We start from the raw sequence: 144,179 nt of genomic DNA on the forward strand, positions 1-144,179 counted from the left end.
AGCAAAGTTGAAGCTAACTAGCACTGAAAGATGAGAAACTGAAGAGCCAGAGGAAAACAATAAACCAGCTGGGCTTCCCTGAAACTGCAGCAGCTAAACCTACAGAGGAAAACCAGTGTCTAGGCCAGGAAAAGGCCAGTGACAACAGAGCACTAATGCCCAGGGTGCCTCAACAGAAGGCTCTGAAGAGGCTCATCATCTTGGCAGGAGGTTCGGCAGGAAAGGCCATCAGAGAGTCCCATGTCTATCAGTAGTGCAGTGGCACAGGCCCACTGAAGAGACTCAGTAGCAGATCAACTTGGGGTGACCTAGCAAAAAAGCTCTCCAACAGCAGAGAGTGAGGGTCAGATGCAGGAAGGCTAAGTCTGTCTGGGACTGCTTTCTGGGAGAGGAATCCCTAGAGTAAAACTTGCACCAGGCCCTGAAAACCCAGTCAGTTTCTATATATGGTTGAAAAAAAAATACTATAGGTATTTCCATTTTAGAGAGCCAGTTTGGTGGTGGTTAAAGCACAAGGCTAAAAACTGGGAGGCTGTGAATTCTAGTCCCGCCTTAGGCACAAAGCCAGCTGGGTGACCTTGGACCAATCACCCTCTCGCAGCCCTAGGAGCGGGCAATGGCAACATTTCTGTAAACCCTTGCCAAGAAAACTGCAAGGGCTTGTACAGGCAGTCGCCAGAAGTCAACATGACTCAAATACACACGTGCGTATGTGTGTGCGCACACACACATTTCCATTTTAGTTTGCATGCAGCATACTCCCCGTTAATTCCTATATCTGGATCAGAGCAAGCACACATGCCATACAGTTCATCTAGCCAAAAAACCCAACAACAACAGCATGATGTTCATTTATATAAAGAAAAGTTAACTGGTGAAACAGGACAGTAAGGCAGGCCAAAGCAGGCAGAAACAAAACAACAGGCAACAATTCACGTTATGTATCTATATAACTATCACTATCATAAGGCACGGAACTTTCAGAGGCAACAATATTGTGGAAATAATATTGGGTACCATCAACATGGACAGTTCCAAAGAGAGTGGCTATTCCAATGTTAATCCTTTTATGTACACACAGTATAGCAACAGGACAGAGATTGAAAGTAGAACATCAGATGATCTCTCCTCTACTCTGTACCATAAAGGAAATAATTTGGTGGATGAGGATTATGTATCCAACATTCTCCTTCTCATCAGCTCATTGTGGCAAATTATGCCCTGTAATGGGTTGCACCACCATGCATAGTTTCATACTCTGAGTCCCAATGCCTCTCTCAGCCTCAGGAAGTGTCCCTGGGCAATGGCTTGGTAAGCGCATCTGCCACTATGTCACCAGCTGGGCAGTGCATCCATTTTATTTGGCCTTTTTTTCTTGCATGTTCTTCACGTAGCGCAGCTTAACATCTATGTGATTCATATTGGGTCTGGACTGTTTTGTGTATGTAGTTCTGATACATTCCATGTCATCCTCAGCTAATATGATTGGGATTGCCTCTTTTATTTTGAACTCTAGCAGTAGTTTGTGCAGCCAAGCAAGTTCCCTGAATGCTTGTTCTCCGGGGCAGTATTGAGTCTCTATAGATGGCAGGGCTCCTAAACGTTGTTTCTGGCTGCCCCAGATGATGGCAGGCCCACATAGAAACATGTGTGTCCTGTAGTTGATTTGCTATCAGATTTCTTTTCAGCCCAGTCTGAAACTGTATATCCAATAAGATTTGGATTATTAGAGAAGCCATTTTGAACTGAAGTCCATAATTCCTTGTAAGTTTCTACTGTACCTAATCTTTTCATGCTGTCCAGTCCCCTGGGCTGGCTCACAGATCTTTCTACTTCACAGTCCACCTGCATTGGCTACTTATGGTTGTGATGTATAGTAACTTTCCCACAACTGTCCTATATTGCTAACTTGTTTTGGTTTCCTCCTTTGTTTAGGTATACAATTTCCATAGGTGAACTTGACTTCTTTGCTTCATTAAGTCCTAGAAACTTTATTAGGTCTGTTATCTTCTGTTTTTGACTGAGCAAGTATGCTCCAAGTCTCTGTTTTTTTATTATAGAATTATTACATATACAGAGAATGCATATGCGTCTTCTGTTTGTAAATCTTGTATAGGAGATTGGATTGGAGTTTTCCTGTTCAAAGACCATATTTTGCAACATTTGATTTAGTTTGTCAGGCTGCCTGCCCATATTTTTGCATCTGACAAACTAGTTTTACTTTCTTTGGCTCTTCAAAGTGCTCCATGTGCAATTTTCTAAATGCTGCTACACTTAATAGAATTCTGATGCTTGCATATTTAACTTCAGGTGCAAACATTTCACCATAATCCTTGCCATATTTTTGCATACTGTATAGCCCTTTGCTACTAACCTAGCATCGTGTTTCGTTTTGAAATCCACTTACAGCTAATGGCTTTTTTGCCCTTTGATAGCTGTGCTAGAATGAATGTTTTGATTTTATACAAGAATTGTTCCCTCCATTTATGGGCCTCAGCTTCTGGCAGTCCTTCTACTTCTTTCCCTGGACTGGAATCAGGCATCTCCCTTGCTGTGGGGGTGCAGCCCATTCTCTCAGGTGGTATTGCTTTATTAGATCTTTGAAATCTTATTAATTCTAATCTGGATCGGGGTCTGACTGTGTGTCAGCAGTCCTTTCTGAATGTGATGCTATTTCAGATTCCTCACACTAATTTTCAGTAATCTGTTATATGAATAAGCTTTGCATCCAGAAACCTTTAGGCATGATAGACTAGGTTTGCTCCCATTCCATAACTCATGGAGTTTTATCTGTACTTTTTGTTGATAGATGGCTTTACAGATAAGTAGTTCTGTTGGGCTTCTCCCCAGAATTCATCCAGTAATCTTGCATCAGAAGATTACTTATCAGAAGATACCTTATCATGCTTAGCAGGCTTTGATTCTTTCTTTCTGCAACCTTATTTTTCTCAGGGCTATAACTCAATTTTTTTTCCCACTGTTTTCTGCATTTATTGTTCAAAATATCCTAGTTGCAATATGTTTCCCTGTTACCAGACCTTAATCTCTTTACTTTTTTTGGTCAAATTTGTTTTCTGAATAAGTATAGTACAGTTTGAATGTCTTAAACATTTTAGTTTTACTGGTTAAGAAATAGGTGCAAGTATACTTTGAGTGAGTCTATGAATGTTACCAAGTAATTTTTCCCATTCTTTGTTTTGATTGGCATGGATCACAAATGCCTGAAAAAATAAGTTCCAGTAGAAAAAAAATATTCCTTTTACCTTTGCTCTGAGACAACAGTCACACTTTGATTCCCTTTGTTTCCTGCAAGGACAAACATTCAGTTCAATTGCCTAGTCCTTGTCCTTTGTTTTCTTAATGACAGACAAATCTCTATGATTGATTGGTTGATTAATTATGTGCCATCAAGTAGTTGTTGACTCTTAGCAATCACGTATATAGATCCCCATCTGTCCTTAACCCTGGTCTTTCAGGTCTTCCAACAGTACATTCATCACTGCAGTAACTGAGTCCATCCATCTTGCTACTGGTTGTCCTCTTCTCTTTCCTTCCATCTTTCTCAGTATTAGAGTCTTCTCCAGGGAGCTATGTCTTTACATAATGTTTCCAAAGTAGGATAATTTGAACATGGTCATTTTTGCCTTGAGTGAGGACTCTGGATTGATTGAAATATCCTCAACTCTTCCTCAGTAACATGCTGAGTGCCATCCAATCTGAGAGGCCCATCATCTGGCACTATATCATCAGTCATATTATATTTTCTATCCATGATATTTTCTTAGTAAAAATACAGGAGAGGTTTACCACTGCCTTCTTCCATGTAGCATGAATTGATTCCTTTGCCATTGTCACTAAAGTGATAATCTGCCAATAGAAGTGAATATGTGTAGCCCAGGATTGAACTGTGGAGTCCTTGGGGTTCTCTGAGCTTGGTTGTTTTCTTGCAAACGTTTCATTACCCAGCTAGGTAACATCTTCAGTGCTAGAATGGAATGGGCTCTCTGTTTATATATTGCGGCATGCCCTGCCAGTGTTGGTAGGGGTTTGAGTTTTGTTTTGTTCTATTTTTTCCTCTGGTAGTTCCTTGATTAAAGTATAGTTTACTGCTTGTATGTCTGGTGGTAATCTTGGTGTTAATCTCTGCTTATCTGGGTGATGATAGCTGGTGAGGAGTTGTTCTGGTCTTTTGTTTTCCTTTCTACTGTCTCTTTTGAATAGTGTGTAGATGTTGTTTATCTCTATGTGCCTGTTGATGGCTGCCTTGTCTGAATACCAAGCTTCCAAGAATTCCATCACATTTTTGGATTTGGCTTGTTCTAAGATGCTGACAGTTTCCCAATTGAAACTATGGTTAAGTCTGTCCATGTGTTGTGAGATTAAGGAGTTTTCATCACGTCTTTTGACTGCTAGCTGGTGTTCATGGATGCGCTCTGCCAGCCTTCTGCCTGTCTGTCCTACATAGTGTTTGTTGGAGTCCTTACACTGTATGTTGTAGATGACTCCTGTTTTTAATTCTTGGGCTGCTGGGTCTTTTGGTTTACTTAAGATATTTTGGAGGGCTTTAGTTGGTTTGTGTGCTACAGAGATGCCATGTGGTTGTAATAGTCTGTTGGTAGTTTCTGAGACGTTTCTGATGTATGGCAGTGTGATCCTTTTCATAGCTTCTGTTGATTGTGTTATAGGTTGAGTGGTCAGGCACTTTTTGATAAAGTTGTGTGGGTATCCATTTTGTTGAAAGATGTTGTATAGGTGGTCTGTTTCCTTTTTCTGCTGTTCTGGGTTGCTGCAATGCATTTGTGCTCATTTGAATAATGTTCTTACACAACTCCTCTTGTGGGAGGTTGGGTTGTTACTTTGGTAATGGAGTACTTGATTAGTGTGGGTTGTCTTCTGATAGACTTGGGTTTCTAATTTGCTGTTGTTTCCTCTGCTGATGAGGATATCCAGGAAGGGTAGCGTGTTGTTGTTTTCTTCCTCTCTGGTGAATTTTATTCCTTCGAATATGTTCTTGATGGTTTCATGTGTCTTCTCTAGTTGTTCCTTTTTTATTATGACAAAGGTGTCATCTACATACTGGATCCATACTTTAGGTTGTATGTGTGGAAGTGCTATAGTTTCTAGGCGCTGCATTACAATCTCTGCTATGAGCCCTGACAGTGGTGATCCCATGGGTGTGCCTCTGATTTGTTGGTATATTTGTCCATCAAACTGAAAATAGGTAGTGAGGCAGAGGTTGATGAGGTCCATGATTCTGGGTATTTCGATCTGGGTGTATTTGGTTAGTTTGGGTGTGTTGTGTAGTACTGCTGATATGGATTCTTTCGCTAGTTCTGGGTTTATGGATGTAAAGAGTGCTGTGACATCAAATGAGACCATAATTTCATCTTCATCTATGTGTACATCTTTGATTTTCTGGAGGCACTGTAGTGAGGAGTTGATAGAATATTCACTCTTCTCTGTGAGATGTCCAAGCTTTTTTGGTCAATTCTTTCGCTATGTTGTATGTTGAAGTCCCTGGTAAGGATACAATTGGTTGGAGAGGTATGTCAGGCTTGTGTGTTTTTGGTCGTCCATAGAAATGTGGGAGGATTGGTCCACTGCTTTTCATCTGCCACTGTTCCTCTTTTGTGATCTGGCCTTTTTAGTTAGGTTGTTAAGGGTTCTCTTGATTAGGTTAGATTCGGTTAGGTTGATTAGATTAGATTAGAACAAAACAAAACAAAACAAAACCCCCACCCCCACCAACATTGGCAGGGCATGCCACAATATATAAACAGAGAGCAAACCCCATACCTAGCCAGGTAATTAAACATTTGCAAGAAAACAACCAAGCTCAGAGAACCCCAAGGACTCCACAGTGATAATCTGCCTCTGGCATCTTCCTATATCATTGCTGCCCAATATAGGTGGCTGCTTGCTTTAGCTGGGAAGCTGGGATGACCTTCATGGTGACCCTGCTGGGAATATCTACTCTTGGCATACTCTCCCAATGTTCTTTGCTTATCCCTCCCAAGAATATCCCCACCCCACCACAATGAGGCAGCACAGCAGGACTTGGAAAGTGTCATCTCTATGACCATATTTTAAATGCTATAATGTTATTTTGCAGGAGTATTTTTATGCATGCATACTGCTATTCTATTTGTTTTAGGTTGCATGAGATCCAGCAAATTAGCTTCACTGTGCTTTCCTTTTGACATTACTTTATGGTCTGTTATAACAGTGCAAAGTCCTTTCTTAAGCACAATTTCACAGATACATTGGGTAACTTTGTGTGTGGGCATGTGTGCACCTTTAAGTCAGACTTGATTCCTAGGTGACTCCGTGGACAAGCCCGTGCAGTATTCTTGGTAACTTTTTCAGAAGTGGTTTGCCATTGTCTTCCTTTTTCCTAGGACTAAGAGAAAATGGTTGACCTAAAGTCACCCATTTGACTTCTCTGCCTAAGAAGGATTAGAACACAGGTTTTCCTGGTCCTAGTCCAATGGCTGAACTACTGGACCAATTTGCATACAGTTCAGGCACACCATATGCTTCTTGGGATATTACATGCTCACTTTCATTATGATTTATCAGGCATTTCAGCTGAATATTGCCTTTTTCATTTACATCTCTTAACCTTCCATTTGCTAAATTAATTTTTCCTTGGCAAGATTTGTTATTTTTGTTGCAGACATATTGACTTGATGTATCACTATCCAGCAAAAATCTCTTTTTTTTCCCCTTTAAAAATCAAATAAGCATTTATTTGCTAATATAAAAGCTGTTTCTTTGTCTGTAGTTCATTGTTTTTGTACTTTCTGTGCAGGTTTGACTTTTATATTAGGACACTGGATCTCATTATCTTTGTCTGTTTTATGCATCTTAGCTTTATAATGTCTGCATTCCCTTCAATATATCCTCTTTTATTATAATAATGGCAGACTACATTTCTCCCTTTTATCTGTTTTAGAGAATTCCCTTCAGTTACACATTACACCTCCAGTTTGGCAATTACATTTTCAAGGAAAATTTCATCATGAAATTTTGATTAACTCTAATATATATATATATATATATATATATATATATATATATATATATTAGAGTTAATCAATATATATTTCAATATATATTTCCAGTAATTATCTTACTACGTGTTCTTTGATTAAGTCATCAGAAAGGCTCACCCTATTTTTGGTATCTTCTGAATACAGGGGTACTCAGATTTCAGATTTAGTTTTTCTGAACATTAAAATATTATTGCTCATTCCTAAGCAAGTATACATATCTCTTAGCTTGTCCCAGACCTCCTTTCCTGAGGCACAATTTTGAATCATCTTACAGTTTTTCAAGCTCTACTTCAGAATTATTTTCTAATAGTGCCTCCATTTTCAGGCTTCAGATGCTGCTTTCTTTCCTATCTTCAAGCACACAATCATCATTTAAAAAAAAAACCCAAAACAAAACCAACCTTTATGCTAGCTTTGAAGGCATGAAAAAGTGCTCTGCAATTAGGATGTTTTAAGTCCTAGGTTCAGAGTTCTGTTTCAGCTGTATGCTTTACCAAGCACATGGAAATAAATTGGGATGTTTTTGTGACTGGGATGTTTTGGGGTGCTCCGGGGTGGTCAGTGTTTAGTTCTGGCTCCCTGCTGGGCTCATGGTACATGCAGTGATACATCCAATACATAGTTATGTAAAAACAAATAGAATAGCAACAAACGAGTATTTAAAACAGAAAATTATGATATTGCTAATATGTATAACCTTTCTTAGTTTGGCAGTCCAAACTATTTGTAGATGATTGTCTAGCAATAGAAGATCAGCTGTCCACCAGTGGAAAACTGGTACAGAATCAAGTTTGGTATTGGGAATATAATCTTAAACCAGGAATTTGGGATTGAATCCCTACCCAAAGTCATCTTGGGCTAGTCATTTTTAGGGTACTTTAAGATGAGCCACCTTTCATTGCCCAGATTGTCTGATAATACCTTAAAATGTAGCCAGGAATCTTCCAAAGTGTTTTAACATTTGCAGATCTCAAGATGCTATGTTTAGATGTTTGTGAGTCACACTCACACAGAACTGATAGTCAATCAGTAGTTGTACTTCCAATATCTAAGGATTGAAAACTTTCAGCCAATCAGTGCTCAGTTAGTGGCCAGACATCCCTGCAGACCACCTGCTAACACTGAAATGTGAGATTTCTGCATTGCAGTATTACCTACTTAAAACTGAGTTTCTTCTCAGCACATTGCTTGTGAGTATACAGGGATATTCCAGGAAATCTTACTATGGTAACTGTTCAGTCACAATATTATTTGATCAGCCAGAAGTTTATTGTTCTCTATCATAAGAGCTGCATCTCTGCCTGGAAGAGCACTTAACCTAACATATTTGAAAGAGCTGTTCTGAAATAAAATATTGGCAAGAACTATATATCCTGCCCTGATCCCCTGGAGGAAGTAAAATTTAGAAAATGGAATAAACTTCCTTTGCTCTTAAATAGAGACATAAACACAGAACATTAAAATGTGCACCTTAAAACAATTTTAATCTAATGGTTATAATTTCTGCAGCACTGTCAAATAAAAAATAAGATTAAAAAATCTAGCAACCTTATAAATGAATCAAACAAGAGTATAAAAAAAATCCAATTTGAAGTATGCGAAGTAGAATGGAAATAGTACAGTGTAATCAATTATTCAATAAAATGAATTATTTTTCTTTTATTTGATCTTCTGGGTGCAGAGGGGAACACCACAGTTATATCATGAACTTAGATTATGTGTGTATATACATATCCTGTGAATTATAGTTTTGAAACTATTATCTAAATAAAATATTAACTATATTTCAGTTTTATGAACAAGATAGATTAATGTAAAAATCAACAAGTAACCTGTAGACTATGAGCAAGAATAAATAATTTCTAACATACAAACTGTTTGGCCATGTTTGCAATAATCACTTAAAATGGATACAAAGCAAATATTCTGTCTTTCAGTTTCTTTAATTGAATCTACTTCACAATTACAGTGTGTGCATCATGGCACATTTGATTGCAAATAAAGAGATATTTGTAATAGTGAGGATCTTATTTCATGAGGTCAAGAAAATGCCTCCTTTTGCCAAAAAAGACAGAAAGTTGCCTCTGTGTTTGTGCCTGGCCAGAAGCCCAACCTCTCACATATGTCCGGAAAAAATGTAATATATATTTTGAGATTCAATTTTTTTTCTGTGGAATTTATCAGAAAGGTCTTGAAGTCAATAGAGCGATACTTGTTTAGAGAGTAGGGTGTTTATTGTGTCCAAGCTGCTGAAGCTGAATTAAAGACGCTACCCACAAAAAAGTAAAAAGCAGAGGCAATTTAGAAAGTAGGAAGCAAATGCTCTGCTTCTTCTCAATTCCACTGAATGTTTTATTGTGTTCAGTAGGGTAGTCAACTGACCCATATGTTCTTTGTTCTACACTTGAGGCCATTACCTCAAGCAAAGGCGAAGTCATTTTTCTTCCAATCTCATCTGTTTACACTTCGGATTAATAGAAACAATACTGGGCTCCTCCCCTTGGCTCCAGCTTTAGTCCAACTTTATTTTCTGCTGGTGGATCCAGAAGCTCTTCATCTCCCTCTGCATGAAATACACAGCTGTTGGAAAAAGGCAAACTCCATTGTGGGAATTATTAGGAAAGGATTTAAAATAAACATGCTAATATCTTTACACCTCCCTAGAAAAACTAGATTGTGATCACATGCTTGGAACATGTGGTGCAAAATCAGATACCCATCCTACATTTTCCTTGGACAAGCACACTGTGACAGGCTGTGGAGTGGCTGGGAAAGGAATGGAGGGGAGACCTAAACAATCAAAAGGCAGGAGGTGGGTCGTAAACAGCAACTTAGCCCAGATGTCAAGAACCCTGAGAAGAAGCATTTCAGATCATTCAGAGATGCCACCTTCATTAACTCACTATAAGTAAGGGTGTGAGATCCCTTTTATGGTTTTCAAGGCTCTGTATTTACTTCAGACAGCATTTAAATATACCTTACTAAAAACTGTGTAGTTTTGGTTCCTTAATCTTGTTCAGCTATGTCAGGCTTGACACATCTTACTTTTTTCACAAGGAAAAATGGCATGAGGAGTCCAAGTGAGGTAGTCCTTACTTTTACTTTTTTTACTTGCTTTTACTCTTACTTTCTCCAACACAACTTCTTTAATGTTTGTCTCTGAATAATATACTATAAAGGAAAAAAATGCACATCCCCAAGTGCTCTTTATCTGGAAGCAATCTAAGTCATCTTTTCTCAAAATGGATATTACAGAGCTAGGAAAAGTATAAAATGGAGACTGTGAAATCTTCCCCTATATGGAAGAGATATAAGTTCAAGGCTTCTAATTTAAAAAAGTAAGTGAAAACATGATGGAGCTATATAAAATTATCCATGGTATGAAGAAAGTAGATAGAGATTTCCCTCCTCCCCATCTCCTGATGTTATAACCCAGGGTATCAAATGAACCTGAATAAAGCGAGATTTACAAGAAATGAAATGAAGTAATTGGGCTTTGAAAGTTGTAGTTACATTCTACAACTTGGATGGCTTTAAAACAGATTCATATGAATTCATGGTAGATAAAGTTATCAATGGATAACAGTAGTCATAGCTATATGTACTGTCTTCAATGTCAGAAATCAAAATCAGAGGCAGGTATTGGGAATATGAGTGGAACTGTACTGCCAAGCTTATATGCTATTTGTGAACAAATGCTGGATTAACAGAATCTTGGACTAAATAGGCCTGATTAAACCAGGCTTTTTAAATGTTCTTATGCATTAATTTACCGTAGAGAGTTATTATGTGAATATAAATGAGAGATCACCTAATCTTAACCAACTTAGAAAAAAAGAAGGCTAAAAATGATAAAATGTGAATTGTCCCATATTGGTAAAGTCAAGAATGAGTTTTTGTAGAAAATACCCATTTTGTCTCTATATTTTCCCAATGGAATAAAACGTTAATGTCTACAATCTATCAGTTGAAAATAAGTATCTTGAGTTGGTAGTTTAATTTTCTGCCAGAGAAACCTAAGGAACTACAGAGTTGCTTCTGTACATGCATCAGATTTCTCCACTTTATAATATCACTTGTGAAATCTAAGGGGCACCAGGGATAATCAACAAGTGACACATTCAACAGTGCATTAGAGCCTGCATTATACTGTTGTTACTATCAGCATAAATTCTTTACCATATTAATTATGTCTCAGTGTATATTACCCATAAGTTTCAGTTGCTATACTGTATAATTTAACTTTTCAGATAAATTTCATCTATCAATGTGTCGTTATTTGATGGGTGAACAGGTAGTTTGAAATTTTAACACTGTCATATGTTCTGAACTGTTGAAGCAGTTTTGTCACAATGAAATAAGATTAAATCCTCAAGCTTAATTTCCTGCAAAAACATCTCCTGATAACCCATATGGAAACACTCCATGTTAATGTGTCAAAGAGAATTATATACAGCTAACTGGACTAATGTAAACTGAAGTAACAATATAAAAAGCATAGTTAAGAAGGTTTACTTCATCTAAAGACTGGGGCTACAGATAAAAGTGTCTATTTTAATTGAGCTGAAGATTTGCTTGATGGAGAGGGCATGGAAAATTAGATTTCTTTCTTTCTGCTATATTTACTGGATGTTATTCACTGTTGAATTGGAGCAGCAGGATTGCAATTCTGATGTAAATTGCTATAAGATGCTGCAAAATATTTGGTGCTTTTGCTTCTTTTTCCATCCAGGAACAGTTGATTCAATTTATACCGATTCCAAAGGCCCATGCTGTGCAATTCCTGAATCCCCACTGAGCAAAATAAGTAAGCCCCACCACTTCACAAGGCCTCCTTGCATCATTGGATTCAACCACAATTCCCTCCACTTGTATTCTGCTCTTCACAGGCAACTATTAAATCATGTAACAAGGAAAGTCCTTGTGAATTAACAAGCAGACCTAGAGTTAAAAATCCAAAGAGATATATTGTTTCCTTGTATAACCATGTATTTTAAAAAGCATTAAATGCATCAATTCTTAATAAACCACTTATTATAAACGTAGTCTTCCCAACAGATGAACCCCTTTCAGAATATAATACAGCTATGATAAATAATTTAAGATGACAAGATTCAATTATATGCTTTCAGAATATCATATTATTCCAAGAAAAAGGACAATGAATTTTAAAGACTGATTATCATTCTCTTGTGATAAGTAAAAGCAGATCTTTAATTACACCTCAATACATAAATTGATTTCTTTAGAACAATAATATATATGTAAATAATTAATTCCAGATTCAAATAATATAAAAAATGGCACTATACATTTAAAGAGAACACTTAAAATACAACTACATTTATAAACTTGGTCAATTAAACTTCAGTAAGATTACAGTGACATAAATTTATGTTGATATTTACATCAAAATATGTATAATCTCAAATCATGACCAAGCCTGCAAATGGTTATTTTTGCCTGATAGGGAAGAGCCTGAAGTTTCTGAATTTCAAGGACTTAAATATATGTAATAATTATTTATGCACACAATAGCTTCGTTCAGAAATACAATTTAATGAAATTACAAAGGATGCATGCAAATTATTACATAATTGTAAAAAATCTAATTTCAAATAGGTAAAACTATGAAAAGTGTGTGTATGTATGTATATACATACATACATACACACATATATATATGCATACACATACATACACTGTATATAATGATTATACAGTGCATTATCTGAAGAATTTCATCACACTGTTTTCATCAGAATATAATAGACAAGTTTGGTGCATTTGCATTAAATATGGGTCTAAAATAAACTTGGATTGAAATAAATATCATTAAGCTATTCATCATTACCTGCTTTTCATTCCACATAAGATATTAGCATCATCATATGCACTTTTATGAACTCCGTATGAAATTCATAAAAAGGTGAATTAAAAAAAATGGTATCCTTTGTTTGGAAGAATATATTTTCACCATATTGTGAAATTTGAAAAAAAAAAATTGTCATAAGCTACCTGAAGAGAAAGGATTGTTCCTAGTAATACAGCAATGAAAGAACATCTGCAGGTGGCACACTTTTGCTCAATGATCCAAAAAAGCTAATGGAAGTCTTCACCTAACCAAGCACCAACCTTGAGACATTATGCAAAGCACTGGCAGAGATATTTCTCCATTTATTTATTTATTATACATATTTCTATACCACCCAGATTCCAAAATGTTTTCTATGCAAGAGTATTATGTTAATCTGGGTCTTTAAATATTTTGATTTGACTATGATACAGTATTATTTATATGCAGGATCATATCTTTATATTCAATATTAATCTATCCAGAAGTTATACAGAGAAATCCCTGTACGTAGAAAAATATACCATGATTGTCCACAGAATTATTGATCAGTATCTCCATTCCACTGTTAAGTATGTACCGAGAGAAGTAACAAACCCAGTTGCTACCCAGTTTCAGAATATCACTGAATACTTAACATGTATAAAGAGAGAATTGTGTTATGTGTTCTTCACTGTGTGCTTTTATACATTAGATTTCTCTTCTTTTGGAAGAATGATGTTTTTTTCCCTCTCTCTATGGTGGGTGAATACCTCCTTAAAAACATAATCTTCAAGCTTAGCAATTTTCATTGCTGAAGATTAAACAGGAGAATTCCTTGTCTCCAGTAACTATAGCATTCTGCCCATCATGAACTAAAAACAGCTTCTTGATCTAAAATTTTACAATTTTCACTCTCTAAGTAATAAAGTACTCCCTAGATATTTCATCTTTCTGACATTTAACTGAGAAGAACCAAAACACCTTTCAGGCAGAAAGTGCCCTTGACATTCTAACTCAAATTGATTATTCAGATTCAAGTCTGTTAATGGAAATTATTTATATTAAGAATGAAGCACTGATGATTATGCATGCATGATAATATCAGTAGGATTACACTTGGAATTTTTTGTTGGTTCTGTAGTCCTCTTGACCTTAAATTTGCCTTACTTTGTTTGAAGAGTAAAGGGAACATTGCATTGCTATAAACTTTGCAGTACAAATGAAGTTTTGCATAAAATATATTATAAATTCCAACTGTCAAAATAACCTATAAATCCATGTTGTTCAAATAAGGGTATGTTCTTTGCTTTTTCCAGAAAAGTTTTTAAATACAATCTTTAGATATTGCACCTATTATTCAGAACAACTACTGGAATGTGCAATGTTCATATTTGTCATAGGTTTAGTGATTTACTAGGGCATGAAAATGGTTTCTCCTTGTCAGGACCTGTTCAGGAACATTGTTCAAGCAAATCTTTCTATACCTTTATATTACAGAGAGATTTCAAAATCTGATGGTTAAAATATCACAGGTGACCACAGTCTTAAGGCTTAGTCCCACTGAAGTTGTCATTTACATGTAAGACTTGGTGGCCCTGAATGCCATCTAGTCAAATGCAGAGATCTCTGTGTGCACTTCCACCATGACCTAATTCAATAGCAACATTCCCTCTGCTAGCAGTGGACTAGCAGGGTGTAAATAAAAAAAGAATCCATGTTAACTTTTTTTTTTTTTTGAGAAAATAGGAAGAAATAAATTTAGAATAACCCTCAAATGTGTCAACATTTTATCAGCACTAATTTCTTACAAAAGATACTCCAGGTAGCAAGATATATTTCTAATACAGCTGGAGACTTGAACTGCTGAGCTTGAAATGGGGCATGGAAAAATATATTCAAATACTGGCTAAAGATTAATTTCCAACCCCAAGATTTGACTTCTCTTATTTTGTCTGACAAATTTGAATCTATCTGGAAGCGACAAATTGGAGATAAAATTCAGAAATCGGGTTTTGCACCAGTGACATACTGCTGTACATGGGACAAGGACAGACCATGGTAACCCTTAGACAAAGTATCCTTGTCATAGAATTGCAAACAGAATACAATAAAATATCATCTGGTATAAAATTGGGCCAGAGAAAGATCTGCTTCAAACTGGCCAATATCTTAACCAGCTTATAGTTAATAAATGCAGAGCTTTTATGCTGTTAAGTTTTGGCATCTAGCCATCCGTTGAATTGGAAGCCAAGTTCCAGAAAATTCCCTGTGCAAAAGGGAAATGCCTTTGCCAGTCTGGAAATATTTAATCACTGGCCCACCTCTTACGCTACTGTAACTTTTATAGAGATACATGTATGGAGCTTTTAACACTCTCATTAGGCCATTTGCTGGATGTCTAGGTAAATTTTATGTAAAATTTCTTCTGGCAAACAAAGACTCTAAAATAACACAAGCTGTTGCAAAGCTTGCATTTGTAGCCTATAAACCCCATGTATTATTAATGGCAAATTAATTTTGGGCTGATTCTTTTGGCTGTACTGTGTAGGGTAGAGCACTTCATAAAACACTGGGGTGTTACATTGTTTTTACCCTATTTTATCATATAGCAGTTGTCTCTTTTTTATTTACTCTTTATCTATCTTATTTTCTTATATTTTATCTAATTGTTCTAATAGGTATGCTGGGTCTGTGATCTGTAATCAAATGATTGAAGATATCAGCACATAAGGGTAAGGATCCAGTAGATCGCCAATTCTTTCTGTTCTGTTTTATGCCTTTCAAATTTGGGGACTCCTGATGTAGGAGCCAACGGAAGGAAAGAATAGGTGTCTTATCTCACTCCTATGCTCAGAGCAAACACTCCAATATTTTCTGTGGCTTCTGGGAAACTCTGCCTGGTACTATGCGGTTTAACAGACCAGCTTTGTGACTTGCTTTACCAATCTTCTGTCCTACCTTCCTAATAGAACATATTGGACCAGGCCATATGCATTTATTTCAACATTAGCCAAAATTAGGAATCCAGGTTTGTGTTATTTTAGTCAATCCTAAATATGTTATATAGCTTTTTAAGAGATTGTGATAGTTATGAAAATAAATAAATCTATGAAAATGTGTAAGTTTAAATAAAGCATTTATTAAGCACAGTTTTTATCAATGCATCATAAAGGAAAATTTAACAATAGTTTAATTAAACTTACAATAGTTTAAACTTATTATTGGATTAGTAGTTTGGAATGTAGAGCAATCCAACTATTTCATAGAAAATAAAATTCTTCAAATCCATTTTCAGGAAAAAATAACTTAACACTATATACAGGCTTCAATGTTTTTAGTGTTCCATTAAAATTCATGACTAACTGGTAATTTTTAACCTGGGAATTGCTGTCCACAGCTTTGCTACAATTATCAAAAGGCTGAGAAATATTTAGACAAATAATCCTTTCTATTTGAGCTGAATTAATAATAATTGATGGAGAATTCCAAATGATGAAATATGTGTTTTAAAATTCATTTCGAAATATTCAAGGACATATAATAAAAGTTAAAGTAAACTTGCTATCTCTGAGATGACCTGATTTCTGTTAGTATCAAGAATAGTGTGTTTTTTAAGTACTTTAATTCAGTTTCATGATAATTCTCTATTCCAGATAACAATTTTATATTCTGCCCCCCCCCTTTCTCGTACTGGAACATAAATGGTAATCCTCCTTACAACCATCAACGTGCCACCCTATAATAATTGCATTTAGATCACTTCTACTGAACAGACAATAACAACATTGTCAAACTGTATTTTGAAAGTGTATAAAATTTTTGACAGAAAATTAAATTCCACTTATATCTTGGAAGTTATCTGATTTTAAATGAGACTTTCCCTGACTACTAACCCAGTTCCACTGACAAAAGAAAACTAGCACATTAGTCCATTGCATAAACTTATTTGCAAGAATTATATACATTTCTGAAGTTTCCTATTTTTGTCCATTTCCACACATTTCTTCTATTCATAGTCTCCATTTGAATACCCAATGCAAACTTCCTTATATCTTGGTTCACATAAATCTTCTTACTGTATTTGCTAACATCCACTGCAAATCCAAGGTGCAAAGAGACACTTTGATCTGCGTTAAAAAACGGTAATCTTTTTCGCTGTAGACTCTTTTCTCTGGTGATGTTGAATTCCACGTTGGTTTCACAGTAGCAGAGTTTTTGTCCACAGTTCTATATTGTGAATATGGAGTCACGGGCAACAGCAACAGATGCAGACTCAGTCTGTCACTCCAAAAGGAATACAAATATGCTTAAAGCTGCTTCATTTATGAAGCAAACTTAGAACTGTTAGCTGCCTGGAGAAAGGGAAGGGGGAAAAAAAGCTTAATGTCTCAATAGCTTTCAGAAGCTATTTCACTGACACGTGCTCAATTTCTCATATTAGTAGAAGGTACTTTCATAGAATCATAGAGCTACAGCCTAGATCATGAAGGAATCCAAAATAAAGCATTCTCCAACAGAGAGCTCTCCATTCCCTCCTTGAAAAAATCCCAAAAAGTGAAACCTCAATTTTACTAAGTACTTGATTCAAAGCACAATGTGATTTCATTCTCCTTTATTCAACTTACAACCACCCTTTCCATTTGTTTTATATTTAAAACAGCTACCCATGTATTTTTAAACATATCAGGATAAAACAAAATATAACAAAACATAAAAATAAGGTGTTCACAGGATATGGTTTAAAAATCAAGATGGTGGCCATTAGAGTGTGATCAAAGCTCTGCTTGTTTTTTATGTGCACTCTATGTGTGACGAACATAAAAAATGAAAGTTCTGATCACACTGCTGTGGCCTCCACTTGATATTTTTGACCATACCCTGTGGATACCCTTGCCTAACAGACTACAATCTATAGCCCAAGAGTGTTGCAGGAGAAGTACCTCTCCTACATGCACGATACAGGCCCCTCAATGTGAAATGTGCTCAGAAAGCTCTGGTGGCCAGTGCAGATCTTTCAATATGGACATCATATCCTCCCTACTGATATGTTACAATTAGCAACATATCACATTTTCTATCATTTGAACCCCCTATCAATTTACTATGGAGTGTATGACGAATGTTGTAGTGATGAAGTGTTGCCACCTTAGGGAAGCATGAGATACGTCAGGAGAGAAAGAAGAGAAAAGATGAAGAACAGGAGAGAGAAGAAATGAGAGAGTGAAATTTATGGAAAATTGGTGCTTGGGAAACAGGCAGAGTAGAACTGAGAACAGAAATACAATCAACAGTCATAGTACTGATTGTGGATTCTCTCTACATTCTCTCTTCTGTGTGTGCATGCATTATACACATTTAATCAACCAAAACGTGGCGGTAGTCTTATATCTGTACGTATAGACAATCTGTTAAACCTTTCTGTATTTTAAGCATCAGCTGAACCTATATTAAAACTTAGAAGCTCAGTTCATATGTCAGGAATAAAATGGTCATAGTATGTTTCTTGCATCAATAGTAAATTGGTCTCTTTTTTACGTTTATCTTTTGGTATAAATTTAGAAATGTGTATGTATATGTGTGTGGGTCTGTGTGAATGCATAAATACATAGACCCATACATATATAGTTTTTCTGTTAAATTTGAATTCATTATTTTATAATGATTTTTGGTCTTAAAAATGATATATTTTAAAAAGGCTTAGTCTTATATCATTAAAAAGCTCAATCTCACAGAAATCCTGTTATGTCTTCCTTCCTTCCTGAATGATATGATACGATATATGATAGAAACTAGGCCTTTCACAGAAGATCACCCAATACCTCAGAATAGGGCTATACAGCACTTTGGACTCAAAAGCAGACCAGTGTTTTAGAACGTGCATGGGCACTTTTCTGCAACTCCTTCACTAGAGACACCTTGTCATGATATTCCATGACTTTCTCAGGAAAAAAACACAAGATGTTAGGTAGCCGCAGACAAGTTCTCATATGCTCTGAAGCACCTTTTTTTCCTTTGAATCTAAAGCACTGCACGGCCCTATTTCAGACCACGCAACAGCATCCATATTGCAAAATGCTTGCTCTTCCTCACTTGCCATGTGTATCAGTGATCGAGAGCTTACTTTGGTACCACATGGGCAGGTCTTAAAACAAGCCAAAGGAAGTGAGATTACGTTGCTCGGAGAGCTACAGGAATTCCTTTCGCATCATAGCTGAGCTACGCAGAGGCCAGTGATAGAGAAACCTGCCAACACAAGATGAAATTCCAGTCTTCAAAAGGCACAAGCTGTCCCTGTGCCACAGCACAAAAGCTCGGATGTCTCACATAGTAAGCCACCATCTCTAGACCTGAATGCTTATTTAAAAGAGAGTAAGGAGGGAGCTTATTTTATAGACTATAGCTCTGTTGTTAACGAAGTGGCCATATCAGTGTCCTGATGGTGTATAGGTTTATATGAGAAACCTTCTGAAAGAACTACTACAAAGTTCAGTGAACTAGTCATTTGAAACCCCTGGTGATAAATTCAAATGTTCTGTTTCAATACTTGCCTAGACATGAAGCAGTAACAGTGTATATATAAAAAAGAAACAGCTACACTTGTAGAAGCGATTTGTCTTTGTGCTGCAACATACTGAAAAAGAAATAAAAAAACAAAGTGTTTTTTCATCCTTTTGTGACAAATCAGTTTTGAAATATAAAAATAATTCCAGATGGAGAACAGTACATATTCGTTGAGAATGTTCTACAATTACCTATTTGAAAGTACATTTGTATAGAAATGACTTTTTAAAATGTAACAATATATATTGCAGGGAAAAATGCATCCATTAGACTTAAAGAGAACAAAACAATTAACAACATACACTTCTAAACTCTCCATTTTGCAATTTTATATTGCTTGCATACTAAGAACGTCCCATTGTGTAAGTCATTCTCTAGCAAGCCTGTGTAGAATTGCAACTTTACAAAAACCTAACATAGGTCATGAGGTACCCATCTTAAGAGTCCTAGAATCTTTTAAGACCCAAATTTCACAAACATATATTTGAAATTGAGGAAATAGTGTCCAAACATACAATGAACTCAAACTTTAATCAAAATACCTTATCTCATTATCTTCTTGGCAGATGTTAGATTGTGTAGTCTGGTCAATTTCTAGTATATGCCTGCAGGTCCTTTTCTATAGAAAAGTAGCAAAACATGCCTTATGTTAATGTAGAAACATGGAATATAATCAATTGTATTTTTAGCAATGTTAATATTGAAAGCATGTTTATGTTATCATTTAGCTGAAAGAGGAAGAAAATAATAAAATCAAGTCTCCTTTGAGTTGATCTCATCTCTGGGAGATCACATGTCCCTGTCCAGGTAGTTTTCTTGGCATGGAACATACAGCATGGAAATGGTTAACCACTGCCTTTTGTGTGTGTGTGTGTGTGTGTGTGTGTGTAAATTTTTTTCAGCCCACCTTTTTCTTACCATTTATTGATAGCAAAAATATGTAAAGAGAAAATAGCCCTTGTGCTTCTTTGCACTGTTATTATTTAGTTGTTGCAGAAGGTTCACATTATACCATTCATTGTGATATTATTCTCAATAACTGTAGAACTGCAAAACCCCTCAAAGTTCAAATCACAATATTTTGTCTCTGGAAAAAGTAATATTACTCTTAGCTAATTCACACTGTTAAGACTATGAATGTCCTATAAAACAAATGTATTTCAGTGGTCTCCTACTAGATAATACCCACTACATCATCCTGGCCTAGCAATCATAGCAGCTTTGTAAATTTTGCAGCATTTTAAAAATGTTTATCATTGCAAGCCTATGAAAGCCCACTGCTGTTGTCAGTTCCAAACTGGCATTCAATCCTATATCAATACCCTTTCCTCCCCACTGGGGAATCTAATTCCACACTAGAAAATCATCCTCTGCCAACAGGTCATCTGCCTCCAGACAGGATGGGGAGAGGAAGGAAATGGAGAGTGAAATGACAAAGCTTTCCAGATGCATAGAAAGCTAAAAAAAATCTTGCCACAAATCCTGTCTTGAAAAGGTTTATTGATATTTTTGCTTAACAGGATATTGAGGTTTTAAAAAAGGTGAGCTTAGCCATATCATTTTAGCCCTAGAACTTCTATCAAGGGTATATATGAAGCTTCCATTTAGTACCCTCTTTAACCAATCATATTTGATGTTTCTCACCTTCCAGCACATGGCTCCCAAAATAAAGCCAAACAAAAGAGCCACCAATGATGGAAGCACTATGCTCACTGCCTGTATGCTGGCGTGACTGTGGAAGCCCAATTCTGCTTCTGGAATTAAAAACATTTTGGATTAGTGAAGACAGATTAAAACAAAACAATATCTCCAGGGTAACATCGTTAAGCTCATGGGTCATGCATTTGGTAACACTTTTCTAGTCCATACACTGTAAATTATACCTTTAAAGTGGTTTGTTGTTTCATTAGGAAGTGTTTGGCTGACTGAAATTCACAGCTTTATTTGCACTTCACTCGGGAAAGGCAAACATTCTGGCAACTTTATAATCCCATGTAACCATCTGCAAAGGGACACTTACCAAGTTATCTTCTCCTTCTCTCTTGGCTGGATTTTCAGCTAAAGATCTCTCCTCCCCAATTAAACCAGACCACATAATTTTTCAGAAAAATATGCTTAGAAGCTCTCATATATGAATTTTCAAGAGACAGAGCAAAAGGAACTGAAAAATGCCAAGGATTCCCTCACCCTTCCTTGAAGAACAGAGCACTATTGGCAACAGCAGTCCTGTTGGCCACTAAAGTAATAGTTTGAGCACTTTTGCACATCTGCTCATCTGAAAGGCAAACCATGTCAAGACTTAACCTATAGTGATGTGATGGAATGGACTTATGAAGGCCATGCTCAGGGAGATGTGTTCTTAGCTCCCAACAGGAGCATGGGAAGTTCAAGAAGATGAGGCTGGCATCTCCCTAAGGAATTCTCGGTGTTGCGGCTGGCTGGCTTGGGAACTTGGGTTCAGTCTAGTGAGATAATGTCTTGAGGTGGAAGCTAATAAACGCAACAGAACTGTATTTGCATTGTCTCATGGAGTTCTTTGGGCTGAACCTGACATCAATCTCACCAGACTCCCACTACCTTCAAGAGGGCGGAGGCAGCATGTTGGAGGAAGGTTTGGTGGAGGCTTTAGGGGAGGAGCGGCTCAAGCAAGCAGTCCACAGCCTTCCACTTCGGGTTTGCATGCGGTAGGAGGGAAGGGGGCTGATTCTGCTAATGTTGTAGCTGTTTTCCAGGACCAATCAAATGGCTGGATGGAGGAGCCAGGAGGTACTGAGAGAGCATCATCACCTGACCTTTCGTCTCTCCCGCCTTTGCCCAGTTCTGATGAGAACTCTGAGGGGGAGGTTAGAGATGGAGGGAGGGGTGATGTGATGGAATGGACTGATAAAGGCCATGCTCAGGGAGATAAGTGTGTTCTTAGCCCCCAACAGGAGTGTGGGAAGTTCAAGAAGATGAGGCTGGCACCTCCCTAAGGAATTCACGGTGTTGTGGCTGGCTGGCTTGGGAACTTGGGTTCAGTCTGGTGAGATTCTGTCTTGAGGTGGAAGCTAATAAACGCAACAGAACTGTATTTGCATTGTCCCATGGAGTTCTTTGGGCTGAACCTGACAAGTAATGGCTAAAAGAAGAAGCAGCTAGCAGCTTGCTGTCTATCTGAAACCATTGTCCCAACCATGATCAGCACAGGATTGTGTAGTAGTGAGCTTAGGACAGTAGTGAATATGTTTCTTATTCTGCCTCTGGCAGTCTTTTTAATTTGGGATCTTGGTGTGAATCAGTTCCTACATCTATCTGGAGCTTGAGTCATGGCAACTGGACTTCTTTTCTTTTGGTTTGATATATTTCACTTCTTGTCCAAGCAGCTTCTTCAGTCTAGAAAGTTGGTTAGGGGGGACCCCATAAATGTCTTCCAGGGTGGCTGCATTTCTCACTAACCTGATGGGCTCGTTGAATGGACAATAGGAGATGTGATTAGTAGAGTCTTTGGGATGTGGATGTCTTACTCCTAATTCCACCTCGATGCCTAAGAATCTTCATCAGAATATTCCTATCTATGTATGGTAGCCTCCCATTGTGTTGTATAATTCTAGTGTAGGACAGCCATCATATGCATATGTATGCACAATAGCACAATAATTGAGAGAGAGTGAAAGACACACATGGTCCTAATGAGTGTGAGATAGTATCTTTGTGTGGTTTTCTGCAGGTGCTGATATTTAAATTACCTAATTATCTGCTCCTATCTTTGCAAAGAGCAGCTGATGGCTTTAGGTTTCTGCAGCTCCTATGGCAAGAAACTCCAAAGTTAATCCTACTATGAGAACAGGATTGCAGATTGAGTTTCACTCTCTTTGCCACTAGAAATATCTGGGAAAAGAAAAAAAAATCACTGACTATCTTTATTTGTCCTTCTCAGTACTCTCTAGCTATAAAAAGAAACTAATAAGTATGTTGTGATTTCCTGTAGTCCATTATACCTGAATTCATTAAATGGTTGGAATGCATTTGGGTTCTTTGCCATCGGTTCAGAGATTTTCCCTCTGACGATCACCTCTTGTGTATTGTTCTTGGACAAGAACTCTAAATCTAGCAAGCATTAATGTCTTGTTAACATTTGATCCTAATATTATCAGAGTAACTATAGTATACGGGAAGTATGTACTATCAGTTTGTGTTGAATGGAGGTGTATTTTCTAAAGGCTTAATTCTTTAATAATATTCTCTCTCTTTCTCCACACACATACATACCTATATGATATGCATTTTGACATATAGTCTAAATTGGCACACATATTAGGGCCACTCTTGACTTTCTTGGAAGAAGAGTACCAAGGAATACAGTAAATAGGACAAAAAGGCAAAATGGGTAGGGCTACATCACTCATATGGATGGGTCTTGGATTTAAGGTTGTTTTTCTGTTTGAGGGGTAATTTTCTGTTTTTCCCAGCCCACCAAACTTTGTTGCAAGTCTTTATTTTTCATGTGTTCTATAGGACCAATTCTGGGCTCTTTAAACAAATGAATCTCACACACCTAGTGTGCGGTCTGTTTACTCCTGTGTTGCTTCTGAAAGCTGGAGAATCATGGGCCAGATCCACCCATTGCAGTCTCCTGTATGAATGCTTCAACTCAGCACCATATTTTTGTGTAAGCACAAATAATAGGCCCTACTGCAATAGCCATGTTTATAGATGCTCTTGTGGAGATAATAGTTTATACAACTGGTAGCTTCACTAATTAGCTACAGCAGTGTTGTCCAAACTTGGCCACTTTAAAATGAGTGGACTTCAACTCCCAGAATTTGCCAGCCGCCATGGCTGGCTGGGGAATTCTGGGAGTTGAAGTCCACTCTTCTTAAAGTGGCCAAGTTTGGACAACACTGAGCTACAGAATACATTGCTTCTTTCAGACTTCTGTGTGCCTGCAAGGATTTTATCAATTCTGCTGATTGTTCAAGTTGTCTTTCTTTAGATGGACAGACTAAATTTATGTTGTCCCTTCTAGTTCTGGTTAGTTTTCTACAGATGCACAGTTAAAATCTCACTTTCACTGAAAATTACAGCCAATATAAAACTAGGTAAGCAGCAACTAAAATGCTAAAAGGATACTGTTCCTTTCAATTCCATGTTGTACACTTGTTCATTAAAAATAATTTCTGCTACTTAAAAGATGTTATTGCCCATTTTACTTCAACTACAAAAATCCTGCCTACTCCAGTTCAAGTCAAACATCTAGCTTCACTGCAAATATAGTTTGGCAATTCATAATTTTTAAATCTATCTAAGTTTCTAAATCTTGCTTTTATGCATATTTCTAGCCAACATTGTTTGAACTGTACTTAGACCCTTTGGGTGTGCCAACTCCAACAGGAAACTTTAGCCAAGCAGAACAGATACTTCATGCCTGCATAATTCAGAGGTGATTATTTTACACCCAGCAAGTCAACCACAGAAGATAGAAGGTGAAAATCTTAAAACAAAAACAATTGATCATAGTAGGTCTACAGAACATTGCCTTATACCAAGTCACATATGATCCAGCTATTCAGCATTACCCACAATGACCAACAAAGGCTCTCCAGAACTGCAGACAGTTGTTTCAGTTGTTCCCTGTCTTATATAGAGATCAAATTGGAACCTTTTAGGTCTATCCTCTGGCACTGACCAAAAACATAATCTCTATTTTTATTACAGGTGCCAGATCTTGGCTGTGAAAATCCAGACAACTGCTAGATGGCACCAAAGACACATAGAAAACTCACTCTGCTACAATACAGTGGTTGTCTGGAGTTTTGTAGCCCAGATTTGATAGCTGTAATTTATTGCCACAATGCTGTCCTCTAGACAGTATTCACTGTTTAATTGTTACCATTATGGAAAATTATTTATTCTTACACTGTTTGACCAGGTATGAATCCATAAGATGACTTGTCACTTAATGTTATTACTGCTTTGATTGCACCAGACAGGTGGTGGATTTGCAAAAGCTCTGTGCAAGTCTTAAGTATAAAAAATTCACATGTTCATCCCAACTACATTCTTGTTAATACCTTCATAGGATTTGAAAAATTTGCAAAATGCTTTCCTTGCAGAACTCTGCACTTTCTCTGTAACACTGGTTGTTCTCCATCAAACTTCTCCAATCAGGGATGTACCAAATAATCCGAGACAACTGAAAGGCTGTTCTATATATTTAATAATTCTAGTTTGTTCATTTTACAGTGCTTTCCCTCAGTTATCAGAAATATAGGCGTGTTATTTCTTTGATTACCCTAATTTCCTTGTTTATCCTCTAACCTTAAAAAAAAACAGGCATTATGGTGGTTCTTAAAAAATTATTTGGAAGGTGATTTTAGCAGTTAGTATCATAACTCATTTTTAAAGATCTCTTTGGAACAGATTATCTGTATCTAGTAACTTTCTCATTTTTGTCAATTAGAACTCAACTTTCATCTTGTAATCAGTTGTTTCTCAAAATTCCATTTCTGTGAAGGTATATGCACATGCACACACACAAAATCATGCAGCTTTTTCTTTTTTATCTTTGTTATGTCCTTTTTTTACTTTGTTGTTTTCTAGGAATCTAGTGGTTTTCCTGTCTGGTTTCTTAATTCTGAAATATTTAGAGAAAATCATCTTCTGTACACCTGTCCCCTAATTAATTACTTAGCTTTACAAAATAGAGTCCTTTGGATTATAAATTGAACTAGCAGATTAGGGGTTGACAATATGGCAATGCAAGAAACATAGATTCCTTATCCATTTCATCTTATGATTTTTATAGTCCAGTGAATGTTGAAATCATGAAGAAGCTTCTGCTTTCTGTCTAGCGGGCCTCTTTAATTCCTTTTTTAAAAAATTGCATGGGATTGAGCACTACATTTGTTCTTAGTCTATCAAAAAAAACATGGATCTTAATATTTCTATCATAGCTTCATCAAGCTTCAATAATTCAATAATCAAGACCTGGTTATGTCAGCAGGCCTGGGGACCTCAGGGAACAGGTAAACTTGTGAGGTGGCTCCATTATTATTAACATCTCCCAGTCTATTATTATTTTTTTGTATTAGCTCTCTTTTTATAGTTTTTAAATGTTTTTAATAATTAATAATAATGGTTTTAGTATTTATTAATTGTTTTAGTTCTGTTGTACACTGCCCAGGGTCACTGGCTTTGTGAGGTGGGCAGTTATATAAATTAGACAAATAAATAAATAGATAGATAGATAAATAAATAAATAAATAATTTAATGCTTTCCAGGCTGAAGCCAGACAAGGTGGATTAAATTAAACGAATCATCATCATCATCCTGTATAATATTGGTGCCATAAATGTCACTCAGGGATATATTATGAAATAATTAAAAGATGTCTATGCATATTGTTTCAGTTCTCTATTTTCTATAAATGTCCTAGAATTCTAACCAACAGCCATTAAACCTTTACCAAATTTAACTCCAACCGAAGCAAAACCACGTGCTTCTTCCCCAAGCTCTATCCTGCATGCTGAGAAGTGATATTAATGTTGAGTGCTATTAGACACATTTGCCACTTGTTTCTTTTCTCTGCTGGCAAAGAAGTTTATTTAATCAATGGATACTGATGATGCAGAACTAGTTTGCACAATATGGCTGTTTTTTCTCCCCCCTCCCGATTCATATGACAATATTTAAATGAATTGTTTACACTTACTGTTGCTGTTATTGTCACTGCTGTCATTCCTAAGGGAACTGGCTGCAACAGGATGTAATAAAAATGGCTCTGTGACACTGGTGCTTGAATCTGAGACAGAAAGAATATGTTAATTTTTTATATTTTAAGCACACACAAAGTTGCCTAATAGAGAATCAAATCCTTGGGCCATCTAGCTCAGGATTCCCGGCACGATTCTTTCCCAGCCTGATCTGGATATGTTGAGGATTGAACGTGGGAATCACTGCGATAAAGCTGGGCCCATCTGAGGAAAAAAAACTCCTACTTGGTTTGGGTTTCATTATAACATTTAGATAATTCAGAAAAAAAGGTTATATGATCAGAAGTAAATAGCTATAACTGGAAACAGAGCAATTACATTTAATTTTTCATATTCTGTGTTCTGAAAATATATTATTTTACAAAATCCTCAATGCTTGCATTATGTCTCTAAGACATGTTGTTATGGAGTTGTGGTGAGGAATATTTTAGATATCAGAGAGCCAGATTAAAAAAACTGACATTGTGTCACCATCACTTTTGTCCTTGCCACCTGGCTTTCAGATGGAAAGCCTGCAGGAAAGGCTGCTCTTTCAAAGACTATATGCAAACTCTTCAGGAAACTTCTCAATGGGAGACTAGGATAAAAGTGGCTTAAAGAGTTAAATAAATATATTCAGCTGTTTAAATGGCTTTTAAGATTAGATAGCAGCCATGAGGTCCTGAATGTGGATTAAGGTTCTGGAGCATAATGGGGGAAACAGTGTAGAAACAGTTCAATCCCTTGTCCCTGCCTGGACCCTATCTTGATTAACCCAGTTATCTGCATTGGTCGAAAGCAGAATAGCTGACTATCACCATCCGAGTAATGTATAAGGACTGAAAGTGGGTAGAGGGCAAGAGGGCCTCTGTCCTTTACCCTGAAATGGGTAAAGGATAAAGGTGGCCATACTGGCCATGTTGTTCTATATGTGTGCCCAACATGCCTTTGACTCTCCCTAGTCTCCTTGTTTTGAAGCAAGAAGTCTGAAGGATCCTGGTAGGACTTTAGGATCCTGGTAAAACAGGCAACAGGTTCATGAACTCAAAGCACTATTTATTACTTTTATTTATTGCTGATATTTCTAGGTGGCTCTATTTCAAACAGCATTATAATTGTGTTATATTTACCCTGCATAATGCAAGCTCAAACTGAACTGGCACGAACTCACTAAAGGTGTTAGGTAATTTGTGGCATTTGGGGATATTTCCATATATAAAAGAACATTTACCATTTGGAGAGGGTTCTGTTGTTGAGGGAAGAACGCAGTCACTTTGTTCTGGTCTTTCTGAGAAGTTTTTGTAGGCCTCAATAGTGCTGTAAAAGTGCTTAAAGAACTCTTCTGGAATGAATTTACCTTCTTCATATAGATGGTCATAATCTTGGCTATAATTCTGGGAAAGAGGACAGAATTCCTTTTTTAAGAAGGTACACCCACCTAGTCTATCACTATGCAGTGTAAATGTCTCTCGTTTGGAAGGGTAGGTTATACAGCAGGAATTCCTTCCTAGGTGACTACATTGTTAACAAGTGGCCCAGACACAGAGGTGAAAACTGTACATGACAAATTCATATTCAACTGAAAGCTTTTTTCTTGGATAAACACTAAATACACAATGAAAATACTAAACCAGGAATTGGCTTAGTTTACTGTGAAAATTGAAGCAAGTTTAAAATTGGCTCTAGACAATATAGTTTCTTTATGTTACAATATCATCTTTTATGCTTTAAAGCAGAGGTGTGTAATTGGGGAGGGGGGGGGTTGCATGTGCCTTGGAGACTTCCTATTCCCAAACTTCAGCTACTAAGAATCTATTACTATGAAAACAATACTGTTGCTTCCACAGATTATTAGCAGTGCAAAGCTATGCTTGTCTACTCAGAGATTACACTGAGAATAAGTCCTACTGAATTTGACAGGGCTTCAATGCTTGTATATATAAATATTATAAAGAAATAAAGAGATTAAACACAGTATGTATAAAATACTGTGTATATGTTAAATAGATGTATTTATTTAAATAAAGGGATAGAAAAGAAGAAATTAAGTTGCATGCAAGATAAGATTTATTTATCACCTTTATGCTCCACCACAATCGTACACACACTCAAGGCAGGGTATAAATGTGATATATAAATATATAAAGAATTGAAGGAATTATGTGAATATACATAATTAAATATAAAAAGAACTGAAGGAATTACTTGTATAAAGTCATGATTTAGTGAAACAATTAAGAATGCTTGGTCTATTATAATAGTAAGATAATTTCTGCAAAACACATTCTGTTACAGTCACCCATTCTTTATACATTAATATCACAGAATATTATTTATCAATATAGAGGAAAGTTCAGAGTTAGATCATTACCTTGTAGGTGGTAGAAGGTAAACATGCCATCACATCATTGATGATCCTTCTTAGTTTATTGATGATTGAATAATTACTCAAGACATTTGACATATCTGGAAATTCTTTAAATTTATTGAGAAGATTATTCAGACTGTTTAACAATTCGGGGACCATCAAATGCAACCAACAGTGGTAATGCTGTCAGAGATCATAACAAAGGGGAAAAAAGATTAATTTTGTGCAATATGTAGATCAATAATAAAAGTAGATAAATAAAGTAGATCAATACATAATTTTATTTATTTATTTATTTATTTATTTATTTATTTATTTATTTTCTATCTGCCTGCCTACCAGCATTTATAAATGACCCCAACCCAATCAACTTTGGGCAGCACTAGTTTACACTTTGTTAAATTAATATTCAACTGCCATTAATGTGCATGGATCTGTAATTGTCAGCAGATTTCTGCTATTTCTGCTTTATTCTCATGTCAACCAATTTTTTTTAAAAAATCACTGCTAGCATTTCACCTCTTTATTCTTTCATATAATTTAATCTATAATATGATCTTGTTCATACTAACTCAATGTGTGTGTGTGTGTGTGTGTGCGTGCGTGGGCATGCATGCATGCACTTCTGAGTCTTGGCTCCTGGTGATTACATGGACAAGTCCATGCAGTTTTCTTGGCAACATTTTCAGAATACAAATCCATATTTATGCTTTATCCTATATTTTAAAATGAGATATATTTCATGTTGAATGTCAGGAATACAATTCAAGTATCAAAAACATTATGCATTAACAATGTCTCTTCATTTATGTATACACTTGGCTCATATCACTAGTGAACATATTTTACTAACACAGAGAGTGTTCATACATCACACTAAATCATAATGAGATTTGTCTGATTTTGACTTACACTATTGTGTGAATCCTCGTAGTACCAAAACCCATTAATATTGCAGGACAATCAATTTTCATTTATGAACATCAAACTCAGTTTAAAAGTAAGATTTGATATTACTGAGATCTCTACCCCATTAAACCTTTCCTGCCTAGTTATTCAATGAAGTGTTGTAGTCCTACACATCCTTTTCTTAAAGGATCTTAAAAAAATCTTGCTTAATGATTCTCTAAAAGTTGGGAATGGTGGTGCTTCTAAGCATCATTGAAATGCCCACAGAACACTGCCCACGGAACACATTATGGTAAATAAATCCAAATGTATCCACAAGATATTTCTGAGTAGTCACTGAAGAAAAGATGACTATCTTTCTCTCACACACATACGGAATTATTACTCTCCCTGCTAGCAAGCAGATTTAATTAGGCTTTTAATTAGCAGCAAAGAAACAACCTTAAAACACTGCAGTTATATGTCTGCTTTTTGGCCGGGAAAAATTAGAGGCTTGGCAGGAAACCATTTGTAATATTATGTGCTTTACAATTTAATTAGATGAACAAAATTGAAATCGTGATTAATACTGTGGGTATGTCAGTAACCACACACCTCCATTTTTGGAACACTGGAAGACAGAAAAAATGCAGGCATAAGAATCTTAAAATGTTCGTGTTGAATTAAATCATAGATCCACCTATTTCAACAGCTGGTTTATCCAGTGATACCTTGATACCTTGGGAAAATGAATCATTTTATATAACCAAAAATTTAGACAGTTTGAATCATAGGCTGCTTCCCTCACAACTGATTAATACATATATATAAATAATTAAAAATTGTATTGTTTCTTTGTACATTAATGAATATTTATTTCAAGTTATTATTAAATAAAACTTATGGGAAACAAACCAGTTAAAATGCAGCATGCTGAATTTTACGAGAATTTTAATGGATAAGTTTAATTTACCAACAGGAATTTAATTATCTCTCGCCAGACTATAATTTTGTAAGAAAGACCTTTTGAAAAATCTTTGGATAAAAGGTTTACAATCTGTTCATATTTCCAAAAATTGAAAAGCAAGAATAACTGATGCTGTGTATGTTTATGTTAGAAAATAATTCAAATAGCTTTACGTACCAGTGAGTCCATCTTCCGGACATATTTAAGAGCTATCATATAATCAACTGGAAGATTTCCAACCTAAAGACAACAAAGGACACGAAAAATTATTTAACTATTCAAGGAAAAAAAATAAAATTGAGAAGCCATTACAGCTAAGTATATAAAGAAGCCCAATCATGCCTATGGGAGCTTATCATGCCTACCTCTCATTCCACTTGCAGTGATATTCATGAGCATTTCCAGATAGGGTTTTGTTGTTGTTTGTTTGTTTTTTTAAGGCTAGCATTTATTTATGAATGATGTACCATCCAATTAATTCAGTTCAGATTTATTTTCAACCATTTTTTTCAGTTCCTTCTTAGAGAACTGCCTTTCTGATATTTTTGACTATATCTGTTTCAATCCTTTGCTACTGTGAATGATGAAAGACACCAGGTTGACTCCCTCTGGTTCATTAAATGGCAGGGTGTCACTTGTAAGTGAAATATCAATCTAAAGTTTGTTCTGTTTTGTTCCCTTGCCTATGAAAGACAAAGAGGTGAAATACATGATCTAAGTCTCACAATGGTTTTATATGAATTCTGAAGTGAGCCAATATGTTCCTGGGGCAGGAACATATATTTCACCACAGCCTTTCATGAACAAAACTATCTTCTGGGTGACAACTCTTGTAATATTGGAAGACTGCAATCATAATTGCCTCGGTAATATTTTCTGTAGTCTAAACAGACTCAGATCCTATAACCATTCCTTACATGGCCTGGTTTCCATACTTATCACTAACTTGATAGTCCTCCTCTAAATTCTCCCTAATGTGTTCCTGTTCTTTTTAGTTTGGTGGACACAATATTCCAAGTGGGATCTGACCAGATCAACATAAAGTGGGGTAATTACTCCCTGTGATCTGGATTCATCTTCCATTAATACTCCCAAGATAGCATTTATCTTTTTACCAGCTGCATTATACTGTTGGCTCATGTTTAATTGGTAGTCATCAAGCCTACCCAGATCCCCTTCTCATGTACTACTGCCAAGCCAGGTCTCCCCCATCCTATATTTGTACCTTACATTCTTCCTATACAGATGCAGAACTTTACATTTTTCTTTATGAAATTCCATCCTATTCATTTCAGCCCTCTGTTCAACCCTGTCTAGAACTTTTTGAATCTTCTCCCTTTCATCTAAAAGATGTGAGTCATCTGCAAATGTTATAAATGTCCCCTCAATTCCTTCATCCGAGTCACTGATAAAAATACTGAACAGCATAGGGCTCAGGACAGAGGCCTATGGCACGCCACTTAATACTTCCTTCCAAAATGAAGTGGGGCAACTGATGAGCACACTTTGGATGTTGTCACTTAGCCAACTATGAGTCCATCTAACAGAGGTATAATCTACCTCATATTTTACCATTTTATGAAGGGGAATATCACAAAGCACTCTGTCAAAGGCTTTGCTGAAGTCCAGGTACACTATGTCTATAGTATTTCCCTACTCTGTCAAAGGAGATGGTCTGGGAGAATGGTTTGCAACAAACCTAGTCCAGCTCCTGTTAATTGTAGCATTATTATCTAAGTGCTCACAAGCATGCTTTTTGATAATCTTTTTAGTGGGCCATATTACAGTCTGGACATAAAACAAGCTCATGTTATTGATAATTGCACAGAGAGTTGAAATATCATCAAGTAACATACTCTAGGCAATGACTAAGCCATAATACAGTAAACTTGATTTTGCCTCATTATGTTATGTGAATACAGTCATTCTGGTTTACTTACGTGTTTATTAGATATTTGTCTTGCCTTTCTTTCAGGAGCTTAAGACAGCATGCATAACACTCTCTCCTCCCACTTTTTCCCTCCAACCACAAACTTGGGAGGTAGGTTGGGCTGAGAAAGAATGAATGGCCCAAAGTTCCCCAGAGAACATCTGTTTTTGTGAGTAGACATGAACCTGGGTTTCCCCAGTCACACTCTAACCACTACACTACCCTCTTTCTTCATGTTTTATGGCTTAGTATATTGCGGGAACTTAGCCACTGTGGGTTTTTTTCCCCAAAAATTCAAACAAACAAATCATGCTCTAGTACAATGTTGAACCCCAATAAATAAAGCATCAATTATAACTTCTGTAAATAGTTCTAAAATTTACAACACTCCTACTCCACTAGTCAGTTTCTCTAGAAGAAGAATAGGCAACATTTTCTTTTTATGTCCTGTCTGGGGGTTGCAGGGGATGTGGAACCAGTGATGTCATGACATCACCAGAGTGGGCGGAATCAAACATTCCAGCTTTTTTTATTATTTAAATTTTTAGAACTAGGGGAAAGTTTCAAAGGGGTGTTGAATGTTAAATATTAAATTTATTTTATTTAACTTATACTGGGCCTTTCAAAAATGGGTTTAGTTTTCTTTTTTAAAAGGTAGAATTCTAACTTTTATATAACCCAACAAACTCTGTAAATGGAAATTATGGTTCTGTCCATTCTGGTGTGGCTGTGTGTTGCTTATCTGTGTTTTAGAATGAGTGACATTTGCCATTTTTTTCAAGTACCAAAACCTTCTTTTCAAAGCAGATGCTAGAGAAGAGTTTGGCTTCTTGGGTACTGTCCAAGAAAGACTGAGCTAATTTAAAATGTAATTTAGGATCAGTCAGTGCTAATGAGATCCCTATTAATAAGTGAGTGGTAGCTAGAGTTCACCTAGTACCTAATGGAACTAACATATCTTCCAATTTAAATTTGTTATAAGATTTTTTTTTAATCTAATAAGCACAATGGGTCATTCAATTAAGAGAAGAGATAGTATTTGCCAAGATAGTCATTTACATCTCATAAGGCTGTCAAACAAGTGATATTCAAACAAAAGGAAAACACAGTAAAATTACTTCGAAGTACACATTTCCTAGGACTGTGAAATGTTGACAAGATTTGTCCATTTCTACCTATATATCAAAAGCACTAATATTCTTAACCATTCTTGAATGGGGATTTCATGTTCCATTTTAATCAGTTTTAGAAATGGATATATCTAGAGTCATTTATCATAAGCACATGCAGAATCTGCATTTGATTTTAATACAAAATCAAATATTAGATTATATCCAGACTTAGTCTAATTTACTATAAGTAAATTCAAATAAATCAATGATTATATAAGTTACCAGCTTAAATTCTAAACTAGGTCTACTCTATACAATGTTAGCTTTTAGATCAACCCCTTCTCTAGTAGAGGGAGAGGGGGAGATGGAGACAGAGAGAAAGAGAGAAACTTCACATTAAAATAAAAAGGCATCTTGTATTGGTTTTTAATTCCTACACAATTCTGTATTATCAGCCTTTCTGACTCAAGGACAAACTGTATAATATATAACATAGACATTATATAGATGCTTTTCCAGATTTCACCCCTTTATATTCTGAAACCCACTCCCCAAATGAGCCCTGGTCCCATCTACTTTTGACTTGCAGCCTCAACAATATCACAGAGATCAAGAGATCTTGCACTAAATGTAATTTCCTATTTTCCCAAATGAGAAAACCATGGTTCACAGGATTTTGAGGTAACTTCAAAACCATCTTTTTTAATTCAGAAGATACCTCTTTCTTCTCTCATGTAAAATAGGGGAGAGAAGGCAAAGGGGTGGTTATGTGGCCAAAAGAATAATTCAGATTCATGTGAACATGAACATTTTGGATCTCTTAGCCAGGTCCAATATTAGCCACACTTTAAGCAAAAGAAAAGTTCCTGTTTTCTATATTCAATATGCTCAGAGTAATTCGGTGCTTCACAATGTCAGCAACCATGTATTTCTTTAAGGAAGGTCAGTGCAAGATTAAATCTGTTCCAGATCGAGAAGCAAAACAAGAATTGACATGCATTATGTATACAACCTACTTTACTGGCATCAAAGCCTGTCAGGCTCTTTTCACGCACAGCTTAAAAAACCTAAGTAGCCAAGATTACAAATTCAAGGAGTATGAACACTTTAATAACTTTTAAGGCCGGCGGGGGGGGGGGGGGGGGGAGACTGGCATTACATAGCTTGAGCCTTGCAACAAATTTAGACTTTTGAAAAGACATGCTGTCTTATTCAGAGAAAGTTTCATGAAATTAGAATTACTTATGTAAATACCAATTTGACTATAGCAGTATATTTGCTGTGACATCCATTTCTATTTCATAGCAAATTCAAAGTCATCATGGATAGTATTTAATGACAAATTACAGAAATACCATGACTGAATTTCCTAGTCCTACTTTTATAGTACCTACTTTTATAGTCCCATAGTCTCTTTCTAATCCCCCAATCTTCTCATCCTTGCAATTTTTCACTAGGTTTTAAAATATCTTTGTGCCCTACTTCTGCTGACAGCATTGCATGCTCTGCTTTGAACTCAAAGTGTACTGATTATTTTGCTAACAATAGCAAAATATATGATGCTTCCTTGTGTCCTCCAATGCCATAACATGCCTGCCCACTTTTGTAGCTTAGATGATGACAGGGCTCTAGAAGAGCCTTATAATTTACCATTCCTTGTAATAAGAAACAGTTGATAGGTAAACAAGTATTATCCACATACCATAAAATGCAATAGGGACTTTTTAAAATTCCAGTCAATTAAGTTATTTTCACTTGATGGATCTTCACATTCATACCACACTTGGAAAGGGACTGTTCCTATCATAGGAAAATTGTGATTTATGCTGTCTGGTGGGAAAGACAGCATGCTAGGAGTTCTTGAAACCTGAATTTATGGACTGCTTGGCAACGGAAGAGATGAGGCAAACATGAGTATGTAACTGAAGGAAGGAACAAATCTCTAGCAGGTCACAGCCTAAGACTAGCTGATCTGCTTTGGCTTGTTGGGTCTTGACTGCTGCAGGCATGAAACAATAAAAATGTTTCACATCTTTGGGTGCCTTTTTCTGGCAAGAAAGAGACTGTCAGGCCAAGAAAAAAAGAAAGTAATCTGTTGTGCTTGCATAAAGTATGACCTGAGTCAACTACAGCTTATAAAACATATGAAGTTGCATCAATGCTCCATTCAGTCTGTACTGCCTATTTTGAATGATGGTAGCTTTCCTTCATATGCTATTTAAGATTCTCAGTGAATGCTGAAAGTCATGTTCAATAACATTGTTCTATTCCACTGTCTTGTCTTAGAGCAACAACTTCCAAGCTAGCATTTAGAAGAAAACTGTAATGACAGCAATATATTCTCCATCCCCATCTCATCCCATCCACTCATGATAGGCTACAGGGGCCTCCTTGGGTAAAAGTGGACAATCTTCTCTGAAGCAAGGAAACATTGGCATTGGCTGCGAGAAATGGCACAGCAAGATAGGGAGGCTAAGCTGCAGAAAACAAGTTGCCTGTGGCAAGATACACACTAATAGATACATTCAGAAAAAGGAGCTGGATGAATGATTTGGCTAAACGAGTAAGTTAAAAGCAAATTAAACACAGAGTTTGAGCAAAAGCAGGGCACTGCTTTTCAGAAAAAAACTAATCTTCATGCCATAGCCTTCATGCCAAGAAAAATGTTGTAACTTTTTTTGGGGGGGGGGTGCCTTCAAGTCATTGTTGTCTCCTGGCAACTGCCTGGACAAGTCCTTGCAGTTGTCTGGGCAAGATTTCAAAAGTAGTTTGCCATTGCCTGCTTCCTAGGGCTGAGAGCATATGCCTGGCCCAAGGTCACCGAGCTAGCTTTGTGCCCAAGGAAGGACTAGAACTCATGGTCTCCTGTTTTCTTAACCACTGCATCAAACTGGTTCTTGTCCTAAGAATTCTGGGCAAAAAAAGAAGTTAAAGGAACTACAATAAGCAGGTACCAAGAGTCTTATAAACGCTGCATATGAAGAAACAGCAAACCGAAGAGTAGTTTGGACCAAAGCCTCAATGGTAGAAGAGCTACACCCTACCAGGTAACAGTGGGAGACAAGCTTCTAAATTCTAGAGGAAGACTGAGATATCTCTTATTCTAAATATGGGATGTACCTGTAAGAACTAAATTTCTTTCTTTGGTTAGATTATTTCCTGCCTACTTCTGTGAATGGTGGACAGGCCCTGTGCAAGTGGAAATATCCCCGAAATGGTATTCATGCATATTTCTTTTTAGTGTAGAAACCTATTTACTCCAAGAAATTTTTCTTTTACATAAATATTTTGCAATAAAGACACATGAAATTAAAGTACATAGGTGAAAGCATTGGACATTCAAGAACTCTGTGGCTGCTTGTTATGGAACCTGAAACAATATTTCTTTACCATTTTCCCAAACTGGAAACAAGTTTGCTTCTTCCTCAGTGACTGAAGACAGTGAATGGTATTTGAGAATATGTACTTTCCTATACCTAAACAATCTTTCTAAAATTGCTACGTTTTTAAACTAGTATATATTGCAATTATCATTTTACCTGGGAGAATAACCTCCTAGGCTCAGTATATGATGTAAATACCCTCTGACATTCCCATTTTCAGTCTCTTGATTGGATGATTGAAGATAGGCACACACATTTTTACCCCAATGATAAAAATTATAGAAAATGTTACCTACATTTTACAGTTGAAAAGAATTTAGTAATGTACCTACCTACCACAGACTTAAGAACAAAGTTAAAAGTTTCACATAAGAGAATTCAGAGGCAGGCAAAACATGTGTCCTTGGGAAACACTACAGCTATTTTAGATGGTTTGTGGTTAAAATTGAGGAGTAAAATAAATGCTAATTGAAAATTCCCATGTATTCTGTAATGATTTGCGGGACCCTCTCTCCAATTTGTGTAAGTCCAAAACAGCTTCCATGTTTCTGTCAAGCGTCTCTCCTTTCATCTCACACTGCGTAGCGTTTAGTGAGAAATTTGGGAAGAAACCACTTACCAGCACTGCAATTTCATTTACATCATCTGTCACCGGATTCCCACAGGGACTTTGGGCTTTAACAAGAGGATGAAGTAGGAGCAATTGAAGATAAAAGCAAGTGATAATCCAAGTCTGTGAAAAGCGAGAGAGTAGCTGCTTGGTGACTATAGTAAAGACAAATTACGTAGTAACAACATACAAATACACTTCAGAGATGATTTCTTTTTTCTTTTTGGCTCTTTAAATAAAACTACTTTCTAAAGTTATGAAACTTCAGAGAAGTGTAATAGTAACAAGTGGACTTAGATGACAATAGTTTCAGAAACCAAAGCGAGCTTCCAAAGCAAATGTGGTATCTTTAAAACTTTCATCATGCCCTCAATCCTATCATCACTGCTATCTATTCAGGGGGGGAAAAAGCAGAAAAATATGTTTCTTACCTTGAAGCAAAAGACTCTTATTTTACATATATTCTGATAGTGTCTGAACTAGTAGTGATGAATTGGAAAAGACAGGTCTTGAAAAAATACCTGGATTTGTTGTGCTACGGCTGAAAGTAAAGGCAAATTCCAAGCAGGGTACTATCAGGAACTAACCGTGGTAATATGTCATGCCTCCACAGAAGCCTGTGATATGGTTGAAGGTGGAATAATGCATATAATTCTGACTGCCTTATCTCAAAAAGCGAACTTCATCGTTAGAAAAAAAAGTGCAGGAAATGCATCCAAAAATCAATTGGTGGAAAAAAATAGAAATAATATTAGCTAGTTTCTTTTCACTTTTGTAAAATTGAATTTTTGTAATGATAATAGAATCCTTGTTGGTATTGTAAAGTATTTGCACTGCTTACATTATGATGACAATAGAATAAATCCATAGATATCTATAACATGTTAATTAGCCATATAACCATATACATGGTTACTTTTTATGCTTAGATAATTACCACTCTATGAAGGAAGTAGACTATAGAAGTTTATCTGTAATTCATAATATATTACAGGATTATTTATTAAATTAAGCTAAATGATAGGAGCTATACAACAGATAAGGAAACGCAAGTTTCATATAACACACATTCATCTGTGGTAACTAGATTTTTCCCCATGGAGGGTGCTATAGGGTAAAATGAATACCTTAAGTCTTTCTGACAAGGCTGTAGAAGAAAACCAAGTGCATAAGGCACCTATTTATTGTTTAAACTTTGTCCAAAGCACTCCCCTGCCCCCACAACAAAGATTTGAAAAATAAAGCCCATTCCATTGATGTTCAGTAGCAACAGGCACACTCTCTATGGCTCTAGGCAGAGTAGAAAAAGGCTTAAAACAAATCAAAAGACACACAAAAATTCACTCCAGAGAATCAAACGAATCTTAGGGCATCAACAAATCAAAACAAATCTTAAGACATTTCTACAGATTTCATATTTGGATATTTGTGCACACACAAGATATAATGTGGATGTTAAAAGTGTGAGACAGATGCTTATGGTATTTAAGTCTTATCTCTGATAAGAACTCAGGATGACTTTAAGCAAGCTGTCAGGTTTAGATTATCAGGAACTAACTGGCAAAGTTGAATTAAGATAGAAAATGAAAAGTTCTTATCATTAACATGCTGGAAAAGTGAGAACAGTGCATAATTTCATTCACACAGCAGGGCCAATGACCCCTCATTGGCCATATGCACACCATAGTTTGTTTTAACCATAATTATTATGACTGTTGATTCCATCAGCCAGTTTGATTAAATACATACAGTAGTTATAGACCGCCCACTGGAATAATTACTTGTGGAATTAGCTACTGACCACAAACATTAGACAGATGAAGGCATTTGTTTTGCCTAAAATGATCTTTGAAAAACAGTTTTCCATTACTGACTTCCTGTCATAAAATGCCTAGCATAGTACTCGACTGGAGACTCAGTTGAAATCTCTGCAGAAAAATGTGCACTTGCAATATGTCAAGAGTGGAACTGAGGCAGAAGAAAAAAAGTATAATCAAACTTTATCATGGAACAGTTTTATGTCTATAACTAGATTTTGATACTTGCTAAAATCTCTAGGCAAATGAATAACTTTGAAGAAAGTAAAGAAAACCTGAAAATCAGGACCTACTTCTCATGTTTAGAGTGCCTCATAAAAGTCTCCTGAAATTGTTTCTATGTGGTAAATGCTCCACAAAGATTTCCACTTCATGAGTAATGGCTTGTCACGCAGCATACACACAACCATGTCAGGAGAACTTTAAATGATATACCTAGCACCTAGCCTAACAGTCTCTGTTATAGACCACATGGTTTAAGCTTCAGAACCTTTTTCAGATTCAAAAAGAAAACACGGCTGATAAACAGTAGTATGTTTGCATATTATGAGCAGCTGGTAATGTAAATATTAAGTGAGTGCCAGAAGTGCCAAAGGACAAGTACATACCAGAATTCAGGAAGACCTGATTGCTTACACCTGGCATACCTAAAACACAAAGCCATCTTGTAGTTTTTCCTGTCCAAAAGAGTCCAATGACTAGCCTGCTTAGGCACTACTTAATGTTTTGATGCAGTGGCATTCACAGGTTCTCATAGCTTTCATGGAGGCCGAGCAAAAGGGATCAGAGTGATGCAAGCAATGTAGATTGCACGCTCTGTCCTTCTGGGGCATGTGTCTGATGTTGCAATGCACACAGAAAGGCCTGGGGCTCAAGTCAGATTTTTCCTTGCCCACCTGGGTATGCTGCCAGCTTGGTGGTTTGTGATCTTCTTTTTAAAAGGTTCATCTTCTACCCTCAATTTTCATGAACTACTTAGAAAATTATCTTTTTTAAAAAAATAATTTATATTAAAAGATTTTGCATACATAATAAATACATTCAAAGAAAAAATATATAATAAAGTAAATGTGAAAAAGAAAAAGGAAAAGGAAAGGAAAGGAAAGGAAAGGAAAGGAAAGGAAAGGAAAGGAAAGGAAAGGAAAGGAAAGGAAAGGAAAGGAAAGGAAAGGAAAGGAAAGGAAAGGAAAGGAAAAGAAGAGACAAAGGAAAAGAAAGATAGAAAAAGAAAAAAGAAAATTGAAGAACAGAAAACATGAAATAGATATAAATACAGAAAGAGGTAGAGGTAGAGGGAGAGGGAGAGGGAGAGGGAGAGGGAGAGGGGGAGGGGGAGGGAGGGAGAGGGAGAGGGAGAGAGAGAGAGAGAGAGAGAGAGAGATTTAGAAGTGGCTTCCAATCTTCCTCTTGGCAGTTATATATACAGTTCTAATCAAACCTCTCTCTCTAAGATTACATCATAATTCCCTTCTTTCTATAACTTATTCTTTCTAATCCTCAAAATCATAAGTCACAAAATCAGTTCCTTTTTTACGCAAAAAGTCCATAAGGGGATCTTCCTGGAAAATTACCAAGGAACCATGCAACTGTCATCTGATCATTGGATCTTATGCATGTTGATTCAAATATGAAGCTGGATTGAATTCAATGAGGGTTAACGTTACCTCAATCTTGATAAATAGGATTTTTTTTTAAAAAACCCATATGTTATATTAATTAAATCTCTGTGTGTTCTTTATGAAAAGTCTACTTCCCTCTTTTATTCAACAAGGAATGAGATGGTAGAGGAGAAAAATATCAATTGTATAGAGTTGTGTAAAATGACATCTTTAACATGAAATCAAAATCTCCATCATAAAATGGCATTTACCATATTAAACAACATATTTTGCTTGTATATTTCTAACATATTGAGGATATATTGCTTAGTTTGCCAGGTAATTAGGAACTTGCTTTAATATCTAAACTGAAGGGTTGTATTATTTTCTTCTCTTTCTCATAATTGAGTTTTCATGGCTATACCCCATATTTAGATCAAGAGATATCACAATCTACACAAATTCAAAGACTACACAAATTCAAAAATCAACTTTCAAAGTTAGTTATATACTTATCTGTCCTGTACAAGAATATACATGTGTACAAAACATTCTGTAAATCAATTTCTATCATAGCCAAACAATGAAATTCAATATGTGGTATATATTAATACTCTGATGTTTATTATCTTTGCTAGAGTTCTATAAATGTTTTCAAGTACTGGCACAATGCAGTGTTTTGTAATACTTTATTATACTAATTTTCACTGGGTTGATTCCAGCTGTCCCAAGTAGTTCTATGTTGATACAACAAGTCCTAGGGTGATGCTACAAATTCACTACCTAGTAAAAGAAACACTGTACTAATCTCTTTCTCTCTCTGGAGACTACATTTCTACATTCCACAATTAAAAGTGATATTCTGTTAATATTCAAGATTTAAAAGAAGAATTCCAGGAGGAGTAAAATGCTCATTTAAGATGCTACCATGACTTAACAGTTTGGAAAACGTGGTTTTCTTTTTTTAATTTTAAACATAAAATATATATGTAGGAACAATGCCATAATTTAATTGCTTATATGTTAGACCACATGATATCCCATATTTTCTCCAGAAGTTCAAGGCAGCATACATATTTATTGTAATGGATGTGGGAATGACCTTGGGAGACAGGAGTAAGAGCTGCAGACTAGACAATGGTCAGACAAGCAGCAGCTGAGTCCACAGAAGGAATGGGAGTGTGGCAAAGTTTTCAGAAGGGGCCCTCCCTAGTTTCTTGGACTGTAAAGGCAAGGAATGTAGTTTCAGATTTTCAAGGTTCTGTTGATGTAACCTTACATTAAAACTAGAACTAGTATTTCTGTTGTGCTTCTTGTCTAGACTACCTCACAAGGCTGACATTTATTTATCATATTTATACCTGCCACAATCAATGGGACTCTTGGCAGTCATTAAGAATAAACAAGTCAAACAGAAAAGTTAAAACATACACGTTATAATAAAAACCATGTACTCTAGAACATAAATGAATTAAGTGGTACAGGACATTCTATCATTTACCACAAGCCCTTTGGAATAACTCAGTTTTCAAAAGTTTCTGAAAGGTTAAAGCCAAGGGAGCTCACCTGATCTCTGCTAGGAAGCTATTTCATATTATAGGCACTGCCACTAAAAAAACAGGACCTGCAAGCCTTCAAAGTTTCACAGAAATAGAGAAGCACCAGAAGTATCTAGCACTTCTTTCTCCATATTCTGTTTTACAATTGAGTTGAGAGACAGCAATTGGTGCAAAGACTACTGAGGACAATCCCAGATTTAACACCTTAACCCCCATACTGGCCATAATCAACTGCTGTATACAACAATTATATAAAAAATTGAGATCACTCTCCTCTCCAACTATGACATATCCTCCTCTTGATTCATTATTTCTCAACCTTGGCAACTTTAAGATGTGTGGACTTCCAGAATTCCCCAGCCAAAGTTGCCAAGGATGAGAAACACTGCTTTGATTGATACTAGGATTCCAGCTGAAACTGGTTTTAGCCAATCTTGTCTTTGAAACAAACAAAGAGTTGAAAAGCTCTGTCGAGGATGGCTTTATATGTATCCTGTGGAGAATTCTACATGAGAAGCACATCTGACTACTTGGGATTCTGTCTGCATTATATAACACATGTACAACTGTACTCATGAAGGCATGAGTCGCTCTGCGGTGAGATGGGCAGTGACAAATTTGAAATATAAATAAATAAATAAATAAATAAATAAATAAACCCTCTTAATTACTATTATTCACATTGTATAATATCACTCATGAACTTCTAGGAGCACCTTCTTGTTGCAGCCAATATATTTTTATTTTAGCCAGACTATGCTACTATTTCCACACTGATTTGCAGTTTTAACAATTGATTCTAGAACTGGTATTTAAATAATATTTTTAAATGCTTTTAACTGCAACATACATGATTTTCCATATATCTTCTCTTAAAAAAAAAAAATTATTATGCCCACGTTGATGCTTTTTTACACCCAGGACAGCATTGCAATATTTGGAAAAGCACAAAATTCTAAACAGAACTGCCTTCTGTTCAGCAAATTAAAATCAGAAAGTACAGATCAAGTTGGCTTACTTCAAAATGTGGATAAAAGAAAATTACTGACTGAAGTACCCTTCATAGTAATGATCAAATTTGTTCAGATAATGAATATGACTTTTGGTGTACCTCCAGTATAAAACAAGTTCACAGAAACACAGATGTGGAGAAGAAGAGGCCATTTAACACAATTTTCTTCTGCAAAATAGGATCATCAACATCATTCCCCATCTTGACAATTATATTGACTGAACCAAAATATTAAGCCACTAGAGAGTAAATGTACTACTTCATTAAGTGCAGATCTTTCATGCAAATGATCTAAGACACATGCTGTATGGAAAGGCAGAATGGTCATCTGTCAGTCTAACAACAGATACAATGATTGGGATGGTGAGGCTCATAGGTCGAACTTATATGGACAGAATCTGTCTGTACCCCAAGCCATCTCTAATTTTACATATGGAGCTGCCAACAGTATATTTTTAATTGGCAACAATTATTTAAGTTTGCTGCAAAATAACTTTCTCTAATGTCTTTTATTAGAAAGGCAAGGGATTGAACTGGGGCCTTCTGTATGCAAAACATGCATTTTGCTATTGAAGTATTTCCTCTCCTTATAGACTTCATTCTTCAGAAGAAGGAGGAGCAGGGGGAGGAGCAGGGGGGAAGAGAAGCAGGGGGAGGAGAAGAAAAAGAGGAGGAAGAGTAGGAAATCATTGCTGCAATCATTGCTACAGTTTTTTAAAAAATCATCCCAGATTACTGTTACCAAGTCTCTGAATCCTCCAGGCAATATGTTGTAGCCTTCAGGCAAATAGCTTCATAGGAATAAGCTTCACAGAAATATCAGGAAGCACTTGCATACATAAGAAGATGACTCTTGCCCTGGTTGTGACATTAATGAAAAACACCCAATGCATTGCGGAGCAGAGGAGCAGAGGAAAGAAATCAAATATAGTTCCATGTAGCCCAGCTCTGTGGCAATCTTGAGTATCCTGGATGTAATTTGGGTGAACTCAAGAAAATTGTGTGTTGAAAGAAACAAACATCTCTGAATGATAACTGATACATCAGAGAAGAAAACACAAGATGTCTTCCATAAATATAATCCAGTTAAAGTTCTTTGCTTCCACAGTTGCCAGGAAGCTATGCCAGATTTTACACTGCTAGTAGTTTGGAATATGGCTTCAGCAAGGATATGTGAAATTAAGAAGAATGTGTTGTTTTTACTGTGGTGTTATTCTTCTAACATAAATGTTGGAACAGATTATATAGATGCTAAAGCAGCTTAAACTAGCAACTGTTTCACTATCATTTATTACCACGGCAATTCTGGTAGGCTATACTGATATTACTGAAAAACAACAGATGTTGTCATCACTGTTTTGGTGGAGATCTCAATCAATCAATCAATCAATCAATCACTCTGGTTCCAACATAGTTCTTCTCTCACTTACTCTCTCCTTAAAACTAAGAAAATGCCCCAATGATAAATTGTAGTTACAAATTTTAGTGAAGCAGAGTTTGGCCTGAGAGTATTGATTTCAGTACTATGTATCCAAAATTGTTTTTCTATTAGTAGTCAGTGAAATAGCATTTCTTCCCAGCTGGGTATGCAGAAAAGATGCAAAGGAATGTGTGTTTTATTAGGATACTAGATGTGAGAATCCCAGAAGAACCCTAGCATGCACTTAGTTAAGGTTCAAGATCCAGATTACTGCAATATATCTGTTGTAGGAGGAACTGCATTTTCCCAGCTTCGATCTGAAGATCTTAATTACAATGAGGGGTCTCCTCTAAGAATGTCTTCCTTTTTCTCCACTTTTTGCCCTTAATACATCAATATTCCCATGTCATAGTTATTTATTCAGATCTATAGCACATATTAAAGTCAGAAAAACAACAGTTTACATCTCTTTAGCAAAACAAAAATAGCTGAAACTAAAATACAGATTTCATAGCCAGATTCAGGCTCTATTTTTGGACTTGTTTTTCTGCTGCCCCTGGGTTTTTTTGGGGGGGGGAGGGTGCTTTACTTTTGTTAATATGTTGTTCTTTAGACAATTCTAATGCTTTTAGAACTTGTGGTTGGTTCTAATGTGGTCATGCCCAACTGTAAAGAAGAGGTCACTCATATCCAAGGCACAAAACCAAAGAGAAGGGAAGGAAAAGATCATTGTTAGTTTCCATGGGGAGAAAGGAGATCAGAGAGGAGCTTTCATGCCAAAATCAAATCAGTCTTTTATCAAGCTCAGTTCAATCTTCAGTGACTGGCAATGATGCTCCAAGGTATCAGACGGGAATCTTTCCCAGCCCTACTTGGAGATGCCAAGGATAGGACTTCCTACATTTTGCCTGCAAAGCCCATGCTAATCAGTGAGATGGATGGATAGAGACAGATATAGATATATAGATAATAACAATGATGATGATGATGATGATGATGATGTTGTATGACTCTGCACTGAATGTGCATGTATGCCACCCATCATGTTATTTACCTTCATGATGAAAGAAAAATTTCTAGCAGATTCAAGATACAATTATCCTGACTGAGTCAAAACTCCATAGATTTCAACCAACCTTTTATCTACTTAATGAGTAATGTTAACATTATTTTGTACAAATCGGAGCCGATGAAGAAATCAGGGAGCAAAGCTATTTTGATTCTTTCTCCTCCCACTGGAAATCTTTTGGTGCCAGCAATGCAAGCTTCTCTGCTCACTTGTCAGTGCAAGAGACAGGATGGACAATTAAGTATCCATACTCCTCAGTCCCTCCCTGGGGGAAGACAGCTGTTATATCCTTGGGTTATTTGTATTCGCCTATTGTCACTCCTTCTCACTATGATTAAACATATTGGTTTCTGCCCACAAAATAATTCAGGTTCCTAGTCCAAGAACTAAGAATGGAAACTGTATATAGGTATATTGGCAAATACATAGAGAAAGCAAGAGATATGATCAATAAATATGTAAAATAATGTACATATTTATTAATGGCCCTATCATGTATTTCAATATTCAAATTACATACATTTCATCACTCTCCTTTCCCCTCTTCTCAAGGTGAAAAAAATATTTCTGAATTGGACTGTTTATCTTCAGCAACATCCTGATACAAGCCATGTACAGTGGCACCTCTACTTACGAACGCCCCTACTTACGAATTTTTCGAGATACGACCAGCTCCAGCCCCAAAAATTTACCCCTACTTACGAACTCGACTCTACTTACGAACCAGATCCGTGGCCATTTTCCCTGCTGCCACGCGGTCGTGGCTTCCTGTGGGCGAGTTCGCGGTAGCAAGGAGACGTTCGGTGAGGCTTGTGGTGTGTTTTGTGGCGTTTGGAAGGTTTTTGTGGCGTTTGGAAGGTTTTTGAGGTTTAAAAATAAAATGCATATGTTTCAGAACTGTTTAGCCGTATTTACACTGAACCTTATGGGGGAAATTTACCTCGGGGTGTGACCAAATTCGGAGGGCGGATTAGCCGTATTTACATTGAACCTTATGGGGAAATTTGCCTTGTGGTGCGACCAAATTCGGAGGGCAGAACGGATTAACCGTATTTGCATTGAACCTTATGGGAAACTTTACCTCGACTTGAGACCAACTCGAGTTGCAACCAGAGTCACGGAACGGATTAAGTTCGTAACTAGAGGTACCACTGTAATGCTAACTTGCCTGGAAGTGGATTAATTAGGAAGCAATCTTCAAATCTTACTAACAAGTCTTAAACAGAAGCATGAATTGGGTGATAACATAAAGATGTAAACATCTTTTTCTGAGATGTTTACAGCTGGAGATGAATTATTACACTAACTGGAAGGAAAACTTTTTTCTCCACCAAAGTATTTATTTAGAAGGGTTGTTCTAGGATTCCCTGAGAATACAATTACAGGGTATCCTCCCCCTCCTCTTCTATTTTCCTTAAGGGATGGGAATAATCCTCCCTCCCTCTCAATGCTTTCAAGAATTCAAAAGTATTATATACTCTGGTCTTTTTTTCTTTTTCTACTTGGATGTTACCTATTTTTTAAAAAATAGCAGTTCAGATTCAATGGGGTCTATTGAATTATGATAATAGATTTTCCTCTTACATCTAGCAGAATTAATGTATTATTCTATATAGACTGAATTTTTATTTATAGAGATGTTCTACTTTCTTAGGTTATCAAATATCTTATCGCAAAGGTATAGTTTATTAACCTAGACATTCATTTATACGAAAAGAGACCTGTATTGAGGATTTTGTATGTGCTTTGACAACAATAAAGAATTAAATAATAAAACATTTTGTCCTCTTCTCTCCCTCCTTTATAAAAATGCTACATTTCCTGCTATAAAATGCCACACTTAAAATAACAGGATAAAATGGATGGGAAGTACAAGTTGTTTAATATGAAAAGCTACTTGTTACAGCCTCTGTTAATTGAGGCAAGAATTTCCATCACTAAGTGATGTGGTCGTAAAGTACGATGTCACGTGACCACATGGCTTAGCGATGCCAATCCTGGCACTCCCCATCATGGGTTGTTAAGTGAGTCCCAGTTGACTTGCAAAGCAAGCCAGCTGGCAGGTAAGTGGCTGCTGCCAGGTGAGGGAGATACACAGATGGTCTGCAAGGTGTGGCACAAGTGTGGCAGGGCCAGGGGTGGCTGCTGCCAGGTGGGGGAAGGTGTGTGGGTGGCTGCTATCGGGCAGGGGACAGTGCAAGCAGTTTACAGGAGTGACTTCTCTGCTGGCTTCCCCATTGACTTTGCTTGCAGGAAGCTGGCAGGGAAGGTCATAAATGGCAAACATGTGACTGCATGACACTGCAACCGTTGTAAGTGCGAGCTGGTTGCCAAGTGCCCAGATTGCAATTACCGTATTTTTCCAACAATAAGACGCCCCCATGTACAAGACGACCCCCACTTTTCCAACTCAAAATTAAAAAATCAATATTTTAAAGATAGTGCAGAACACATTTTTATTTAGTAATTAGGTAACATTTACCTCATACACTCGGTGGGAGGAGGTCCAAACTGTCTCTCTCCAGCTCTATTTCCAGGCTCTTTTGCATAACTGATTACATTCAAGCACGAGTGAAACTGCAGATAGCTTGTATCTGCAAACAGCCTTCCTCTAATTGGTTTGTTCAGCATTAGCTGACGTCAGTTACATCAGGCTTGTGATTGGAGGAAGTCTGTTTGGGAGACAAGCTATTTCACTCGTGATTGGAGGCTAGCAATAGGAGGAAGCCTCTCTGCAGAAACAAAGTATGGGCAGTTTTGCAACCGCGCGATTCTTGGCTGACTTCCTTGAACAAGACGCCCTTCAGTTTTTAGGGTAAGGATTTTAGAAAAAAGTATCGTCTTATAGTCGGAAAAATACGGTACATGACTATGGGGGTGCTGGAACAGCCAGGGCTGTGAGGACCAGTGATAAACACCATTCATTCAGCACTGTCATAATTCTGTATAGTCGTTGAACAAGTGGTCATTAAATGAGGACTACCTGTATTTCATTAGAGATACATGTAAAAAATCCTGCATTGTTTTTTAATAAAAATATCTGCCATCACCATTATTACTTAATACATGCTATGTCTAAACACCCGTCTGCTGTGCACTATAGAAGATTTGTAAATTAAAGACACTTTTATAGATAGGAGTCAGATAACAAGTGAGGAAACGTATGTCACAACATTGCAGCACAAACTCTCTCTCTTATACACTTGCATGTGATATCAGGATGCAAATATGAAAGGGTCAAACTTATAATGTGACATCATGAAGCCCATTCTGTCATTTCCACATCATTGTGGTTAGAAATGGACACAGCTTCTTCCTGCCACACAGAAGGGAAAACCATCAGAAACCTGTCAATTACAGCCCTGCTCACTTCATCTGGGAGCAACAAAGCCAATAAAAGCCAGTTTTCCTCTTTAAATGTCTGATAGCACAAAGAACATGGAAGTAAAAGTTCATTCCAGTGCATTAAAGGATCTACATATGTTTAGCCTACAGAAAAGATGACTAAGGGGAAGCGTGGTGACAAACTGTCACACAGAAGAGGGACAGGACTTATTCTCTGCTGCCTCAGAGAACAGGACCAGAACCAATGGGTTAAAACTAAAACGAAGATAAGGATCAGGACAGACATCAGGAGAAACTTTCTTAATGTATGAGCTGACATCCAGTTGAACATGATGTAGTGAGTTCTCCACTAGAGGCCTTCAAACAGAGGTTGGATGGTTACTTGTCAGAGATGCTCTAGTGGATCCTGCACTGTGATTCTATGATCCTATGGCGCTGCTTTGGAACTGATGCAGAATCTTCAGCTGAAAGTGCCCAACTGGCTTAGAAAATACTTTCTACACTAGAAATGTCACAGTACTTAGATCTCCCACACTAATATCATTCTAAATCATAATAATGATGGCACAACCATTCTGTAGTATAATTTATCACTATCCCACTTGTAGTAGAAATGGCTTGGAGTCCCTGGGCAGCAGATCTCAGAGGCACCTATATGGGACTATATGCCAGCAGAAAAATAGTAATAGATGAGCAGAATCTTGTCCTAATTAGAGACTAACAATTCATGGAAAAGAATGAGATTAATATAAATCCTGTACAATCTCAGAGTCCACTTGCAGACTCTTTAGCAGCGAAATGTTAGGCTGACATGAGGACAATATCCCCAACCTAGCCCCACAAGCATCAACGTGCCCAGTGATGCTTTCTGTGGAAACCATCAGGCATCTTGCCCCACCTGACCTTTTACATTAAAAAAAAAATCTTTTAATTATACGTTTGAATATTGCAAAACAAAGTGCAAGCTTTCAGCACCATTTTTATTTCCAAGGATGCTTCAGTACTCCAAAACCTTCTTCTTTTTTCGGAAAATAAAAATGGTGGGCATCTGTAGTGCAGTGCTGTGTTTGGAAGTATAACCACCACTCCTGAAAAAAGTAAGAACAGTGAGGTTGGCAAGGAGCTTTCTGGCCTATTGGTGTTCTGTCACTGCCTCCATCCCTTGCTGCAACTATTTTATGAATGGGTAAGTCCCTTCAAAGAAACATTTTGTGAGAGTGCCTCCAAATGTGTCCACCAGCCTAAAATGTTGGGGATGTAAGTCTGATGCAAGTCTATGGTAGAGCTCCATGGTGAAGTGTACTACCTACCCGTACATCAAAAATTCTGCTACTGTAGGGTGCATCATTCAATCACATAACAAATTCCTATACAGCCATAACAGGATATAAAGACTTGCTTGGCAATGATATAATATGAATCTATATTTCTTGACTCTCACATCGTTCACACTTTGAACATACAGGAGGAAACTTTGGAAATGGTGCTATGATGAAAGTCATTTGGCACATAAAGGAAGCAGAAGTAGAAAGTCTGAGAGTGGAACAAACAGGGTGTATTGCCAACACATTGCTCTTCAGGCCTATTATACATATGCTAACTTATGTATGTATATGCATTATGTAAGTCTACCACAGGATTTACACAAATAAAAACCTCCCACTTCCCTAATCCACGTATAAAATAAAAAATACTATTTTTTCTAGATACAACTACTATTTATTCCCTTTCCATTCCACAACTCTCCAGTAGAAACTGTCATTCCTCTGTGGGGAGATGGGTGGCATATAAATTTAATAATAAATTTTAAAAAATAAATTCCTGTATCAAAATCTTTTTCTGTCTTAGCAGTAAGGAATACTACACCTTCTAGTAGTATAACACTCATCACTGTATGCAAGGATAAGCAATATCCACTTCCCTCTTACCAGTACAGTGTTGACCAAATGTCCTGCAGATTCCCAGTCTTACAAACCCAACTAACAAAATCCCACCATAACTTCTCACAGGAAAGGGAAAGTCATGGACTAAGCCACTATTTACCTTCTCTTCCCATGAAAGCAGCCCTCTCTAACATTTAATTACAGACTTTTCCACATGGCAACTTTCAACAGCTTGTCTCCTGTGCATAAACTGGCTGGAAAATAAGCCAGTTTAAGAAATCCTTTTCTAGATTTCAACCTGCTCATCCGCCCTGGCCACAGTGTTGTACTGATATTTTGATTGAACCACAATTACTATGGTCCTCCTGGGTAGATTCCCCTGCTTATTAACCCCTCATGGATCACTTTTTTTTTTTTTAAAGGATAGGTGGATATTTTTACTGTTCCATCAGTGAACATGTATTTAAAAAATGGATGAAAGCCAGCAACTGGTGATCATCCTGCATAATAACCAAACTGAGTGGAGATATTTACCTACAATGAAATGAGGCATATGAGCTGGCACAAGCCATAAAACACTACTTTTGATGCACAGCAGAAAAAGATGGGTCACCTTCCCAGTAAACTGCGTACTGGTAGAGAATGACATCATGTGATCCTGTCCAAAATAAATGGTCAATGAATAAGGAGAGTGTACACAATCTGGTTCATGCTCAGTGATCCCACATGGATTACTTCTACAATTCTGTCTGGGGATTTCCTTTGAAGTAGGTTTAGAAGCGTCACTTAATGTAGTGAATGTCTGGGCCCATACACTGCATTAAGCATAATGTTCTTTATTTGATTTTGGCTTAGTAAGCAGAGTGAACTTAGTCCTACAGTTTTAAAGCTCTAGTTTATGGTGGAGACTATTGCATAACCAACCAGTTATGGTTGGGTTTTTTCTCCCAGTCTATCAAGAACTGGGAGGTTCCATAAAAGCCATGTGGGATTAACCTTTCATGTAAAAGTAGATGTGTTAAAATGTGATTTGGAAAAACTGCAGGCCATGAAGGGGTATGAAAAGTCCCATTTATTTTTTATATACAGTATTCTCATTCTGAATGTTAAAATATTACTATGGATACTTTGCTATGTTCGTATCTATGTTTTCTATGTCTTTTAGTATACATATTTAACCTATTGTCAAAATATATGATACCCCTTATTAAGCCCAATTATCCAGTTAATGTTGTATCCTTTCAAAGTTGTATCCTTTCTTTAAGAAATAGTTTTCTGAGTGCTGTTTTTCCCTCATCTTACCAACAGCCTTTTCATATATAGATTACAATCAATGCAAGTGTACAGCTTCTTCATTTATGAATCATGTTTGGAATGTTCACAGACAATGTTGGCATTCACATAACTTTGTCCTTGTATGAAATAATTCCCACAAATGTCTCATGAAAAGTGGCAACTCTCGACTTGGTTCACTCTTTTTGCAGGCTCCCAGCAGATCCAGCTACCCTCTCTAGAAAAGCTTCTGATCATCATGGGCTTAGTGAATGTGCATTCATGGAACGCCAACATTCAGAACAATAATTGCAGAATACTATGATTGTTTTAATATTACTAGTTACAACAGTATACGTTGCATATATCATTGGTAATTATATCATCTGTCTATATACATATGAATCTTGTGTGTGTGTGTATGTATGTATGTGTGTGTGTGTATGTGTGTGTGTGTGTGTGTATGAATGAAAAAAGACTTAATGTGCATGGGAAAAATATACTGCAGACTGTATGTTCCTAGTGGGATTTAACCAAGTTTTCTTTGGTTTGTGGTGATTTCTACTTTTGGTACACGCGAAAATTGGCACATGGGTTTGTCTGCAATTTGGACCTTGGGCAAAACTATTTCTCCATTATATAAAATCCCCCCCCCCCCTCGGCAAAGTTCTTGGTAGCCTTGTTGATTATCAAATATAACTCTGATGTTACTGCAAATTGAAATCTTAAATTATGCAATATGGGAAACAACATTCTGTAAACTAAGCATAAACATCACAGAAATGTAATGAGAGTGAATGAAAGTGATTGTCACAATGCGTCATAAGACAATTGATTTTGCAAGTAGTACCCAGAGTAGGCAGAATGCAGTTTGCTGACTGTGCAGCATTTAAGATTTTCTACCTCGTCATATCATATATCCTATCCTATCCTATCCTATCCTATCCTATCCTATCCTATCCCTGCTCCTGAGGACATAGAAAGGCTATCCTTTCTTTTAATATCTCTTTGAATATACTGCTGCTACCTATATCAAGCCACAGAGAAACTGACTTTTAAGGACAGTCTCTTTTGCCGCAAAGTGGCCTGTGTTTGGGCAAAAGTACCACCCTCTTTGCTCATAGCTATCTTCTGAAAAGGAGCCTTGTAAAAGGCTGGCACTTTCCTTGTTCCCATGTATAGCAGTAGAGAAAAATGATGTTGCAATACAAAAAGCTAGAGAACCCCTACTGAGACATGTTGGATGCATGACTGTAATGGGCACCTCCACTACATTTGCTTTAATAATGCAAGGCCTTGGGGGGGGGGGGGAAGAGGCTATTCCCCTCTGCCTCTTCCATTATTCCAGTGCTTCTCAAACCTTCTTAGCTATAAGAAATAATTTCTGCTTCAGTTGCTTTCTCTATTTGGTCCCTTGGAACATAATATAAAATAAAACCCTAAGAATTATGTTTAGAAAAAAATCTTTCAGTCGGCCAAGTCTTGCTTACCACATTGGGTGCTGTATTTAATTTAATACCATGATCTAAGGAAATGCACTGAAATTAACCTTGTTTATCTCATTGGATGGTGCCATAGTAGAAAAAGAGAATGATTCCCTATGATAATAAAGATAAAAAGGCAAGTTTATTCATGAGTTGAAACATTTTATTAATAACAGGACAGATTCATAGAAATATCCAGAGACAGTGGATAATATTTTTAGTTTTAGTTAGCCTTCTTCCTCATTCCTGTTAATTTTGGAAAGACCACTGTAATCAAGATAGGAGTTTTCCTCAATTAAACATAAAGGAAATTCAAAAGTGTTATTTGAAACTAACAAGGTAGGCTCTCCCTAGTTATATCCCATTCCCAAAGTCATCTTCCATATTGCTACCCAACCTTTTAAACTTGATTTTCAAGTGCACAGTTTATATTAGGAGCTTCATTTCCATGGGTGAGATCTTTGGAAGTAATGTGACCTTTCTCATTAGGAGCTCTAATAAGCCCACAGATTCTGTCTCCTCCATACCTCAAGTAATTAAACACACATAGAAAAAAAAAGGTAGAAATAAAAGGTTGTTCTCGAATGGAACAATAGTATAGGAGCACTGGGACTTCTGGGGGAGTTATGGCAAACTGAAGATGGCTCTGCGAAAGCAGAGCTGATGACTGCAGCAAAGACCAAGGAAGTGGTGAGTAGAGTGATTCCTTGGAACCTCTCCAGATAAAGAGAGGATGGGAGATCACCCACATGTGCTCTGAATGGCTGCTTCTTGCCAGGAGACTGCAGGACAGTGGTTTTCCATGGGTTTGAGTGCCAGGAGACCACGGGATCAGCCACCTTGCTTGCAACCAGTGGAGAATTTTAAAGGACACTAAATTCACAAACTTCACTTTCTAATCACTTTCAGAAATTGCCTATTAACTTTTCTAAAGCTATTAGAGACCTTCAGAATGATAGGTTTGAAAAGTCTTCATCGGGTGAATTTATCTTTAACTCTGAGCAAAATAAAAATTAATTACAAGTTCAAGAATTTAAAGAATTTGAAATAAACAGAAAAAAGCTGAATAAGAGTTTGATCTAACAAAATTATAAACAGATTAAGGGTCCAGATAAGTTTGGAATATTGACTTTTACTATAATACTTTGGATTTAACTATAAATAATAAACAGCTTCTCATGGGAAACAGACTTATTTTGGCTACACAGGCTATTGCAAGTCATAACAAAAGATAAGTGATTATTTCAGAAACTGGACACTAGAAGGGACTAAAGATTTTAAGCAGAAAGAAAAAAAAATACAAAGCCTGGTGTCAGTTAATACTGGGACTTACAGAAAGATACAAAACATTATAACATTGGAAATATTAAAGGAGATCTTTGAAGAATGGAGCCAGAAGTTAGTAACTACAATATCAACACTGTCAGTAATTATGTCTGCTTCTATGGATAGACTATGTCTAAAAGATGTTAATGAAGGAATGACAGATGTGGAACAAATGTTATCTGATAAAATACAGAAAATATAGAATGTGGAACAAAATGACAGGCCAAGAGAATGATTTAGAAAAGGACACTTTACTGGATTTACAAAAGAACCTGGCTGGAGTTTTAAAAATTAAAAGGTAAATTCAAATGATAAACCAAGAGAATGACCTGGAAAATGTTTTCTTATTGGATCTACAAAAGAAGCTTGTTAAAGCCTTGAAGAAATCTGTGTGATGGGATAAAGAAGAACTGAAGGGAAATCAAATCCTACAACAATATTTGATTGAATTAAAGATTAAGACTGTTAGAAGTAAAAGGAAGGAATATAAAGTTGGTTTATTTGATCAAGGTTAAAGTAAGTCATCTTTTTGCAATCTTCTGGCAACAATTTATGGACTTTTTGCTGACACCAGGATTGAAAAGTTGATGTTTTATGGATTTGCTTATAGATAAGGGATGGGACATGGGATGAAGAGATATGTTTAACCTTATACAGGGTGAAGAGTTACTAAATTTGTTTATACTTGTGATGAAGATTGGAAGTCACTTTTTATATATTTCTTTTCTTTTTCTTTATTATATTCTCTCTTTCCTTTTTCTTCATTTTCTCTTTTCTTGCACTTTTTATTCTTTCTTTCCATTCTCTTCTCTTTCTCTAAGTTCAGTTTGCATTAGGTTTTACTATTGTAATTAAAATTCTTGATAAAATTATATTTTAAAAAAGTATAGGAGCGCTGGATATAAAAATTAAAACGGATCTTAACTTGGATAACTGGTATTGCAATATCAGGCATTACAAAAAAAAAGACAGAGAGAGAGGCTATAGTCACATAGCTGTGCAAAGGCTAACTCTGCTTGCTGAACACAGGTATGTAAGAAATTCTAGAACAAGGGACAATTTGTTGCATCTCTCTGAAAGTGTTCCTAAGGAAGTAAATACTCTAAAATAAAAGGCGTTGTCTTAAAATAATTGACATCTGGCAATTGTTCTTGAAAAGCCAACAAGAATAAGAGAGAAAAACTGTACCAACAATTCTGAGAGACATCTAAAGAGTGAGCACATTTAGCTGAGGAAATGGCATTTTAATCCAAAATACTTTAAACTAACCCTCCAAAATACTTACCATAGTCTGGAATCTCTCTTACTCTGCTTTATTGAGAAGGCGCATGTAACAGAATAATTAGAGACACAGTCTCAAGGATCTACCCCAACATGGTGTCTTTCAGAAATATTGGACCGGAATTCCCATTAACCTTAGACAATGCTGGCAATTAGCTGTGGGAATAGGAGTTGTAATCCAAAGATATACAGAGCGCCCTAGGTTGTGAAAAACATATTTGAAGCAGCCAAATAGGGTTTCCAGATTGCCATATGTGCAAACAAATTCTGGATTACAATCTCTCTCTCTCTCTCTCTCTCTCTCTCTCTCTCTCTCTCTCTCTGTCATCTATCTATCTATCATCTATCTATATTGGAACTTTATCTGCATGTCAAAATAAACAGAAAGAAAGAAATACAAAAAGTGAGTGTGCTGTGCTATTATACACGTTTTCTAAATTAAGCACCCTCTTCCCACATGTGTACATTTTTTGCTCAATTGCTATTCAGTTCAAAGTAGATCTGGCATCCAATTTTTAAAAACAATTTTTAAAATAATTGCTGTGCAATTATTGCATTAGAAACTGGATCAATATAATACATTTTACACACCCACATATTGGCAGAATTCATGTTTTAATCTAAATTAATACCATTCTACTTAAAAGTCTGCTACCTAGCCTATACACAGTTAGTGCAATATTTATTTTTTGAGTGTAATACTTCAAAATGCCATTGTGAGTTGCAGTGTTTTGAACAATCCAGATTTTTTAAAAGATCCCAGATTTTTTTTTTTAAAAAAAAAAAAGCTTGAAGAAAACAAAGTCTTGGAATAGCCTAGCCTGTTCCATGACATGCTATTTTTCTACTTACAGTGAGTTAATAAAAGCATAAGGGATAATTCCAGAAGGTAATCACACAATCATACAGCATTACTGACATTTCATTTGGACAATTGTGTCTGGGATGTCTTTAGATCTTATAAGACAAGGCTTCAAAATCCACTTAGGAAGCAACTGAACCTCTTTATAACTTGGAATGAGGCTTTCTGAAAAAACTACTTTATTGAACATGGGTTTCCCCAAGCCTTAAGAACTTGGGGAACTTTGATCCTTCTACCACCAAAGACACAAATAGAAAATAGTGAAGTTGCTACTTTTGGTTTTGGAACTTTCTGGTGTTTGTCGTTTAAAATTCTGGTGCTTGTGATTGAAACCATCCGTCTCATGAAATAACAGCTTAACTGATTAGTTTTTTCAATTAACATACTTTAAATTGTATATCATGGTTTGAATGTCTTTACAGGTACTAACGTTCTGTTTTTATTGCTGTTGTGGCTGCTCTTCTGTGTCTGTGTGTAAGTGCCTAAAATCTGACAAGACAGCATTGCCAGGACAAATTACAAAGGTTTTCCATAACAAAAACAGGAGACAATCTCTTTGATCATGTATATCTTGATTCGATTTTGGTGCTGACTGACTCCAAACTGACTCTGGGTGGCAAATTGTGTGAGATTTGCATCACTACATGATCAGTATGGAAAAAGAATGAAATTATTGATAACACAGGCAAAATCTCAGCAGGTGGCAATGCCTGGCTGATCTGTTTAATTTAAAAGCTAAGCAGGGTAGACTGGAAGTTAAAAAATATCCCAGGAGTCAACAATGGCAAATCACATCTATATTCTTGCTAAGGAATATTTTAACTAGAACCTTTCTGGCTGGGTTTCAGGCCTGGGTATAGCACAAAGATGATAGTGGTTATGACCTCTGGAAAGACTGGGATGGGGTTGTGAGACTCTCCTGATCTTGCTTGATCTCTTAGTCTTCAATACAATCAATCATGATATCCTTTTGGATCATCTTTCTGATTTGAAAGTGGGAGGCACTGTAGTGCAGTGGTTCTCCTCCGTTCTCTAAGGTTGGTTCCAGTTAGCGTTGGCTGGGGAACACCAAGTCTAAAATCATTTCTTTGTGGGTTCTTCAGGGCTCAGCACTCTCCCTACTATAAAACATGTACATGAGGCTGCTGGGTTAGGTCATCCACTAGCATGGGCATTGATCTTTAAATTATACCCAATTGTTTATCTCAACTTCTGGCTCACCAGGTGATGCTATCAATGTTCTGTCTTGGTATCTGGAAGCTTTTAGAATATGGATAGGGAAGAACAGACTTGGGCTCAGTTCTAACAAGACTGAGTAACTGTGGATTTATGGGACCTCCATTTCCAGGGACCTTCCAACTTAGTTTTTGATGGGGTTGTACATCCTCAAATGGAATTGACATGTAATTTGAGCATCGTCCTGGACTTGTGGCTCTTGCTTGAAGAACAGAAGGCAGCCATGGCTAGGAAGGCCCTTGCACAAATCCATTTCGTGTGTCAATTACACTTTTTCCTGCTTTGGGAGGTACTACTTACAATCACTCGTGCTTTAGTCACTTTGGAGTTGGACTATTACAATTCACTCTATATGGGCTAATATTGAAGACCATTCAGAAGCTACAACTGTTCCAACAGTAGTACAAGTGATTTATGTGGGTAACACTCTGATGTGGACTGGTTGCCAGCCAACTGTAGGGTGAATTCAAGGTGCTGGTTATCATCTATAGGCTCAGAGCCTGGTCATGTATGAGTCTCTCTTTCTAGTTACATTTGCCTTAACTGTTAGATCCATTATAGCAGACATACTCCAGGTTACGTTGTTAAAATTACATTATCTTCTTGGAAATGTCTCTTTTCTGTGGCTGCCCCTGTCCTGTGGGATAATATGTTTCCTTCAAAATCAACAGGTCCTGGCCTTGCTGTCATTTAGGAAAACCCTTAAAATGTGGCTTTGTCAGTGGGCTCTAGAGCAGGGCAGTTTGCAACCCCACTTTGATATTGGGATTTTATTCCTTGGTTTGTGTGTGTGTGTTATTTTATTGCTTTAATGTACTATATGTTACCTATAGTCATTTGGATAAGTGAGACGATTCACAAATTCAACCCATAAATAAATAAATAAATTTACTCATCAGGAGTAAAGCTCAACTCAAAGAAGTCACAGTGGGCAAAATATAGTCAGTGGAATTACAGGGAAATGTTTCAGTTCAACAGCTGAGCACAAAGTTCTGAAGTTACTGCTTAAAACTCATTCTGAAGATTTGACTCTACAACATTACCACTCCTTGAGGCTCTCCTTGGGGATACTGGAAGGGGCAGAAAGACAAATTAAAATCAAGCTGGCATTTTGCCTTTATTAATATGTGCAACACGTTTAAAATAAACTGACTGAAGTCTAGAACTGCAGTGGCAGATAGTGACGTAGATTAAGATTGGTGGTTTAAATATGGAGAAACATTAAAGGTACTATTATGAGGCCTCTGAATGCTATAAACTGATGGCATGGCAGTTCGCCAGCTGAAATATTTTACTTAGAATTTTAAGAAAATAAAAAGTAGTGTTAGCACTGCCTAAGTAATCTATGCACTTATGCACTTTGAAGTTAAAAGCAAATTAAAAGATTCTGGCACAGAAATGCAAATGGGTTTAATTAAATTTGCTCGCAGTAATTCACAACTTGTGGTTAAAGAAAAGAAGAGGAAAAATTTTGTAGCTTCCTCCCTCCCTGCTATTCAATGTGATTCATGATTATATGTGCACTTATGCAATTCTGAATCTCTGTTTGCATAAATATAAAAATGGCCCAGGATAACCAGGATACCACAAAGTCAGTAGTTGTGCTGCCTTAAAACTGCAACATTATTAACTTTTACTCCTAGTTGCTCTAGAATGAAAGTTGTGGCAATCTAATTGAACACCTTTGATTTCTATTTTCTGGATAACAATCTTATTCCATTAAAATCACGCATGTACATTATAAATCATAGCTTTATATAGCAGAATTTTTAAATTATGAGTAAAAATATATTTCTGCCTGTAACATTACTTGTAGGGCAAGCTAATTAATGTCATTATTTTAACAAGTCATCAACATTAATTAGAGTTGCAATACTGATTAATCAGACAATTAAATATCATCATTTTAATATAATAGCCACCACTTTCAAGCAAACATCTCACTATCGAACAACAAATAGCAACAGCCATGAGTAAAAAAGGAGATGGGGATATTGACCAAGTTTTCAAGTTTCTGCTTCCTATTTATTAGTCCAGATGCAGCCAGCTTGGCTAATCTCAGAAAAGTTAAACTGGGTCAGACCTCATTAATACTTGGATGGGAGACCATCAGGAAATCTTAGTGCTGTAGTCCAGGCTAGGAAGTTAAAGCAACACCAGGTAAGAAGGCAATATCGAATCATTTCTGAATTGTTACCAAGAATTTTATTTATTATTCCTATAATGCATTAATTCTGGTTTATTGGTTTATTCCTCAAGGATCTGTATGCTCCAGGGAATCAGGCAGGAGAGTTGCAAAGGGACATTAGAGCCACTGCAGAACAGCAAGCACATATTAGGTCCTGAGATTTGGCTTGAAGAACACTCTGAGCAGGGCAAGATGAGATCAATAACTTTTTTTTTCTCTGAAGCTTGGACAGAGGCCAAGCAATTTGGCTCAAAGAAAAACCCCTTCCTCTCTAAATCTTCCTCTTCTCAATGAGAAGAAAGTTGGCTACTACTGACTTTTACTCTGAGAATGTATCATGTTTCTTTGGATCAAAATATACACGCATGAGGTTGTGAGTATAAATAATCCAGAGCATTTAATGATATTTTACTCTACAATGGCTAACTAGATCCTCACTGTTGGTTATCTAGAGCCTTGTTCAGAGATCTCCAGGTTCCAATTATTTGGCAATTCAAGGCCTATGCAGCCACCTTACCCCTCTTCATGCATTTAAAGTTATGTGGAGGAAAACTAGGAATATAACAGCTATTTTTATCCCCCTATTTCCCCATGAACAGCCCGACTGCCCTCCACATGATGGAGGACAAACATCTACAACAGAAGGCAAAGAAAGTAGTGAGACCCACAAGGGAATAAAAGAAAGTGCAGAGCCACGGTAAGCTAAAATATAGTCCACTGCGCTCCAGGCACTACATGAAGAATAAGCCCAAAGGGAGCTACTGCAATAGGAAAATTACTCATATAACTAGCATTAAAAGGAGTATTACATTGCAAGGAAACAAACAGAAGTAGAGGGAGATATGGCAATCATATTAACAAAGCTGCCAAATAATCGATACTGTATAAGGCAGTATTGTCCAAACTTGGCCACTTTAAGGTGAGTGGACTTAAAGTGGCCAAGTTTGGACAACACTGGTATAAGATAACTGCTGTGGAGAGAGCTGCTATGGACCACCTTGCTGTCCTTCAGGAAAATGGATACAAATGTGATGAATATGCTTAAATGATTGCTGATATGCACCAAATGCCATGACAAAAACAATATACTGACAGATCTTAAAGAACTTCACTTGGTAAAAGAGAAGCAGTACAGAAGGATCCTTGCATTCTGAACAACCTTTCAATTCTCTGTAAATTTATTTTACACAATTCTAGAATTATTTTCATTTCATCCTTGCTTACTTACTGTGCGTCCTTTAAATTCTGTTGAACACCATTTGATAAACTGGACCATGTGCTTACTATTGCCATCTTAGCTCCCTTTCTTATGCCTCAAAATCAAACCTTCACACCACAAGAAATTGCTGTTTTCACACTATATAACTCAATTTACAATTCCCAATACATTCTAGATAGCACTTAAAAAGAAAGATCCAGGGATTTTTAAAGTATAAACAAGACCAGCAGGCGCAATTCCGAGGAGATACAATTCTAGACACATTAGAATTATCTACGTTGCAAGGAGCAGTTTAGCAGATTAAACTGTGAGGGAGGATTTTGATAAAAGAAAGCAAAGTACAAGATATATTTTATATATAAATAAAATATATCTCGTACACTGCTTTCTTTACTTAGAACATTGACAAAAATCTGTACCATAGAAAATAACAACGAACAGACATTTGTCCACTTGGCCTTTCATGACCAATATTGCGATCAATATATCAAAGAAAACACACAATCAGAAAATCTTGTGAGTTTAGTCTTTTTAAAAAACAACTGTTTAATTTACGGAAACATCTCATTGATTTATTAATTTCTTAATGCCTCTCTTCTGAGTATTATTTTGTCAGAATATTTCAGTATGCTTTTAATATGCAGCGTATATTGGCAAATCTATCTTCTCTGTCTGCACATTCATAGTTTATATATTATGTACCATCCATAAACACAAAGAAACCTTGTACTGAAGCATATATCTGTCAAAAGGGCAGCAGTTGCTGCTGAAACCTATTGCCCCTGCATACTTTCTTCTGTGGTCACTGTGGGCATGCCATGTTGCAATTCTGTGCAATCAAGCCTTCCAACATATTTAAAGCTTTCTCTATCTTAACTGTCAAATGCAACAGGTTGTAGAGCGTGGTCACAAATTAGCAGCAAATCTGGAAGTTCACAAATGCATAAAACTTCAAATCTGCCTCTATAATTAAAGTTTTCCTGGTGATATTCAGGGTTGGAAAGTGGTCAGAAAAGCTCTATTTTGCTCATGTACTTCCAGTACAGATTGTGGGCAGTTAACCAAGAGAATGCCCTGCTGAACATAGCCTTGGAAACAAGACACAGTGTATATAACCACTACTGTGTGGTTATTCAATAGTTCTTTAAAAATCTGTAAGTTAAATTTTTCCAACTACCCTATCTCTGCTCTCATATCTAATTGAGCAAGGAAGCAAGAGAGGACTCAACCTCCTTTTATCTCTATTTCTCATTCATCCCTCCATCTACAAAAAAATTACAAATATGAACTCTGGAAAAGGATGCCTTTCCAATTATGTGAACAGACAACACATGGCACATATACCTATACCAATATAGATTCAAAAGAACTACTAATGCATACCTAGAAGCTGAAAGGAAGATCTGCTGCCCAAAAGGGTTAACTCTGTATTGTTGTTAGCCACCAGAGTTATTCACTTAAGTTGGGCAGCCATATAAATTTTCTAAACAAACAAATAATATAGAAGTAGTTAGCCACTGCCTTCAAGGATGTTGAAACTATTAGATATTAAAACAAATACACGTATTGTCACAAATATCTAGAAATTCCCAGGACGATTACATTCAGATCATGTTTTACCTTGTCTTTGTTGGATCTTCATAGATGTTCATGCTTACATCATGTCTATTTCAATAGTTCCATCTACATTCTTATTTATCAAAGACTGGTGCATGCAGTCTGTTTTTACTTCAAATATTTATCCAAGTAAAATGAGGAACCCCATTGTATCAGAAGAAAACCCTATCTGATCCACCACCCAGGGGTTAGCAATAACTGATAGACTTTTCATTAAGACCTTCTTGACTGCAAAATGTGCATGTCTAGCTCACCAATCCTATGGTTACACAATGATCAGCATCGGAGATGGTAAGAGCCTAGCAGGTTCTTTTGTCTCCTTTGTCTCTCCTTAGCATACCAGATAACACAGGGTGTAGACCAATAAGCCTCTCCCCCACTTTTTCCCCTGGTGTTTTCCCCTCCTATTGTTTTCCACTGCATGGCATTTCAGAGTATAATACAAAAATAGCCTCTGAACATTTTCCTGAATATTTGCCAGTCACTTAGTAAAAACTCTGTAAGTGTAAATAAGGCAAACTCCAAAACATTCTGTAAGTAAAAAGGAAAGCCACAGAAATTACCGGATCAATGGAAATACAGACCAACTTGTCAGCAACAGTTAAAAAAAAGCAAATGACCTATAAATTACATTTCCAAACATTAATGTTTCCTAAATAAATACAAATGTTGCAAGTCACAGTGCATTTTTACAGATTAGTATTTATGCTATAAGTAACTAGAAATTCATTTTAGTCTCTACGCATCTAAGCAAACCCAGACTACAGATCTCAAACATGTTTTTAGAAGCGGACATGGTGATCTCCATGGCTCTAAGCCAGAACAAGTAATTTGAGGATAAAGGCCTGAGGATGTTTGTAATTTTCAAATGAGATATTCAGAGATCTCCCACCCATCACTAGCCCCGCTCCAGCAATTCTTGGATTCATTTTCATTTTAATTTTTAATCTAAAAATAATAATATTAACATTTACCCTTATAAGCTTTTGGGAATGTAAATACTTTGCATTTGTTTTTAAAAGCTAGATATTCCCAGGAAATGTTATATTAAAATAGATTATCATTAGTTTCATTAAACTAACTAACTAAAGTACATGCTGAGTTCAAGGAAGAAAAATGTGGGAATAAAACTCCCTGTTAATATAACCTTATTCCATCTCTCATTAGGTTCCTTTCAATTTACTGATTTGGCATTTTGCAAATTGCAGAACACCCACTAACAGTATGGAGCTTCCCCACAAAACAGTGAACGGACATGCTGTATTTGAAGTGGGTCTCATTTTTAAATCTCGATTTCATTATACATGTTATCCCATGCTATCAACTTCTTAGCTGAATAACTACCAAATTACCCTACTTGCACTGTAGAAATATAACCCCATATCCCAGAGTGGAACCACGTGCATGCTGGTTAACAAAGAAGGGTCAAGTCTAATATTAGTTATTTCAGTAACCAAAATTGTTAATGTTTGTTTCAAGAACACTAAGTCTGATGTGCCCAAGATACCTAACTAAATAGTGTCAAAGTTATAAAGGAAACAGTCCATGCAAATGATCTCCAGTTCAAAACAAAGCAATGTGTAAGGCAAGTGCCAATTCACAAGAAATCCCTTCCCCAAAGCCAACTGTTACAAAAGTCTAGTTAAGACCATTTGTCCCAAGGAAATTTCACTATATACACATCAGTATTACTGTACTGCATGTCCTAAAGTTAAGTACTTATATCAACAACAGTACTTATCTGAACTGAGTTCTGCAAACAAATCCAGATATAAAAATGGCTATTAACAAGACTTATTGGCTGCAACTTTTACTAGGCCTTCCACTGAGTCTTTGTATGTATCCCTGTTGTTTTCTAAACTATCTCTGATTGTTGTGTTTGCTGTTGCTAACAAATGAAGGCTATGCTTATAAACCTGTGAATTGACATTTAAATAGGCTTATCAGTCAAGCATATCAATCCTAGAGTTGCATAGGAACACATTTCTTTTCAGCAGAACTTCATATACATCTACTTGACAAAAACCTACTTTGAATGGCATTTAGTCCAAGCTAAATGCATACAGAACCCCTGCAACATTATGTTTTCAGGATAGAATACAATTATTCCTCCATAAATTGCTGGCTTCCCCCAGGATTTCTTGTACCATCTATTGAGTTATTTCCAAAAACCCTCTTCCAACAGCAAGAATGCTGTACTACTCGGACTGTCCTCCTAGAGAAGCCCTGAAGGTCATATAACTGCTGGCAATGAATGTACCCATTCAGCAAAAGAAAGCTGTATTCTTTCTGCCTCTAGCACTTTTCCACTGCTAAGGTCTCCTAAAGTTTGCATGTCTAGCCAGCAGGTCAAATTTCTGAGTCTGCCTGGTGATCTCCAAACTTGTTGCAATCAGCATGATGCTTCAAAAAAGTACTTCTCCCAATATATTATGTCATATTGCTTTTAAGTAACAGTGACAAAAAAAGTTACAAATCCTATTCATCAGATTGCTTTTTAAAGTTTTAAAATGCACGTTTACAGTAATTATTACTGAAATATTTCACTAGTTTTAAAACCAGTATGACAATCATATAGATTTGTTTCTTGTATTAGTATTCATTTATTGCTGCATGTGATCCTGCAAATTCTCTCATCAGAACCATCTTTCAATGGAATTATATCATCAGAATTACTCTAAACCAGAATGGGTACGATCAAATTCTAAATGGCCAGTATAAAAGGCACAGAATTTTATATGTCCATGCATAGTTCACAATTTTGATAGGCTTCTAAGACTGGCCATTATATTAATATAGCATTTTTGGTCACATCAAACTCTTGAATTTTATACATTTTTTCTTCATTCTTCTAATATATATATATATATATATATATATATATATATATACACACACACACACACAATGTATATAAATCTTCAACTGCGATCAAATATCCAGTTGAAAATATATTTATATATATAAGCATTTTTCTATCTTGGGTCATCTAGTGTATTGTTTATGATTAAACATAAGGATTTAATACATAGTAAGTATGCATGCTACTATAACCGTAATTTAGGCTACTAAGCATAAGTATAGATGGACTTGCTTCTGAGTAAATACACCAAAAATCCAGAAGAAAAAATTGGATTCTAATATCTACTACTAAAATTCCTGAACCAGAAACAATTCAACTTGTTCCCCCCACTCACCCCTGCTGCCCTTGCCCAGCCTCCAACTGTACAGAAGTCGGAACAACAGAATAGATTGAAAGGTACAGAACAATGGCTAAGGTAGCATGATGCAGTCACTGATTACATCAGAGGCTGAAGAGGCCTAGGGTTCAGCCAGTACAGCCACAACCTGATCACAACCTACACACATACACACAGTCTGCAGGAAAGCTTCCTTAATTGCAACTCACAATGCATCATAGGAAAAGAACAAGAAGAAATACAATGCACTGTCTACAGGATTAGTTTCCACTTGTCTTAAATGTGAAATGTTACCTTTTTATAAACCATTATCTTGGTTTCTTGTATTTCAACTTCTGCGAGTGAATTAAACATTACTTTTCCCCCCCCCCACTTAAATCAGCAGCTAACACAATACAGAAAGATCAGAAAAATCTGTCTGTAACTATCCCTTTTTCTTTCTTAAAAATGTTTCCTGCTCAATTACATCTCTGAATTCTGACCAGCAGAGAGCTGATGGGTCAGAAGGAGATTCATAAGCCACAGGAGAGAACTCCTGAACACCCCGAAGGCTACTGCCTCCCTTTTCAGGGTAATCAGCTAAGATCTACTAGGTCAGCTTCACTAATCTGCTATGCAAAGGCTAACTCTAAAAGCCATCTTTACATGTTCAAAGTGGAACTCTAGTGTGAAACTCGAGGGCTTGCAAACTGAACGCTACTTGCCTTCCTTTTGCCTTTTTAAGAAACCCTTTCCATCACACAGAGTACAGACTTTGGAATTTTCTCCAATCAAGCTTGTACTTTCCATTCTGAGCAGACAGACACTAGCCTATAGCCCAAGCATATCCTTTGGATGCAAACTAAGCAGAGTGAAGTAGCAACAGCCACTACTATAATTTGTATGAATATGTATTCACTGCACAGAACAGTGTGAAGCATTTTCTCTCTCAGGACTCTGATGTGTCATCTTTCAATCTACCTGAGCTATCACGCCTTAAAATGCCAGACGTAGCAAGATCTCAAACTACAAGAAATATATATTAATATTTCTGGACACCCCACTGACCCCCCAAAGATAGGGTCTTTTTGTTTCATAACTTTTCCAATTAAGTAAACTGATTTCATTTTTCTATTTGAACGACACTGACATAAATGTTACAGATCCCACTTAGATTTCCTTGCCTGAACCCATTCATCACATTGCATATATGTGGAAGACCCAAAACGACATATGAGCCAAGACAACAGGAAATAGCAAAGAAAGTGGCTAGGGAAACATTGAGATAAAAGGGTGGGGTGGAGAAGGCATTATTCTGTAAAAACAATAAGACAACAACACACTGGGAGACTATATCTATCTATCTATCTATCTATCTATCTATCTATCTATCTATCTATCTATCTACCTACCTACCTATCTATCTATCTACCTACCTATCTACCTATCTACCTATCCACCCACCTATCTATATCTCTCTGTCTGTCTGTCTGTCATCTACCACAAGAGAGCCTGGACATACATTCTTTTAGGCTCCCATACCCTTTTAGCTCATTCTTGAAGCAATTCCTTGTCATTTTGAAACAAACTGTACAGCAATCTTCTTCCAATTCCTACTCCTCTCTTACTCAAAATGCGGGCTTCACAGCCACTGTCATCTTGTGGAAAGAAAGTATGGCACAATATGCAGCCTGTAGAGAAAGGGATGTATTAGATCTGGAATGAAAAAAAAAAGGGGGGGGCAATGACAGACGAAAGCAGAGAGAAAAGGGTACCCCAAACAGGCACTCTTTGCATGACTATTAAAAACAAGCACTATTTCTAGCTCCTAGTTCTGACTGGTGTTGGGCTGTTTCAGTTTCTTTACTGATCTAATATATTCATGATTCACCCTATCTGTGAAGAATGATTTGCTATTTAGTATCCGACCACGTACTCCCAGGGCAAAGAAGGGGTTCGACCAGGCACATCGAAGCCCCAGTGGCCTTAAGAATGCCTTTGCCCTCTGCCACAGGGCAAGCCGTCGTCACCAGGATGCCCTCTCCTCTACCTGCCTGCCCCCTTGAATGCGCCCGTGGGATAGAAACGGGAGGTGGGGGACACGGCGGCTTACAACGCTCCGCCACGCCAGTCCACGCGCAGATGAGAAAAAAGTTAGCGGCGCTTCTGCAAGAAATCGGCAGCCTCACCGCTGAAGGGAACGCGGTCTCTCGCCCGGCTGTTCTGGAAAACAACCCGCTCCTTTCTCCCCGCCAAACTTCCACTTGCCTGGACCCTCGGCGCCTTCATCCTTCCCCCGCAGAGCGCACATCCCGCCCGCCTTCCGCGCTGCATAAGTCTATCCATGCACCACCACCACCACCACCACCATCATCATCATGCCCCCGCCGGGGCGCAAAACTTCCTCACTGGATACTCACTTGTGTCTTCTTCATAAGGAAAGAGAGCGCTGCAATCCAGCTCCAACAGCCGTGTGCAAACTCCTTTTAGCTGATCTGTAGTGCCAGCATGTTGCAAAGGCAGCTAGACCACGCATGGAGGCTTGCCCAGCGCCCTCTATGGCTTTGCCATCCCCTCGCCTTCTCTTCGCCCCCAGACACGCGGGCGGTGCTCCGCGGCTCTGCTCGGCACCGGCTCCAAGTCCTTCTGAGGAAAGCAGAGGCGGGAAGTGCGGCTCAAGCCGGCAGCCGATCACTTCTTTTATAGCTTTAAGCTGCCTTCCGCAGCGGCAGCAACCGCCAGCTCGCAACAGCCGCCCGGGAGGACACGCCTTCTGTGTGAGTCCTTGTCAGGGGACGGGGAACGTGGAGTGAAATCAGGCCGAGCGAGGGAGAAGGGACCAGGCAGACAAGTACGGTACATAAACGCCTACAGGGACAGCGAAGGAAGCAAGCTCTGGGCCGTTCTCCACTGCCGGGGTTGAACTGCTGTCCGCACGGCACTAAGTAGGCAGAAAACATGCAGTTTGCTGTCCCCTCCCTCTTCTGCCCCGGTTCCCGGTCACTTGAGTCACCTGACCTTCCTCCAAGAATTTTGCGCACCTTAAAGCAAACTTTGGAGACTGTCCAAGGGAAAATTCTGATTTAACAGTGGTGTAGCTAAAGACGCCTTGAAGTGTGTCACACAAGATGACGTGAAGCCAGCATCCCCAGGACGTGGCAGAAGGAAGGTGACATCAGGGAACATTTCTGTCATGGTTATAGGAAAGTGGGGCAAAGTCCAGGATGCCACAGGAGGTTGTAGCATCTAGCAGATCTTGGAAGCTAAGCAAAGGTGCCCCTGGTGTACTTGGATGGCGTCTCACCTGGGAATCTCAGGGATGTTGGCTGTATTAGGACATGGAAAAACATCCTAGAAGAAAGCAGTGGCAAACCATACATGTAAAAGAAAACATGGGATGGGTCCATGAAGTCATTAGCAGTTGAGCAGGACTTCAGGAAGATTTTACTTTATTTTATTATGGAAATAAATATAGCTAGCAGTAGAATGGATTTGGAATTCCATTGCCCATGTCTCCTGGCTTCTTGTTGTTGCTCAATGGTCCAACCCTCTTGAAAAAGCTCAGTGCTAGATTCTTGTTTTACTGATTAAGGATTTGATAGGAGTCTCACAACCCAAGAGGATCATATATCCCTCTGAAGATTATGCCAGTGGAATTGCCTGAGAGATGTCATGAAGAAAGCTGTTCCACCAGGCAACATATACCCAAAGAAGGTAGAGCCATGAGATCTGAGCCCACTCTTATTATTTTTTTTTTAAATATATATTCCTACATTGTAGATTTCCCCAGATTCTGGTTATGCCCAGCCAGTGCACAACTGTATACCAACCTTGGATCTAGAAGAGGAAGGGATGATTAAAAATAGAAAGTTCTACTTCAGTGTTTCACCTATGTCACCATGACAAGCCATAGATGTAAATTCTGTGTTATCATCAGATCGATAAGTGTGTTACCAGAGCAGTTATCAGCACAGTGCCAAATTGGTGATTCCTTTTGTTTTCACTGATGCCAGCGGAGAACTTTTCCCTTTCTTTTAATTTTTGTATGGAGAGACATTCAGAAATGAAGCACAGTGAGAGATAGGCTTAATCATTTCAAAACCACAAATGGTGATCCTGGTACAGATAAGTTTCCTTAACAGTTTCTTCACTATATAAAAATGAATGAGTGTTAAATAAATGTTTCGTCATTCATCAGATATAATTTGATTGTCAAACTTACTGTAGTGGCAATTTCACACATCAAGGGTAGCTGTATTATTGCCTCCCCTTTTTACTCTTCCCTGTTATGGACATAATAGTCCTAGGAATAGGCAAAAAAATACCTTTATTCTTTTAAGACAACAATCTTTCTCCTTGTCACTGGTGTGTGAGATGGTGCTTTTATGCATCTACTCAGGATATAGATAGAGAATGGCAAATGTGTGAGGAGCCAGATCACACAGAGTGAAAGAGAGGAGTCCAGCAAAATTAAGCAGAGACTGGGCAGGTTGGTGGGAAGAAAAATTCTGTGAGCAAGTGAGGGGGGAAACAAGGAGCTTAACTGAAATAGGAAGTGAGCTGTAGGAAATAAAAATCACAGGAATAAGTATCTCACCAATCTACCCTTCCATTCTTACAAGCCAAATACAAAAGCATCAATTAATATAATAGATCAGTGCCTGGCTAATTCATTTAATTTGTAAAAATATATTTTTTTAAAAAAATGCCAGTTCCCAACTCTTATCTAGTCATTCTCCCTTATGAACTGGCTGGCTGCACTTACTCACTGGAAAGAGAAATACATGTTCATTATACTCATATTTCCCAAGAACAAGGAGCAAGAATAGCTACCTCTATATTCAGAAATGAACACTTTTTTAGCATACATTCAAAGTGCATAACTTATTAACATACATAAGTCTCTTTGGAATAAGCTTTCATGAAGTTTCTCTGCATTCCTCCAAGAGCCACTTGATGCTCATAAAGGTTTCTTTCTGGAAACATTTTCTATTTTGCTCAGGGGAAATTATCCTGCGCATAATCTCTTTCAGAAAGTGCATAGTCTGATGAGCAAAGTATGGAAAAGCAACCTGAAAGTAAATAATTGGAAGGAAGGAAAGTTTTTTATAACCTTGGAGTACATGAACAATCTTTGGTAAAGGCCCAGAGAAATTTGCTGGTAGAATTTGCTTGCGTGTGTGTGTGTGTGTGTCTGTGTGTGCGCGCTTCCAGAAATTGAAATAGGAAGTACCTTATTGGGATCACAGCAATGAGAAAACATAGCTGAATTTTTGCCCCAATGACAGGAACTGTTCTGTCTTACTCCTTGATTGTCATGTCCAGCTCCATGACTAGGGTGCCCTTTAAAAAACAAATAGCTACTGGACTAAAGTTACTTACATATCTAAAGTTATAATGGAGCCATGACTCCAGGCTTTATTTATTTTATTAGAGCCAATATCATTTGTGCCTACACACAGTTCTCTTTTTCTTCTGACTTTAACTGCAGTTCTTTTATTTTTGAGAAGCTTGGTATGAATGGGTAAAAAACCTATAATATGCACACATAATATATTGCAGAACACAATCAAAATACTTAATGGAATTTTGATCCGTATTTTATGTAAAATTTATATTTACCTGGTTGCTCTCTGGAAGTATGGCTCTGTTTTGAAATATGAGTAAATTCCTGGCTGTAGGCAGGCTGAATCCTGTTCTGAACATTAGCGTATTCAAAGTGTCTCCGATTTCCTTAATTATTAAGCAGTATTTTATTTTATTTTATTTTATTTTATTTTCTCACACAACAAATGAACCTCTGGTGTATCTAGCATCATTGTCTATAAAGGGCTGATATTGATAGCCCCTCTGCCATGGAATCAATCTTGTTAGTACCTTATAGATTTTTATGTAATGTATTTATCTGCAACTAATAGTTGTAGTCTGCACTATCGTGTTTCCCATAGCTACTTACAGTTGTGAAAGTTGGACCATGAAAAAACTAGACAGGAGAAAAATCGACTCATTCAAGCTGTGGTGTTGGAGAACGTTTCTGCGCATTCCTTGGACAGCAAAGGTGATAAACAAGCAAGTTCTGGAGCGTATAAAACCAGACATATTGCTGGAAGGCAAAATCACAAAATTCCATCTTACTTATTTCAGCCATGTCATGCAATCAAACTCACTGGAAAAGGAGTGTTCGGAATGGTAAAAGGAAATGAGGCCACCAGAAAAGACAGTGGCTAGACACCTTCAAAGCCGACACCAACCAGAACATAAAAAAACTGAAAGAAGCTGTAAAAGATTGGAAAATGTGGAGAGAGCTGGTCCATAGGATTACCGAGAATTGGACGTGATTGAATGGATAGCATCATCATCAACAATTGTTTATCGTGGTGCTATTAGAAGCCACATTCTTGAATTGCCTGTTGACTTCTAGGTCTAGTATTAGCCAAGAGAAGACTAAATGCCAACAGTCCATTGTACATCCATATGATAGTCACATACTAAAGTAGTTCAAAAAAAGGAAATAAATCACCACAAAAAGATGACCCAAATTTGGATAAAAATAAATATACTTGCACGCATGGACACCTACAAACATACCCATGATGCCTTTTGGGGATGTGCAGCAATAAGCACGGTGCATATTCTCATACTCAAGCATCTCTCACAGAAGAGCAAAAAAACTGGAAGAGCAAAAAAATTGGTCCTCACACCCCCTGCCTGGGATACAGCTGCACTGCATTTTTAAAATTGTGATTTCAAATTCAGTATCACCTCTTGAATGCTTTCAATCAGAAATTTACAAAACACCTTCCAGGCACACTTAATAAATCCCTGTAGCTTCGTCATTCATTCTTGCTACCTTTCCATCTGTATGGCGAACAATAATCAGACTCTTGTTGGGCAGAGATATAATCTTCACCCACAGAAAGCCATAAAGCATAGACCGCTCATTGTTAATATTTCTCCTGTTATGTCGACTACATCACCAGCCTTAAATAACATGTGTCTGTTTGTGTATGTTCATGGTCATAGACCAAAGCTCCATACAATAAACAATATAGCAAAATGACACTATTCAACTGTAAAATAAATAGTAAATAGCCTCTTAACATGAAAACAATCTGTCAGATTCAATTTAAATCTCAAGCCTGAATAATTGACTGAACATTTATAATGAAGATTATAACCTTCAACCTTTATAATGAAGGTTAAAATATACCTTTAGCATATACTATATTGTATACTATGTATCTATCTACACTGTAGAGATTTTAAATTATTCCAGTGTTATGTTTGTATTAGTATTTTTTTATTTTTTTATTTTTTATTTATTTTCAAATTTGTATGCCGCCCATCTCCCCCAATGGGAGTATACAGTATACATATGGAGTTGGGTGACTGAAGCCGCATAAAAGTATTCATAATAAATAATATAAAAATAAAAGTTTACATTAAAAACAGCCTTAACATTGTTTAACATTTTCACATTCATAATATTTTTGACCCCTTTTTTATCCATTTTTTCCTGGGCACTAGCTATCATTCCTACACAAAGCTCTAAAATACTTCTTCCAGCATTCTCTCCCCTAAGTTTTATTTCAAATCATTTCATCACTTTTATTTTCAATTCCATTTACTCTGCTGGAAGCTTCATGTTTAGTGCTCTAAAACAAAACATAAAAACATTTTTACTTACATCTGAATCATATTTTTACTTTCACCTGATCATTCTGCATTTTCTCCCCTTTAAATTTGAATTATTCCTTGCTCTCTCTGTTTACAGTCTTTGCATCTATTTTTTTCTCTGTATACATAATACACAGAAACTTTCTCTCATCCTCATTTTTGCAATAATCATTCTTTTTATGCATTCATTCTCATTTTTTTTTTCTTCCTCTTCATCATTCCATCAAGCATTCTTTTTCACATTTCCCATAAGTGTAACTCCACAAAAGAATGCTCTGTGACATTCTTTTCACTCTGGCCACATCCTCTTCCCTTACATTCACTTTTCATTCATTCTCTTGGGAGAATAATCTCTCTTCTAATACTTTTTCAGGCAGGACTCAAAGTTTCTCTTTCTGGAGACATTCTACTTTCACTGTACTCTCTTTCACTTCTTTTTTTTTTTTAATGTCCATTTTTCCCAAGGTCCACTCTTGACATTACCAAAAAATGGTATGTCCCACATTTAGAATCTCTCATCACCATTGTATTGTTCACTAATTCTCAGTCTTTCATAAATGTAGATTTATATTAATTCCTTTGCCATGTGAATGCATGAATAGACTTATGCTTAAATATTCATATAGTCAAAACTGTCATTTTTCTGAACAGATACTGACCACTCACCAGTCTCATTCATTTTTCAGTCTCTGACTGTCACTATTACTTTTTCTGTATTCTCACATCTTATTCCCACTCATGTCACCTAGCAGAATCACATTAATTCAAAATGTTACACATTTCCCCCCTAGAACTCATCTCTGGTCCTTCCATTATCACCGTTCTCTGGAGTGTAACATGCAACTGTCACCAACCTATGGCTTCCTACCTTCATGCAAACTCAGAACTATCTAGATGACATCAGTTTATACTTTCTGACATACCTACATTTTGGCTTTTTCATTCATAATTAAATCAATGGCTTCACTTCCCTGCATGTATTTCTCAACTCCATTCCTCAAAATCAGACTACCTTCATTCAAATCTGTTACACACTTCCCCTTCCTGTTAGTTTCACAGACATACAATGTAACTATTTTTCTTTCATTCATTCATGCTCTTCATGCAATTTCACATTGCAATCTTCCATTTGTCATGGTCACTAAAATGGGTCTCTACCACCCATCCTGTGGCATACTGGCACAGACCTGTACAACACAAGTACAACCAATGCCCACTTTTACTCCCAGTTTGCTTACACTATTCTATGCAAGCTGCATCATTAATCTAGAGACTATTTTGTAAGGCAAAATGCTGTTGTGTGCATTCCATCAACTAAGACGTGTCTGCAGTATATTGACACATACTCAAGATGCACAGATTTGAAAATAATTTCTGTACTTAAAACACACACACACACACACACACACACACACACACACTCTAGTGGAGGAGACTGTGATCATATGTCCTTTCTGCCTGCTCTGATTCTATTAATGGAGAATTTCAAGGTTGCCATTTTATTGCCTTGTTGTTGTTGTTTAGTCGTTAAGTCGTGTCCGACTCTTCGTGACCCCATGAACCATATTGCGCCAGGCCTTCCTGTCCTTCACTGCCTCCCTGAGTTTGCTCAGTTTCATGCTCATTGCTTCAGTGATGCTATCTAACCATCTCATCCTCTACCGTCCTCTTCTCCTTTTGCCTTCAATCTTTCCCAGCATCAGGGTCTTCTCCAAAGAGATCTCTCTTCGCATTAGGTGACCAAAGTATCTGAGCTTGAGCTTCATTATTGATCCTTCCAATGAGCAATCAGGGTTGATTTTCTTTAAGATTGACTGGTTTGACCTCCTAGCAGTCCAGGGGACTCTCAAGAGTCTTCTCCAGCACCACAGTTCAAAGGCATCAATTCTTCGGCGCTCAGCCTTCTTTATGGTCCAGCTCTCACAGCCATACATTACTACTGGAAAAACCATAGCTTTGATTATGCGGATCTTTGTCGGCAAGGTGACATCTCTGCTTTTTAATATGCTATCTAGGCTTGCCATAGCTTTCCTCCCAAGGAGCAAGCGTCTTTTAATTTCATGGCTGCAGTCTCCGTCTGCGGTGATCTTGGAGCCCAAATAAATGAAGTCTGTTACTGCTTCCATTTCTACCCCTTCTATTTGCCAGGAATTGATGGGTCCAGATGCCATGATCTTAGTTTTTTTAATGTTGAGTTTCAAGCCAGCTTTTGCACTCTCCTCTTTCACCCTCATCAAGAGGCTCTTTAGTTCTTCTTCACTTTCTGCCATTAGGGTGGTATCGTCCGCATATCTGAGGTTGTTGATGATTCTCCCTGCAATCTTAATTCCAGCTTGTGATTCTTCCTGGCATTTCTCATGATGTACTCTGCATATAGGTTAAATAAGTAGGGTGACAGTATACAGCCTTGTTGTACTCCTTTCCCTATTTTGAACCAATCGGTTGTTCCATGACCGGTTCTAACTGTTGCTTCTTGGCCCGCATACAGATTTCTCAGGAGACAGGTAAGGTGGTCTGGTATTCCCATCTCTTTAAGAATTTGCCACAGTTTGTTGTGATCCACACAATCAAAGGCTTTTGCCTTTATTGCCTTATGATTCTTTAAATTAAATATTGGGAAAATTATCCTCTAGGGTTCTCACCATCAGAGAATCTGCAGAGACTGAAAATACTATCCTCTTTAGATTACCGGATCCCAACAAGATCATATGAGTGGAGTTAGATAAGATGAATTACTCATTCTCAATCTCCCACTTTTGAAACAAAGATTTAGAACATTTATTGGGGCTACTGTGTTTGATATCTGTTTTTTCTGCAATTCATCTGGACCATTGACAATGCTGGAACTCAGCATATTCTCAATTCAGTTTCCTAGAACTGACTTAAATCTATGAATCTCTTCAGCAAATCTGACTTGCTTCCATTTTCTCATTTTTATTCCCTTTCATAACAGCTGTCTCAGGAGCAAAAATGCTAATGCTAATGCAATGCAATGCAATGCAGTACAATACAAGAGTGCTGAAAATATTCTTAAACTCTCTATATAATATTTAAGGCAGTAAGCAAGCCTGAACTTGCACATATAGCAAACAGAATCTCATTGTATATCTCAGCCTAACTAACCAAATCAAGCAAGTATTGTTTGACAAAGTGCTGGAAGGCATGCCTGGGCAGAAGCCAGCGGTCCAGTAACTGAGAAGAGTCTATGGTCCACCCTGCCAATTCTTCATAAAATGGAGAATCTTTCCTAGCAGGGTGCTTGATACTACTTTTGGAAAGAAATGAGCAGCTAAACTTCTATTTATTGCAACCAACCAACCTATTCAAGCTCAACTATGGAACAATCTAATCTGGTAGGAAAAATCCTCCAAGACAATATGGACTATCAATACCAGCCCTACTTACTTTGGGCCTAGAAAAAACTCTGGTAGAACTTAAGCACAGGGCTGAGACATTCAGGTAGACGGAACCAAACTTACCCATCTCTCATACAGACATATTGCTCTCTCCCCCATGACTTCTATAAGAGTCTGTATGCCCTACATAGAAAGGTCCTAGCCTGTATAGATGCTCTCCCTGCTAGGGTGACAGTTGGCTGATATGTCAACCTTACATATGAAGATTCATTATGTATCTGCTCGAACGGAGAGGTGAGGTCTTTTTCACACATCCTTTTAGTGCCCACTGTAGTCGCACTGGCGATCAGAGCTGCTCTTGAGTCTGATAAACTCCACTCATCATAAGGAGATTGAGATATTCTTATTATACCATTAGAAAGAAAGCTGACGAGGTTCGTCTCTGGGCCAGGAATAAACACACAGGTGGTTGCTTGAAGGAGGGAGAAGACTATTTCCGAGCCAGATACACAAAACGATCAGCTGTTGGGGCAGCCGCACTCAGGGTTTCCCCAGGAGTTCCTTTTATAGGGAAGATATTATTGTTCCTTGAAAGGTGGGAAAGAATGCCCGCCCTCTAGGAATTCTTAGAAAAGGTAATCAGCCAGGATTGCAAGGGAGCGCGCTCTCCATGAAATTGACTAGATCTTTAGAAGGGAGCGTTCTAAGGTCAGGCACCCTGCTGAGCTGAGGTTTCCTGTGTTTGCTTATCTGTTATTGTCTAATTGGAATGTAGATCCCTTCGAGGAAGAAATCATTTTCTGATTTGATTCTGGCTTCAAGGAAGGTTGGCCCTTCTTGCTAGGTCTTTAGTTATTTAATTTTGGGCTGGGGTGGAGAACTCTTGATTCTTCCTGCTACATTTTTAAATCTTTTTAGGTGACCCCATTCTTACTATAATTTAATCATATGCCTTGATTGCTGTTAAGATAAACTATGGTAGGTTGAGACAAACAGGAAGCTTTGACTTCCTGCTGACATGGTGGGGGGAAGAATTTGATTTCCTTCTCACAATATGATCAATACCCATGTGTTTCAAAGGTGGTAATTTTTATTATTATTATTAGTAGTAGCAGTAGTAGTAATAATAATAATAATAATAGCCTTAGCTTATGGAAACCATTTTGTACCTTCAATGACTTGTTAACTTTACAGGGTTTCTTCCTTTTATATATGCATATACTGTTACCTGTGCTGTATTTTTAAATTCTGTGGCATGGTCTTGGACAATAGATAGACAGACAGACAGACAGACAGACAGACATAGAATACAGTGAGAGGAAGGGGGGCTCAAATGAACCTTCTACCAATAGAGGCAAATATGTGTAGTTCAAGGCTGAAATGTGGAGTCCTTGGGGTTCTCTGAGCTTTGTTCTTCTCTTGCAAACATTTCATTCTCTGGCTAGGTAACATCTTCAGGGCTAGAATGGGATGGGGTTTGCTCTCTATTTATATATTGTGACATGCCCTGCCAGTGTTGGTGGGGGTGGGGGTTTGGTTTTGTTCCTCTGGTAGTTCCTTGATTAGGGTATTGTTCACTGCTTGATTGTGTGCCTGGTGGTAACCTCTGCTTACCTGGGTGATGATTGCTAGTGGGGAGATGTTCTGGTCTTTTGTTTTCTTTTCTATTGTCTCTTTTGAATAGTGTGTAGATGCTGTTTATCTCTATGTGTCTGTTGATTGCTGCCTTGTCTGAATACCAAGCTTCCAAGAATTCCTTTGCATTTTTGGATTTAGCTTGGCCTAAGATGCTGACAGTTTCCCAGTTGAAACTATGGTTAAGTCTGTCCATGTGTTGTGAGATTAAGGAGTTTTCATCATGTCTCCTGACTGCTAGTTGGTGTTCATGGATGCGCTCTGCCAGCCTTCTGCCTGTCTGTCCTCCATAGTGTTTGTTGCAGTCCTTACTTTCTACCCTTGAGTATTGCTGAGTCTTAAGAAAGCTCTGCCAGCGTCTTCTTTTATAATCAATATGTTGATCATAAAAACTGATACGATTCTGCTGATTTGAGATTATAAATAAAACAATAAAAGTTTTCTAATTACTAATAATGGTAGTAGATTTTTTATAATTAATATAATATTGTGATCTGGAGGGCTGATTAGGATCAGGATCACACTTTATGAGAAGGAAGAGTCAATCTCTTGTATCATCGAAGGCTTTCACGGCCGGAATACGATGGCTGATGTGGGTCTTCCGGGCTGTGTGGCCATGTTCTGGAAGTTTTGGTTCCTAACGTTTTGCCAGCATCTGTGACTGGCATCTTCAGAGGACAGGAGCACAGACAGGAGCAGTTCTCTCTGTGCCCAGAGGCCCCTGGTTTTTATCAGTTTCCGTACTGACTTAATCTATTTAATTAATTTTATCTATTTACAGTATCTATTTAAAATGTTATTTTTAAAAGCATGATTTCTTTCTTTGTTAGTTTTTCCCATCTGTATTTCAGGAAAGATCAAAAGCAAAAACAAACAAAAAAATGCCTGTGTTTTCCTAAGAATTTCTTCCTTATAAGTGAGTATTTGGTAACAGAACTAGGAGTTGGTCAAAGTGACTTCACAGAATCTGTTTCAGTCCTAATTGTCAGTCCTTCTTGACATAGATTTCTGCATCCCTTGAAGCAGTACCTTTTGAAGGCTGACATAAGACACTTGATAACCATTAACATTTTGGTGATGTATTTGAATGGGATTCACATAGTCCCTGAAGACACAGGTCAGTGTTACAGAACCATGGACTTTAGTTCACAGAATTCTCAACCTCAATTCTCAGAGATTGAAATATGTAATGACTGGAATGAGTAATCTCCCCTGCACATACACGCACAAACACCCACTAGTATGTGCAACAAAGAAGAATCTGGGTCTGAAAAGGAAGCAGAGAAACTACTTTGCTCTCTGCAGGAAATTCTGTGGTCAAAAGGATTTTCTTAGAAATCTAATAGGGAACAGCAATCTGTTGAAGTGTTAATGCCAAGAACTCTCACTTGGGTTCAGTTTGCATAACCTTTTATTACACAATGCCTTTCATTTCAATGACTTCCTTCCAAGACAACAGATTCCCAGGTAAGCACTGTGTCACCTGAAATTGTTTAGAAGTGGGATAGATATATGTTATACAAGGTTCCATCCTGTTTATTTTTAAGTACAATGAATCAGACTTTAAATAAAACTATTTTCATATCAGTTCTGTGGACAGCATTCATTAAAATGCTATTTTTTCCTAGTGAAATGGATTGTCATCCACAAAAGCTTTGGAGAGCAGGTGGAGTCATGACTGGTTGAATCCAGGAAATTTTTAATGCCTCTTTGCTGGCAACCTGAAGCCCTCCCTGGATCAGTCTCCAACCTTCACTTTTTAGAGACTGTTGTTGAGAGGGTGGTAGGAATTTAGTTAAATAGTATCTTATTGTCAGCCCCATTAGGTAGACCATACCAAACACCACAGGAAGACCAAAGCTACTTTATTGAGTTTGGCTATAATAACAGAATCTTTCAAGTCTAATTGTGCTATATCTACTCCACTTTCTTATTCTCCAATGAATTAAAAAAGTGTCTACCTGAGCCACTTCCAAATGTTATCTCTTTGCTCTGGACTTAATGGGTATTGTTTTTGTGATTTGCTCTAGCTGATTTTATTAGTTTTACATGGATGCTTAAAATGTTGATGGTATGTTATGTATGTTTTATTATTGACTATTGCTGCAAATTGCCATGACTTGACAGTTGACTTGGTAGCATAACAATGGAATAAGCAAACAAGCAAAGCAACCTTATGCAACAATACATTTGTTAGTCCTTTAGGTACTGCAAGATTTTCTGTTGTATTTGCTGAAAAATATTATCCCTCTGGAATTTTTTTCCTAATCTGGCATTGATTTCTATCAAAAGAAGCAAGAGATCTTCTCTGAACATTCTTTTAGGCTCAATGTCCTCAGAGACTTTCTATGCTCTTCTGTTATTACCTGTGTCATCTCAGTGATTAAATTCAGGTGCACAAGTTAGAAGCATAAAGAGAGCAAGGAGTGTGTCACTGAGTGTCAGGACGTGATTGAATATGAGGCCTGAGGAATGTTTAGAAGGAAGTGCCTGGGGTAGGTGCAGATGCCCAGCCAATCCTTGTAATCTTCATCACATTATACATCACTTGTCTGTACTTTTGTTCTTGACAAATACTTAAATGACGTACGTAGCACATTAGAACAATGAACAGTTAACTCAACTGCATTCTGCAGAGTTTAGATCAGTGTCATTATCCTGTCATTCTTTTTGTTTAATGAAGTACAAAGTTCTGCCATATCAGGGCTGGAAGAAAGGGTGATACAAAACCTGAATCTTTTCTGTTGAAGGTAATGGAACTAAAGGTGGTTGAAATAGGCTCTTAGAATTACAGATTGCTTCACAAACGTTCAGCATTACCTTAATAGAGCTTAATAGAGTTTAAAGCCCAATAGTATTGATTTATTCTGTCTTTTGCCTTAAGTTTCATTTGCAATGTTAGATATAAGTTGTTGTGTTTTTTTTTCATTCATGTTCACAAGGTAAGGGACTACTTTGAATACTGTTTATATTTTACAAATTATTGATTATTTATTTTATTTCTATATTATTCTGAAGAAGCCCAGAAAAAAAATCCTGATCTTTAAACAACTAAATGTATAGAATGCTTTTTAGTACTGAAAATGTTCCACATACATTACCCTACCACAACAGTCCTACCACAAACTTTGACAGGTATGTCATGGGAAGGGTGAGTACTGTGTACATTACCTTGAACTCTTGGGCAGATTATAAATCTAATAAATAAGTAAATGTGAATCACTGATTAACATAGAAGGGGCCACAATCTAAGTGACAAAGGTTTTCTAATATCACTAGTGAATCTGTGACTGAGGTGTAACTTAAATTGGGAATTTCCAGCATGTATCTCAATTTACTAGTTAGGGGTAAGATAAAAATTCAGTTAGGGGCACTGTTCATTCATCCATTCATTTGTTCATTCATTAATTCAGTCACTCTTCATCTAAGAATTCCATAATGGTTCAAAAATATAAAAATGCCAAATTATTAATTTATGAAATAACAAATCATTACAACCACACAGACACAGAATATTTAAAATCAGCAGGAGCCAATATATTAAATGGAACTAAAATCTGGAAGAAATTATTTTAAGTAGACACTGAAGGTAGAAACTTCCAACAATACCTTTGTATGGCACATAACTTTAAAGGCAGGAGTTCCAGAATAAGGTCACTTATCATCTCAGCACCACATGCAAATCCTCTAGAGATCTTAAAGACTGACCTGGTATATTCTGGGAGAAGCCTTCCAAAACTATTTAGACCACTATCATTTATAAATTAATATAAATCAACCCAACTTCCCCCAGCATAAGCATGAACCATCTACCAGTTCTGGAAGTCAAGAATGCATGACTTTATCCTCAATCCACTCCAGGTTGCAGATAATGCTGCCTCTGTCTTCCTTTTCTGGCTATGCATCAAAAATGGTGTTTTCTGCCTTGCACTGGCTTAAGCTGGACTGTTGGGTTTATAAATTGCACCTTAGTTCTTGTGAGCAAACCCTTCTACTCCAGTTGGCTACTGTGGTGGGAATGCCTTCTCCATTCAAATCCCTGGTCACTGCCCCTCACTGCCAGTTTTGTTTTGTTTTGTTTTTATTTTGTACAATTTCAGCAGTAGAACAATGATAAACCACCCAGAATCGCTCTGCAGTGAGATGGGCGGTGACAAATTTGAAAAATAAATAAATAAATAAATAAATAAATAAATAAGTAAGTGTATGTGGGGGTTTTGTTTTGTTTTGCTCAAGTAATAAAAAAAGTGGGTGGGTAAAAATTGTGGTATTTTCTTTCTTTCTTTTTACAATTTTTACTGGTCCAGGAGGAATATAGAAGCTGGGGAATCTACCAGTCAGGGCCTATTGTAAGCAAGGTCCAGACAATACATCAAGTCATCACCGTGACAAGGCAAAGGGAGAGCTTGGAATTCAAAAAGGGATTTCATAAACTGGTTTCATTTCTAGTTAGTTTATGCAAGGGAGACAAGTAGCTGAAGGACGCAGTACAAAAAAGCTCATGTTGTGTTACACTGGGATTGGGGAGATCCAAGTTCACATTCACCCTTCATTCATTTATAGGCATTGAGCTAAAATCATTATACATAATATATTCGGTTTTGGAGGGAGGGTTTGAATCAATACTGAAAAGTTCTGATTATTCTGTAATCAAGTAGAAGGATACGTGTATCACCCTAATCTTGAGTAGCTACACTAGTCATCCTACACTAATTCATCTAGACTTACATCATAATTGGAATCAAATTTGAATTAAGGCGCACTAGCTTGTTCAGCCCCATTATGGTGTCTTCTGTTCTGGTTCATGAAAACCTCTGCCCTATATTGTATAGGAGGGTTATTTTTATCAGTTCTGTCGCTACTTATTGGAAATGAACCTGTTCTGGCATAGAAATCATACAAAAACAGCCTATGGCTAGATCTAGTTTCTGTTCTCATGTTGACTTCTAATGCTCAGTTCAACACAAGCTGACAAACTGATGCTTCAGGGAGAAAACATGATGTAATTTTGGAAAAAGATAGTGTTACATGGCTTAAAATTTGAACTCCTCAAACTTAACAATTTAAAAAGTATTTTAAAATAAGTTATTCTTAAAAACAACTAACAATAACTTATTGTGTATTTATTTGTGTGCAGTCATTAACCAAAAATCATAGCTGAAATAACAAAGCATCCAACATGAAAAGCATGTTCATAACAGAAGCTAAGCATAAGTGAATTTTGTTCAGATCCAGCAACTTCAAAAAGCCATTGTTATTGCACAAACCATAGCTGCCTGAGAATACTGATCATCTAGTAAGAAATGCACAGTCACTTGCTGAGACCAATCTAAATGGTAGATGGTTAGAGTGGGGATTACCTCCAACCTTGTACAAGAGATTCAATTTCAGTATCTGAACATATTCATAAATGACCTTGGTAGGGACATTACTTAATTTCCCCATCAAGGGCAAAGTTCCAGTGTAAGTACCCTTCTATGTGAGGGTACAAGAATTTGGTGAAAGTATTTGGGGGTAGTAAGACAATACATATACTCATTGTAATAAAGGTACGAGGTATTAGCTTTATTCTTTTGCACATCCCCTTTGCATATCAGGATGTAAGGTTCTCTGCTTGAATCAGTAAGAATGATGTATGATTTGGATGGGGAACCTACAGCCTGAGACTTTCCCCAGTCCTTGACCTAACTGCATATGGATTAGGGGAAGATGAAATGCAAGAACAGGAAAATAAGGAAGGAGGAAGCCAAAAGATTCTAGTTAGAAGAAATTCAAAAATCAAAAGAAATCCCTTTCTGTCTTCCCCCTTTTTGGGCCCATGCCCCATCCAATCTGAGCAGCACCTAAACTTATGGCCTTTACGGGGTGGGGGGTGGGGGGAATAAATAAATAATCAGCCTTGATCCAAGTGGGATACCCTTATTTATTTTAAGAATCTCAACACATTTCTTTTTCCACTGAGTTCAGAAGTCACTAGAGATTGCAGATGCCATGGGCACTCTAAGTGAGCTTCCTTAATCTGGCATGCTCCAAATGCAACTGAAAGTTGCAGTCCCACCACCTCTGAAGGCCTGCCACCTCTGTTTCAGCACTTTACATACTCTGCAGTATGCTGAATATGGAATTGATCTGGGCTAAGTAGAACGTATTCAGATCTGGGATAGATACTTCATTAGCTTATAATATTATTACAATTTATTGCGAATTGTTTATAAAAGGTAACATGCTTCTAAGATATTTTTTTTTTTAAAAAAAGGACTGTCACACAAGGCTTTCAGTCAAGGTTTCATGAAAAAGGTGAGCAGGACAAGGACATCAGGAAGTTTGAATCACCTAAGACGAATTCCAAGATTTCAAACAAAAAACAGCCTTCAAGATCATTTAAACAAACAAAGAAAATTAGCTTCAGAAAAGCTGCCATTGGCCCCACCTCCTAAAATATGTTTCAGATGATCATTAGAAAATCTTGGCTATTAATAGTATATACAGTACATATTCTAAGAGGCAATTCATAGTTCTTGCAATAGCACCACAGTAGCCATAGGAATTGTCATTTTTTCCCTCTATAATTACTACACTTCAGTTACTTCTGTTCATTGTTTTTCAGGAGAATCTTAAAGCATCCTTAGCCTGCTTTTTAAAAAACTATTTATTTTTGAGTCTAGCAATCCTTAAGGCTGCAGACTGGTAGGGCAAAAACTGAAAGGGGAATTGTTTACTATTATTCCCCACATTTAAACAATAACCAAAATTTCCATTTTTATCTCCTGCAAAAGTCTGAACAACAGAACCCAGAGTAGTAAAGTCTAGGAAGAAAGAGATGCCAGTAGTTTAGCTGAAAAAGAAATAGCTTTGGCATCTTTCTAAAAGAGAGTAACAAAAAAATGTATATTGTACTATTTGTGCTCTAGACCAGGGGGGAAAAATATTCTAAAAGAATTTGAGAAGAGCAGTGCAATTCACATTTAAAGTACTATAATGCATCTTCCTCTCTGTTCTCTTCCTGGCACATAATTCAGAGTAAGAGAACTGGAAAAGAGTCCTCCTTGCTTCAGGCCAATTACTATCTGACCCTTTTAGTGGCCACAGAACATTACATCAGTCTGATGACTATCATAATTAAAGTGTGAAGAGCTTTTTAGTATTGTCAAATGATAGGAATGTAGAGGGCATCGTGTGCTGTATGAGCTCATTTTGTTCATTAGTCTCAGGTCCAGATTTTGAAAACCGATGTTCTCTGAATCAGTATGGATTCAAACGTTTTGCTAAGCTATAGTATGATTTGTTGTTTTCCATTTATGTAATGTACAAAAGAAGTCACTGAATAAACCATTGCTTATTTTAGAGCAGTAAATCATAGTTTCTAATCATTATCTAAGGTGTCATAGATGGAATTTTGGGCTCTGGGTGCATCCATTGTTTGTATCAAGACCACTCAACATGTGGCTCCTAGTGGATCACTCATAAAGAAATGTGACCTCAACAACAACAAAAGACTGTCCATTTCCGCTATAATGTAAATCAGGATTGCTATTCTCATATTTCAGATGACAGAGCCAGAAAATCACTTACCCTGTGATTTCAGGCCAGAGCTAAGACCTTATCTTTAAAAATTCACATTTATTGCTCATGCCTGTACTGCTTTGGTATCCCAGCTCTTAGCATTATCATTTAAATTAAAAAGTAACACATAAGATCACATAAGAGATGTTATCTAGCTAAATCATTTCATATCAAAAAGTGCAAGCTGGGTGGATCTCATCAATTTAAGTTGCCTTAAAATTGGATTAGAAGATAATTTTAGTAAAGATTGTTTATAGACAGCACACTTCCGAATGCCAGCTGCTAGCATCTTTCTATCTTTTAATACTTTTCACCAAATTCACTATTTTTAGAATAGCTTACTTAAGAGGACTAAAGAAGGATGTGCAATAAGAACAACTAATGCCAAATTTTGCAGAACAATAGAACTAAAGAAATGTTAATTCAAAGTTCAGACTGTCCTCAACAGGTATACATAATCAGAAAACATTCTCACTAAAATGCCTGATTTCATCGGAGCTTCCCTCCAAGTAAACATGTTCCAAGATAAAGAGATGGCAATAACTAAATTATTTCTTTCCTAAGATTCATATTTGCATTCGCACACATGCATCAAAGCAAGGTACATTTTTCAATAAATGTAAAATGTGGTCAGTTCTTATACATATTCCAGAACATCTTCTCTGAAAAGCTGACTTCAGCTTCTTACATGAATCCTTATATTTTCAACTGAATACATAGATGCATGTAAGTTCCACATGTGTGGAAAACTATTTGAAGAAAGATATAGAACATAGATACCAAAATACCCAAGTGGACACAGCCTTTATGGAAGAGAAGTGCTTAGTCTGTTCACCTGATCTTAGCTATCATGATCTACTCTGACCCTGAGGCAAAGCTACGCCTGTAGGGGCAAAAAAATCACCCTTATTTACAAAAAGATTAAAAGAGTAATAATTGTGTAGCACAAACTCAGTTAAAGAATGCTGTAAAAGAGACCAAACAGACTTGTTCTGATCTTTTACTGTGTTGAAAGTGTGTTATCCTATCAGCTGCTTTTCAGCAAAATATGGTCTTTGTTAAAGGCCACAGTGTGATTTTATGCAGGTTAAAGGGTCCTACTTATATATTGTATAATATATATTCTATTTTAACTACCTCATACTTTATATGGGGGGGGACCCAAAAAAACCCGGAATTTATTTATTAAAAATTGTGTATTTATTTTTACATGTTCAAACTTCAGTCACCTTCAAAATACTCTCCGTTTGATGCAATACACCCATCAGGACATTTTTTCCACTGCTCAAAACAGGTTTTGAACTCATCAGTTTTGATGTCTTTTAGTGCTTCTACTGTTTCCCTCTGAGGACTTTTTTCATCCAGGGAAGAAAAAGTCACACGGGGCGAGATCGGGTGAATAAGGAGGGTGGGGCACAAGGGTCATGCCTGTTTGCCACAACTCGGGATGTTTCTTCCACAAATCGTGACACAACCTTCTCAAAACTTCCAGATAAAAACTTTGGTTGACCATTTCACCCAGAGGAACAAATTCCGAGTGCAGGGTCCCTCTCACATCAAAGAAACAGATGATCATTGTTTTCATGTTCGATTTCACTTCTGCTTTTTTGGGTCGTGGGGATGTGGCAGTTTTCCATTGGCTGTTTTGTTTCAGGGTCGTACGTGTAGCACCAAGATTAATCTCTGGTTATGACTTTCAAAAAAAATCAGGGTCAGCGTCAACTGCTCCTTTAAAGCATAGCATGCAGTCAAGCAATTGTCTCTTTGTTCAGGTGTGAGCAAGCGAGACAAGAATCGCCCATCATGAAATAGGCAAACGTGTTGAAAGAGTCTCTAAAAAAAAAAATTCACTGAAGCCCAACGTAGCCTCTCACAATAACCCAGCCGGTACGCTGATGCAGATGGGTTCCCAGAACACTCACCTAGCGGGGGAACCCTGTACTACAAGGGGCCCACCCTCCAGAAGATAATTCCAGGTTTTTTTGGTCCCCCCTCGTATTTGCACATTGGCAAACAGTGATTCTCATTCTGTGTTGTTTTATTTTACTGTTGCTGTCTGAAACTTCATATGGGTTCCTTATTCTTTCCTCTAAGTCTTTGCATTAGGCATGGATGTCTGCTTTAAAAAAAACACATATAGAGAAAATGTTGCATTCCCTGAATGTAGAAGCTCTATCACACAGGCTTCCAAATTTCACAGTAGCCTGGCAGCATAAAGAACTACAAATATAAGATTTCCTGGCCATGTTCACATCTTTCAAAGGTCAGGGAAAGATAAGGAAAAATTGTACAACATCAAAGTCAATTTTTCCACTATATCTACATACTGGATCTTCAGAAGCCCTCATCAGATGTTCATTTATGAATGTGTAAAGGTTTATAAAAACACATGAGACCTACTCTAGCCTCTTGATGTCCCATGTACTGGCAATATTCCATTTCAGCTGGAGTCTGAAAGGGAATAGGTCATTCTACATAGGTTTTATAGTATTGCTAAGAGAACTCTGGCAAAGTTCATTTCTCATTTCTACACATATTTAACCAGTATGGGCAGCAATCAGGTAGCAGGAAGTTTGGCTATAAGGGATTTAGCACAATAAAACTGTAAAATGTTTTGCTTGTTTCACATCCTGAAGACTATCTTAATTACCTTCTTGAGAAAGAAAATGTATATTTTCCAGAAAGAATAAATATAAATAACTGCAATCCTAGATGGTGCTCTTGAATTTTAATATTTTTAATCAGCTATGATAAAAGACAATGATGTCACAGCAAGAAACTTGCAATTATTTATACAGTATATTGCTACTGACTAATAACTGCTACTGTGGATCATTAAATACTCACCAACAGTTAGGAGGTAGTCAAGAATATAATAGTTTTTCATTCTTAATAAAGAAGCCTGATTTACACTGGAAAAAGCAATATTGCATACTTCATTCAGTATCAGTCCAGGACTCAGGAGGATTATTGTTCCCATAACCACATTGTTAGAAGAGCTGTAGGGGTGTGTCCATTGGTCACTGGGAATCAAGTTGAACTTAAGGAAATCTTTATCTTATAGGGTAATGAATTTGGAATAGAAAACCAATTTGAATATTTATTTATTTATTTTGCACATTGAAGTCCAGGATGAAATATTTTACTTATCTTGTTCTTAAATATCATTAGAATCTTGTGTACCACTTTAAAGGCCAACAAATTTATCGTGGTATATTATTTGTTTAGAAGCAAAGATACTGGTTAAGTCTGCCAAAATCTCTTATAGTATAGTTCTTTGGAATTCTGGGAAATCTAGTATGGAAATGGATTGCACTTATCACAAAGGCTATCTTGTATACTTAAACAGAAAAGAACAATGCATGCATAAAACTGCTGCCTGCAGTATATACTTTTTTCTCACCCTGAAACCTATAGACTTTGGCTGAATTACCTTGAATGGATACAGACCTGCATTCCAGGGAACCCATGTTTGAACTAATAGATGTTATTAATGCAGAAAGAAGTTGTCATTTCATTGAAATAGCCATGAATTAGTAACATTGCAAACTTGGCTCTATTTTTATAAAGCATATAACTGAAATAGAGTTTTAATGAAAGTCACTTTTTGTTTAAGGAGAGGGAAGGGAAGGGAAGGGAAGGGAAGGGAAGGGAAGGGAAGGGAAGGGAAGGGAAGGGAAGGGAAGGGAAGGGAAGGGAAGGGAAGGGAAGGGAAGGGAAGGGGGGGGGAGAGAGAGAGAGAGATCCATGCTGGGAAAAACATGTGAGAGAGTGAGCTGTCCTGGAAATTAATCTAGCTAATAATTTTAAAAGGACAACCTGAATTTTAATGTGCAAACTGACTGAATTTTTAGGTAACACATTTTTAACAAAAATGTTGTAACTAGATTTTTAAATAATAAACTGGTGCACCACATAGGTTCATTTGATTCTGTCCTCTATCTAAAAGGTATTCCAGTCCAACTTCTATTTAAAGATAAATAAGAGGAAAAGTCAAGCCTTGATATGTCCAAGTAAGCATCTGGACATCTAACTGAGCAGACACACAATTCGTCCATCACATCTCCGTTATGGGCTTGACCTCTCTACCCCAAACACCAAGTAGAACCACCTATTTAGGTAGAATGGAAGCAGAATAATGCTTTTGATCCTAACCCTCACTCCATTTCATCCTGGTTTCTTTGTAATTAGAGCCCAGCTGCCATCTCAAGAACCCTACCTAAAACGAGTGAATTAAGTGTCCAGGGCAGCTGGGGTGCCTCAGTTCATCCCACAGTGAATCTTATCCCTTCCTGAGGCATCACAGGTTTAAAAGAACCCTAGATGACCTCACAGGATGTTACTTCTGTCATCTCATAAGATCACACCCATCCAGCACTTGGCTCAGTGCAGATATGAGCAATTTGATCCTCAAATTCAGCAGAAGGTTTTTCCAGGGTACAGCCCAAAAGGGAATAGGTCACCTTAAATAATGCTGCTACTTGACATTCTGCATGTGCAATGTGCAAGGATGCATTGCCACTCTTACTAACATACTGTAGGTCCAAACCTTGGTTCATATCTTCAGTCTTCATCTTATGTCAGCATTGCTCCAGGTATATCCTCAGGTGTTTTATCTTCCAGAGGTCTTTGGTAAACCAAAGAATCCCCTGAATCAGGGCCCAAGGAGAGACCACTCAGGAACAACCATATCAAGCGTATAGTATTTGCTGTCTCAATATTCTAGAACTCAACTAATTACCTCACAGAGCTGCCTGCTAATTTGCTGTGAAATTCCCCAAGCACCCCCTGGAAACCAACTGGACGCAGACCAACGTATGGACCTATCTCACCTACAGAAGTTGGTGATAGCCATGAATGTCAAGCATTGTCTTTTAAGCACTGTTTGGTGATGATTTTTTTCCCTTCTTCACAGTGCACAAAGAGCTGTTAGAGTGCCCACTGATTAATTAATTATAGAAATCAAAAATATGATGCAAGTAAAATTTGGGGATTGATAACCCACTAAAGCAGAGATGTAAGATGGTACATTGAGTAAGCTGAAGATGCATGCTGTGGTCTTGAGAAATAAGCATGAATAAGAGCCTCTTCCACAACCCTGAAAACAAAAGAAGAATGTGTTCCTCTGCACTATTAATTATAGTCACTGCTCTAAGGTTTATTTACTATGGGGAAAGTGACCTATGGGAGCTTGATTACAGCTACAGTTACATTTCTTCTTCTTTTGGCATTAGAGTACCTCCCTTCTTCCACTGCATGTTTGATGTGGGAATATACTCACGATGAATAAAGTTTGATTAATAGCACTCTTTGGTCAGGACGAAAAAAAAAATCATTCAGAAAAATGTCTAATTTCCATGCTGGGCTGGGATGATTTGTAACATCATATCTGGAGGGTGCCAGGATAGAGAAGGCTGAATGTAATCAGTAAGGAGACAGTTTCAAGGTGGTGTTGGTAGGATTTAGCAGTGGCTTCTCATTAGGAATTTTTTTTTTTATGGTGCCTGAAATAGTAACAGAAATCTGTGTCTATAAATTCCTGTTTGCTAAAGAGCCAAAGATGTGTGCAGGTACAGCTGATAAGGAGAAGCTTTGGGGTAATAGTGAACAATAACCCAAATGTAATCTTCCTTCTTTGGACTACTACGCATGCTTCAGGCTTATTACCATCTTTTGCCTTAAGCAGGACAGATTTCATACATTGATATGCCATCAAATCACCCTCTCCCCAAATTAGCTTCTACAAAATAGCAGTGGGGTTTCATTGTTAAAGATTAGAAAACAAATGGTAGGAATGAATGGGCAATTTTCTCAATGGAAGAAAGGAAAAGTGGAGTCCATCAAGGATGTGAGCTGGGACTGGTTATTTTTAATTAGTTCATTGATATTGGCTTAGGGTAAATAGTGGCTGGCATGCTTGCAAGTGATAACGAAGTGAAAACCAAATGTGTTTATAAAATTTTAAACTGGGTGAGTGGTCAATCAAATGGCAAATATAGTTCAATTTAAGTAAGTGTAAAACGTTACAAATTGGCTAAAAAGTCTAATTTCACATACTTCCTGACAGTTTCTAAACTGTATGAAATTAATCAGGAAAAAATAGGGAATCGTAGTGGTTAACTCAATGAAGATGTGTACACTCAGTGTACAGCACAGACAAAAAAGGCAAATTCCATTTTAAAACTGCCAACCTGTTAACTTCCATATATAAATGTATGATATGTACACATTTGGTACACTGTGTGCAGTTTCTGGTTATTCCACTTGACAAAGGATATAAGCAAGCTGGAAAAAAGTGTAGAAGAGGTCAACCAAAATGATCAGAGGGCTCAAACACCTTCCTTATGAAAAAAAGGCTAGTAAGAGGCAAGTGAGTGAGACATGATCAAGGCATCTAAAATCATGCATGGTATGAAGAAAGTAGAAGTCAAAAATAAGGCAGAAGAAAACACTAAAACCAGGTTCATCCAGTCAGCTGATTGAAGGGTAACAGAAAGTGTTTCTTTGTACAGAGCATAATTAACCTTTGGAATTCATTACCACAATATGTATTTGTAATGAATTTTGATGTCTTTGAAAGGGGATTATAAAAATTAATGGAAAACAGGGTATTTATCTTTAAGAATCAATATTACCTCTGGATCAGAAGTCTCATGCCTTCATATACCAGTTGCAGGGGAATCCTGGTGGGACTTGGTTATGTCTCCATCTTCTGCTAGTGCGTCCCCCAGAGCATCTGGTTGGCCGCTATGGGAAGCAAAATGTTGGGTTAAGGTGGGTGATGGCTTATTACAGCAATGCCATTCTTATATAAAATAGTGGTGAATGTTCCAATTACAATTCACTTTCCCTTGGCTCACCTGCTATTCCTGCCAAAAGAGGTTTTGCTGCCAATGCTGGTTTTGCTTTTTCACTTTCCAACAGCTCTGAGCAAGCAGAAATAATGGGTTGAACTGGACTACTATCCTGATTAAATGCACCAATTTCCATCTCAAAAGTAACAGTAGATTAAAAATATTAATATTAAAAAGTAGTCTGATTCACAAATAGTCCCTAAGCCATACATTACAAACATTGCTGAGTGCAAAGGTGGTGAAACTGGGGAACCCAAAGTCCACATTCAACCCTGGAAACATATTTGGTGATCTTGGGCGACTCATTAATTATCAGCCATACTACCAAGGGATGTTCTTGTTTGAGCAGTCAATATCAATGCTTTGAATGAATGAATGAATGAATGAATGAATGAATGAATGAATGAATGAAATTAATAAATTGCTTTCAGCTACTGGAAAGGAGGCAGGATTTAAACTAATAAATCCATCTTGTTAATTTAAAACCAAAGAAATGGTATTATGGTTCACCAGTACGTTGCAGCCAATGGTTTCATTATTCTCTTTATCTGTATTCCTCAGCCGTAATTTTTAAACATATTAGCTTCGTCATTTTAACTAAGTCAACATAAAATATAGTTCAATTTATTTCTTGATTTACTTACTTATTTATACAATATCAACAGCTGCCCATCTCACAACAGTAACTCTAGGCAGTGAATATTCAGGATAAATAGCTAGATCATATAGCACTGATATTTCTGGCATGCATGTATGTATGTATGTTTCAGCATTTTTTTTCCACAAAGCTAGTCATTTTCTCATTTGATTTACATGCTGTTAAAATCTGCAACATAGACTTTGGTCTCATTGGTCAATTAATTAGAAATGTTGGCCCAAAGATCTACACAGAGATAGGACAATTTGAGGAATTGCACTGGATTAGTAAGCCAACAGCATGTTTTTTCTACTCTGGATTCAGTAAAACCAGACTTCACATTTTTCTAAAGTGTCTTTCAGACTCACATCCAAAAAAGCCATTTGATGATAGATCTGACAAGCCTTATTGGAACGGATTCGCAAATGTATTAAATAGCACAATTTATGCTATTCTGAGCTATAGGTTGCTTGGACCCAACATCAAAATATGGATGTGCTACTTTTGGAGACAGTTTATGCCAAGTATCAGACATAACTAGACAAACTAGTGAATGGGACAAATTGAGAGAAAAAGAGGATCAAATGAAAATGGGAGTAGGAAAGCATTGCCACCAGTATGAATGAAAGAATAATACAGTATACACCAGTGTGTATCATGCTATTTTAAAGCAATGTTTCATATCCCTTCATCAGACTCACTGAGCAATTGAACTGGATGTCAATTTGCAATTCTTTGCATTCAAGAAAAGCAGAGGAAAAAAAACTCAGAACCAAAAACAGAAACAGCCAAAGATGTCCTGCTGAGCGGCTGCAATGCAGATGGAACAAAGGAATTGTTTGAATCAAAGTATACCTTTTCAAGAGGGAAATAAAGGACCAGTTTCAGCTAACATGATTAGCAACGTTGAGAACTTTAATTTATTATGAATCACATGGCAATTTTATAGCAGCAAAAATTGATTAGAATTCTCCACAGAAACTGGAGATGCTTGACAAAATGAAAAAAAAAAAGATTCAAGAAACAGCTGATTCATTCATTCTGACTGTTAGGAAGTGAGCCAAAAAGCCCCTCTCTTTCTGGATGTAATGATGAAACCATGAATGGGGATGTCCAGTTTTTGTTTTTTGTTTTTAAACTTGCTGCTGCTGTTAAAAGAAACTGAGTGGGAGTACAAAGCATATTTGGTTACATGAGAGCAAACCCTATGTGTGGATTCAGGCTAAATTTTTATCCAGACAAATCTTATGCTCCAGATAATGGTTTAATCCAAAAATAACTGTATTGGAAGCAGACATTTATCCCTTTGTAACCCTCCTGCATTTTATACCACACTGAACTTTTATCTTACTACAGATAATCTGTTACGAAACAAAAATGGAATGGCTAATTTTATGAAAGAGGCGAGGGCTGTTGTCAGGGAGCTGATAATACAAGGAAGTAGTATTATCTTACACACGCATGTGGGACTAGGTTTTTCTCTTTTCCTTGACTGAGTGATTGTGCCATCAAGTCATTGTTGATTCTTAGTGACTAGATAGAGATAGATAGATAGATAGATAGATAGACAGACAGATAATAGGTAAATATGTTTTTTTATTATTATTTCTTTTTTAAATTGGTTGGATGCAAAAATACTTTTAAAAAACCCAAAATCCATACCTGGGCAATATCTTTATATCCCAAAAGAGAGTAAAAAATGAAATTATACAGAAGTTTTCATCAGGAAGTCTTATACCATTCTTCAAAATGCAGAAATTCTGTCTCAATTTGTATCTGGCTACCTCACTTAGAAAAGACTTAATGATTCATCCCTAGGAAGACAATCTTAGTAAGTTCAGTGGAACTTCAGGCAAATTTCAACCTTAACCTAGACCAGTGTTTCTCACTCTAAGAGACTTTAAGATGTGTGGACTTCAACTTCCAGAATTTCAGGATGGACATTTTGACTTCTGTGGTTGTTGCTATATTTTTCACAACACTAGATATAATTATGGGATATTCTGACTAGAAAAATTGCTTGTTTCTGTATTTTTTAAATACCATCTCCTTGGAGATACTGAATTGAATTGGAGTAAAATAAATATTCCTCAATGGAATTTGCAGTGTATCTTTTCAGGTTGGGTACAAGTTTATATTCCTAATGTTTTTATTTAAATTTCTAAAAGGTTTGAGAAAAATGAAAAACACTCTGAAAGGATCAGAGCAGCAGGTCCCACACTAAATAATCAAAATTTCAGATTTACAGCACAGGAAATTGTTTAGATGAAAATATATGCAGCTAGATGCTGACAAAAATCAAGTTGTCTGAAATACCTTACAATGGAAAAAAAAAAAAAAGGAATTACAAAATGGAAAAAAAAAAAGGAATTACAAAAGCTAATGGTTTATGTGGGAAAATGTATGCCCACTGTGGCAGTGCACATAGTCAATCTGTGAAGGAAAATACCTTTTAAAAATGAACAGAAAGTATAAGCTGCATATTGGGAGGAAACGTTTATAAAGATTAAAAAATTAATCAAATCACCTCCAGTATTACAACTTTAATTATTTAAATGTCAGTTCGATATAATTATCAATTCCCTCAAAAGCAAAGTGTCCTTTGCCTTAAAGAATGGAAGCAATATTTTTAGAAAAATATATTAGTAGAGACTAAAGAAGATCCACTGATTATTTCATTAGTAAAATGTTAACTATTATGCTAAAACTACAAAAACCTTTGATAACAATTTCCAGTTTTCCTAAAGGTTGATAAGATACATATGAAGCACTTTCCTCCTCCTCCTCCTCCTCCTCCCCTTCCTCTTCCTCTTCCTTCTTTTTAGTTGCCACCTGACTCCAAACTGACTCACTTGAAGCTAGAACATTATAACAACACACCATTCAGTAGGGCTCTCAGTTCTTTATCCTTCATTATTCTTCATAATTGCCATCTGTTCAGTTCCATATCTTAATTTGTGTGGAAATTTGTGTATTTTCAGTAATTAAAAATGTGATTCCTGTTTTGATGCATTTCACAATCCTTAGGGAGAAAGAGAAATATTCCTAATAATAATTTTATTTAGTGGGAGGAGATTAGGTGGCATAAATAAAAGAGCAAAGGCATTGATGTATTCCACCTCAAAATTATAATCCCAATCAACAAGGATGAATATATATATACACACACGCATACACACACACACACACACACAGATATTTATCTATATATAGATATATAGATATACACGCACACACATACATGTACATACACATACACACACATATGCATGCACATGCACACACACATACACAAATTTGTACAAAGTTTTCATATGCTAATTTGTATGCCTGCATGCAAATTAAAAATAATTGATTATGTGCCATCAAGCTGGTGTTGACCCTATGTTACCACATAGATAGATGTTCTCCAGGTGAATCTGTCTACAGCCTTGTCCTTCAGGTCTTCCAATGGTGTTAAAAATAATTATTATAATTTAAATGAAAAGTATACTCCAATAGAAGAGAATATGTGTAGCTCAGGGTTGAGCTGTGGAGTCCTTGGTGCTCTCTGAGCTTGGTTGTTTGTTTGCAGACATTTCATTACCCAACTAGGTAACATCATCAGTGCAAAACTGCAGCCAGATGAGCTGTATACCTCCTCCTCCTCCTCCTCCTCCTCCTCCTCCTCCTCCTCCTCCTCCTTCTCCTCCTCCTCCTCCTCCTTCTCTTTTCACTTTTAAACAGGGCTTGTACTGGATGATCCTTCCTAGGTAAGATTAGAACATATGAAGACTCTAGATAAAGGTTACAGATATTAGACATAATAAATTACCAAAGTTGGAAGAGAGAGAGTGAGATGAAACCTCATTAGATCTGGGTAAGGCATTTGTAGTGTATTGGTGTTGCCCAGTAACTAGATGGTTTGAAGGCTTAGCCTCTGGCTATCTTCCTTTCCATCAAAAGCTGCTGGGTAAATTGCCTAATTTGTTTTCTTTCTTCTTTTTGTGTATTCACATTTTGTATATCTCTCTGTATCTGAAAAATGTTCCAGCACATTATTGTGCCTCATATATGGCACATTTTAGATTCTATCAAACTAGCACATTGCGGGGTCAAGTTAAGTGTAAGTGATATAAGAAAAGCTGACTCAACATTTACAGAAATATGTTGTAAACGTAAAAATGTTAGAAGAGTGGTGCTGGATTTGAAAGGCCCATAGAGCTGAGAATTCTGCTTGCATAGTGTCAATTAAGTACCTAAGCAGAGCAAGAGCACACAGCAAAATGTTTGTTCTCATGGTTGCCAGTAATGAGATTGAAGATTAATTTTAAAAATATATATTTATGTGAATGCATTTTTTTTACAAATACATCATAGTCACATTAAATGTTTTTGGACTGGATGTCTTCCTTGGGAATATGAACAACCATAGAATGTGTTAGAAGATACCTCGGGGTCATTTCGTCCATCTCTCAGTTCACTGCAATATCTACAGTGCAAGATACAATTACAATTTGATAACTATTTAATATTTGCTTAGATATCTGCAGCAAAAGAGACCTTTTCTAAAGCAATTTGTTCAACAGCTTTTATCATTAGGAAGTTTCTAGTAATATTTAGGAGAGTCTGCTTCCATATAATTTCTACTTATTGTTTTTCATATTGCTCTCTGGGGAAACATTTCAACCTTCCTCTTAGGTTTTCGTTCCAGATCTTTACCACACTGGTCTTTCTCTTTTGTGGCACCTAGGTCTGGACATGGAGTATGCTTAGTTTATTGACTCTGTACATCTCTCTCCCTCTCTCATCTATCTCTCATCATCTATGTATCATCTTCTGTTCTGTTGGCGGCAATTTCATTTGTCTGGATTATTGATAGCATTGTTTGCATAAGGGGACTGACTTTCACCATGAGTTAGAACTCCATTCATCTGCAGGTTAATGGACTGAGATAGCCATGGGAACATCAGACAACCTACAGTCTGAAATAATTGCATGCTTTAGCTATTAAAGTACTATCCATTTTGACATTTCCAACCGATATGCACTATAGTATTTCATTCTGCTATATCTTGACTAGAGAATAAATAGGCACATAATAATTTTATAGTGCACAGTTGTATTGTAAACACAGTCTTGGATTTAATAATGTATTTATGCTCTGGGAGATTTGGTTCATTTTTTTAAAGAAATATTATAAAATATTTGTAGATATGGTTGCACATAAACCCTGCAATTTTATTTTATTTTATTTTTTTATGAACACTTACATTAATTTGAGTAGGCAGATTTAATCTTATACAACAAGCAAGTTTAATGTTACTGAGTGCTTATTTTTCACTCTAAACATTTTAATAAAAGAAATCTAAAGACCATCAATAAATGCTAAATTCTTAGTCAATTTTAGTCCCATTCTGGAAATGAAAATATCTTCCTTCAAATTAAATGTCAGTGAACCTACTTTATATAACATAGATTTGAAATTAGCAAATAACTGATAAATCATAAATTATAATTGAAGAAGTAACCACTCTGAAGGTCAAAAGAAATATTCTTGAGGCTGTTTTGCTGATTTTTCAGAATTATACATCTATACCTCTAAACTAGGAAGAATAATCAGTTATCAATATACAAAAATACCTTTTTTGCAGGCTAATTTTTTAGCAACCCTGGTAGCTAATTGAAGCAGACCAATGATCTTTCATTCTTGCATCAGAACTGGTTTTGCTTTATAATAACTGTCAAAATTAAGTTAGGGTGAAAACCAAAATTTTATATAGTATGGAAAAGGTTAAAAATATACAGCATTATATGTGTCAAACATATATGAACCTTCAGAAACCTGAAATACTACAATCTTCAGTTGTCTCAAAATGAATGGAAGATGCTTTGACTTCAAAGCAGAGCATTTCATAATGCACAGCTAAAAGACATGCTTGACGTTTGCTGACCTTCTACATATCTAAGATAAGATCAGGATAATAAAATGAGGTCACTGCTCCTATAATTCACATGGCCATCCTCTTTCAAGAAAGGTAAACTCTGAACACTGAAGGGAGTCAAGCTATAAGACATTTAACACCATTTAAACTAGGAATAAGCTTGTGGGCAATTGATATGCCACTAACAGAGTAGTTTGGAAATATTTGTCTATATTTAATAATGAAAAAAACACAATTTCCACATGTGGTACTATTCAAATATTATTCCCAACGATCTTTGACAATGTATCCTGCTGTTGGCTTACTGTCCATTTTTCCTAAGATTAAAAGTTGATATTATGTATGAAATTTAATCAGTTCTTGAAGTTAGTGCTTGTTTATGCAAATTTCTGTAAAACTAAAGTACATCTTTCCTTGAATTTAGAAGTGTGGTCCAGTAAAAAGCCTTGAGGAACTCTAAATAAAATATAGGTTTATCTAGTTCATATCACCATTTATTTGATATATTAACAGCGTTTTCCCTAATATATCATCTTCATCTGTACAAACATCCTTCTGGTTAGTAATAGAGTAATATGCTTGTTTAAAATATGTGTGTTTTTTCCTTAAAATCACAGATGACATTTCTAATTATGTGTATGCATATTCCAGGTTTTTGTTGTTGTTCTTTATTTTCCATTTTTAATTCTAGATATTTTCCATTTTTCTCTTGAAGTTTTGTTTACTTCAGCCAAACATAATTTTTTAAAACGTCACTCTTCTTCATGCTCATAGAGATTCCAAATCACATGGAGGATTTTTAGTGTATTGCCAAATTTTAGTGTGCTTACTAAGCCAGATGGAGAACTTTCTTTCAGCTCAAAATAGGATGGCTGGAATTGGAACCAGACTGGCAACAAGAACAAGTACCCATACTTGCCTTTGAATGCATAGATGGTAAATGTGTGCCCTCCCAGACATTGTTAAATGCCAATTCCCATTAGTCTTAATAACCTCACCAGTGAAGATGATGGGACTGAAATTCAACCACATCTACAGGATTACATTGTTTGCTACAGTTTGACTGAAAACTTGCTTAGTCATCCAAACTATATGACAAAGAAGTATTTTAATAGCTAATTCTCTAAGATTTTCTTACAGAAATTTATTTGTTTTTAGCCTTGAAGACTTGTGCAGTACCCAGGAATCAACATCTCTACTGCATAATGACACAGGTAATAATAAACTTTAGGTATCCACTATTCAGGGCTCCATTTCTTGCCCCAAATATTTACTAGAACATTGATATTGACTATATTAGTAAAATTTCTCTGCATTCTTGTGTGGGAATAATTGACTAATTTAAACCAGGTCATTGCCTGTACTCCTGGCACTTATTTCTGATGGGTTAGTGACAATAATCTTGAAGAAATAAAGATAGTGCATAGATTTTTTTTCCCCTCTAGATGTCAAAACTCACATACAGCCCCTGGAGCCTTAACCAATATTGTCTTTTAATTTTCATCTCTGTGTGCACCTAGTGATATAATTCACACATTTCTGAAGAACAGACTGGGTAGTACTTCTTGTTTTACTAATTAGCGGCTTGGTAGGGGGGAATCTGAGAATAAGCAATATGGCATCCAATCAGAGGGCAGGAAGCTTCCTCTTATCCTAATGAAAATGACCTCCCCTACCCCCTGGTGCTGCTAATTAGGAAAACAGAAATGGTGGGAGATCCTAATTCCAGATACACCTTGTGAAAATGGGATTTCTCAACTCCTTCTGCTATCACTGGCTATCAAAGTGGGTTTTTTCTTTCTTTCTTTCTTTCAGCATGCTGTTTCCAGCACTTTCATGCAGTATAATTACTATCTGTACAGGGGATGGGCAAAGGGACTAGGACTTGTGAAGAACACTGTGCATATGTATGACAGTCTGTTTCTTGTGTGTTGCATAGAAGTATGTATAGGGGAGAAAATATAAGCTTGTTTGCTTGTGGGTATGAATGCACAATACTGAACTCGGAAGACCCAGATTCCAATTCTCACTTGATCATGAAGCTTAGCAATTTGGGCCAATTGCTCGCTCTCAGTACAGCCTCCTTTATGAGATGCGAGGAGAAAATGAGAAGAGGCCTCCATCTTGAGCTCTCAGGCAGGACACAAATGCGAGTATAAACATATATTTTCCTTGCAGCACATTATGTAACAGCACCTGTTTTAGAAGGTTCAAACAGATTAACCTTAGCTTTCCTTACTGCCTTCTTCCTAGTCCAGTCTCTGCCAACTGAAATAGTTGCTTCACTTTGCCCAATGATAGTGCTAATAATGTGAAAATGTGGAAAATGACTTACAGATCTACAAATGTTCTTGCTTCTTTTGCATACAACCTTCCTGTCCTGCCCCACATGCTTGATGTATAAAACCTGACCCAGCACTAAAGGGATGTGAACATTGTCCTGCTTACCATTACTTAAGAATGTGTATCATTTGGATAGAGCATGTGTTCTACACATTTTGAGTTTCAGGAATTATTTTTACAGCTGGTAATGTCAAAGCTACAAATCAAACATGTTCTTAATGATTTAAGAACATATTTCCTCTGTAATGCCTCATTTTTATTTTTTGGATGTAGAACTGAAAAAGGAAGATAACATTTCAAATCCAAGATAAAATCATTTTAGTTGATCAGTATACTACTTTTATAAAGACCAACTATGATTTTAAGTAATTTAAAAATGACTTAAAATAATTTTATGCAATTTTAGATTTCCTAGAATTTTATTTCCAGCATAATATTATGGTTTTTTTTTAAAAAAAATGGGGGAACCAAACTAAAGTCTTCAGTTAACTGGACTCAGTTAATCACTTTTATGAAAACCAGAATTAAAGTTGCAGCAAAGTTCGCCTGGATGGAGAAATATCTTCCCCGTGTTCATGCATAGTTGTTCTATAACGAATCAAATTGCTACCTGCTCTTTTGAAATATAAATGTACACCATTGAAAAGAAAAAGTGTTACATTCCAAGAACAAATGCAGAAATATAAATACAAATACTGGTTCAGGTACTATTAATTAATGTTTCCTGATTTATTTTCCAGCCTATCCACACTTTTGAAAAGACAATTGCAACACATTTTTTTTTATGCCCAGTATTGTATTACTGCACTGACATACTGTATATTGTACAGTATATTCTAAGTCTATAATAAGTGACTTTAAATTTTGATAGGGGTATCACAGGAAAATTTGCCCATTCCTTTCCTAATGCTATGTTCTTCTAAACTGTGATTCTTCCTGAAAAAAAAAAAAATCATCCACTCCACAGGCTTCATTTGTTCAGGCTTCTTCCAGATCTACATGCTTCTTTCTGTATATCCTAATTTAGTCTCCACTAATCTGGAGTTGGAATTAAGCTCCCAGTAGAATCAGCAGCATGGAATCCTGGGATTCATAGACTCAATGTATCTAAAGAACATTTCATTGGAGAAGGTAGTTATATACCATTGTGATATCACCATTTAAAGAAGGCTTTGCAAAGTCCTACCAAACAGCATACATTCTTTTGTATCCAGTCAACTAGCAAATTTCATACTTTGGCAGAGTAGCTGTTCAGAATAGTTTGAATATGCCCTAGAAAAATGATGGTGTTCTGTGATTATAAATGTGCCTGTCTAAGGAATGACCTCAGTTCCTTCTTCACAGCAGGAAGGAAATAAGGCAATGACATACTTGCTTTAGGTCTCCAGATAAAGAGTGGATGAGGAAGTCACCACCCATCAGGCTGAAAACTAAACTGGATCCTCTTCCTTTTCTTATTCCAACTCTGGAAAAAAAATGTGGTGACTAAAAAAATGAAAGCATACGCTGTTCTTTCTTTGAAAAAAATAATCTCTGTAGTAGCTAGGATAATCTGAATAAATCAAGGATCAAACCCATTGAGTTATATCTTGGTTTGTTAGTACAGATTATGTTCTTGAAAGCATGCCAGTAAAAAGAGAAGCTGCCTTTGATCCAACTAAAATGAGTAAGGATTAAATCTAACTGAAAGTAATGGAACAAGTTAGAATGAAGAATAAAACAGTGAAATATAATCCTCACTGTCTTTACGTGAGTCAGGACCATAATAACAACTATAGGATAGTTTTAATAAGCACTGTATGTCTCAAGTTGCCAGGTAACTAGCCAGAAAAAAGATCCTGGAGTTATAATGAAGATGTTAATTTAGTGTGTTGCGGCTGTGAAGAAATCAAATTCAGTGCTAGGAATAATTAATAAAGGGATTGATGGCAACTGCTGCAAGTTTATTCTAGATTTCCTATAAAAAAGTACATGTAGTTCCTTCTGCAGAGGAATGGCTAAACGAGTTGTGGGAGTACAGCTTGATGTCCAAAATAATTTTGAATTTCAAAAGTAAAACTGACACAGATTTTAACTTAATTTGGAAACCATTTTTAGTTTATAATTCCATATATGGGCTCGTACCGCATCTAAAATTTGGGTTTCTCTTAACATATCTTAATATTCTAACCTTAACCGATCTATTAAATGAGGATAGATCTTCACCTGCTTAGAAACCAATTACTATATTTCCTAAATTCATTTTATAATTTATATTGGGCTGATATAAATTGCTACTGCTATTTATATATTACTTCATTTTAACAATGATCTGAAGGTTTCTTTAAATGATACAATATATTCAGTTACTTAAAACTAATTAATGAAGTACTGATTTTTTTAACCTAATTCTATGATGCTTGTAAATATCTTGTTTATTTACTTCGTGTTCTAGTTTTCTTTTTTATCTTTATTCTTGTCTTTTTTTTTCATTACTTTTTCCCTTTCTCAAAAATATGCAATAAAATATAATTTTAAAAAGAATAAAAAATGCAACTGCCAACAGTGTAAAGCTGTTTTAAAAATCTATGGTATATCCACATCTGGAATATTGTTATCAATTGAAACTTGATATAATACAGCTGGAAAAAGTGCAGAAGAGGGCAACCAAAATGGTTAGGAAGCTAGAACAGCTTCGTTATTAAAATATTTGGGATTTTTTACTTTGGGTAAAAGGCATGTGACAAGGGACATCATCAAGATGCCTAAAATAATGCATGGCACAGAGAAAGTTCACAGATACAAGTTTTCCTTCCTTTCTTAAAACTAAGAAAAGGGGTCATTCAAGAAATTGATTGGAAGAAAATTTAAACCAAATGAAAGAAAACTTTGTTTACACAGCAAATAATTAAACTGTGGAATTTATTACTGCAGATCACTGTGATGGCCACTAACTTGGATGATGTTTAAAGGAGATTGAATAAATTCATGTAGGACTAAACAATCAATACGTATTGGTCTTGAGGACCCAAAGTTACCTTTGGATTAGTGCAGCAGATTTCCAAATGTCAGTTTCAGGAAAACAACAGTGAGAGAGCAAAGCTATTTTTAAGTTCTTATGAAGCCATAATCATATTTCTGTATCTTTAAGAGTATCTGAGAAAGGAAAATTACATCAGGTGTGCAGCCTTTAACCTTATTGTACTGTAGTATCTGGTGGAATTTTCCCTGCTATCTCAATACAGGAACATTCTTGAAGACTGTAACGAACAAGCAATGCAATTTTATGACTTTAAATCTAGATTTTATGATGTGGCATGCAGAGGACTAGAGAAGATTTAATAGTAAAGTAAGCAAGGAGAGTTTTCTGTTGAATGAATGCCTGAATGCCGGTGAATGCCTTTTGCAATTTTTGTTGATTATGCTATTGCGCATTGACAACATGGAAGGATATAACCCCAAAGTGAAACTAGTTTGAAATCTCCTAAATTGGTAAAAGCATGAGGAAATTATAAATACAATTTATCATATGTTAGATCAAAGTAAGGATAGCTTAACTAAGGCTGGTATTCTATACTTGCTGCTAAATGTAAATTCTAGTAAACTCACTTGAATTTACCTCTGAGTAGACATTAAAGATTACACAGTAAGAATCAAACCCAAAATGGATACAAATGGACTTTCAATATTCTCCACTAAATGTATGAGTAGAGAAATTAGATGGAGAAATTATCCAACAATTTCTCAAGAACCAGATTCCCCCTTTGTGGCAATAGTAGCAATATTACTAGATAAACTAGTAGGAAGAATTCCACTATGATTTCTTCCTATGAAATTGAACTGAAACTCAGGAATGCTGCAGATCACTAGAGAGGCAATTGGGCAATGAAAGAAAGAACATTCAGACATACATACACACTTATTTCCTGGCTGCCTGATAACTAAAGAAGTGTAAGGAGACCATGCCTCACTCATTACTTTTTTAAAATTAAATTCTCTCTTTCTTTGAAATAAACTCTAAAACATCTGTCATACTGAATGACAACTGATAAAAGAAAAGCAGGAGATTTTCAGTGTCTGGCATTAATTTATGTGTTAATTCAAAAGAGCAATCTTTGCCATTGGCATTCCTGACTGTCCAGAAAAATCTACTATATGTATGTTGACAGCCAAGAATATCACCCAGTGAATGTCATCTAATATAACCAAATTATTTCTCTTAAATTCCAAGAATATACAAGAACAGAATGGCTATGTTTGGGGATCATTCTAAGCTGTCGTATGGTGGGTTTAGTTTTGATTTAGCATGTGATATGAACCTACCCATAGTTATTCGTAAAGCCATGTATCCAGACATCGAATATCATTTGGCCAAAGTCCCATTGATACTAATAGGATAAATGAAATCAAATACTTGATTCCTTTACTTAAGTATTTGGAATTTTAAAAGTTTGAGCGCTGGGAGAGATCCAGGACAAATTGAGCCAATATGAAAATTTAGGGCAAGTTACCCTTTACCAGATTTAATTACTCTTTAGATAATGGCTTAAGCAGTGAAGCAGAATTGCAGTAGAACTTCCTCATCTTTATTATATAAAAATATAAAAAAACATTTTTTTTTCAATATGGAGAAATTACACAGACGAGTTATTAAACTACTGATGTCACTGCCTCCATTAGATACCTGGATTGTCAGAGGACAATCAATACTTTAACAAGTTTACTATTTCAATAAAAATATGTATTCAAGTAAACAATATTTCACAGGCGATTCTGGGACAATACTGTATCTTGACAGGGACAACTGCAGCCTTGGTGTTGAACAGCTGAGTAACAAAATGCAAAGGCATTACAAAGAAAAAGTGATCTGCCTCCCATGTGTGCTGTGTTCCTTTTTAAGATCTGCTGTTTGATCTCCAATACATCAAGAGGACCAGCATTCAGAAATATATGCAAGAATTAATATGACTTTCAGGAAATAGAAGACATAATATCCACTTTCCTTGAAGAAAATTGTTTGCCAGACAAAATACCCCTAACAGAGGAAAATCTTTTAAACTACTATTGAAAAGCATAAGCTATCAAGAGCATTTTGTTGTAACATTGGAGATAACTTACAAATAACAGCCCTGAAGGAAAAGATCTGAATTTCTTGGCCCTTGCCTTAATATTAGGCAGATTTATGAATTGTCCTTTACTAGTAGTAAGTAGACAATATTCAATTCAGATAAAAGAGCAGGGATAAACTCAGTAAAACATAATATATTTGAACTATCAGTTAAAAGCAATAGTAAAGACTATCCTTAGGATGAATCAGAAACTGAATATTAAAAGACTTTAAAAGCTACCTAAGACCATGTAATCTTTGCTGGAGCATCTATGAGAGGAAGTTCACAATACATTAAGAACATGTTGCATAGCACACAAACAGGAAAGGGAGAATCAGGTGCCAATATGGCTGTGGGGTGCCAGGATGTTGACACTGCAGGCATCCAAATGATCTGTGATCCACTCAGAAACTGGCTGCATATTCCACATTAGCCTGGGGTTGCCACTTAGACTGGCCAGCTTTAATAGCTGAGCATCCTGAGATTCCCTTAGAGACAGGTGAAGCCACAGGTGATTGTAGGCCACAAACCACTCTCTCTGATACCCTTTTCTTCTGCTTTTATTGCCCCATTAAGTGTTCATTAACCCTGCTTTTCTCATCTGTCCCAAACACAAAAGGACTTCTGTTCAGAAAGAGGTAGTGATACACTACAAGGAGAGAAGAGGGCAATTTTGCAGTCAAAGTCTAAATCCTTTTGGTTCTTTGAGTTGTTCTTTGAATCCCAATCTTGGGTCTGACCCACTTAGAGCTTCGTCATGAAAATGAATTAATAAGCAAAATAAAATCAAATAAATCTGGAAATATGCTGATAGAAGATGATAATAAGAAGCAGTGAGTAGGAGGGAAATGTACTTCACCTTGTTATTTTAATCATGAACTTTGGGTCACTCCCTGCCTGATGTTTTGAGCTTCCTTAAAGTGGGCACTGGAAATTTTCTTTTTTTCCCTGCTAATCATTTTTCTTGTTCTCTTGTGTCCAGATGGCTTCTTGCTTCCCCAAGTAACTTTCTGTACCTCTATTAAAATCTCCAGCTCGAGAGTTTTTAAATTTTTCCTTATATTGCTAGAGTTTTTTGGGCAATGGAACTCCATTTTTCTCTGCACAACAAACTCTCCTAATCCTAGCATGCAAAATAATCTAATGTCCTAAATCAACCCTTAATCTTTTCTTTGTATCCTTCTGTAACCAACTTTTGAACAAACTATATATTTAAATCTACTTTCAAAAATCATTTCTGCCTCAAGCAAGACAATTCTGCTTTTGTTAGTTTTCCCACCTCTTTCAAATTTGTTCATTGTTTTCTCTTTCTTATATGCCAAGAACTGTATTGTGTTCCAAACATTTCTATTAGAAACATGAATATCATTTCCTTGTTTTCTAACTGCACACTTTCCTAAATGAAGCATAAACTTGTACAGATCTTCACTTTTCAGTTTCTAATTTATAGAAATTAGTATTGTCTGCTAGAATTACACACTGCTGCCAAGCATTTATGGAAATGTGTTGGATCTGTGCAACCCTTCTCCCCTTTCCCTTCATTGTTGAATACTCTTATTACATATATGTTGCAGCCTATATAAATGCTCCATGATTCTAGCATCTGTTAGAAGGAACATAACTTCAGCCACAGAAAAACTCAGTCCAACATCTTTTTAACAAGTCACACATAGCAAATCTTCTAACTACGGCATTATATACAATAGAGGAAAACAACCTGTGATACTGTAAAAGCGTTTTCTAAAAATTGCTGACAAACTGTAATTTTTAATGCAATAGAAGGGGAGTACCTTTAAAGATCAATTCAGTTAACTAATTATATTTAAATTTAATCAAATTCATCTTTTTCTCCTTGTGCAACCCACACCTTGCTACCATCCAAGTTTTGGGGCATGGTCCGGAGCATATTACTTCAAATACACCATCTAGAGAGGGCCTGATAAGAATCCCCTCCTACTTCAGAGATACATGGGGGTGGGGAGGGAGATGGGGGGGACAGACAAGTGGCAGTTCTCAGTAGTAGCTCCATTCTCTCTCCCCAGAACTCTCTCCCTCGAAGGTCCATGTAGTTTTAACCCTCCTTGCATTCTGAAAGCAAGTAAAGGGAATCCTATTCCATCATGTTTTTTAGCCTGAGCTGACTGGTGGTGCTATTTTAGGATAGGTTTGTTACAGAGTTACTGTATTTGTTTAGTTATATTACTTTATTGGAATTTTGTTTTGGCTATTTGGGGCAAAAGGATTGGGGCAGGTTAGAAATGCAGCAAATAAATAAATACAATTTTACATATGCCAGTTTCTACAAGATGAGTCAATAAAGTTGCCCAATGGAGGGAAATTTTGCCCTGGAAGTGGTGATAGCCACCTATGAACAGACCGCTCCCCAGTTGTGTGAGGTTTCAACTCCAGGAATTGTGAGAGGAAACATTAGGGACTTCTGCTGGAGGGAATTAGTGGAGCCAACTTACCACATGCTTGTGTGTGCATGCATGTGAAAATGTGTACGCCATTGCACACTGTTTCTCACTTAGACCGATAATAGCACACTTTTTTTCTTTCAATTAATCTTATTTTTTAAAAATCTACATCTTAAATCTAAGGGTGCTCATCTTGGACAAATGATACTTGGTGAAATGATATTTTTATTACCGGGATTGATCTAAAACTGTTGAGGCCACCCAGGGATAATATTTTTTGCTTTATTTAGAAGATTCCCCCCCTCCTTAATTGACATTGACCCTTCTATCAAATTGAGTTTGATTACAGGCAGTTCAAAGGCCATAGCAATCCTATCTGAAAAGTATTGGCGAGAGACAGATTCTAGCCTCGGAGGGTAACCAAGGTCATTTGGTTCCACACACACTGTATCTGGCATCTGAGAGCAATTATAAAGGCTCCATAATATTGCAATCCAGATGTAACAGATTGTAAAATTTACGTGGTACCATAAGTAAGAAAATAATATATTTTAAAAATATTTCCTCCTTGCTTGTAGTGTTGTATTTATTTTCAGTAATGAATAACAAAGACTCATTAATAACACCATCTTATGCATTTCTTTTTTTTTCAAAATTTCACTTGAGTTTCAAAGCCCAGGCAGAGAATTGCTACTTATGAACATGAACAATCACTGGATATATTATAAGTAATCACAAAATATGATACACCTTGATCAGAAGTTTGGAAAACCAACATTTTAAACTTGCCAACTGTAGTGAAAATACAGTAGTTCAGATACTGTTTGCCCATAATTGTTACTCGTTTCATTTTCTAAACCTACGGTACATGTGAAAAATATAGTTTTGAATTACAAGATCAAAGTAGAAATATTCTACTAGGGAAAACTGCATACCAGATTCCTTAAATTTACGAAAATAATTTGACTTGAATAAGAACACATTCAAATAATAAAAAGCTGGACAAAATCTTAATAAAAGAAGAAAGAATGGCCTGATAACTAAATATAGCCACTTTTTGCTCATGCTAGGATGAGCCAATTCTGTAGCCAAATAAAAAGCAGATATTAAGAAGAATTATATGGAAAACTGCATGCTTGTACAGTCTGCATGCAATATATTTTCTGGACTGAGGGCAGCATAAGAGTTTTGTGGAATGTGTTGAGCCTTGCTTCTAGTTGGGTAAGAGAAGATGTAGGCACGTCAAAAGTAAAATGGGTAAGCCTTGAGTAAAGAAACCATACTTTTCTTAAACCTTTTCTGCTTTTTTAAAAATATATGTTTATCTCCACCACCTACCCTCTCCTAATCTGTCCAGTCTTAAAAATATTATGTTTCATTTTAACTTAATGAAAATTCATAGCAGAAGGAGCTGGGGGTATCCAAAAAAACCTTGGAGTACCACATGTGATCCACAAGCCACAAACTCTGCATTCACCTATAGTCCAACCAACTTTCTATGGATTCATCCTCGCATCCCATTCCATTAATCACAACTCAAAGAAGTCCTACTAACTATTTTTAAATGACATATCCTCATTACATTACCTTGATCTTAACCCCAGTCCATTGTGATGTAACTTAATTGTACTCAGCTGTTCCAGTTTTAAAGTAGAGATTTCCCTCTTCTCTGGATATGATTTTTGCCATGGACATCTTTTTTGATGATATTGACAGTGACTATTCAGGGGCTGAGATTTGCGCTTTGCTGTTGTTAAGTGAGGACCTCACATTACTGTGACTTGTGACTTCTTGCCGGCTTCAAGACAATGGGGAAGCCAGCAGGAACTCCCAAGTCTTGGCGGCTCGCAAGCAGCCTGGTGGGTAAGTGAGCACAATGGAGTGTGGCCGGGTGGGGGGGAGGGTGCTGTGGCACTACACAAGTGCGGACAGGCGGGGAAGGGCTGCAGTGCTGTGTGAGTGTGGGCAGGAGGGGGTGCTGTGGTGCTGGGCAAGTGCAGCTGGGCAGGCTGGCAGGCAGGGTTAGGAAGGATAGCAAAAAAATGGGTTGAGAGCTGACAAGCACAGACCTGCTCCATGGGTTCAGAGAAATGCCATCTTTCCCCACAGCCTGGGGTTGCAGTGCCAAGGCACGTAGGGAGCTGAATGTTGACTATGCAGTTGGGAACCTGATGAATAAAGACTTTGCTGACAGGGATTGTGTGATGGGAAAAAGAGTGCAGTGACTTTTCTCAGTGATAGCCTGCTGAGAGAAGGAACAAAATAATCTGGCAAGGTGATTGCAGATCATGGGCAGCAGAAGGGCTGCCCAGTGAAGCTCCAGATCTACCTGCTGCTGAAGAATGTATTTGGCCAGATTTGTAATCAAACCTGAAACACTTGCATAAGCCTTTTCTCCCAATGTTACACTATTCTTTTTATTCAAAAGCATTTTTATGTACAAGATATATGAGGCATGGAAAAGATTGCAAGTATATTCTGTATATTCAGAAAATAGTGTATTTCTATTCCTCCACATTTTTCTTTGCTTTTCCATTCAGGGGCCACATTCACCATGTCAGCTCATTTTAAATGGTGTTCTTTAGTGTGATTTAATTAACAACATTGTTTCAGCAGTAACATTGTTTCCAGATAGCATACGGTTTATATTTGTAGAGAATGAAATATGAAATAAAGGAACTTGAGTCAAGCTTGGAAATAAGATTTTTTTTACACTTAAAATGCTGATATTTAGAACTTCTGGGAGTTGAAGTCCACACATCTTAAAGTCACCCAAGTTGAGAAACACTGCTCTATAGGCAAGTTGTTTCTTATTTGGACATCACAGAAGCTAACTGCTTTGCTGACATGCATCAGGCCTTTAACGAAGCCACTTAATAAAAGCTCACAGGTAAGGGGAGAAGTCCTTCTTCAAGATTCCAGGTGCCTGGTAAACCATTTGGAGTTTTAAAAGTTAAGTGCAATCTGAACTTGCACCAAAACATGTGAGTAACTACAACAGAACAGATGCTACTGCTTTAGTTGGCTATACAAAAAAAACCTATATTACAGCTGTGCCAAAAATTTGTTCAGATTTTTTTTTTCAATCATTCTTATTCAGTCCAGAGGAATATAATTTTTTCCCTTTTTTTTTTTCAAAAGGGGAACATTTCAGTGAAAGTCTATTGGGGAGGCGTGAAATGTGGGGTACTGCTTTAGTTAAAAAGTATGTGTTTCATCTTACAATAATCTCTCCAGTGGTTTGCAGCCTCTTTTTACAGCCTGTCTTTAAAACAACCCAATAAATCTGTTCAGATGTTAATCTTGACCTTGAGCTCTTCAATGGGTGTTTTAATGAAAAGGTTTTAAATTATATACCCTTAACCATAACCAAAAGCTAGCTCAGAAGATCTTTTCTCACACATACTTCAAAAAGTCATCTTCTTCAGCTGTCTGGACTTCTCTCATTCCTTTCTCCACAATCTGTCGTGGTAAATTCATCTGGATTTTTTCCCCCTAGCATATGCTCTTTTGAATAAGCAAGTTTATTTTTATTTTATCTTTTTTGTATTTCATCTCTCAAGTGATAAGAGATCAAACTGTTACTGGGAGGCAGTTCAAAGAAGGAGAAGAGTAAGGCTTGTATGTGGTGCTGTATTTATTTGCAGAAAACTGGGAGGTGTATATAAACACAAATAGAAAAAATGTATTAAATGTTCCACTTTGTTCAATTTCCATAGGATTGGGCCTTTGAAATGACACATGTGAGACTATTCACATACAGTTATTGACAGCTGACAGGAGACTCCAGGCACAATCCCTTTCTTCAGCCATGCTACCAGACATGGTACCACATGAACTGCTCCTGCCCCAGTCTCTCTGCTGTATTTGCCCAGTTTCTCTGTCTCCCAGTCCCTTTGTTCTGATACATCTTCCATCCCCCTCCCCTCCCTCCCATTTCATGAGATCTGCAAATTAATGATAGAGGTGTTTTTATTGCAGGCTATATTCCCTGGAAAGTTAAAAAGGGCTGCATGTCAGTTCAGATTAAGCCAGCAGGGAGTGTGGCAAAGAACAGTAGGTGACACCAGAAGCCACTGTAGGTGGGACAACACTTTTGATTTCTTCCTGACAGCCTTTTTTGTTTTCTGACATACCTTTTCTTTTCTTTCTGGCACTCTCTCCTTTCTATGCATCTGTTTCTATTTCTGTCTCTGGCCTAACACAGCACACTAGGAGAGATGATTCTCACCACAGGGCCTTGGCTCAGGCACGACAGGTTGCCTGTCCCTTTCTTAGGGCACAATTGTCTATTCTGTATATTGTTCCAGGGTTTAACAGACAAGCCAGAGAAATATTCTATGTTAAATTCACAATCTGCCTATTTTTCAAGCTCTCTGACTTCATTCACTTTCCTGCCTCCCAAATAGACTCTTAGCAGTTTAATTTTTTAGAAAAATGTAAATTATTTTAGGAATACAGTGAAGCAGTAATTTGTTCTTCTTTCTGAGTATAAATTGTGACCTTGCAAAAACTATTGAAAACAGATTGATGCTTATTTTGTAGTATAATACCTAACCTGTAATGCCTATGCTATACCTTTTTTTTTTTTTTAGATTTTTATCCTGCCTTTGTTTTTCCATATACAATTCAAGGTGGCAAACATACCAATATACCTTCTTCTTTCTATTTTCCCTGCAACAACAGCCCTGTGAGGTGAGTTGAGTGAGAGTGACTGGCCCAAAGATTTTTCATGCCTAAGCTGGGACTAGAACTCAAAGTCTCCTGGTTTCTAGGCCAATACCTTAGCCACTGCACCAAACTGGCTGAAAATATCAGTTCAAATATTTAAGTGGCACTCTTGAAACCCCTGTTTTAATTGCACTGCATTCTTTTTTTTTTCTCCTGGCCTTCATTCATGTGCTTGCAGCTGCTGCTGACTCTACTTGGGCCTCATTCTTCAGAAAATGCCCCCACATCTCCTTTGCTTGCCCACACAATTGTCACTACCACCACTATGCTGTTGTCTCTCCTGGCCTCACACCACCAAGGCCGCTTGTTTGCCCTAGCTCCTCATATCCTTTCAGGCCTTCACTGCTCCCTTGCTTGCTTTCACTTTTCTTTCCTCATCTTCTCCACTTGTTTATGCACCCATCATCCTGCTGTCGTTTCTTTTGTGTTTTCCTCTGCTGACTCTTGTGCTTTGCTAACTCTACTTCTGGCATGAATCAGGAACATCATATAATGGCTGTGCCCACAGAGCACACTAGGTTTAAATGTGACTGGCTACTTTGTGGCTCAGTGTGTTGTGTGATCCCAGTTAGGGTTAACTATGGGTAAGAATGTTATGAATGCAGCCAGCACATTTTCTGTATGAATCACATTCTCCAGAAGTATTTTTAAAAAATTAATTAGCTATTGCAACTTGGGAGCATAATTTTTCCACACTGTTTTGATGAATATATCTATTTGGTCTATCCTTTGGCTCTAAGATTTTGAGTCAGTCTTGATTCCTGGTGACTGCCGAGACATGTTCATCTATTTATTTATTTATTTTTTTGGCAAGATTTTCAGAAGTGGTTTACCATTTCCTTCTTTCTAGGGCTGAGAGAGAGTGACTGGCCCAAAATCATCCAACTGGCTTTATGCCTGAGGTAGAACTAGAACTCATGGTCTCCCAGTTTCTGAAAATGAAATTTTAATTTCAGGGCAGGATAGAACAGACTCAGCTATTAAATACTTATGATGGTGAATGGTCCTGACTGCATTTAAAGTGTCCTTCAAATTCCAATGACAAACAGGAGGGGGTACATCATATTTATGAACTACTTATATAAATCACCACCATCATCATCTTTTGTATGCAGGAACACCTGATTTAATATGTTTCCAAGTTATTCTTATGCAGGAAAAAAAATAAAGAACTGTATGGCACTTTAAAAGCTAATTAATTTTGTTTTCATATAAATAGACATGGTTCATAAAAGCTAATATGACAATACATGTTAGTTTCCAATGTGTTAAAAACTCTTTGTTTACTTGAACAAGTTTTATAACATGATTTGTTACAAAAGTAGTAGAAACATTTTTTAAGTCTATGTAGTTTAATCATTTTGCATCATAATCTGACAGATGTATTCACTAATATTTTGCCTGATTGGAGAATAAAAGACTCTATGTCACTGTTGGAGAATGTTAACATCTGTGCTAAGATCCCCTTTGTTTTTCCTTATTGTGGTGTTAAGCATTTCATAATCCTAGTTTTAATTTGAAATCAAAGTTTCATTTATCTTCTTTTTTGCACTGAAACGCCAAGAAATATTTTATTATTAAATTACTGTTGTGGTTTTCTTTGAAAAGCCTTTGGAGACTGGGAAGAAGTCTCTTTCATTGTTCTTTTTTATAATTTTCAATTGCAAGTCTTAGGAATACCTCCAAATATTAGTATCGTTTTTATGAAATGTCATTGTGATCTGCCTAGGATTATCATGTATAAGTTAGGTAGCCACATAAGTCTTCTAAATAAATAAATAATAGCAAATAGCTAAGAATTTCAAAATCTAAAAGTTTTGAAACATAGTCTATGTTATAATGGACATCTTGGACCCACATGCATCCCCAAATACCTTTTGTGCAGACTCCATTCTCCTCCTTAATTATTTATGACGATTTGCAAGTAAATTAAAATAAACATAGTGATTTTAAGACTGGATAATGTGGGAGATGATGGCTGGGAAAGGAAAATCACTTGATGGGAGAAAAGTAAATAGGTAACTACTGATTTACCAGTTCTGGGTAGCTTCCATAGTACAGTACAAATATTTTAAAAATGAAAATAAGAACAAAACCCACAATACAATACAATACAAATACTTTAATGACCAAGTATAAAATATACACAAGGAATTTGTCTTCGGTGACGAACAGCAAGATCAACGGTGCGTTTGGATAGCTACAAAAAATTAATAAACAGTAACAATAACACTGCCCAATAAAATAACTTTTCCAAAGAAGAAGCCACTGTCCAGTACATATCAAATCATACAGTGTTTAGCAGAGCAATGGCACAAGGGAAAAAACTATTCTGATGTCTAGATGTTTTAACATATGGAGCTCTATAATAATACAAAAGCTAAACAGTACCATGAAATACATATGAAAATAAATACATTATGAACTCTCTCCTACATTGTAATAAGGTGGGTACTTGCTTCACTTCAAGTGGCAATTCACCATGTAATATGGGATCATCCACAGAAAAGGTGAATTGGTTGTGGATATCAAACCTATCAGTGATGATATATCACCCTCAGTCTAAAAAAGGCCTGTGCATCTGTGAGCTATTTAGATGTATCATTGTTCTACAGGCTTTTAGAGAAGGTAAGATATTTCTCACATATTGGCCAACTATAAGAAGCACTTCCATCTTGGGCAACACAAGTCCTTTCACTTTAAAATAAAACTTCCATCATGTTTATGCCATTCCCTCCATGAATAGAATTGAAAATAATATTCCAATTCCCTCTGCAGCCTCCTCTGGGACCTGTGCCAGGAAACTACTTGGAGGATCAGGCGGCCTGTAATCATAAAAAATATTTGCAGTGTGCAAACTATGGATTTTTCCTTCAGGCTCTGACCTTGAGGCTGATAGAATCGTAGACTCATTTCAAAGGATTCATTTTTGCCATCTGTAAATACTTTCTTCTTTTAATTAGAATATACATGTCTATTTTGGAAAAACAATTAAGAGTACCTCCTACACATGACCACTGCCAACACCTTTTTTGCTATATTTGATTACCAGATTGCTTACCAGAGGAATTGATATGAGTTTTCTACATTCATGCATAATGTGTTACAAAAGATGGGATAGATAATGAATCTTTCTGCATTATTGTTGGGAGGGGGAGGAACACCCTTTTTTAAATGAAATGTTTGCCTGAAGTAAATAATGTTATTATACTTTTTAACTTAAGCCCAGACTCATGGAAATTATAAAAAGATCGCGTTCTTCACAGGTATGTGAAGATATATTCACAGGTTAATGTAAACCTGGCTTAGCAACATCAAAAAAGTAGGCAGCCCAGTAAAGGGAAGATTCTCTTTGCAATGAAGACTCTGTTAATTTCAAATCTATGTGAATTGCTTCATTAAAAAGGTAATTAACATGTCCATCACATTCTCTTTATAAAAGCAGTTAAATAAAAACTAAATAATATAATGCTAAGAAACTTGCTACGTGCTTTCTGCAGAAAGTAGAAGACATCAGGATCTAAACTAATGGTAGTCAACCTCCAACCATTTAGATATTGCTGGACGTTCATACCCAGAAGGGCCAGTAGTAAGAGAAAGTATGAGTTGCAGCTTAATGTTTGGAGGGCTACGAATTTCTACATGTCTCTCTTTAGGCAGGGTTAATAGTCTGTTTCAGGTTCCTTGAACTGTATAACTTATAACTGATTTCAACTGCATGTGAAACTTCATTTTCTGATTTAATATGTACATATGGTTAATCCATTGGGTTAAGCTTGGTCCTGATGAGTCACAAAGGCAACTTCTTATCAGTCAAAGGTCCTAATGAATTAGCAGTAGAACTAATCATGGCAGTTCAATATTAAATGTTTTTCTTAAATAGTTCATCTCAGCAGAGTCCCAGGTGGTTGATAAAATAACAACATTACTAAAACAGAAACAGAATATAAAAACAGTAATAGGAAGCACAAAGCAATAATAACAATAATTTTAAAATATGAAATGCAACAACTGGTTACATAATTGAATGGTTACACAACCATTTCATTTCCTAAATGAAAGGTCTTCCTCAATTATAAAAAGTCTGCTAGAGAGAAAGTGAGCATATATTCTTGGTAGCATGCTTTGGGGGTCAACAATCAGAATATAGAGCTCACTTTATGTTTTTAAACTTTTTTATTGTGTTTTTAATTTATGAGTACTTGTTTGAACAGAAAAGCAGGGTGTAAACCCAATACATAAACAAACCTATGTCAGAAATACAATGATAGACTCAAACATGATTGTAGCAGCATCAAAAAATGTCTCCACAGGAATGGAGTGGAGTATGGGCTTAAGGTGTTAGACTGGGACCAGGAACCAACTCCCTATTTGATTAAGGGACTCACTGGTGGACTTCAGCCCAATCCATATCTCTTAGCATAGCATCTCATAGCTCACAGTATGTCATGAGAGCAAAATGACCTCACCCTGAGTTGATGGAAGAAATACAGAATAGAAATATAAAGCATTAATAAATAAACAAAATATCAAATAATCCTATTTTTGATAAATTCCTTCTAAAGTCCTTGGGTAATTAAGGGATTCCCAATTTGAAGGGAAGAATGGGTCATAAAAATCAAGGCTACTATTTATTTAAAAAAATTAGCATTGGAGTGAGTAACACAACCCCTCCTCCACATCCTCTTCATTATCATCATGGTGCATTGGTTTGCTCCCTGTAACAGTTTCATGATAGATAGCAATATAAGTTGTTGCCCTCTCCCTGCTAAGTGCTGCCTGTCTTCCATGAAGTTGGAAACAGAAAAATCAAGAAGGCAACACAGCAATGAAGCACCTGGTTTTCCTACAGAAATCTCAGGGCAGTTGTCTACATTTCCATTTCAAAGGGCCTTAGAGTGCACATTGAGCCTTTGAAATATTACAGCTGACTTTTCTTCTCAGTATGCTCAACCTAGATATATTGTAGTTCCCAGAATTCCCACCAGCTACTACCCCTACTGTGTGGATACTGCTAACAGTTCTCCAGCTTTCAAACAGAAGTTTTCAACTTTTATCTGGAAGTGCTAGGAATTGAATCTAACAAATTCTGTATATAAAACATGTGCTCCGTTATTGAACAATGATTCTTACTCTCATGCCTCAGTAATCTGCCTCTTTATCTAAATTCATAGTGAGAATTCATTAGCATTTGTCCACAAATGAATCTCAGGACTAAGTCTTGCAGACTACATTCTTCATGCCTTATATGAATGTGTGAAGAGATTGGTGGGCCTCAGAGATTTGCCCTGCCCCATCCCATGTACTCTCTAGCCATACTCTGTACCTGTCAAGGCTTAATTTAGGTAATGGAAGTGGTGCAAATAGGATTTCCAGAATTTGTTTCAATTTGCTGAACTAGATGTTTTTATCTTTTTCTCTCTTCTTGTTTCTTCCTAGGAACTTCAGCACAGAGAAATTGGCCATCAAAGTTCATATTTTTATTACTTGTTCATTAAGAAATCTTAGATCATGTTAGACTGAAATATTTAAAATGTTTAATCTTGTAACTTTAAGGGCAGAGGTAGGAGAGGTAGAAACCAACCATTCTCCGAACATGGATGAGCATTATGCAAACATGAACCATTGAACTCCAGTGGCATCAAGCACTGTGCCAAGTAACCATTAATTTGGAAAGATTTAAACCCATGTTTATACAAATACAATACAATACAAATACAAAATACTTTAATGACCAAGTATAAAATATATACAAGGAATTTGTCTTCAGTGATGAACAGCAAGATCAACAGTGTGTTTGGATAGCAACAGAAAAATAATAAGCAGTAACAATAACACTACACAGTAAAATAACTTTTTCAAAGGGAGAAGCCACTATCCAGCACATATCGAGTCATGTAGTATTTAATAGAGCAATGGCACAACGGAAAAAACTATTCCAATGTCTAGATGTTTTAACATATGGTGCTCTGTAGCGCCGTCCTGAAGGAAGAAGTTGGAACAGTTTATATCCAGGATGGGAAGAGTCTGCAGATATCCTCTCTGCCCTCCTTTTGACCCTCACAGTATACAGATCTTCTATAGAAGGCAGGCGGGTTGCAATTATCCTTTCTGCAGACTTAACTATCCGCTGGAGTCTGAGTCTGTCCTGTTTGGTTGCAGAATCAAACCAGACAGTTATAGAGGAACAGATAACAGACTCAATGATTCCCTTGCAAAACTGTACCAAGAGCTCCTGGGACAATTTAAACTTCCTAAGTTGCTGCAGGAAGAACATCCTTTGTTGTGCCTTTTTAATGATGGCTGTAATGTTAAGCGTCCATTTCAGGTCTTGGGAAAGTATAGAACCCAGGAACTTGAAGGACTCTACCACTGATACTGGGCTGTTGAGTATGGTAAGGGGAGGAGTATTAGAAGGATTCTTCCTAAAGTCCACAATCTTCTCCATGGTTTTAAGTGTATTCAATTCCAAGTTATTACAACCACACCACAAGACCAGTTGTTGAACCTCCCGTCTATATGCTGACTCATTTCCATTTCGAATTAAACCAATGACAGTTGTATCATATTTCAAGATTTTAACAGAAGAGTCTTTTGAAATGCAGTCATTGGTATAAAGGGAGAAAAGCAGCGGGGAAAGCACACATCCCTGAGGGGCACCTGTACTGATTAACCAGGTACTGGATGTAATTTTGCCTAACCTCACGTGTTGTTTCCTACCTGTTAGAAAACTGATTATCCACCTACAGGTATGGTCAGGCACAGTAAGCTGGATCAGTTTGTGGTAAAGAATTTCTGGTATAATAGTATTAAATGCTGAGCTGAAGTCCACAAAAAGAACTTGTGCATAAGACTCCGGAAATTCAAGGTGTTGCAGAATATAGTGTAAGGCCATGTTAACAGCATCATCCACTGACCTGTTTCCACGATAAGCAAACTGCAGTGGGTCTAACAGGGGATCCGTGATGGCTTTCAAGTGAGCCAACACTAACCTCTCAAAGGTCTTCATGACCACAGATGCAACAGGTCTGTAGTCATTCAGCTCACATACCCCTGAAAGGGTAAGAATCTTTTCCATCTTTCCACTAGCAGTGGGAAGTCTGTTGTGCATAGCTTCATTCTTGTTGGTAATAAAGATTCTAATGTAGCCAAGTCAAACTGAGGAATAGAACTAAACTGTCAAATGTCAGATTTGTCATTTATTGCCAAGGCCAGCTCAGAAACCCTGATAATAATTTGGTATTATTCCCAGGATTATTCAGTCTAATGCATATATATGAAATTTGAAAGGTTCAGATATGACCCATACTCTGTCTGTCTGTCTGTCTGTCCGTCCATCCATCCATCCATCCATCTATCTGGAACCTGGTAAACCAAGCCATACAAAGTACAAATGAGCAAGAGAGGAAGAAACGTGTAAAGCCCAGAAAATATAAAAGCACGGGGATGTGCTTATGTGATGTTGTGGCACTGGGTTTGAGATGCGTGGCACTGTTGAACGGTTGTTTTGTTTTATTTAGTTTTTATTTATTTAATATTATTACTTCATCATGTAAAAGTTAGGCAGCCATTTAAGTTTCTACATAAATAAACAAACAAACAAACAAACTCATCTGGTAGAATATCCTCTTGATGGCATACTGTACAAATGAATCATATTGCCAAGTGCTCATATTGCCAAGTGAGAATTCCACATCTGTTTGGTTAATCTGATCTTATTTGAGGAAGGTAATATTACCTTGGAACAGCAGCATTTATGTCCCTGGAAAAAGCCAGTAAAGGCTTCCCACTTAAAGCATGCAAGACTTTGCCTTTTCATCTGCCAAAGGTGCCAGAACTTGTAGCTCAACTGTTCAAAAGAAAGAAACAATCTCTGATTTTAGGGTTAATTTAAGCAAAGACAACTCAGATTAATGCTCTGCTGTTTCCCCAACTTAATTAAGGTCAGATAATGTAGGAATCTCCAGAGAAAATCAGAAGGTTTCAGCACCACACAAACTTCTCAGTGACGTAGAATCCTGTCTGAGAAGCAGCAGCATATTAGGTGAAAATGGAGGACCAAGATAATGAATAAACAGCTAGAGGTTGTGTGTGTGCATGTTTTGTTGTGGTTTCTGTGTTTATATATACAGGTAGTCCTCAGTTTAAGAATGAGTTCCGTTCCCAAGGTCTGTCCTTAAATTGAATTTGGATGTAAGCCGGAACAGTATTATTGTATAATACAGTATAAGTAGTATTGTATAATGAACTCGAAGCATTGTGTATTTAACTCAAATTGTGTATTTAACTTGAATTTTGCTATAATAGCCTCCGTTTTTAACTATGGGTCATCTGTAAACTGGGCATTCTTAACCCACGGACTATCTGTATATATACATTTTTTTGCAATATGTGTGTGTGTGTGTGTGTACATACACACACACACATACACATACATACATACATACATACTCCCTAATTGTCCAGGTAGGACAAGTGGAAACCATTGGGGAAAGGAATCTCTAAAATACAAAGGCCTTGAGCCACATAGGGCTTTATAGGCAATGACCAGCACTTTGAATTGCACTCTGAGCCCTAGACAGGGAAATTGAAAATATCTATCTGCTCCCCTGCACTGGACCAGCATGGTCGTTTATAGCCATAATCTTCAGTGAAGCAGTCTTCATCCTGCAGTGGATTGATTCAGCTGCATATACTGAATAGCCAGACTGCTGTACAAGACTTCAATATCCTCACCAGTGTATCTTGTCAAACAAGATCAGGTATACCAAAACCACATTCACTCATATCAGACATGGAATCTACATCTGCACAATGGACAGTTGCATGCTGCTTTGCTATAGAGGAAAAAGCTTTTGGCTTTGAAAACTCTGGTCAGAACTTGGAGAGGGGGAGCACCAAGAAGCTGTGTGCTAAAGTGGGGAGAGAAAGAGAGACCTAAGATTATCCTCCAACCTCTGATTAAAATTTCAATTTGCTGAAAGAAGGATTTTCCATGTAACATATTGGCACAAAGGCTATCCATTCCAAGGGCTCTAGAAGAATAAGGAAAAGTTAGCTAAGAATGGTGTTAAGTTTCATTTCTTTTTCAGTATGGGTTTTAAAATCTAACATTTTAGATGTCATATATTATGATTTCTCTATACAAGCACACCCCTTGTGTGTTTTATGCAAATAGGTACCTGTTTATAACAGAGTTGCTTCTAAAGAAGAGCAGATCGGTGTCACCATGAGATCTGCTCAGAACCTTATCTTTTCCTGTATGTTTTTTTTTTTCATCCTGTTGCAGGTTATTCTGTCATGCTGTCTGTGGTTTGAGAAGCAATATAATACAGTGTAAAACAAACCCCACACAAAATAAGAACACAGCAATACCAAGTTAAAAATGTTTCTTTACATTCTCTCCTTTCCTTTTTTAAAAAAATAAAATTTGATTGTATTTATTGGTTGTGACACTGGTCTGTCTCCCCACAAAAAAGGAGGGGTGGAGGATGTGATTTCCTTACCACACACCTCAGTGGCAGAGGTCTGGGAGTTAGTGCTATCGAGTTTATTTCCTTTTAATCCGTTTTTTTTTCTTTTTACTTGCCAATAAGGCAGATAGGCAGTGGGAACACCGTCTCTCCCATGTGAGGTTGTGGGTAAGGTGCTGATGAAGACATCTCCATGGAAGACATCAGTGGCAGAAGAATTACCAAGCCACTATACCAAGGCCAGCAGTTCCAGTTCCAGTTCCAGTTCCAGATCCAGATCCAGATCCAGATCCAGATCCAGATCCAGATCCAGATCCAGATCTTGTTTTGTTTTGTTCTATTTTTCTGGAGAAAAGGTTTGAGTCTTCCAACCTTTCAGCTTCCAACCTCAGCTGTGCCTCTGCAATATGAAATACAGGGACATTTTTAATATTTTTGTCCTTTTTTCTTGTTATTCCTATATTTAATTTTAGCTGGTTTTAATTACTGGATCTGATTTGTGGCTTAGCTACAAGATAGATAATAGAGGATCCACTCCCACTAAATATATGCAAAGCATTAATTTTTACCATTTAAACAAATAACATGCTAGATACACTAGAAGAGAAGAGTGCATTAATAAGAACCATGGGCTCCTACTGCAGTTGGGAGAAAGGGGAGGACAACGCCCTCCATTAATGCTGCAATCCTATACCCACTTGTATCTGCAAGTGAGCTCAGTTAAAGTAATTGGGACACACTTCTGAGAAAGCGCTCAATTCATGTACAGTTTTGTCTCTTGAGGTGGAAGACATTTTTACTGCCACTTGTGAAAACCCCAGGAAATTGGGTTGTCATACTTTTTTGGCACACATGTTCCAAATGATAATTTCTCCTTTGAAACCAGAAAAATAAAGATACATAATAAAATCGGCTCCTGCAATATTAGGAAGCATTGCTCATTACAATATGCCACTGCCATTTTTAAAGATTATGCTAGCTAATTACCTGTCATGCCATCCCTTCTAACATCCCAAATGGATTCAAATATTGAAATACTTTAATAAAGGATTCACAGGAAAAACTAAGAAAATGTCTACGGAATTACTCTGCATAGTCCATCATCATTATAGGCCGATCTTTTGCATCTTTAGGAAATGTGCTCATTCAGGAAGCCTGGAATTAATTGATTAAAAAACAAAGAAAGAACAGCAGACTGGCATATCCTCCCAGAGTAGAAACTCATATAAGTTTATTAAAGTTGTGGAGGAGTGGAGATTATTCTTAGGAAGCTGCCTTAAAAGACAGTATGGGTCTAGTATATTTGCTTGAAGGAAATAATTACTCATATGAATCTCACACACCATCTATGAATCACAGGTATGTGTCACCATCTGCAGCATTTAAACTGGCCTTTTAAGATTATTATTATTATTACTATTTACTATATAGTCAAACTGAGATACCAGATCAGGACAAGAAATTAAATTAGTTTTATGAAGCCAACTTTAAAATGATTCAAAAAAGTGGGAAAGAAGCCCAGAATTTAAAAGAAAGTGAGAGAAAGTAGAGCATTCTCCTTTTGTGAAGAAAAGATCAAAGTTTTATACAACTAGGTGGAAAGAATGCATTGATTCTGATATAATAATCTAAGAAAAGCCTAGTGTATAAGTACAAGTGCCCATCCAGACTCTGACAGCCTCCAGGGACCAAGTCAGGACTTCTACTACATCTTCCACTGGGTCTAGAATGAAGATGATACCTCACCCAGAAGTGACTGATGACCTCCAGAGCATTCAAAAGCTTGATGTTTCTCCCACCATCACTGACTGAAACTATCCACTCAGGTAGGAGTAGAGTATCATGATCCCCCACCCCAACTCCCAGCCTTCGCAGGTGGCTCAGAATGATACTGTGATTGACAGTATTGAAAGCCACTGAGAGATTCAGGAGAACAAGGATGGTCATTATTTATATAGGAAGTTTTGTTGTAATGTATTTTAATTAATATTTATTCTATTTTAATTAATATTTATTCTTTTTACAGTAAATCACCCAGAGTCTCTCTGCAGTGAGATGGGTGGTGACATTTTTTTTTAAATTTAGATAGATAGATAGATAGATAGATAGATAGATAGATAGATAGATAGATAGATGAAAGAAAGAAAGAAAGAAAGAAAGAAAGAAAGAAAGAAAGAAAGAAAGAAAGAAAGAAAGAAAGAAAGAAAGCTCCCTTCATCCACAGGTCATCCATGAGAGTGACCAATGCAGTTTCTATCCCATGCCTAGGTCTGAAACCAGTATGCCATGAGCCTAGATAATCAGCTTGTGTAATTGCAGTCCCACCACTTTCATAGTAACTATCCCCAAGAAGGGTAGGTTGAATATAGGATGTTACTTATTCATATCCTCTGGATCTAGGCTTGGGTTCTTGAAAAATGAAAAAACCTATATGTCTTTCACAGCTGTTGGGACTCACCTTCCTTGAAAGAAGCATCGATCACAGTTCCCAGGCCCCTCCCTAGCTCCTTTGACCAGCCAAGTAGGGCAGGGCCCCAATTCACAAATGAGAGTTGAGATTTTTTCTCTACTTACTTGAGATTCACAGGCTTTCCTGGCAACCTCATATGATGCCACCCCTGTCATCTCAATAGATTCTGTCTATCTGGCTTCTAGCTCAAGGCAAAAAGGAGTGATTTTTATCATGAAAAGCTCAGCAAGACTATATGTAATAGTTTCTTCTGGCCTGTCCTTACCAAATAAGTTGGAAAAGCATGATGGTTGTGCATATCTGCACCTGCTTTAAAAGTCTTTTCTTTTTGGGATATTAATTATTCATATCCTACTCCTCCATCCTTCAACAATGTATTGGTGTTGATGGCATGTACTTGAAAAGAATTTTTCCCATAGACAAAAAGATCAAGGTAGCTTAAAGGCTTAGATTTACCAATGGAAGGAAGAGGATTTTCTTTGCTGCTTTAAATATGATATATCCCTATCTAGATCTATGTAAAATCATGAAACAATATTTGAAAGGATTAGGAAATCATCAAGTACCATTTTTTCAATGGCTGGACCATCTATTCTCATTAAGCAAAGGCATTAAGTTTGATACACATTTCAAAACCAACATTCTGAACACCTTTAAATAAGTACAGACAGATACAAAATGAAACTCACCTTGCCAGATATTTATGTTCATTTGATTGATTTAGAACACTTCCTTCCTTACTTCATTTTGGCACAATTTCCCTTATTTTGCTCAACGACATCACTGTCAAGGAGATAGATTGTTATTTTTTGTTTAAACTGTGACATCAAAGATATAATCCTCACAGATGTTACCTCGGCTCTAGTTCAGAAATGCACAGCATTTTTCAAATCGAGGGTGGTGCCTGGCCTTTGAGAAGCAGGCTGAAGGCCACACTCCAAAAACTGAACAGGACTGTTTGTTCTCTATAAATTTGCCAGAGATTCCAGTTGAAAAGCAATAGGTTACTTTATTTACAATAACAAAATTATATAAATTGCATACAACTGTCCTTTTCTTAGTAGAAGGCTTTGCTCTTCAGAGAACTCTTGCTTCAAGTCTTTCTGGATTCTTCTTGCTCATCTTTTCCCCTGTAGACTTAGTTATATCCTCTTTCGCTACAAGGACAAAGAATTGTCTGAACCAGGACAAAAACTACATTATGTATTGAATATAATTATACGTGATTTCTCACAATTTAATGGTTGCAAATAATTCAAGGGCATATTTGGGAGTCCAAGCATGAGGCTTAGATAATTTAGTTTACACCATGCAGTTTTTTGCTCTTTTTCGTATTAATGATTACCTATTCCTGGTATCATGTACAAATTTCTTCAAGTCAAGAATAGAAATATCAAATAATGTTTTATTCAAGCTATAGAAAATACTTTGCCCCTTTCCACTTTAATCGATTTTTAAAAGATGTTTGAGGAAAAAATAGCTGAGTGGTAAAAAATAAAACTGAAATGCTATGATTTCGGAACCTTTGTGAATAATCTCTAAATATCACAGCATCTACGTGCAGGTACTATAGTTCACTGTCTCTCGATCACATTTTTCAAGGATTTTCTTCTAGATAAAAATATTGCTGTGGAAAAATAATTGTTTTTCAAATAAAATTGATATAAATAACATGAAAGATAAATTTATTGAATTATATCTGGTGAGTAATATTCTAGCCAATTGCTTGGACATTTTTTCTGACTAGTCCTTTTGTCTTTGAATACTTGCATTTTAATACTCAAAGTTAATAAGGGGTTTTCTATTTAATCTTTTCTTCTTTTTATATAAAGTTTGGTTGTATTTATTTAGTTGTCTCCCAAAGAAGGAAGAAAGAGCTGAATCACCTAGTCACATGTCTCTAAGATACATGGCCAGGAAGATGCACCATTGGAATTATTTTTTTTTTTAATCCTTTTAATTGAAATGCAGCACAGAATGTGAGGGCTTGATCTTTTTCACACAGTTAGAGGGAAGATGACAGATAAGATGTCACTCAGAAGACAGGTAATGACAGGGAGATCTACCAAGCTGTTATGCCAAAGCTGGAGGTGGGGCCGAAGCATGAAGATCCAGAGAGCTTCCGAAAGAGGAGTTTTGAGACCTTCAGGCTTCTGCCCTGTAAAATCAGACAACTTCTACAGTCATCATGCATCCTTCTGATTGCCCAAGGTTTCCATCTGTTGTCTTTCTCTTGGATCTTTTCCTCTTTGAACATTTGATTTTTTTTTTCACTGTTTGTTATGCCTCTTACATCACAAGTAGCTCCAGTAGCTTTTCAGATTTTCTTTTACATAAGTTAAGCATGCTAAATCTGTTCCTGACTTTGATCTTATATCTTGATTGTATGTCCTCCATGTTATATCTTGCCAGTGCACTTATTCATTATATGACACTAGTAATTCATAGTTTATTCCACAATGAATACTTTGCTGGATTGCACTTCACTGTCACCTGTTTCCTATTTGGTTTCTGGTTATCTGTCCAGTGATGTCTATCTATAAACCTAAGTTTATATTGCTTGAAGCTGGTGTTCACAATAACAAAGAATTATCTTCACAAAACTGTATTAACCTGTTTCCTGAATGATTACCTTTATCCAAACCAAAACTTCCTGTGATTCCAATTCTTCCATTTCTCCACCTTTTGCATTCAAACCATGTTTACTGGATATCCACTAATTTGATAAATTAATGATCTTAACATTTATTGGGTTACAGCTGAGCACATACCTAGCAATTGCCTTTTTGAGTATCACTACTACTCTGTTCCTTCATACAAACTCATCCCTGAGGCTTGTAATTGTCTGAATTAAAGTGGTCTGTTCTGGTCCTCTTAAGTTTACTCATTCCTAAAATATGCAGTTTGGTATACTTCATTTCTGCTTTGACAAGTTCAAGTTTTCCTTGGTTTATGCTTCTCATATTCCATGTTTTGACTGTATTCTTGTAATATAAGGAGCTCCTCATTCAACAATGGTGCTATCAATTATCAGACAGTACCGTCTAGCTTTATTTTGGTGGACTTTTCCCTAAAGCTTCCTTAAAGCCATGATGCTATGGATAGTAGGTTCTATTTTTTGTTTTTTTAAAGCTGTTCTGCAATATCTGAATTAACCTGTCAATGTAAAAACACAACAAACACACCACAGCATTCCAGAGTATACTCCCTGTATTCCACAAACATCTTAGGAATGAAAGAACAAAGTATTTTAACTAATAAATGTTGTGAAATAACTGTCTAGTGTCCATTCAAACATCAGCTGATAAAGTACTATTTCAGGCTGAAATGCTTTCCGTTTACTTGTGCTGGCATCACACTCCCAACTATGCATAACTCAGGTAGAATCTGGTATAAAGGTTTTATTTTACCCAGTGGCCCTTCTTCTATTATGAGCAATGTATCCAAGATATTTTTCTTCAGAAAAAATCTTGGTAGTTTAATTAATCTGTTTATAGTTTTAATTTTATTTTCTAAATTCTGTATTTTCTTGTGGATGAATCTTGGAAGATAGGATATTTGGAATTAATTCAAAATTAATTGAAGTGTTATTCTGCATAACCCCACTGTAATTATTACTTTTGTGAATCTCCTGATTATCATTAAAGAGCCATGTGAGAATTCACCATTTCTTATTTACTTTTTTTATTTCTTAATGAGATTGAGCAGGGTTATATTAAAGCTATAGGAGTTCTTCCCACAAACTTTTTTTTTTTAATTAACTAAAATTTGTCTGAATTTCTTATACAATTTATGGTCTCCAGCAATGTTAGTTTTCAGAAGTCTGGAAGGAAAAAACACTAGCCACTGCACCACATGGATTCTTGATTCATTTAGCAATAACTTGATTTTTATATATTCCCTTTTACTGAAGCAGTATCTCTATATAGTAGGCTTTCTAGGCTGATGTCTGGCAAGCACAAATATGTATTACTAATTTTCCATTGTAACCATAGAAATAGTCTTATTTCACATACTTATGTATACATACATACTAGCTTGGACGTAATAATCCTTTATATCATATAATTTGTGTCTGTGTATATATACAAGAATGTGTATTGTGGGTGCAGTTGTGTGTGCCAAAAGTGTATGTGAAGAGGTTTTATAAGATTCATAATCTCAGATAGCAATTAACTTCATAAACATTTTAGAAGGGACCTGGTGGTAGATCAATGTACGTGGGCTCAGGAGCCTGACAGGGCTTGAAAGCTAAGTTGGGGAGGCTGCTTAGAACTTGAATAAGAGACCATCAGGTTTGTTTGTTTGTTTGTTTATTACATTTATATGGCCACCCATCTTGCAAAAAGTGACTCTGGGTAGCATACAACAATCAACTAGGTTATATGCTAGATTGGGGGACCAGAAAGCATCCTGAAAGAAGACTGTGATGAACCACTTCCATTCTGTTGCCAAAACACTTCCATGGACCTATTCATGATGTTCCCTGGAGCTGTACTGGACTTTATTTTTATCTACGTTGATTCACCTATATTGTTTCTTGATCTGCTCTCATCCACTAAGGAAGCAACCACTGAAGGCCAACCCATGCATACCGAGAGGCAATAGAACTGTGGATAGACCTCAGTTCATGTCAGAGTTGAAAGTTCTATCATTTTCTCCAGTCATCCTTTTTTCCCCCCATAATTACCTTCCAGATTGCAGCTACAAGCCTGGACCAAGTATCTTGGACTGTGAAATATACCAGGATAGATGGTTCCTCTAATACCATTACTGTTTTCAAACCTCCGTTTTATACTGCAGTTATATTTATTTTTGTGCCTTCAAGCCACTCTTGACTCCTGGCGATTGCCTGGACTAGTCCATGGACTTTTCTCAGCAACATTTTAAGAAGTGACTTGCCATTGTCTTCCTCCTAAGGCTGAGGGAGAGTGACTGGCCCAAAGACTGGCTTTGTGCCCAAGACAAGACGGAACTTTCCATCTCCCAGTTTCTGGCCTGGTGCCTTTAACCACTACACCAAACCAGTTCTCATCCATATAGCTGTATACCAACTCATGAATCATAGAGGATCTCTTTATGAGTTCTTAGGGATCATCTCAAAGTTCATTAATATGGGTAAGAGACATAAACTAATATAGCAAAGTGGTTAATGCATTGGACTTGTAATGGGGAGACCCAGATTCAGCTTTAAATCTCACTGCTGACTGTATATGAGTTGAAACTGTTTCATGGGGTTGTTGTGGCTAAGAGCTATTGTAGTTATTTAACAGCCATATTGAACTCCTAAATAAAACAAGAAAGTTGTTAGACTATTATTCATGTGATCCAATACAGTCTAATATCACTGACAACTAGTAATGAAGCTAGGAATTACTTCAGGGCAATAGCCCAGTTTCCTGGAAATTAAGGAATTCACAAATGATCACCTATATAGCTGCAAATAGGTCCAGCATCAAAGCTTTGGCTGACATATTATCAAGTCAGACATTGTCAGGTCCAGCCCAAAGAACTCCACAAGACAGTGCAGATATAGTTCTATAGCATTTATTAGCTTTTATCTACAAGACAGAATCTCGCCAGACTGAATCTAAACTTCCCAAGCCAGCAAGCAAACACTGAGAATTCCTTAGGGTGGTGCCAGTTTCATCCTCACCTTCCCACACTCTTTCTGGGGGCTAAGGAAATGCTTATCTCCTCGAGCGCAGCCTTCACCAAACCATTCCATCACATTCATATGGCTTCCTATAGGATCAATACCTCTTAATTTCAAGGTCTAAAATTTCTTAATGCTACCCCTATTGACAACAATTCCTTAGGGTCCAAGCTAAGAGAGATTTTTCTTATCCTGAATCTAACCCTTTCTTGCAATATTTAGGACTGATTTATAATATTAATGTAAAGGTTTTTATACCATTTTATTTGTGCTTTCTCTCTTTCTATCTTTTTGGTACACTTCCCATATCGAGTTTTGACAAGCGCAATGGAATGTTCATAAACTCTTATTTACATGCATCTTTTAGTCTGCAACTATGCATCTAGTTTCTCATTCATAATTATTTTCTTAAGTTATATAAATCTGTAAGGTAGCACACAACAGAACATCAACTAGGTTAACTACAATTTGCAGAATAGAGATACTAAATTAAAATTAGAATTTGTAATACATTCCTCTGAAAGTAAAAAGGGAATATTTATTGTTATAGAAAACTAACAAATCTGTACTAAATAATTTAAACAACAACAAAACAAAGCTTATTTTTTCTTTGAAATTTCTCTTGGAATACTGTATATATTGCAAGCTTATATTTTTTTTAGTCTATTCATCAATCTAGTACCATATTTTCACACTGGCTTACATTACTGCTTCTGAATTTCTGGCAAGAGTTTTCTCTAATGCTCCCAGGAAAAACAAATAACTGAATCTTGGACAATTCCAAGATCTTGGTTCATGAAAAGTTAGTATTTTACCATGAACTGCAGCCATTCCAAAAAAGATAATTTGTGTGCCCTAGTGTTACTGAAAGTGTTGAAGTACTGTCACTTGCTTCATTTCTTCATATATAGATTTTAATGGCCATACATAGATTAGGCTACTCAGTCCAAAATTATTTTTAGAAATTATTTCAGCTTGAGTCTGCTGGGGGAAAAAATGCTGTAAACAAGGCCAGGGGACTGAAGCAGACTCCTTTGCATTCTGCTTCCTTCCTTCTTTCCTTTCTCCAGTACCATAATCCTTTAGAGAAATATTTCACAGTGCCCCTTGATTTACAGCCGCTTCCTTCTTTTTAATTCTGATAACATTCCTTTGCAACATTTGCTTCTGTTTGTACTGTATTTCACTTTCTGTAACATTAGTCTGTATAAAAAGACCTTGAAGCACACTGTACATCAAGCTTTTCTATTAACTTGCCTCCAAGTTTTAAGCTTTTGCATAATCAAATACAGGTAGAGAATGGTCAGCATTCATCCACTAACATTCTGTTTGATGCTCTGCTTGAATTGACTTCTTGTAAACTAATTTTAGTTTGTAATAAGACAAAATGAGCCTCTGATTCAGTTAATATAAATACTGATGCATCTGATTGCTAATTAATTGTTTCGTTTAATTAATTTGGGGGGGGAAATCCAGTACAGTACTCTAATTCTTTGATCTGTCACATGTTCAGCATTCTTCCAAAAGTGTTCTATAATAACAGATATGAGAACCTGCAGCCAACTTTAAAATGTGAACTAAATTGGTTAGTGTTTCACATTAACTTATTTGCATTCAGCATACTGGTAATTAAGCTTTATCAACATTAGGATAATTATAAATGAAATTCAAGCAATTAACTACATAAATTTAGGCCAACAAGAAATGTAACTGCTTCAGCTAAAATAAGCTGAATAAGAGTACATTTCTGCAAAATTTACCTATAATACATTTACCTGGGGTTCTTCAGATTTACTGGGACTATGGTTCTCATAATTCTGGTGACCATTCTGTTTGAGAATATTGGGATTTGCAATACCAAAATACTAGAGAACACCAGATTGGAGAAGACTGTTCTACAACCATATGACAAGATCATTAGCCAAACTGCAGATGTTGTAGTCTACTTCATTACTAGCCCCATGCCTGGCCTGTGACACAAATATGTGAATTCAAGTTCACAAGTACAATAAGTGTCCAGGATAAAGCAACATTTTTTATATGGAATTATTCCTACTGCTTGTCTCTATGGAGAAATGGGTACTATAAATGGAACAAAAATGAAAAAGAGGCAGAGGAGAGCAAGAGGTGGCAGAGAAGGAAGTGTTACAATAGTATAATCCATGAAGTTTGTGCCTTGTAACCTCGTAGCCCAGGGGCTCCTAAGCATTTGGTCATCACATTTAGTGTAATCTTAATGTATACATCTCCCCTGAAAAGCCAAACACCAAAATGAACAGAAATGAACAATAAAACCAATACAATGAAACTTTGGGAAAGGTAGTGTCAGGCCCAGCCCAAGAACAACAGGGAAACAGTCCAGCCAAGTTCAGTACTTTTATTGCTTACACCATATAGACAGAATCTTGCCAGACTAAATCTGTACTACTCTAATCTAATGGATATACCCTGGGAGATTCTAGGGAGTGGCTATCCTCTTCCTCCTCCTACGCTCCTGCTCTGGACTGTGCTGCCTCTTGTCTCCCCCTCTCCTGGAATGTGCTTCCTCCTTCCTGAGAACCCGGTGCTCTGTTGCATTCCATCACAGGCAGATTTATTTTAACAATGTAACTAAAAGGTTCTTTGCACTTCCCCTGGACTCTGTCTGCACCTCCCCAAAGGAGCTATACCTCACAGCTTGGGAAACCCTGCTAGAAAATAATTTCTTCCCTGTCTCCCACCCCAGACAATGAAGACCTTATTCATTTAAACTTATACAATATAATTAAAACCATCATTATCTCCTTCTTATGTCAAGTAAAATTGAAAATACAGTAGTTCAAACGATTTAAGTGTTTTCTATCCAAAGAAATGGATTAAAGTAAAGTCTTACGGATTGTTCATGCTCTTAACCTGGAAAACATAGTTGCTGAGGCCATAAACCCATATTATGTACATAAAACTCATATAGACAGCTGAAACTTTTATAAGGTGGTATTATTATTATTATTATTATTATTATTATTATTATTATTTCACTTCCAGCTATTGATTGGCTATTAATTCTGCTCCCATCCAAATGACTTTAACAGTTTATTCTAATGTATTATTAATTTTATGGCATACGCCAACCAGGATATAGTCATGGATGGCTACTAGTTATATAATTTTAAAAGATGATTAGTCCAATCCATAGAAGGTTTCAATTGGCTATCTCTAAATACAAGTAGCTGGGATCCCATATCAAAGAAAGGCTATTGCATTCTGGGTCACTGTGAGGCTTCTCATTGACCAGTATGACAGGTGATAGGTGAGAAGCAGGGTATGGTTTTATCTAAGATGGCTCTACAATGTTGTTAAGCCAAGCTGGGAATTGTTAGCTAATTTTCCCTTATTTAGTTGAAAAATAAGAAGTAACAACAAAGAGAGAAGCTAGTAGGACTAGGAGAAACGAGATAACAGGAAAGAAAATACCATCCTATTCCCCTAAATCAGTGGTGTACATTTTGAAGAGGTTGGGGACATCTGTAATACCTAAGGGCTGCATGATGGATATGACAGTAAAAGTGGGCAGAGTTACGTCATAAATATGGGCAGAGCTAATACTTTTCATTTTGGACACATTATGTGAAGACCCAGCTCTAATGCTGGAAAAGGTAGAAGGAAAGAGAAGAGGATGACCAGTAGCAAGGTGGATGGACTCGGTTATAGTGGTGATGAGTACACCATTGGGAGACTTGAAAGAACAGGTTAGGGATAGATCATTATGGAGAAAATCTATCTATGTGGTCATTAGGAGTTGATAGTGATTTGATGTCAGATAATCAATCATAATCAAAACACTTCTCATTATTTTCATGTGTTTTGGGTAGAAATATGTACTTTCGCCAGCTGTTTTATATCTCTTTTAGGATATCACAGAGGGTTTTTCTGTTTTGTTATGTCTGATTTCTCACATATGGAAGAGCCAGGGGTCCCTTGCAGCCATGAAGCCTCAAGTGAGCAACTTCTGCCCTAGATAGATGGTCACAATAAGTCTCGCAGATAAGAAATTAGACATTTTCTCTAATAATTAGTTAGAAATTAAAAAACATATGGTTCAGAACGGATTAACCATATTTACCTTGAACCTTATGGGAAAATTTGATTCGGGTCGCGACCAATTTGGGTCGCGACCAGAGTCGTGGAACGAATTAAGTTCGTGACCCAAGGTACCACTGTAATTCATTTAAATCAGGCATTAGAACTGCATATGGCCTAATAATAATATATGGGTTATTAAAAAGTCAGACCATTTAAAAACTAGGCGGATTACAATCTTGAATGTAAACTTTGAACAGAATACATACAGAATGAATTCTCTTTAACTTTTAAGATTTATAATTATAATCGACCTATCTCTTCATCTGTAACAGTTTCACTCTTTATTTATGGATTAGATTTATTATCTGCTGCAATCCCAAAACTTGGTGGATTAGAGTTAAAAAAACGAAAGAAAAAACTTCCACTGTAAATCAGTTGAATTATAAATGATAAAACCCAAAGATAGTTATCTATCTATCTTAGCCAACATGTATCATCAAGGACCCTCCAGAAAAGCTCTTTTTTCAGCTGTAGTTTCCAGAAGGCTAAAACTCATGTAATAAACATTAAATTCTTTTAGTTTTTTATTGCAGAATATAATCAAGCCATACTTTTACCTTAAAAAAAAGATATCCTGTTCTATTAAATTAAAAAATGAATATGTATATATATATATATTAATATGGAAAATTCTATATATAGGAAATTCCCACATTTACAGACATTGGGCTTGCTACACAGTGTGATCCTGTATATGCCTACTTTGAATTAAACCCTACAGAATTAAACGGGGCTTACTCCCAGGAAGATACATATATGATTGCCTTGTAATGAATTCAGGAAGAGAGATCATGAAAGCTGGTTTATCTCATTCATTGTGCTCATAAATTAAGAATAAATTTAATGTATGAATAATAAAGCTGGAATAGATCATCATAAATCTGTCCAGTGCTATTTCTCATTTTATATTAGCAATAACCTATAATCCAAAGACACACCAGAGTTTATACGCATATATTTTAGTTGTGTCTAACATTTTTAGTTGTGTCTTGGTGTCTCAAGAACAAAAGGAAGCTTTTAATTTCTTTACAATGTATCTATTTCCCTTACTACCTTTTAAATATATCATCAATCTGTGTGTATGTCATTTTTTCTATTTACTGGCTATGTATCTGAGTCAGAAAAAAACAAACCTTTGAATTGCATCTACTGGTAAGAAGGCAATGCTGAGTATTTGATTCCATAGTAAAAAGAGGAAATATCTTAATTCAGGGCTACTTAATGCCTGCTTCTCGATGGGTTGGAAAGTCAAAGCTAGGTTGGAAATTGGGCTGGAGGTGGGAACTTTAAAGTAGGCATATGCTCAGGAGGGCAAAAAGCCTTATCTCATTTAAAATTATTTTCATAATCCTTTTTAAATTTTTTTAAAAAGTTTGAGTTTTAATTCTTGAAAAAAAATCAGTTTGAAAATGTAAAGGCAATTTGCACTCAACAAAGATCCTACTGCTTTCTTAAAAAACTAACACAGAGAAAAATAGTATATGAAGGGAAAGGGGTAGATATAAACTCTTCCCTTGCATATATTTTACTGTGTTAAAGGATTTTTTTCTTTGCCTGAGAAGTTAATATTTGATGTGTATCAAATATCCTAGACTGGATTCTGTTGTTTATTCTGCTGCACTTACGTGTGATTATTCCTCCTGGCTACACGTCTATTAGGATAGATTAGATCAGAATACATCAGCGTCTTCTTATTGTTGTCAGACTTCTGTTACCTCTTGTTTGCTGAATGTACAGTACCTTCATTAAAATGCATATAAAATGCATTTTACAGATGTGGAGGAGTGTGTCTGAGAAGATTTAAATTAATGAGAATGCCCAGTTAATTCCAGACCCATTCAATATAGCCTGTATGACAAACTGACAAAACCAGGAACTGCTTCTGTGAAGAAAATAGGGGAAACGTTGTCAAGAACACCACACCTTGTTCTTTGTTGCTATTGCATAGTATTTCATCTACAAAAAATGCAAGTCCACACAAAAGTAAGCCCCCTTGAGTTCAATGGGCAGTCACTGGGATCCTTCCATTTCGAGCCTGGAACAGCAAGGTTTGGAGAAGGCTTTTCTCTGTATTTCTCTTTACACCTGGATGCATGCAGAGAGGAGATGACAGTTGCTTTAATTACAATTTTGAGAAAATACTGGAACCACTCTGGATCACAGAAAATGCCATTCCAATGCAAATAACATAATGAGAATATACAAATTGGGGTACTGGATAATTCATGTCTCTTTTAAAAGTGGCTTACTCTCCTTCTTCTGAGGGGAAGGGTATTAACATATCAGAAATATCTTTCAAAAGGGTTTTCCCCCCAATGTCTGTTCCATGCATATAAAACTCTGCAACCATACACTGTACCTTGAAAAAGAGATGGAATTACTGGTTGTGCAAGTCATATGCAGATTCTCTTCATAACAAACAAAGCCAGCCTAAAGTTTTATGAGGAACAAAGGCACTGAAGGAAATACATCTCTGGTACACTTTGCCCATTTTTCTGAAGTTCCTTGTGGAATTAAATGCACTTTAAAAACCTGCGTGGGAAGGACTATTAACATTTGTGGTTATGCCAAACATCACAGGGAAAGGCTTAATCTGTTATTTTTATTCATTTTAAGGTTATTAGAAGTAGAAGGGGTGAAATGGTTTATAATGGAAGTTGTCCAAGTATCCTTAAACCTGTCCCAGTGTGGATTTCTTTTTTCTCTTCAATACTTCAAGGGTTATTGTTGCTGTTATTAATGGCGCTGCTGCTGCTGCTGCTAAAAGTGCTTGCTGTATTTGGTGTCTCTGGTTTAAGGGAGGCCAAAATTTCCTTCATCCATTTCTTTACTGCAAATGTTTATCATTTAACTAGTTTAGGACATGCACAACTCTCCCCACATTCCGAGGAATTACTATGCACTATAATATTACTTCTTGTTGCTAGGACACTTTTTAAAAAAGAAACCCGTGCCTTTACTTTAATATCTATTTTTAGAAGGAAGCAATGAGCATACCTTTACTTGGTGGTTTGATTTGCTTATACATCCATTTGAAATACATTCGTTCTGCTTTGGTTTCCACAGGTGCCCCATTGGTTCATTCAACAACTTCCAGTCAGCCAAATATGGCCAGGACTAGGTGATCCCAGCTGAAGTGGAAGTTAAGCGTAAAATAAGTTTTCTTTTTTTTATGTCTGTCACTAATTTCTGGGTAAGCATTATAGCACTAACCCAGGCGCCACCTTGCAAATGTACTTCTTCCCATTCACCTCCATTATCTTTTCCTATGCCAGTATATCACACTATTTAAGAGATGCCGTATTTGTAATTTTATAATCTGCAATACTTTGCTGCACTCTCCTTGTTGAATTCAGATGTAAAAAAACAAAACAAAAACATGCATGCCTACATAAAACATATTTGTACTTGCAATTCATTGTGACTTTATATGTTCAGATGCAGAATTCAAACATAAATTAACAACACAAGAGATATGGAGGAAGATGCATGTCTACCTCTATGTCCCAGATGTATAGCTAGGGGTCAGGGAAAAAAAAGGCTGAGATGGGTGGAGCAATTATATGTCTTTAACAGCTATATTGTATCATTGTCCATCCAAGATGTGGATGGCATAATCCCAGAAATGTGCTGGAGGGAATGTTGGGGGATTCCCAGAAGTCCCTTGTTAAAAAAATTAGTTTTATAAAATGTAATGTTGCAACCATGGAGAGTTGTGGGAAAATGTTGAGAGGAGCACTACTAGCAGCCTGGTTGTTTTTCCAGGGTAAAGGAATTAAGAGCTGCAGCCGAATCACATGTAAGAGATGCCAGGTGGGGGAATCACTTGGGTCCCCTCAGAGGGACAGGTTTCTGGCTGGTAACCTGGCAGCATTAATTACTCTTCTATTTCTCTACTAACTTGCTTCTGGATGGCTGTCAGGAACCATAAAATGAGAGAAATCAGTGGTCTGTTTTCTGAATCACCAAGTAAAGATTTTTCTTACTTATCTATGACCAGAGATCCCCTTGCTAACAAACTGGCAGGGTACCCCTAGACAACACTGCACTATTTGAAATCAAACAGAACTAGAACCAGTTATGAGAACTGTCCATTTCAATTTTTCAAGCAGAAGAATGAAGAAAGAAGAAAGAAAGAAAGAAAGAAAGAAAGAAAGAAAGTAAGAAAGAAAGAAAGAAAGAAAGAAAGAGGGGGAGGGAAGGAAGGAAGGAAGGAAGGAAGGAAGGAAGGAAGGAAGGAAGGAAGGAAGGAAGGAAGGAAGGAAGGAAGGAAGGAAGGAAGGAAAAGAAAAGAAAAGAAAAGAAAAGAAAAGAAAAGAAAAGAAAAGAAAAGAAAAGAAAAGAAAAGAAAAGAAAAGAAAAGAAAAGAAAAGAAAAGAATATCTGAATACAAACTATATAGTGAACAATGAAGACATACTTGTGATGGAGCTTGTAGTTCAGAGTTTTCTACTAGATTGCACATTTTTACATATACACTCACAGAAGGAGAGAGAAATGATTGATTACCACCTGCACAGATTTAAGTAAAATGATGTGAATTTGGGGAAACACTTTACCTAAGGAATCTGAAACATAACCCTCAGGAATTTAAATTGGACTTTTTCTAGAGGGAACTAATTGGGGTATGTTCCTAAGTGAGTGCCACAAAAATCAAGCTGATAATGTAACCTCAAATAGTTTGATAGCAGCATGAACAAAACAACCTCTTTTTGACTAGGAGAACTACAGTCTTTGTTTTCTGATAATGAACCAGAAGATGATTATCAGTAATATACTCAGCAAGGGTCTTCAGTGCTTTTCTGAGGCCAAGAAGACATATTTATTCTTTATAAAATGAAAGGTTCTAGGGTGTCATATTTTAAAAAAATCATACTGTGCTAAATTCAGTCATTCTATGGTGTTTTTTCTGGAATATGAATAGGTTTTTGTTTTTGTTTTTAAATTTGGCTGTTCTTCTGGTCAGACTGTTCTTTCCCCTAAGTTTGCTATTTAGATGTTTCATATTGATTCTGGAAACTACTGCTGAGTTGGGTTCTTGGTAAGTAAACTTGCGTTGCCTCATAATGGTTGAGTTCAAAGACTGTAACATCACATTACGGTAAAAATGTAGGAGCAGCCAATATAATATTTTTAAATGTTACATTATAATAATAGAAAACTGCCTTATGCTAGGTTGGTTTATTTGCCCCTCTAGCAAGAAGTTTTTAACTCTGAGTAAAAGAATCTCTCCAGGATTTTTTTTTACCATCTGCAACCTGATATAATCGTCTTTGGAGATGACAAAAATTGGACCTAGGACTTTTTGTACAGAAGGCATGCTCTGGTCCTTCTAATTTTTCAAAGATAATCTATAAAAAATCAGTACTTTGTTGTTTAGGACAATAGATTATATTTTGCCCAGTGACCTTCTAGATGAGGGTCAAGAAGCAGAACCTTCAGTTCCATTATTTGAGCAGCAACAGTGGTTTTTGTTAAGGATTGGCCATCCTTGTGAATGTGGTAATGCAACCAGAGGCTGTTATTTGACATTGTAATTATCATTTCTCTATTCCCTGAGCAGCTAAGGGAGACATCTTGACTATAACCTTGCTTCTGGCTAGTAAAAAACTTGAAATTTAAAGACTCAAATTTCAGTTACACAATGCATGAAATTATATATTGAAAGGGTGCTTTTTGGTGCAGGTGTTTAGATTAAATAGTTTGCCTAAATTATGGTAGAGTTTAGGTACACATTTAGAATTCCAGTGTGAATATTTGCTGACTTAAAAATAATTTTGAGTTGCTTTAAATCCTTGCATTTGATCTGTTTCTGGTGGGGAAAATAATAATAACCTTTCTCAATTTACCCCTGTTTGTTTTGTCAAGAAGATTCGCAAAAATCCCACCAACTTTCTCAAAAATTTCCTGTGAAGTTCCAAATTCTCACCAATGTTACTGCAATACGGCTGGGATTCTCTGTGCTCTCTTTTGGCAGGAAGGCAGAAAAAGGAGCTCTGGGATTGAATCTCACAATGGAACACAAGGTCCACTTCCTTGTGCACCTTCAGAACCAATTCTTGATTTCTTGATCCAGAATTGATTGCTCTCCCAGTCAGTTCTGGATTGAGAGAGATTTTTATGTTAGATTCAACCCTTGGTTGAAGGGGAGCACTTAGAATCCAATTAAGTGTTGTTACATTTCACTAAAATCAGGGGAGCAGAAAGAGAAAGAGAGATTTACCAGCCTATATTTATTTTTAGTGTTTTGACTAAAATGTTGGTCTAACAAATAAACACACAGGCATATCAATGAAAGCCCAGGCTAGAGAATACTTCTTAAATCAACTCTCCAGTATACTAACGGATTCTCTTGGACAAATAAATAGGTCAAAAGTGCAATGGTTTTGTTGGTACAGCACCAACCTTGTACAAAGTATCTGTTGA

The 144,179-nt window shown here is 36.7% G+C and overlaps 1 protein-coding gene across 3 annotated transcripts; it reads right to left on the reverse strand.

Moving 5' to 3' along the window:
* Positions 1-12,262: 12,262 nt before the first annotated feature.
* On the reverse strand, positions 12,263-70,752 carry KITLG (KIT ligand). 3 transcript variants are annotated; one of them, XM_088141875.1, is made up of 10 exons: positions 64,633-64,937; positions 38,451-38,564; positions 31,584-31,646; positions 29,555-29,734; positions 28,415-28,577; positions 27,144-27,233; positions 21,097-21,206; positions 19,995-20,071; positions 19,436-19,522; positions 12,263-17,239 (listed from the first exon to the last, which is right to left on the reverse strand). In XM_088141875.1, the coding sequence occupies exons 3-9, from the start codon at positions 31,620-31,622 to the stop codon at positions 19,483-19,485; spliced, it is 699 nt and encodes a 232-aa protein (XP_087998001.1). In that variant the 5' UTR covers positions 31,623-31,646; positions 38,451-38,564; positions 64,633-64,937; the 3' UTR covers positions 12,263-17,239; positions 19,436-19,482. The 3 variants fall into 3 exon arrangements, with proteins under 3 accessions (XP_087998001.1, XP_087998000.1, XP_087997999.1); XM_088141873.1 differs by lacking the exon at positions 64,633-64,937 and adding an exon at positions 70,229-70,751 and having other exon boundaries at positions 12,264-17,239; XM_088141874.1 differs by lacking the exons at positions 38,451-38,564; positions 64,633-64,937 and adding an exon at positions 70,229-70,752.
* Positions 70,753-144,179: the final 73,427 nt, after the last annotated feature.

This window comes from Python bivittatus, unplaced genomic scaffold, assembly GCF_059951505.1.
Source record: "Python bivittatus isolate LINGU-HERP-01145 unplaced genomic scaffold, Pbiv_v1 ctg000330_np1212, whole genome shotgun sequence".
Classification (NCBI taxonomy): Eukaryota; Metazoa; Chordata; class Lepidosauria; order Squamata; family Pythonidae; genus Python; species Python bivittatus.

What these genes read in the sequence shown, in the direction of transcription:
- KITLG (XM_088141873.1), bottom strand. An exon ending in AACAGAACCCTCTCCAAATG is followed by an intron (nt 27,234 to 28,414) that starts GTAAATGTTCTT and finishes TTTCTGTCTCAG; the next exon opens with ATTCAAGCACCAGTGTCACA. An exon ending in CAGTGACAATAACAGCAACA is followed by an intron (nt 21,207 to 27,143) that starts GTAAGTGTAAAC and finishes TTTTAATTCCAG; the next exon opens with AAGCAGAATTGGGCTTCCAC.